The following is a 144,179-nucleotide window of genomic DNA, read 5'->3' as shown; positions in this document are numbered from 1 at the left end:
ATAATGGCCGCGTTTTGTACCGGAGAGACGGAATACGGAATAAAATTCCGAAGACATTGAAAATGCAATTTTGCTTTCTTCTCTCTTATTGTTTTTGTCCCGGTAAGAAAAGCGAGGAGAATTTTTTTCTTCTTCTTTTTCGGTAAGGCGGTGCCGTAATGAAGAGTGTTTTTTTTCTTTCTTTCTTTCCTTTCTTACGTGTTCTATCGGAGTAATGGCCAAAGAAGGAAGATCCGTCCGATACCGTAAGCTCTTCATCTATTTAATCCCGATATATAGAAGAGAAATATGTAAACATTGGGAGATGGAAGCTGGGTTAATCCATTATTTCTCTCGTAAGGGCGGAACACTAAGTTTGCTTCGGGCGACTCTACTTATTTGTATTGAAAATGAATTCTTGTTTACTTTACTAGAAGTAAAAGTTGGTTGTTTGACTTAAAAGATGTACCGTCGTCTATATTGAAAATACATACACCAGAAATTTAAAAATACGAAATGGAAATTTGTAAATTTAACAAATCTTACCGGACGAATAGTCTGATATATAAAAGCGAAATTACGTAATTAATTACAATGGAAGGAACAGAAATATTATATTACGTTTCGATCTTATCTCCGGAGTAGAGTGTTAAAGAAATAAATAAATAAAAAACTGCTTATATAGTTGTCAAAGACAGTAAAAATCGACACGGTTAGAAAGAAGAAAAAGTCGGAAGCACAAAACTTTATTTTTTGTTCGGACCCTATTATTGGGAGATGATTGATGTCGTTCTGCGGTCGAAGTAGAACGGAGACAGAAACCGTATTGATATTTCTGTTGACTTTTGTGTCTATTCCACTCTACTTACATTCCTTTTGTTTTTCTCTTCGTACGATTCCATTAATACTTATAAAACGTTCGAGTTATTCCGACCGTTTACGGTGTCCGGAATTTAAAACGTGGGTGGTAAAATCCAAAATGGCACCTCCGCTTTCCCGGTGGAGTCGCTTTAAGTCAAATATTCGCTTAATTATAAGCGCGAACGAAGTTAGGTGGAGCCGGACGAATCCGGAAAAGGCGCTTTGTTATTATCTTTAAGGATCATTAGCTATAATTGCCACCGGATAGATAAAAATTAGATAATTGAAGATCATTACAGTGGACATTGTCGACTCAATCGACACTCGGCAACTTTCTTCATAGTCGAGTTGCAGCAGAGTCGCACGCGTGATTGCTTCGACATTTTATACTCATTGATCTTAGATGGCAAAGCAATTTCTAAAGATTGGAATTTTTTCTCTTCCACTTTCCAGAAAATATTTCCTTCTCCTCGATATATTCTTTTTCTTTCCTTTTTATACACGGTTTACAATTTCTTCGACTGGCAAAATTTTAAGTTATTAAATAAAGAAAGGGAGAATAAATTTACGCGGACAGAAATTCGTAATGAATATAAATTTGACAAAAGAACGGCTCGACTCGTCTTTAGCTCCCTCCGCTAAAAAACAAAAGTATAATTTCGAATATATTAATGCCGTTTGTGACATTATCCGTTATAAATCTCAATTATAAACATTTCCAAATTTAATAAATGAACGATTCCGGTAGAAAACACGCTCGGTTTTTCTCTACCGACCGAAACAATGGAGTATATCGCCTGGTGTGACGTATACGGTATCGCGAATAAATATCATTTGACCGAATTGAAAAAAAATCCCGTGTTTTCGCACAATTTTTAATTAATAAATTCTCGAAATACTTGGAATATTTTATTACTTTTCAATCATTTTAATACGAGTAAAAAAATTAAAAAAACACTTATTTACCAGAACAATACACTCTAGTGTTTTTAACGAATTTTAAGGGGGTGGGAAAACACAAAAACGAGAAAATATTGCCGAGAAGACGGCGATATAATTGACAAATTTGGCAAAAATAATTTTAAATTTTAATTTTTTGAAAATAATTCTAGGGCCGAGCTATTAATTGTCGTGTTTTATTAACGATTCGGAACACGAAACGAATAGCGTGATATCTAATTCTTTAAACTTCTTTGTAATTGTTTTAATTGTTTTCATGAATTGTTCGGTGATTAATTATCCAAAAACTTAAGTAAAATCGGACTTAAAACGTCTTACTTTTCCAACCGAATTTTTAAAAATGGAAATTCTCGGATCAAAGTTTGAGCGAAAGAAGTAAAAAAAAAACAAAAAAAAAAACATATTTGGCACATGTATTAATGTACGAAATATTTGTTTAACAGAAAAACATATTTCTATTTACGTACGAAGACGGGATACGTTTCTAGTTTATATTAAATAAAGTAGAAACATATTTCGTCTTCACACGAAGCTTCCAGCTTTATAAAATCCATACATTCATGACGTAGATCCATAACACGCCGGTGTAGAAAACAATAGATGAGTTATTTATAAATGTACCTTCCGAGACCAATTCCCTACTTGTTTACTATCCGTAACAACTATCGACTAAAAATCCAGCCACGAGTTGCTTAACTTTTCCGGCAATATTGGTGGCGCCATCTGTTACGATATTTTATTAAAAAACTTTCTACATTTTTAACTATTATAAAATGGGGGAGAACTTAATTTTCGGGGTAGGGATGAGTTCTATAAAAAATTTTAAATGCTAATAACGGTTAAAATCGTCATTAAATCCGACCTTACCGGAGTTACACGCGACCTCCGTTATCTCCCCACCCCTTCGACCTTTAACCGCCAAAATTTAATAGAGTCAATCCCTCTAATACTCAAACCTCCCGGCAAAATTTCAGACATTTTCGACAAAAATCATGGGAGTTATTTGGCTCGAAAGAGGAAGAACAAAATCGTGCCCCCCCACACTCATACACACACTAACATCCGTATGGATGTAACGCGGCTTGTAAATTTTTCGTTCGGATTTTCCAAATTTTATTCTTTTCGGTGCCAAAAGTATTTATAATATTAAAATTTTAAAAATGCAATTCGATTGTCCGAATTAAAACAATTTTGTATTAATTTACTGCGAGAACATCCGACGTCGAAGCATTTTGTGAGGATTGAATTATTCATTTCACGACCGGGCAAAACTCGCCTTATATTTTTTCATTAGGAACGACTGGCGAAAACGTTTTGGTTATTTTTAAGGAAACATTATCGAACGGCATTCGGATTCTCTCACCCCTTCGAATAATGCGATTACACGTAATAAATAACTATGGTACACTAGAACATTTAATACTTTAAATAAAATATAGAATTAGCGATAATTAATGACTTATTGTCCAGGATTATTGGCCGTCAAAGACACTCAAAATTTGATTTGACTGTCAAGAATTTCTATTCCGTCGAAAATACTTTACCAAATAAAAGTTTAACGAGAAATTATAACGTCGGACACTCACTCGAAACTCATTAATAACGTTGGAATTATTTTTCGAAAGGCCCGTTACATTTATAAAATATCCAAAAAGGTACGTTCGCGTTGTGTAGTGTATACAATAATCAATTATTCGGGAGTGAGAAAAGAGAAATTTTATATTTGTTCGCTTTATGTTCCGAATGACATCTCATCCTTATCGAATTCCGTATTGGAAAGTTCACTTTCTTTTCCGTGAAAAATATAATTAGTCTATCAAAATAAACGGTGTATCATTTTCCAACGATATAATATACTAGGCTTGTTTACCAGCTGCCACGCTTTGATAACGTGACGTCGATGCATTGCGAAAAGTAACACCGCTGGCGCCATCCGGTGAGAAATTTTAAGATTATTTTTATTTTCAGAATTATTTATTTTTCTTCTCCAAAACTTTAACGCCGCCGGCATCATAAAAACGGTAAAATTATAAAGGCGAGCGATTTAAATTCAAATTTTTTCTTAAATTAGCGGGCCAAGAAAGAAAGAAAGCTCGTCCCGGACTCTTAATTAAACCGTAACGGAATATTACTAAAAAATTAATATAACAAAAGTTTTATTTGTAGACGTGAAAGACACTCGTGCCGTACGATGCAGGGAATCATCCAACTCTAAAGGGATGTTCAAACAGTGCGGGACAAAGAATTAGTTAGGGCAATTAGTAAATTCTTACCGTGCCGAAATTCGCAAAGATTCCCATAAGGCATCGTTCCCGCCTGGTAAAGCAGTTCGGCAAAAAATGTACGTTCTGACAATGAGTCATAACGGTCACCGTAGCTGTTAAGAATGGCGTTCGATAGTCGAGGCCAATGTCATACTCGGAACTCGGCCGAAATACGTGTGCCTGTGCAAAAGGAAACGATCTCTGAGATTCCAGCAACAACGCCGAAAATGCCGAAGTGGTACTAACTTGTTATAATGGAAATATCTTCCGCATGTTCGACCATACCAGATTTAGTTGCTTTTGATCTGCTAAATATTTCTGTGTACGGCGTTGAATAGGGTTACTTTGATTACCATTACTCGGTATTTTAATAAAATTGATAAAAATCAACACGAAATATTTTACTGGAAACACGACAGGTACAGTATACTGACAGGTAAAATAATGACATTTTTACGCGTAACTGATAAAATCTAATACTTAATACGAGCAATTATTCATTGTGACATAGTCACAATGCCAGGCTGCAATTTCTGGCCACCTGAAATTAGTAGTGAAATTCTTCTCTATTATTATGTTATTTGGAAAATTTTGTTCTACGCGATTAATCTCAGTGCTATGCCGGACCGAAGTCAAAGTGTAACTACAGTAAATGATTACTGTGACTAAGCGCTGTTTGTGTATGTAACTGGATTCAAAATTTATCCACGTAACAATCCTGTTTTACAATCGAGCCGTTTGTCACATTGCCGCTAAAATTGTACTACCGCTTTTTTCAATACTGTACTTGTGTTCTTTGAGACGTATCGCGAAATTTCTTTGTGTAACACTCACGTAATCTTTTCTCACTCTCAAAGCCAAATATCAGGTTACGTTTCAAAATTAGGAGAGAGTTTTCCAAAAACTGAAAAAAATTAAACCCGGTATTGAAAAATAATGAAGAGAACGTTGTTTATAATAAGAGGTACACAGTAGAGTCTCTACAGTCCGTTAAATCCAGTAATCCGACAATCTGCTGTTATCCGTTGGTCCGACATATGTCGGATTACAGAGACTATACTGTATTTGCGTAAATAGACGACCGTTGGTGGGATATGCGTTTGCCAAATTACGAACAAACGATCACCCATCAGCCGTGAACGGATACATTCGAACGTACGAAGAACGTATGGAATTCGAACAAAATCCCGCGTGGAATTCGACGAAAGTTACGTGAGCGTGGTTATGAGTACAATGCATCGCCGATATGTAAAATGCTAAGACGTAAAAACGTTTTAGCATTTTACGCGGTGTATGGTATATCTAATAGCCAGTCGATATTTTATGATGGAACGGATTTTAATCTCTTTTGTCATAAACACTACAGACACTCACCGAAAGGGACGACTACTACTGTTATCCGCCCCAGCCAAAGAGACGGGAACGTCAATGTAATAGCCATTCCAAGTGTTAAGATACGAAATTTGGCACTGTAGTTTGTATACATATAAGGGACACTGATGGTATCAAATTTTGGTGGTGAAATGTCCAGACGATGGAGAGATAGAAGTGTGTCACGTATCATATCTCGAGAGGGGTCGGACTTGATGAAAATTTTACTTGTTAGCATTTGCAGTTTTTTTTTTTTCTTATAAAACTCTTCTACCCTCAAAATTAACTTTTTGTCATTTTATAATTAAAAATATAGAAAATTTTTATAACACAATCTCGTAATAGATGGCGCCACATACAATATTATTTATTTATTACGATTAATAATATAAAAGTTATTTTAAAATAAAACTTCATTATATATATATAATAAATTTGAAATAATTGACAGAAAAAATTGACTAAAAGCTAAAAATTAAGGCTAACGATAGAGAGCGACGGAGAACAGGATGATGATAAACTCCAAGAACCTGTCACGAAGACAAAACACTAGAGAGAGAAATAGGTGATAAGCGATATATGAGTATAATAAAAAGAGATGCTCCTCGATTTACGATAGCCGATGCGAGTGAAGCGAAAGCGCGGGAAAACGGTTAGAATTTGAACTCAAGCTGCTCTACTGATGCGTTAATTATCTTTTTTGAAACTTTTTTATATATACCATCTTATATTTTCTCGTGTTTTACAGTATACCCGATGTATGTAATACCGTATGTCTGCAAATCGCCACACTGTGTCTTGTCTCCCGCTACTGGTGAGAACAGGAAGGCTATTACTCTCAATGAGAAACATCTAAGCATAACAATTATGGCGATCGCTCGTCAGTTTGGGCTACTGCAGTCAAAGGCAACCCAAACTCAAAGATTCCCGGTAAATTGACTTGTAGTTTGGACGTAGTATTGGGGGGGAATACTGTAAATTGATTTCAGGCCATTCGTACAGCAATGAGTTGTGCAGTTGTCTACAAACAGGAGAATTTGTCACTTTTTCAACAATAAATTTAATTTCCAGTTCTTCAGCTCACTCTGTGTACAGCTCAGAAGTCGTCTAGACCTTTTATTGGATCTGTAGTCCACTGGAGGCGTTTTAATCCCTTTGAAACAATGCGGCATTTTTGATTTTCCAATAACGACCAGCTTTATCTTCTCACTTCCGTCCACATTACACAGTGGCAGATTATCGCATAGTACATCAGTACAATTCTCAATAAATTTTATTGTTGCTTCGCGACTCAGTTTAATATATAAAAAAATTAGATTTTATGACAGAATTTCGGGGTTTTCGCGTCTGTCTTTTTATAGACAGATCTGCATTTTGCACTTAATCCGTTCCAGGTGCACGTCCGTTAAGTGAAACGTCCGTTATACGAAACGCATTTTCCCATAGAAATACACGTTAAAACACCTAATTCGTTCCGCAGCATAAAATAACCGTACTGTATCATAAAAAATGAACATGGGGTGCGTTCTTTTATTCCTCCGCGTAACTCTGCGCAAGCGACATCCGTTTAAAAATTCCCGCGGAACGCGTTCCTAAATTCCGGTGGGAGTGCGCGCCGTCGAACGGCAATAACGGCCGCTCGTAGCAGTAGTTTACGGTGGAAAGCAACACGGCGTCCTCCGTGGCTCAGATAGTTCCGTTTCCGGGTCCATTATGTGGTTTTATGAATGAGAATTTAGAAATTGTGAAAGCGCGAGTTAGCGCACGCGGTGATGTAAGTGTCTTTACGAATTTTTTTCGAATGATAGCTGGCATTCTAATTTTTTCGTGGCTGTTTTGAATGCTCTTTCAACAAATAATCCATTTTACGGTTAAATTTTACTATTGGGGCCCTTCTTTTGACTTTAAAAGCTCATATTTTAGAATTATAGATTCGCATCACGATACTATCGATAGCGCGGGCGCCGCCATCTTTCTTTCTTTCACCGTCGTTCCTAAATGCCTACAAACAGTAGCGCACTCCCGTAGTAGCGGAGACGCAGAGCGACCGCTATTAAAGAACGCACCCATGGAGCAGTCACCAATTAAGCCGAAAGTCCGTTGTTCGCAGCCAGTCCGTTGCTCGAGTCACGTAAAGGCCAAACAGAAAGGCCGTTGTTCGCAGCGTCCATTATTCGAGGCGTACGTTATACGAGGTACCACTGTACACTATAGTAAATATATTTTTTCATACTTTTCGGTTATCCGTTTTTTCAGTTATCCGACCAACCCCAGTCCCCAATTGAAGTCGGATAACCGATGCTCTATTGTAGATTTGAGTAGGATTCGACTTAAATGGAGCAACGTAGAATTTTCTGGAACTATTATTTCTATATTGTTGCTGGCTGCAATTTTTTTTCAAATTGCAGCCCAATAACAATATAGAAACGTCGATTCGTTGCTAAAGATAAAGATTACGTGCTGCCAATTCGTAACAGTCCACCTTTCTCCGTCATGGCACTACGTCAAACGAAGCCGACGTTGTTAGGGTGCCGATGGTGCGAGAAAAGAGAAGGTTCTGTAGCGATGCTTCCATCTGTCTCTAGATAGTAGACAAGTCGCCGTCGCAGCTATTCGTAATTGTCTCACTATCAAAAGATCGTCTCTCCTCGTCCTTTTTATGTCTGGAGTGTTCAGACTCTACCCGCATATATGTGGGCTCTCACCTATTCACTGTCCTAACGTGTCTTCGCAATCAGATCAAATGCCCCAGATGGCAAACAATTCGGCGAAATGTATTCCTCACGAGAAGCCATGGCGAGCAAGTGCCACAGGGCGACAGTAAATCGTCCTAATCCCACTGCAACTGACTCGAAACGTTTTAAAACTTCAGACATATTTAGTAGTTATTGTGTTAATATAAAGTAATAAATTATCAAATGGCTAACGGCATTTACCTGTAACGCGACTGAAGAAATTTCTCCAACGGTCTCGATTTAATCTTCGAGTCATAAGAAAGCCGAATTTACATTCCTTTAATTCCTCAAGGAACATCAGCATTGCATTTAGTGTTAGTACCCATCCCGTATGAAATTCTATATTGGGAAGTTTTTAATTCTGATCTGTATTGTTTTCTAATGAAATCTCCATTGGGGAATTTCGTTAATAAATGATTTCCGTAATGTGATACGTGGAGAAGAATCTTGCAATGCACAATGAAAGGGTTTTTCCACGCATTGGTTTTATTGTTTCTTCATTTACAGAATCAAATGAATTGTTATTATTCGATATTTGGTCACAAATTATTTTATATCGGTAATAATTTCCAACAAGTAATTTCCTGGCACTCCACTTCCAGAAATGAAAAACCCTAATGGAAACTTTTTATTACCTTTTAGGCAGAGAATCATTAATACGAGTGCTTGATTTGCAATAAATTGAGTTCGTCCGAGGTACCAAAATCTTCGAACCCTGTCGAATTATAAGATAACAATGGCTTCATAGATTTTAATAATTAAAACAAAACATCTATCAGACACGGCTTTTTTCGTTAGTTTTTCTAATGCCTCAATAATTTTATTATTTATGCCTTCTTTCATAAATATTCTAGAAATAAAATTTTTTAAGGTGAGGGATTTAGGTAAATTTTTAATTAACCTAATCCCTAATTAATTTTTTTACGGATTAATTTTTCAAGAGTGTTAAATGCAGATTTACTTTCGCACAAAGTATTATAAACAACCACCTTCTTCCATTGTGTATCGTCTCTGTATTGTGTATCGCCGTACTTTCCCGTCTTTGTTATATATAATAGATGGAAAGTACTGTACTGCGATGGATCGAAAAATGATACTCAAGATTTTTACATTTTTGGACTCGGAGGACCGCGAAACGTCGAGAAATGCAAAAAAAAAAAAATTCGAGGATTTTTTATGTGTATGGATACTTATGTGTGTGTGTTGGGCACGATTTTGTTCACCTTCTTTGAAGCTTAATAACTCCTGTGCTTTTTGTCGAAAATTTCCGAAATTTTGCAGGGAGGTTTATATATTAGGGGGGTCGATCCTATTAAATTTTGGTAACTAAAGGTCGAAGGGATGGGGAGATATGAGGGGTCGTTTTTCGTATCCCGAGTAGAAGAGGATTTAATGACGATTTTATAGGTTATTAGCATTTACAATTTTTTTCTTTTTTTATAAAACTTATCCCTACTCTCAAAACATTAGCCTTTCACACGTTAATGGCAATGAACTGTTTTTAATGTTGACTTCGTGTGTTTCTTCAGTTATTTGTAAGAAATCGCTTTTACCATGTAATTGTGTCGAGATATGAGTGGCAACATAAGAATTTTTCGAACTGTTTTACAGTAAATTACAATCTATTTCAGATGTATTATTGTTGATAAATACGTTTTTTTACACGATTCGGGCTTAGAAAACATTGGATACTCCAGCATTAAATAAAAATATATATCAGATAATGTTTCGTTTTATTTGTTTTCAACAGGTTTCACAGAGTGAATACGTCAGACGTCAGTGTCACACGAATATCTTTACCGAATTCATTGAATTAGCCTACATCCTTGCCTATGGAAAGTTAAGTCAAAAGATTACAGCGATAGAGACAAAAATAATCAATTATATGCCGTTCTGGTCAACAAATTACAGGAAGTGGATCGTGGAATACGAAGGAAACGGTCGAGAAATTCCGAACGTTCTGGAGTTTGTGCAGAGGACATTCACAAGTTTTCTCTGTGGTATTTTACCTTCTTTCGTTCCTAAATGACGAAGAAAACCCAGAGAAACAATCAGCGATATAGAGAATGCTTCAGAAATCAGTGGCGCGTTATAGCTTCGTGGGGTCCGGGCAAATTTAAATTAGGAAGCCTCGTGTGCTGACTTCAAACATTTTTCTTCGGGGGAGTTTTCGGAAAATTCCCTGGTATCCTTATTCGTTTTTAATGCCTCCTCTGGCCGGTTTTAATGGCTGTTTGAAGAACTCGAAATCGAGATCCCATTATCCCGAACAACACGTTCGGGATAATGGGATCTCGATTTCGAGTTTGACCGTTTCGAGTTCGACCGATTTTCGACCGTTGCGCGACGTGTCGTTGAAAACACTTCAACGACACGTCGCGCAACAGTCGAAAATCACAGCCAGCGAAATTATTTTGTCATTTCAAATTAATGTAGTGTAGTAATGTACTGTACTGGTACAGTAATACAACTCTAACGAGTAAGATGTTGAAACACAACAACTACAGTTTAATCGGCATAAACACTTTAGTATTTGCCACGATAGTATTTGCCAGCCATTATAATGGCTGACAAATAATATTCGATAATTGACACCTTCGTTAGCCGGTTCTGTCGATCTAACGGGCACGTTTCTAACGTCTCGTGGAATTTCAGTGCTTTTTTTGGCACTTTTCTTCTTGGGGCGCTTATCGGGAATCGTAAGAAATGAAAAGGCTCTTTTAAAGTTCCTGGAATTAAATGCTTTAAAATATTTAGCATCTTTAAATCCCATCTCTATGAAATTTATCCCGAATTTTCTTTTTCTTTGATTTTGCTGTTTCTTTATCAGGTTGTCTACTTTCTATACGCAATATGCAAATTACATTGCAAAGCCTTTATTTAGGCACGGATGCCGAATATACCAAATGCCAAACTTTCTTCGTTTACGGCCATTATGACACACTTAACTAAGTGGTCATTTCTTCGGATGATGCTCCGCAAATGCCCGGCTGTATCGGCCAATCGGCTGCAAAGTTTTCCATCTTTCATCGTTAAATTCAGCTCGAAAAAAGAAATGATTGTATTTGCTTTTTATACGGAACAAAGTCGTTTATTTCAACTCTTTATTAACTCTTGAATTTCTTTTTTGAAATGATTTTTATTGGACGACATTTAAATAAAGTTCTAAAGAATTTACTTCGGTAGAATTATCAAAGTTTTCAATAGTTTTAAGCTTTTTCCTTTTATTTTCTGATATGTTAACACCCACGTTATTACCACTCATTCTACGAACGATAGACGTTAGACGACCGTACACAGACTTCGTAGTTCTTAAAAAGTGGTATTCGGACGAGATACGTAGAGCGTGGTACGTAGTCGTGGTACATAGTACTAGCACACAGTGTCTTGTGTACTTTGTGACTAGTACGTGGTACGTAGTTGTGATACAGACCTCACGGTATATGTTCTCAATACTAACTGCTAAATAGTGGTTGCGGTACGATGTACACGGTGTTCGGTCGTAACTTCTGACATACAACTCTTAAGAATTAGCACCCATTCCTGGAATTAAACGCTTTAAAATATTTTGCAAGGATAATTGGCTACACCAAATATCCTCGCTTCTTGTGCCTCTGGGATAGTAGAGACAAAACACACCACTGGGTTAGAAAAGAGTGGCCTAAGAGAGAAAACATGGACGTTGGAGAAAAAAATGTCATTAACGACCCCTTAGTTGAACGAAAGAAAATCATCTTTCCTCCACTGCATATCAAGCTAGGCCTAATGAAGTTGTTTGTAAAGGCTCTTGATAAGAACGGATCACGCCTTGCATGTATAGGGAAAAAATGCCTCAGTTGAATACGGAAAAAATTAAAGCAGGAATATTTGACGGCCCACAAATAAGACAACTCATTAACGATCCCGCCGAGCGAAAAGCCTGGACTTCGTTTATTGCAGTTGTCAGAAATTTTCTAGGCAAACGCAAAGCTGAAAACTATGCTGAACTGGTAAACGAGATGTTTAACAGTTTCAAATCCCTTGAATCCCCTGAAAATTTAGGAGACACCAGTAAAGAACAAGGCGAAAGGTTTCACCAGGATATTAAAACTATGGAGGACCGCTACCAAGGAAGATGGGGTACGCGTATGATGGCAGATTACTACTGGACTGCTCCAAAATACATTCACGAAAGTCACGGAAAAAAAGCTTTCCGAATGTGTAACTATTTAGTTTTATCCATGACTTTTTCCTCTATCTTTGTATAGGATATTTGCATAATATAATAATAAAGATTCCGTGTTTAGCTTTTTTATTCGATTCATGGATTTAACTTAAGATATAGCATTTTAGCAAAATATACATTTCAATACGTAAAAAATTAGAGAAAAAAGAAGCCGCAATTTATAACCGAAACGATCGCGGTTGAAAATATGCGCAAAATAAAATACGCAAATATTTATTACTTTTAAGAGCGATAAATTAAAATAAAGTTAATTTTAAAATATTGGAAATATTTCTTATATTAATTCTTAAAAGAATTACAATATTAACTAGACCGACTTGTTTTTATTTCGAATCGACAACGGCAGATGGCAGCACGAATAATTTAATTATTTCTGGTAACAAGGAAAGAATAAAAATTCAAATAAACAGGAAAATTGCGAAACGCGTCGGCGAAATATTTCGGGATAATAATTTGCGAAATTCCAAGAAAAAAAAAATCAACGGAATAAATAAAGAAACGAAAGGCGGAACAACGTGTCGCCATCTATCGATCGATGATCGGACTATCGTTCCAAAAAGTCAATTTTATTTAATATTATATCGGCGGTGGGCTTTTACCCTTAATTGACAAAAACTTTTATCCTCCATAATCAATTTAAATAATTTAAAAAAGGCAATTAAGGCGACACGTTAGAGCGAGTAATCGATGGGAGAGGAACTTTTCCGGCGATTCACACTTTGGCCCGTCTCAAATCCGGGACCGAAATGTATAAAATTCGATTTAAATTTACGCGGTAACAAATTTCTCGTTTTCTCCGTCGAGATCGATAGCTAAACTCAATTAATTCCGTTACGTAACGGTTTCCGTCTTCGAATTCCTTCCGTAATTTCTGTTTAAAACAAATAAATCCGCAGGAAAAAACACTCTTTTAATATTTTATATGTAGTTACGAGCCAAACGAAAAGAAAACACAATAATAATTAATATTTGCCGAACTCATCGATGCTTCTTCTCCCGGTATTTATTCCTTTCCCGTTTTAATTATCGATAAATAAATACATGTATATATATATATTTTTTTAATTCGCATAATTCCCGTTTCCGTCGACAGATGTCGGCAGTAAAAAAATATATCTAATTAATAAAAACGTAAAGCCAATTCACCTCTGACGTAATAAATAAAAGCGATAACCGGATTGGTCGGATTTGTTTTTTTAAAATCTTCGGAGAGATTTTGGCCTGCGAAAGTAGTGTTTAAAATTAATAAAGGAACAAAGGTAGGGTCGGTGTTTGCGGATGCCCGAAGGTAGGCGCACGCTCGGTTTGCCTTTACGCGCGGGAGGCTACCGATCCGCGTATTCGGGGACGAGGGAGGAGGAGGCCATGGAACGTCGCCGATTGTCGCGGGCAACGATTAAAAACGGACGAAGACGGGAGAAGCGAGAAGTTATTTATCGACGGACGAGAGTTTTAGTCAAAATCGTCCAACACTCGAGATGCCAGCTTCTATCAAAATCTCATTTTGCCGCAGTCTCAGCGCTCTTATTGATCCGTTCTTTTTGTTGATACAATCTCCCGTCTTCCGCTCATCTATCGAATAACGCGGCTATAAGATACAGATTGGTCGTCCTCCTCTTATCTGTTGATCGCCGTATAATACTATTAATAACGCTTTAAACCGGCCACCCCTAAACCCTCGACCCCTTTTTTTTTATCCCTTTCTTTTTACCTCCTCTCGTCGGCCCACCGCGCCGGGTAATTAAGTCGGGAGGCGGCGGCGGCCAATCTCCCTCCTTCGTAAATCCTCTAGTAAAATCCCCGAAAATTCTTCCGTTAATTACTCCGCCGCCGACGATTCGGGCCCGTTTTATTTCTCCCTTCCCCTTCCCGTTCTTCCCCCGGCAAAATTGCGTATTCGGATTCGAGTTTAGAAGTTTTTCGCGCAGACCGGAAGGTGGGGAAACGGAAACGGTGGGTGCGCATGCTCGGTCGGTAGGTTCCGAGACGTTAATCCGAGGCGGGGTAACTCCACCCTGGAAATCGCTTAACCTACAAAAGTCGGGAAAGTAAAAAAGTTGGAAAGTGGCCTTCGGTCGATATCTTTTAGCAATTTATTACGTCCGTTAACTAATTTTTGCCCCCCTCCGCTAATCGATGCCCGACGAAACCTATCGACGGTACCTCGCTACCCGTCGTGCTCGGCGTAAAGGAAATCGATGACGTATTTCCGGTTTGTTAACAACCTTTAAGAGTGGAAGAATTCGAGAATTTCGAAACGTCGCGTCGGTCCGAGTGTCGTCGGTCGTCGCTCGAGTCGAGCGCGAAGAAAAAAAACAAACAAAAAAAGGAACCCGCAGGTATTTGACCTTTGCCAACCGGTACCCCGACCGACGGTGTCTGTTGGGGCCGCTCGGTGGGACCCGAGTCTGCCTCGCTCGGGACGACTTTAAATGGGCCGATGTCGACGGTTCGGGTACCTTTTCGTCCGGTTACTTTCCCCATCGATCCGACATACGATTCTTCCGCGCGGGTATTTCGCTACGTTCAACAAGTTTTAACGCTATCGGATTACCCCGCGGACTCACCCCCGCCGACGGTGGAATCTTCCCCTGTGTGTATCGCGTCTGGTGGCGAGCGATCCGCCTTCTACGTCACACTAGGAAGAATTCGAATTGCGAAAGAAGTTGGGGAATTTCGTTTTTAAAGTCTGGCGCTCCGGACGTGCATTTTAGTATTGTTTTTGTTTTTAAATTTCGTTCGCGCTTGGCGCGCGGGGGGGTCGAGCTGGGAGGAACGAACCGGCACCGATGCCGCGCGGCTGCGGACGGTGACGAAATAAGGTCGCGCGCCCCGGGACGGCGAAAAAAAGAAAAAAAAAAACAATAGGCCCGGTTGTTGGCTCGATCGTCTTCCGTCCTCGGAAAATACGGGAGGAAGGCGCCCCCTTAATTAATTATCCGAAAGGGCGACGTAACGAAAAGTCACTTTCTTTACTTTCTTCGGGGGAGGTCGGGCCGTGGCCGGTTTCCGGTCGGAAATTTTTCCGGTTTGAACCGGAAAAGCGGGGAGCGAGACGTTTAATGGAAGATTTAGTGGAGAAAGTGGAAAAACGTGGCTGTGGGTAACGTCTCTATTGATCTAATTCGCCGCTTATACAAAATTTAGGTCAGTGTGTTAACGTTTTTTCCAAATTTTTTTTTTCTATCCGCAAATACGTTGCAGCCGAAACCCGGGTTGTTTTTAAAACAACGGAGGAGAGGAAAGAGCGCCTTTCTTACGAAATAATCGTTCCTTCGGAGGAGACGACGGGTGTTTTTTACCGCTATTGTTTTTACCAATTGGGAAGGGGACGGGTAGTTTTTCCACCGGTGGCGTGGGGGAGGGAATTCTAGAGTTAAAAAGTGCACGTGTTAGGAGTGGAAAGTGGAAAATTTCGGAAGCGTCGGTCGGTGGTGACGGCGTAGGAAGGAGGAAGGTTACGGTTAAGAGAGTCGTTACCCTAGGTGGATGCGTCGATGCACGATGACAATATGGCCGGCGTCGTCACGTGACACGTTGCGAGAAGGCACGAAATCGGTCCTGGGCGTCCGATATTTAATTATTAATCGTCTCGACGTAATCCTCCATCGACCGAAAACTAATCGCTCGTCCGAAAATATCGTCCGGTTTGATTTATGAACGTTATTTATCGCCGGGCTTTTTTTCCTCCCCCCGTCGAGGAGTTCCTTTCTTCTTCTTCTTCCGGCCGACGGTTGCACCTTTCGGTCGGAAATTAATTAACGTTGGCGGAAAATTAATACCAAGACGTCATTAATTACGATTTTCCTCGGGACCGAAAATCCCGCCGGGAATTTTTTCCCGATTTTCGAACCGTTTCAATTTTTCGGTGACGTCACTGGTGAGTCACGGCGTATTATACGCCAGAGTTAATAGACGAATGGCGACAAAAAAGGCGGGCTAAAAATAAAAGTATAAATTAAGACTCCGGTTAGAAACGAGACTCGTTATAACGAGGTTTCCGGGCATTTTTCGGTGGATTTCGGGAATTGTGCCGAAGTCGAGAAAAGTCCCAGCCGACGTTATTTGCAGGATTAAGCGAATTAATCGATGCTTAGAATATTTTTTAAGCGGGGGAAGCGGCGTCGAGATGTATAAGAGAGAGAGAGAGGCGAGGGAAGAAGTCTGCGAGTGGAGCGAAGCCAGAAAAAGGGACGAGGTAAAAAATTATAAGGGGAAGAAAATAGAGGAAGCGGCACTTTCCCACAGCCCCTCCGTATATCGGAGCACAGCGCTTTTGCGTCGGCGCGAACCGCGCGGGAGGTAGGACGCCACCATTCGTTTGGGGAGGGGTGTCGGGGAGGAAGGTCGACCGTCCGTCGAGGTAAAAGTTAGTTTCCTCTCGGGCCCTTCCCCCGGCCAAATTCGGGTTATTATCCAGCGGAGCCCAACGACGTTGTTTATGGAAGGGGGAGCGCGTTTTCCCTTCCGGCCCGGTCGTCGGGTTTAGGCCTCCCGCCAAGTACGGTGCTACCGCAACGTCTGGTGCCAGTTTGAACGTCTCGCCTTCTCCTTCCCGCCGAAAGAAGTTGGCCTTTCTCCGCTCGAATTCCGCCACCCCCGTGCAAAAAAATAAAAAAAAATAAAAATAAAAATAAAAAATAAAGTGGAACGCGTGGCGCGAGCGACGACGCGACGCCCGGCCCTTGCGGAGGTACGAACCGGAGGGGAGAGGGGTTGCCTTAAATCGTAACCGATCGGTAAACTATCCGCCGTCGGCATTTTGATTATCGATCAACTAATGGCTCGGGGACGAGGAAGGGCACCGTGACGTCACGGGCAACCGCGTGACTTTCGCCGGAATGTCGGGAAGCCGGCGGGTGACCGCGCGGCCGACTTTTGTCGAAAAAGTTTCGAAAGCTTCCCAGAAGCGGGAGGTAATCGTTTTACGACTGTAGCCGTCGGCCCCTTTCCAAATGGTACAATTAACGCGCGCCCACCTCTCGCACTTAAAAATAGGAGAGGAAAAAATTTCCACCTCGGAAACGGCCGACAAACACCTCCCCCTGCATCCCTTGGGTTTTGGCCCCGGGACGGAATTTGTGGAAAAAATTTCCGTTTTCCAAGTTAACTCCGTTATATTTGGCCGTTTGGCGCAAATATGGGATTCGGCGGCAGCCAAATTTGGGGGTTTTCGAACAGACGTTGGGCGTGGGGAGGAAGCAAACGCGTCGCGGCGGCATTCTTCGGTGGCCAGGGCGCTCTCGACCCCGTGGCTTCCACGAAAAGAGCGAGAAGCACGTGATCCCGGACCGATAAACCCATTGGGCCGTTCTCCAATTTTACAAAAACCTATTCTCGCCTCGGCGTTTTCTCCTCTTCCAGTTTCCTCTTCCTGTTGCGTAGAACGACCTTTTTACTCGCCGGGAGAGTCCATTCCGGACGGAGGCGAGGCGACGGGTCCAACGCGTATATAAGGCGACGGAGCGCCGTGCCGTCGTCGACGCGGCCCGACGCACCGGTGGAAATTGGGGGCGCCGGGGGGCCGTCCCGGGGCCCGCCCCGGGGGCCGGAAAGGGTGCGAGACGGACGGCCGTCGAAGGCGCTCGGGCGGTCGGCGGCGCGGCCGAGTAGGCGATCCCATCCCCTCTGGCCTCTCGACCCACCTACGATCGGAGTGTCGGCGGTCCCGTCGCTTTCCGGTTCCGCGCTCCTCACCGCCTCATTGATCGTCTGCTGGCGCTCCGGTCTGCGCGCGTTCGCGCAGTTACTAGGCGTGTCACAGAGCGAGTCGGACACCGTCGTTCGGTGCGGATATCTCGGTCTTTTGTGGTGTCCGCCGGACCATGTCGTCGCCCGAAAAACACCCCTCGTAGTGCCGGTGTCGCGCCACGTCCGGCGCTCCGCGGTGTCGCCGAATTCTTCGGGAGGGAGCCGCCGGCAACCGGGCCCATTGTCTGTCGCAACCGGTCTGCCCCAGAAGAATCGGACTCGAAGTGTGCGAGTGTGATATTCGGGTGTCTCCGGTCGTTCGCCCGCCACGTCTTTCCGCCCGGACAGGCCAGGCACGCCACCATTATGATCAGGTACGTAAGAATCGGCGCGGCGCGTACGTCGTCGAAAATGAACGGTGCGGACGGAAGGTAACATCTCCGGAAATATTCTCGGGACCGAAAGGGTTGCCACTCTGGCAGTCGTCTCGTCTATTGTTTACCGTCGGTTCGAAATTCCCGGATCGGCATTCCGGACGCGTTGCTTCTTCCGTCTAACGGCGGCCGCAATCGAACCCGGACCCACCACGCCCGACAAATTTGGCGGATTAGAGGGAGAAGCGCGCGTCGGCGACCGGGAATACCGTTAGCCATTATCTGAAGAGAGAACGGAGATAATCTATCGATTGGTCGTACCTAAGGGGGGAGCCAGCGCGATAAAAGTCCAAGAAAGATTTTCCCGTAGTTACGTCGTCGTCGGGTCGGGTCGATCCGGGCCGGGCGCGCCCGCCGTTTTTCCGAGCGGGCCCGCCGGGTCCGAAAGTCCCGACCCCAATCGGCGCGGCGCTCGGGTCCGGGCGCGCCGGGGAGCGGGACTCGGGGAGGTGCCCGGGGACGTCGGTGGTGGTGAGGTGATCGATATTCTCGTGCGGTGGCAAATCGTCGCCTTCCTTAATTCCGCCCAGGACGAAAACAAGGCAAAAATTCCGTCGTCTTCCAGGCGCGATCCCCGGCATTTCGTAGCGACGCGATGGCGCGGAGCGTCGGTCGCTAGCGATTGATTGCCAAAGGGAATTACCGACCGCCGTTTAAACGAATTAAAAGAGAACGTCTCGTCGGTCGACTCTCCTCCAAATTCCGGAAAACCCGACCGCGCTAATGGCTTAATCGACGATTGTTTTCCGGGCCCGGTTAAGGGGAAGGCGTTCCGTAAAGCCGGCCGTTTCTTCTTCCCTGGGCGCCATTATCTTGCTTCCCCCTTCCAAGCCACACGCGCGCCCGTAATTACGCGTTTAACCCGCGCGTCGCTGGGTTTAACGCCATCTCCGTCCGAAGGAAATCGTTTTATTCCTCGTTATCGATCCGAATACGATAAAGGAAGTTCTCGGCGCATTCGATCCTCTTCCCTCCCACTTCAATTCCAAATTAACGCCTTCCACCCATTAAGGATTTCCTATCGACGCGATTAACGGACCACCGACCGGTGGGGGGAAGACAGCCACCTCCGGATAACGCCGTTCCCTCCCGTCGTTTGCCGAACGGTTAATCGAATCCAAGCCGGTAAAAACCGAATTTCCCGCTTTGGTAAACTAACGGGGTGAGAAGAACACCTCCGGCCTTACGTAGACACACATACGGGCATTTGGCCCGGTAAATCGGGCAACGCCGCTTATATTTGTAAGTGTCGCGTGGCCGGGACTCGACTTCGGGGGGCGAAGAAGATTCTTCTGTTTTGTCTGCCGTAATTACAAAGGCGTTTTGTCCGGCCAGCGAGAGTAAGGAGTAGGTCGGGGAGATACGAAGCCGGTTTGTCCCGGCAGATTAATTAGACCAAGTAACGTCGTTCTCGATTTCTCTCCCTCATTAATATTCCCGACCCGAGGGGGGACCTACTTTCCCGCCCCACGCCTATTCCATCGACAATTCCTATTTTCCTATTAACCACCGAGATTGCGCCATTTCTTCTTCGTCTAATCGGGGACGTTTTCTTCCACCAGATCCTAAAACTTTCGGGGGTTTTAACGTCGTCTTCTGGTGGATAAGCGTCGAGTTGCCTTCCTTCCAGGTTTTCTGTAATCGGCCTCTTACGAAACCGGTAAATTACCTCCTACTCGGAAATTTAGCGCAGTTTGTTTAGGAACTTTTCCTATTTTTCCTTTGGCCTTTCACCTACCGAAGTTTCTCCTTCTTTCCTTCGAAAAAAAAATCGCTGGGGTGGGCTACGGAGCAGAAAAAGCTTTTCCTCCATCGCTCTGTTAATTATAATTGCCTGGTCTTTAATTAATTCGATTTTATTGGCTGCGCTTTAAAAATACATCCCGCTTTTCGACAAACACGTAAGAGATTAATAACCGCCATCGTTTCCTCATCGAAAAACTCTACGTGACATTTTCCTAGACCGGGACGATGGTCGGGTTTTTTTTTCCCCGAAATTCTCGTATGTTTTAACACTAGATACCCGGGCGGGGAGAAGAAGAAAAGTGCGCGTGGTTCTCCCCCCGTCGGGTCGAAAACCGATGATTTCGACTCCCGTCTCCGGTTCAAAGTTCACGAGCGCTTCCGACGTCTGTTCGATAAAGATTTTTGACCACGGCCGAGTGTTTCGGGGTCGGGCCCGGGTCTCCGCGGCCGCCGGAACTTTCGTCCTCTGCACGCGCCGCCGCCACCGGGAATTAATCGGAGGAAAGTGTTCGTTTCGAAACTTAACCCCCCCCGGTGGGGTGGGTCGAGTCGGCGGAGGAAATACTCGACGGCGAGGTGGCGAGTCGGCGTGACGTAGGTAGGACCCGGCCATTCCCTTTCCCCCGACGTTTCTCCCTTTTAATTGTCTCCCGAATATCCGGCGGCGATTATTCCCGCCGGCGCGGAAAAAGACGGGGATTTCGGACGATCGATCCCCGGCCGCCGTCGTCGCCCGCGGACGATTAAGGGGTTCCGAAACCGAAAAATTCGACGGGTGGCGCGAAATACGTCGGCTGCCGGTAGGAAGAAAAATAGCCGCGGTGTACGCCATTGTTAGGGAAGGTTATTAACTGGATAATTAAAAGAAAATCCCATTGTTTCCTATAAATAGCCTCTATTTACCCGACTTTAATATTATTAGTGCCGCCTTTAACATAATAGCTGCGGTCCCGGACCAAAAAAAAGAAAAGAAAGAAAAAAATGGCCGCCAGCGCGTGGGTGTCGTTACGCGCAAAATTTCTCGGCGTCATCTCCCGCTTCCGCGGCCGCCGCGCCGGATCGCCCCTTCCCGGCCGTCTCGATATTTGATTAAAGGCGCATCGATCAAAGACTCCGGCGGAAGGTAGGGCCTAAACGCCCTCCGCCGGCTTTATTATAATAACAAATGTCGGTCCGGGGTCCCGACTTTCTCCCCGGGAGGGGGAGACAACGGTCCTTCTTCGCGCCCGCGGCCGGAGGCGGCCAGGTATTTCTCGACTCGGCGGTCGACGACCCGGAGGATGCGGGATTCGGCGCTAGGATACGCGCCGCGGCTTCTTCGGACGGACGGACGGACGGACGTTTCGAATGTCGCGGCCGCGCGATTGAACGTTGAACTCGTCTGGCGACGACGCTCTCTCGCCCCGCTCCCGACTATCGATTTTGCCGGCCGGGAAAATAAATACGTAGTTACCGCGGGAAGGGATTTTTAAGTGGCGCGGCCTTACGCGTCGATGTCCGAGTTGACCACCCCCGGGGGCAGAGGGGAGGGAAAGGCCGGTTCCCCCTTAGAAATCCCGTAAATCTCGACTGTATTAATTAAGACGGTGGACGTCGGAGAATATCGCCCGCGTGGAAAATGCCGGTTCGATCGATGGCCTCGGAATTTACAGCGAATTATTAAAGCATCGTCCGGGGGAGGGCGGAAGTCTCCTACTCGGTTTACGCCCGACGAATAAAAACACCCGGGCTCTTTATAAAACACGGTGGACGTCCGAGCTTCCCGACCGGTGTGCCGCGATCCACGGGGGGGCGACTCACGCTATCCCCTGGCAACGTCACGGTCTGGCCGAGGAAAGAAGGTCGGGAAGGGTCTAGAATTCCCTATCTCCGGGCCGAAACCGGTGGGTCGGTCTAATATAAATGCCGGGAGGATTCGAACGTTTCCAAATTATAAGAATTTAAGTGGATCGACGGTAAATAACCAATCATAAGGCGCTCTCCTCTTTTAAAATACTTAACCTCGCGCGCCTATATCCCCTCTGCCATAAATATGAAGAAATGACTTAAAAATAACATCATTAACCGTATTTTTATGCTAATAAGTCCGGTACTGGCGGTTCTAGGTGTAGACGAAAAGGTGTAGAATTCCGAATAACCTTTGACGGTAATTAAATATTATTGTTTGGAAAACGAGCGCGCGGAGTACGAGTCGTCCTTTCCGTAAAATATCGGCCGGCGATTAGTCGCAGTTTATTCTCGGCTTTAGAATTTATAACGAAATTGAAAAAGGAAGTAGAGATAAACAAGATAAATACGGTGTTAAGAGACGACGTGAATAAGAATTCGTCAATATTTGTGATGGGCGAGGAGTCGTTTGTCGTAACCGAATTTCCTCGGAATATTCTAAAAATATCGACCTTTTAAAAGATATTCTTCCGACCGGGATTCGACCCAGCTTTATTTAAAATTACAAACGTAATTATGTAAGACAATGGACGTAACAAAGAGTGTTTTTCACCTCGCTTCCTATACAACTTAATCCCGCTAATAAGTCTTTTACGGCTGTCGTTATTTTATACCCACGTCGATAAATAAACAAATGTTTGGAGGACGAGAGGAATAAAACCGCGGTTTCTTTTACCGAATTGGGAGCATTTTAAGTCGCGGGTTCGACCGTAAATTCGAAATAACCCCGTAATTGACGAATTTGTGAGAAAACCATTAACTCTGACCTAATTTTCCAAAGGTAATTTTTCTCGGGCGAAAATAAGAAAGAAAGACGTGGGGAAGGATATTTGGGAGCGGAGGATTTATCGTCCGAAGAGTACATTTATACGAATCTCGAGGGTGGCGTGAAAAAATTGGCAATCCCCGCGGAATATACGACATAATAGGAGGCGACGGTGTCCGATTTGCCCCGGGGATTCGCTCGTCTAAACACGGAGTGGCGGAGATAAGAAAATTCCGGTTTACTGGCGTTACCTATAGGTATTGTAAACAAGTAATTGCCGTATTAATAATAAAAATCTCCCGCGGCCCTAGCGTAATTACCCTCGGAACTGGCCCGCGCCGAAATTGGTGCGTACGTTTGTTTCTGTAAAAAATTAAAATAAAAGAAACACACGGGAAGTTGGTAACTTCCTGTTAGCGTTAAAGAAAGGAGTTTACCGGAAAAAATTAATCTAGTGGGACGGTGGAATTTCTTTAAGTCGCGATTAAAGTAATTCGGGATCGATGTTATTTACGGTAGAAAGTATCGGAAGGGAGTAAAATATTAATCTTGCCGTTTACACCCCGGGAAAGGAATTAATTTTACAGCAATTTTCTTTTGTCCGAGGCTAAACGAAGGAAGACAAGCCCCGGGAAGAGCCGCCGTTTTAGTGGAAATAGACGAAAAAGGCGAAGGCGCGGCTGCGAATTGGATTTGTAGACAATAGATATATATAAAGGCGATTTTGTTTGCCGAGAATATATTTAGAAGGGATATTCGCAATTTGAGCCTGGAAGCGTGGTAAATTTATTAGAGGAGACGAGGTGGAGCGTCTTCGCGCCCGATGCCGTCCGTATAGGTTTGGCGGGGATCAATATTTAAGCGCCATCTCGATTTCCGTTTTGGCATTTAAAAATAAACGTTTCTCAACCCTCCGATATATATTTTTACTCGCCATCGACTCTTAACCGGAATAAGGACGAGGCAGCGGAATCGACGGGTATAAAAATATCCCGCGGCTAGAACGGAACCTAATAACGTTTCGACCCTCTTCCCCCTGCGCGTGCGATTCTTTGTTTTCGAAAATTTATCTCGGAAACTCGTTGCCTTTTAAAGGTCGGACTCGTTCACTCCTATCGCACACCCTCCGCTTCCTCCGATTTATGAAAATAGGTCGAGCTGTTCCAAGGTCGTTTCTGCTTAACGGTCGACTTCTGGCCGAGGGGGTTGCATCCACGCCTCGTCCCATTCTACCACCGGGCGCCATTTTTACCGGCGCCCCACCGGGCGGAGTAAAAGGGGCCCGGTTGAACGTCGGATAAAAGTGGAAAAACGTTGGGGCCCCCGGCGGCATTCCGCGCCCGGCATCGATTATAAAAGGACGAGATTCCTGCCGGCTCTCCCCGCTCGGAGACGACGGAACCGGTTCCCGGTACTTTACTTTTGTCGGTAAATAGATACCCCCGCACTCCAAGGCCCGGTGGGGGGAAGTTCGGGTTGCGCGCGGAACGACCTCCTCTCTGCCCCCTCTCCCCCGCTGGAAAATTAAACTCGACGCCTTCCGTCGGACCCACCGACCGGCGTAAACAAACTACGCGTAATTACGCGGGTGCCAAAACGTAGCCGGTGGCGCGTATGTACAGTACGTAGTACTTCTCTTCTCGTCGCGCGTTAGTATGTGATGAGTCAGCTCCAGGATACTTATCGAGTCGTTGGCTACGCTTTTGGATTTTGGCAACAAAGTAAGTTACGATTTTTAGAATAAATCTAAACGACGAAAGACCTTCGCCCCTCTCCCCCCGCGATAAAGTCGTCGGGGTGGGACCGACACCCGTAACGGTCGACGTATAAATATTTATCGGATTAATTGAATGTTTTTTTTTTCCTTAAAAACTCGCGGCGCGTGATCCTTTATCTCGTTTCCTCCACGTTTTTTCCTTTCTCGGAAGATGGGTGCGATCCGGATCGATACCGTCTCTGGCGCGCGCACACGCGCACATGCACACTACACACACGTATATATAGAAGGGATCGCGCCATCTTAGGTCACTACTTTTATTAATCCTAATCTGTTGCTCGTCTTTAATAACCGGGCACGACGGGATATTTTCATTTTACCACTTTTATTCGTCTCCGGTCGGCATTACTTCGTCCTTTCGCTATGAATTTTAAATCGATATTCCTTCCGGTTGGACGTAAATAATTATAACGACGTCTAACAAATTATCATAATTTATTTTCTTCTTTTTTTTAGCTTCCGATTAACTTTTTTTAGCTCACCTTTATTACTTTATATCGGGGTAAATATATATATACTATAAGGCGCTGTAACGGTAAACGACCGACGTTATCGTCGATGGCGGGGCGAAAGGAGAAGAATGACGCTATTGTTCCGGGGGAATCGAATCGAATACATTTCTTTTTATTTCCTACAAAGTAGCGTTTAATTCGCCGGGACACGTTCTATTAAAACTCCTTTAATCCAATTCCCAATTATTATTGTTATTCGAATTACTCTTTTAAAAGTTGCCGACGACTTAAACGTTTTCGTTAAATAACGCTCCCGGTTTCGTCGAAAGTGCGTAATTTTAAATCCTCCAATCTTTACCTTGCCGAGGGGAGGAAGCTCGTCTTGGTCCGTCCGTCACGCTCTTAATCGTTTTTTCTTCGTTATAACGAATCGTCCGTCGACTTTTCCCCGTCGTAATCTCGACCCAGTTCCAATAATTGACGAAGACTTTTTTTTCGACCGTATTCGTTGAGTTATTACACCGAATGACTCTACCGTTGCGTAGTTTTCTAATTGTTTAGCCCGGTAACGTGCGTAAATTCCTCATTGTGTGCCGGAGACAAATAATTATCCGAGGGGGTGAGAAAAATATAAAAAAAAACAGATACTTTGGTGTGATATTTTCGTAACGGAAGTCCGCTTTAGAGTTGCACTCGCAGTTATTATTTATCCGTAAAAATGACGTAATTCGAACGTTCGTTTTAGACGGTGTGGCAATTCGAAATCCTTCGTCGTTCGATTAAAAATAAAAAAGTATTCTTGGGAAGTGACGGTCGACATTTTTTCGTCGAACCGGCTTCGAGTTTTCTCGTTTTCGAATCGATCGAGTATTTCCTTTTTTCTAATTATTTTCTTTTAAAATTTCCAGTCTTTGTTCTCGGTCAGAAAATTTCTTTCCACGCCGACAATATATATAATATAATGGAGTAGTGTGGCGTAGTTCGCGCGCGTAAGTAGATAAGTAAACTCGGATAAAAAAGAGATTAGTCGGACGGATGCTCGGATATATTCGATTTCCCGGCTTTCCGTGGTGTAATAAAGAATAATTTAGCAGAATCGAACGGAAGAAATCGTCCGTCGTCGGAAACTTTTGTAGAATCGGGAGGCGAAATTGATCTTGGCTTTATTTTAATTCTCGCGACGGAAACTAGACTAAAGCGCGACGACAACCGCTAGTCTGCAGTGCAGCAGGGTCCTTGTTCTTTCGTATCCGGCCTAGCCGTTCCCACAATTCCTCGCGTCGTCCCTTTACCCGTACAACATCTCCAGTTGTGCAACTTGTATAGCCTCACACACCTTTGGAACTAACTAGTTTTATCTACATGCTGGTGTCGCATTGCGTCAATTTTACTGGAAGAGAATCGCCTAACACCGTACCGTAAACCAATTTATTCTTTCTCAGTACCTACCGACGGACGTATTATTCAAAAAAAGCCGTTTTTTGATTCTTACTTTTCCTCACCCTAACCTCGAAACTTCCGTACAAACGGAGGGAAATTATCCGCTGGCAGTTCGTAAAGCGGTTTATAATCTGCGCACTCGTCTCTTCGACCCTTTCGGGCGCTATTTACGTAGTAACCGAAGTATCGTTGCCGTCTGACGTTTCGAATGTAAACAATGTTATCGTCTGTAAAATGCCAGTGGTTTAAATATACGTTATATATATATAAAGTTAACGATCCGTTAAAATACATCGAACGTATTTATATTAGTTTTTAAAATATTGAATGGGATCTTAATTTATTAAGAATTTCCATATTTTCGTGCCTCCGACGACGTCACGATTTATGTGCGCGATAAGCTCGCACACCCTTAGCGCGAGACGTGACGACACGTTTCGTTGGGAAGTTAAGGTCGTCGGGAAATCGGGATTGTTTTCCGTTTCGTCAGGGTCGTTTCGGGATTCGTGAATCATCGTCTCACTCGGCTAATCTTTTTTGGTCTCGTTGACGTTACGAGCGGAAGAACACGTTACGCGCGCGGAATTCTAATTTAAAAGTTAGAACGAGTGTTGGCTGACGTGCGAATTTTTTTATCGTTTCAGAGAAAACTGAAGGGGTACTCCGTAAGATGTACTATCCAAGTTCCTTTCCTAGTGTCCGGACGTTTGATCCGCGCCATAACAACATGGGTGGTCCCGTCGACGTGCCCTTATTGACTCCTGGTCGAGAACGAGAAATTCCGCTGGATCTGTCGTTGAAGACGGTCCGGCAGACACCGGAATCGACGGCCGAATTCTTGATGGAGCACAGAAAGCTGCTGGGTTTCGTGACGTCGCAGTCTTTCAACAACCTGGGACGTCAGATGGCTCCCAACAACGTCGGGGCCGAACCGTTCTTCGACCGGCCTCTTTCCGCGTTCCGTACAGAGCTCCGGATCATTCGGTGGGGGTTCTGCCCCCCATGACGTCTCAATATTGCGTGGACAACAGGACCGTGGCGTCGAACGCGGCCAATTCTCTGGGCTCTCATCACCCCATGATGTCCAACTTATTGCAGCACGAACACCAGCGAGTGACCAAACCCATGAGGAATCAATCGCAACCCGTGCCGTACGTGGATCCCATGACCACTCTACCCATCCATCCCGCGCAGAACTTTAACGGCGACATCAAACGCCCCGTCTACAACCAGCAAGGACTGACGAATAATGTGCTACCGTCTTACACTCTCTTCCCCGACATGTCGGGTATGGACCCGTCGAAGGACAAGATGCACCATCATCACTCCGCGGGACGCGTAAACGGCGTGAACGGATACGATCACGCTCACTACACCGACCACTTGCAACGTTTTTGCGATCAACAACCCCAACAGGTGGCGAGACCGGTACAACAGCAGGTTCCGCAACACGTGGCCACCGCCACGCACTACGGCTACTGTATGCAAAATACTCCCTGTATGCCTACCAAAGACAATAGATCCAAGACGACCGTCAACAATTATCGGTACCCCGCGGTAGATCCTCGTTCTTCCGAATACTGTCTTCCTCAGAACAATTACTGCGTGCCGCCGACCTGCGCGGAGAACAAGAACGTCACCCAGTTGGGACCCACGAACTGGACGTCCGGTCTGTCGGCCGTTCCACCCACCAAAGTAGTCGCACCCGCTTCGTCACCCGTCCTGAAAAGAAAGGAAGGCGCGGGGGGTAACCAGAAGGAGAGCCCCCGCACCGCGCGCGATTTCCCGGGACTTCCAATCTCCGACAAGAATCGGCAGGTATCGTCGAACAGTCAAGAGATCCGAGCGAGATACGGGGGTCTGGACGAGATCAACATCGAGGCCAGGAACGACGACGACGACGTCATAGTGATCGAGGAAGACAGTTCCAACAACAGCGTGTTCACCGCCGCCTGGAAGCAGGTGATGGCGGAGTTGGACGACAGACAAAAGTACCCCTTGGACCACGACGACTCGTGGAGAACGATCAAACGGACGGCGGTGGAGACGGAGCCCACGGCTCCGCCCTGTTTGGAAGCGGTCCGACCCGACGAATCCAGAATGCCCGTGGACGTGTACAATAGCGTTTCTAGTCCGCTGGGCCCTCCCCAACTGATCGCCGCCGTCTCCTCGGCCCCCGCATCCGAACCCACGCGAATCTCCATACCTCCCCCCAAACCTCTCATCGAGGAACTGACGCTAGACGGCGCGCCTCAGACGTCGCAGCACTCGGAACCCCTGTTTCCCCGCAACGACGGGTTCGATTCTTCCTTCCCTCTTCCTCCCACTTTCAGCGACCTGGACGATCTGTCGGCGGTTTTTCGTCTGAAATCCCCGGCGCCGCCGTCCACGACGTCGGCGGAGGACCCCAAATCCAGGGAAGAGTGTTTCCCGACGGAGGTCCCGACACCCGTCAACCCGGACAAACACGAGGAACGTCGGGAGTCCAACGTGTTGAAGAAACTGCTGACGTCGACACCCGCCTGTGATACGAACGCGGCCGCCAATTTTCGGGTGTCGACTCCCGCTTCGACGGAGGCCGGCGGAGAGGGGGACAAGTTGGAGGCGCTTTCGGACTGCAGTCGAGATTCGTCCAAACCCGGAAGAAAGAGGTCGATGTTGGAGTGTTTGGCCGATTCCGAAGGTTACGTGGCCGAAAAGAAGCGATCGAAAGCCACCGACTTATTCGCCGATCCCTCGCAATTAGGACGCGAAGAAAGAGCTTTGCAGGTAAATGACTCGTTTCTAAACTCCCTCCCCGCCGATTGATTAAGATATTCAAAAGTCGATTTGCAACGCGTGGCTACTTCGCCTCCCCCCGGCCAAATTACCATTTTTTCAGCCGGGTTACGTACGGTACGTTTTAAGAATAATCGTTTCCGGGAATAAAGTGGCATTCTTAAATTGTAAATGTCCAATTAATTGTTTGAAAAAACAAAAGAAATTGGGGATTGATAATGGAAAGTCGGATCGATGACTTCGTTACCGACTTCTCCGGTCGATAGATTTAATCAGGGGGATCGATCGATCCAATCGATTCTCTCCCGATCTAACTTTAGAGGGGATGGCGGTAGCCACCGTCGAGGAAGAATTTCTCTAGGAAATTATTAAAAGTGATATTTGTTTTGTATAATAATAGCGTGCGATGTTGAGATTTGAAAAATTGGAGAAAGAGCAAAACATCCATCATTCTCCATCCCGTCCGAAATGCAACAAAACCATAAAATCGAAAGAGGTAAGAACTTTTCCATTCGATAGACGGCGTATTATTATCGACGTGCAGCGCGTAATTCGTCTTTTTGTCTCGCAGGTTATGGCTCTGGAAGCCGACGAAACGGCATTTCCCAGTAAGTTCTTTTCGTTATTACCGCTTAATTATTATTAGATAATAATACGAGTGTCGGTGCTCGCTCTAAACTACAAAAAGTACGTTTCGCCGGACGAAACACTCTTAATGCATTTCTCTCCTTCCGCCCGTATCAATTCTCCCGGAGACAACTCTATTTACTTTCGTTAATCTTATCGCTTTTTATTTCTACGCCCCGGTGTAAATAAGTAAAGTAATTATTTCACCCCTCGGATATTATTTGTAAGCCACCGCCGTACGTGACGTATTTTCTTGCTTCTTGCCCTCGTTTCTCAAGTGTGATTTACCGTAGGGGATGCTGCGGGTAGGAGAACTTACAACAAGAGTGCCTTCGTAGATTTTAAGCCAGAAGTTCTGTCTTCTCGTACGAGAAACCAATCGGCGGGTAAGTCTGTAATTTACGATAGACGAGAATATAAAATATTGATTTTTAATTGGATTGAGAGAGAAAGGTGGGGATGTCTTTTTAGCTCACAAATATGCCAATCACACGAAAAAATACAACAAGAATGCCGCCTACGAGGAGGAATTACGTCGGGAAGCCAAGCGCTTGGCGGGATTTCGAGCCAAGAGGAAGCTGAGGAAACGTCTGTTGGCTCGACTCTACAAAGAGAAGACGTCGCTGCACAAAGAACAACAGCAACAACAAACGGACGAAGAAGAGAAGGAAAGAAAGCCCAAGCAGGAACGACCCGTTTTGTCTCAGCTGAACCTTCAATGGAGACCTTACAAGTGTCGTCGGCGCCATTTTCGTTCGGGACTCGATATGATCAATCGAGGAAAGAAGAAAATAAAACCTTCGGGAGAACAACAGAGACGTCGTTTGCAGCTCTTGAAGAATCGCCGCAATCGCCTGTTGTTGCTGGACAAGGAGAGGAAGGTCGGTCGGTCGTTGGTCCTTGTCGAAACTTTGGGCAAAACGATCGGTCGATCCGAGTAATGGACTTTATTTTTCAGACGGCGTCGGAAACGGGTGGAGTACCTCCCGATCTCAAGCGACTGATGGTCAACAAAGCTTTGGGAGAAACGGTGCTTCACAGAGCCGCCAGATTGGGCTATTCGGTACGTGTCTGTGGCGGGTGAGGGACGAGTACGAGCCAGCGGTAACTAACGTTTCGGCCTTTGTTTTCAGGAGGTGGTGCTCTACTGTCTGGAAACTAATTACTGCGAAGTCAACGCTCGCGATAACGCGGGGTACACTCCGCTGCACGAGTGCTGCAGCAGAGGACACGTCAACATCTCTCGTTCCCTGTTGCAGTTCGGTGCCGACGTAAATGCCAGCGCCGCGGGGGGAATAAGGCCCATTCACGACGCGGTGGAAAACGATCACATAGAAGTGGTGCGCTTGTTGCTCTCTTTCGGAGCGGATCCCACCATCGCCACGTATTCCGGAATGACTCCGCTCAAGTTGACTCATTCCAACATCATGAAGGAATTCCTCAGAGGTAAACTCCGTTTAAATACTCCTTTCCAACTTTTATGCTCCCGGCTACACTGACGGCCGCACTTTTCCCAGGTTATATAGCCGACAACAGTGGAGAATACGACAAACATCCCGTCCTTCCTTGGATATTTTACGGTTCCGTATCGTCTCTCGGTAAATATACCGCCGCTAAAAACTCCTGTCGTTTCTCCCCCACGGTTTTTTACAGCCTGGTTCCCCTTTAGATCCACCCGAAAACGGATACTGCATATTCGAAAGCGTGCCATCCGACAACGAAGCGGACGAGAACGAAGACGACTTTCTGTTCGAGATCAGCGACAAACCCCATCTACCCACCTTTCGCATCCACTTATCCGGAACCGCGGGCAAAGTGTGAGTACTTCCTCCCCTTTACCGACCTCCTCCACTCCTGGCCGTTTTCTCACGCGCTTCTTACCTGTCTTTTTTTTCAGGCCACACAATTACCTACGTCTGTCGGACGTGCTCAAACAGACGGGACTGACGATAGAGGAATTTCGGAGGGTTCACAGTCACATAGAGATCGTCAGCGTGACCAAAACCGAATTCGAAACGAGTAGCTTGAGCAGTCAGCTGTTAACGGGTTCGAGCAAACCGCCGGTGGAGGAACCGGGATCGACGGTATCCGTCGTCAAATTGGACAACAATATTCGTGAAGTATTGGGCATCGAGACCGTCACGCTCCGATAGACACCGCCACGTGCCACTTCGAAGCGATAACTGTGATGTGATTACGGGTACGAGGGAGATCGGACGTTCTCATCTTCCGTGCGGCGGCCAAAAAACAAAAAAAAAAAAAAAAATAAATCGTGCGAGGAAGACTTCTCGGCATGGCCTCCTCTCGCACTGTACATATGTAGATAACGGCAGTGTAGTTCCTATGTATTCGTGACGTGTCGTGTTTGTGCTCCGAACGAGAGAAACTCTGTATCCGTGTTTTGCTTAATATTAAAATCTCCCAACGTCACGTGTCTTCTGTGTTTGCAGCCGTCTCGAGTGACGTCTAGCGCCGGATAATTGTGACGTGGTAAGGGTAGAGTTGATGCCCGAGTCGAACTGGCCGATTGCCAACCCGGGGGTGTAAACCCCGATAGACATTGCTTTTTCGTTCTCTATTTTTATTAAAAGATAAAATGAGAATGTCGACTATCGGAAATCCAAATTTGTCGGAAGTTAAGACAATTTTCGCCACGGTCGACGAACTCGCCTCGAGTTCGAATCTCGATCGATAACCCCTCCAGACCTCACTATTCTTCCATCTAATCGCTCCTAGTATCGGAACGAATTCCTTTTGACTAAAAATAAAATGGCGACACTCCGAAACTTAGTCACTTTCGTCACCGAATTTCGAAAATTTCCGTTCGACAGCCCCGTCCGAGGGTGACGAAGCCGCGGTTATTTCCGAATCTGTCACGTGATCGTTGTTGACTGGATGGTTTCCATGGAAACGACGTGCGGACCGACGAACGTCCTCCGGAACGCGTCCGTTTCGGATGCCGATCGGTCTTTCGTCTACGGGCGTCTCCAGATAAACGTAATTATACCAGCCACGCGCGCGATCGGGGTCGACTCCCGTGACGTCACGGCGTTCCGGTCGAGTTTTCGGCGTGGAAAAAGAAACGGACTTTTCGTCCGTGCCGACGCAGGTAATGTTTATTGTTTAAGATGTCCGATATTGATTGAAGAGATAGGCCGTGACGTCATCTGTTGCTATAGTAACAACGTCCGCAAAGTGTCGTTTTGCAATCCAGACATTTTTAGACCCGCTTCGTTACCGTAAGTAGCCCCGCGTGCAAAATAACCACACGGCGCCCCCGTTCGTACTTTTCACAAACTATTATTTCCTATCGGTACGTTTCCGGTGTGGTCAATTTTCGGGATATTTTGCACCGAGGAGTGCGACGTGGCTTTCGGACTCCTCGCGGTGGGTAATTTCGTAAAATGTTATTGATTTTAAGGATTTGCGAGCCCATCTTGGCGCCGGCCTTACCTACGCACTTAATGGTATCTTCGAGCTACCATCGATCTGGTTTTCCGACAGCTGCGGTAATCGCGGATTTTTTTCCGAACTTCCGACCGTCCTTTCTCACCCTTTCCTACGTTTAATCGTCTTTCCACTCGCTTACGACTCGGTCTACGCTCTGACCTACTTGAACCGACTCTCGTCGGCCGCAGGTACACGGCCGTGACGTCACCAAATCGTTTTCTCTTCCTAAACAACTCCTAATGACGTAATGGCCATCCGTTCTTAAATCCGACTACTTTTTCCTCCCCCGAACATTTCCCTTTCTTTTTTTTAAAAAAAATTAACGATTCAATCTAATTTCGTTTCTAAACAATTTTTTAAAAGTTTGCGTTTAATTGTTCGAAACGTAATTAGAGTCGGTAATTGTAATTATTTACGTGCTGCCATCTGGTACCGGATATTTAAATCAATGTTTCGGAAGAGAGCTCTTTATTGCATTTTAAGCAATTGTTCTACTTAATTTACAAGTAATTAGGTTTGTGTTATTTTTTTATTTTTTATTTTTTTTAAATTTCTCTTTAGATATTTAACCGGTGAATCGTTCGGCCAAACGAGAATTTAAAGGTGTCGGATTATTCCGAGAGGGGGCGACCGTCTCGAGCGTAGTCGAGTTGCCATACGAATGGATGTTTCGCCGTCCGTATTTATTAATTTCTAGCGAAACATCCGGACGATAAATCGACGTCTTTCCGAAATATAATTAAACGGTAAAATGACCATTTTTACGATAAATGAGAGAATCGCGTCGGCGACTCTCGAAAATCTTCGATCGTCTCTGTCACGTGACCCCGGCCACGTGACCCAGCGATCGAAGGATGGAAAGGAAGGGGACGATAATGCCGTTGCTAAGCGACCGACCGGTCCCTCGGAATATCTCCCGATCATCCACCGGAGCGGCTGGTCACGTGATCTAACGTCTTAACTTTGATCTATGTTCAATAAATATACTAATTATGGAGAATCGATTTTCGGGAGAAAGTTATCTGGCCTCCCTATTATTACAACTTTCTTTAATTTAAAGGCAAAACTTTTTTAATGAGATAGGAAACTACGTAATCAAAGCACCAGCGTACGCCATCTGGCGGCGTATTTTTGTATAAAGACGTTATCCCCGCCATTGTAAACGTCTTCCTTTCTTTTTTCGCCTCTTAAAATTCGGAAAATATTCCTAGTCGGAAATACCTCCATTTTTATTAATCGTTACGATAATTTTACGGTGAGAGAACCACCGAGGTAGTTATCAACAGATCGGAAGCATTGTCCTCTTCCGCACGCACTCCACGTAAAACACGAGGAACGGAAAAATCAAAACGAAGAAAGGTTAATGAAAGGCGAAAGACTGTCTTCAATTAATTACAATTTTTATACGTTAAGTCGTCAAAAATTTGGGATTTTTTGCCGAGGAAACGAATCTCCCGTTTCCCCCGATGCGATTTAATAATCGGACTTTTTTAAGGGGAATAGAAAGAGAGAAGGAAGAAAGTGTGCGGTGCGGTATCTTTTTGTCTCTGATAGCCAAATACGGACGAGAAATCGTCTCCAATTACCGTAGCCTGAACGGTTTCGTTATCCGTTAATTAATAAAATGTGTCGCCGAAATCTTCCTTCGACAACACTCTTGCGCCGGGCCAGACTTTCCGTCCATTCCCGAAATCGAAACCCTGAAACTGCCAAGAATGGAGCTGTTCTGGCGAAATTTTATTTATTTATTTATTTATTTTTACTTGTTGATGAAATACGATTAGAGTAAAATCTTAACGGAAGTGAATCTTGCGCGTAATAACCTCAACGTTATTACCAATTTGTCTATCGACTTCGGTCATTCGTCCGTTCTTTTTATTTAGAATATATAGTGGCGCCATCTCTCGCTTAAAATTAAAGATAATTTTTTGCAAATGGCCAATTTTTCGGATAGTAGAGATTGATGGAATGTCTTCTCTTCTCCGTTAATTTTGCTCTTCTTTAATAATAATAATAATAATAATAGAGAATTTTCCGATTAGAAAAACGATGGTTCAAGTATTTTGAATATTTCGGTCTAATTATTTAATTGCAGAAGAAATGACGGAAAGAGAGTGGGGGTAGGAAGAAATTATCGGTCTCTTCGGCATTCGGAACGCGCCGCCGAATTACGATTTCCGGACGAGTCCGGGCCGACCAGTAAATTATTCCTACGCCGCCATCTATCGGCGTCCCAGACATTTTCGGTTTTGTTTCCGGTCTGGGGCGTAACGCGCCCGGACGTACGATTCTCTCTCTCGTAAACTTTAACCTAAATTTCGGGCAGTAAATAAATTTCGGTAAAAGAGAAAGAAAGAAAAAATAAGCCGGTTCGACCTAAACAATATTAAATAACAATAAAAGGCGGCGGGCGATTATTTTAACAATAGTATCCTTTATCCGTGGAGCGTTACGGCCGGGTATCGAATTGTGCGTGCCCAACATAATATACAAATGTACACATTGTACGTGCGAGCGGCATTACCAGCCTGCAAAGTGTTAATTGGTCGATCCGAGATCGAGTCGTAATAAATACCAGAAGCGTTTCTATCGATCGATTACTGGGAAGTCCGTGGCCACCTTAGTTATTGTATATGGAGGCGGGGGGTGTAACGTCCGTGGCATTTTCCTTCCAGGATCCAATAACAAAGAGCGAAAAAGTCGCTGGATAGCCGAGTATTTACGTTTATTACCAGAGAATTTATGTTGGGAAATTTGCCACCGTTTCGGATCCGTGGTATTTTGCTTGAGAAGAATTAATGGATGCCATGAAAATCTTATTTAGAATATATTAAAGACGATTGGCCCGTCTGAACCATCTTTCTGCCGGGAGAATCCAGCCAAAATGATTACGAAATCTCCACGGACCTTGCCAAAATTCCGGACCGACCAGGTTCGTCGCCCAGCAATTGTTTTCTTTGAAAAATTATCTTCTTTCGGGATCTACCTTAATTTTTTTATCTTATTATAGAAAGTTAAATTTGTCTATGAATTTAATTTTGTTACTTCTTTTATAAAAATGTTTGGGCGGGCAATCGTTAGTTGTTGATTTTAGTGCGGAATTTACTATTATTATTATTTTAAATAAAAAAAAAGTAAAACGGCCAAGCCATGTTTGGGACAAGACCATGTCTCGGAGAGCGCCAGCAACGCGTGCGCAAATTTTGCTCTCGTGCCTGTTTGTAGAAACAGTTTAAGCATTTCGTATTTTCTTTTGACGTAGTCCTTGGTCCCCCGACTACCTACAAGTCTGGTTTATTTTATGTTCGCCTGATTTGGGTAGTAAATACTCTGTGCCAAATTGCGACTTTTGACATTTACTCCTTTATACCTCTAATGTATGCAGCCGTTGATAGCAGCGCGATTTTAGAGACGAGACATAGTCTCATCAATAAACTTATAAAAGAACTGGCAAACCTGGCAAAAAGTCAAAACGACGAAATGCTAAATACATACCTTATTATATACCAGAAACTGGGCATAAACAAAACGGAATTGAAATGTCTATTGACTTGCCCCCTTTTTTCACCAGAGAGCGCGAAATCGAAGCGAATTAGCTGCGGCGCCGTTTTTTGAATTTTTTCGACTTGTTTTTGTGGTGTGTTTGAGCAGTAATTTTTGAACGATTGAAACGTTTCTTCTATGAAATCGTCCAGTTCGGGCATGTAATTGTATTTTAGTAACTGAAACAACTTCAACGCGGAAATGTTACCTCTGTGACACAAGATCAAAGCAATTTAACAATATCCAGGAAATGATTTTGAGGAATATAAATACTGAAAACTTGAGATTCGAAATACATGGGCGGATTTGCATGTTTGAATGACTTTTGCACTTGGCTTATAAATTACCACTTAAGAAACGATAAACTTGTGACTGTAATAAACAAGTTATATTAGAAAAACATCATTACAAAACCGGGCTGCAATTTATAATCATATTTTTAATTTATGCTCTCCACTTCAGATTAGTAGTGACTTGCCCCCGTACACTATACTTTTCCTTTAACAATAGAGTCGTGCCGGTTGCCATCTATTAATTGCTTTCGAGTGAAAATTTTTGAATTGAAATAACGTAACTTACCGACCCGGAAGTTCATACATAATTAATCGAAGGTCACCAGCCCCTAAGGTTTTTATTATCTGTTCTCGTCTTTCATCCATTTAACTTCGTTCTCGACATTAATGCTTCGTAAGAGCGCGGTGTGACATAATAGTACGAGCGGTGTCAGGCGGGACAGCCCGTGTCCGTTCCGTTTTCCAGTGGGTTAGATCGGTGTTTCTTAATCTTTCCAAAATTATTGTCCCTTTCATAAGTATCGCATATATAATATCGCCCTCTTTAAAATTTATCAAATATTGCTTTGTTATTTCTCAAAAATAACATATAACTCTAAAATTGACGTTTAAAGATAAATAATTATTATTAACTCTATCCTCGATGTCGACGAGGTTAAACTAATTTGTTTATATTCGAATCGAAACTAGTTTAAAAAATCCAGCAAAGAGTTGCTTAACTTTCCCGGCGGAATATGGTGGCGCCATCTGTTATGATATTTTATTTTAAAATTTTTAATATTTTTAACTATTATAAAATGACCAAAAGCTTAATTTTGAGAGTAGGGACGGGTTTTATAAAAAATTGTAAATATTAACAACGAGTAAAAGTCGGCCTTACCGGAGACACACACGACCCTCTTTATCTCCACACCCCATCGACCTTTAAACCATCAAAATTTAATAGCATCGATTCCCCTAATACGCAAACTTTCCTGCTAAATTTCAGAAATTTTCGACTAAAAGCTCGTGAGTTATTAAGTTCAAAGAGGGCGAAAAAAATCGTCCTCCATACTTTTCCTGTATTATATATAACAGCCGGGAAAGTAATAATCTTAAATCACCTTTGTGAATTATTTGCGGACGATTCCTTTGTTCGGACGATAACCGAACAATGGCGCAAAATCCTTTTTCTACGAGATAAGAAGTTGGAAATGCCATAATAGCGAGTTTGCGCACGACGTACTGTACAGTACTTTACGTTATAAAAAGACCCGTTATAACTTTATGCGTAACGTACCAGTATAAGCATAAAAAGTTTCACGTTAGAACTTTATTTTTTTAAATTGTGGAACCAATCGTATTTGACCGTTTATTAGGTCGATGCATCGTTGTATCGTTACGCACGCCCTTGTATTACGTCGTGTTTGTCGGCCATATTGGTTTTGCTTCGTACGTGTATTTGCAATCTCGGCGTTTTAAACTCATTTCTATTTCTTGCCCATGCTGTTTCAATAGTATTTTGTGTACTCTATACGGCTCTTGAGGGCGTTTATTGCGTTTTAGGGGGTTACAAGCCGCAATTTACGTTTTGGAGGGCGAATCGGCAACGAATGAATATTTTTTATTTTTGCAATCAGACTGGGCATTATATAGCAACTAAAAGCCGCATTGTATAACAGTAATTACGCATATCTAATCATAACCAAGTTCCCAATCAATATAACGCCGTGACGTGCCAGTGATAACTGGCACGACCGACTCGGCTAGTCGAGCAAATACGTCATCGCCACGTCGTACGCAATACGAACACGATTAAACGTACAGTACGTAATTACTATTATTGTACACGAGTCTTGGGGGTGACGCATTTCTTCGGTGGTTTTTATTTCGTCAAATATACGAATACGAATTCGCCGAATGGGAATTCCCATTCGTAACGAAATTAAGAATAGAGGCAACCATCGATCTAGACAGGAAAACTTTCAGTCGTACTGTATTGCTAGTTACGTTTAGTATCGTCCAAAGCCGGTAATCGTTAATTTTACGTAACGTAGAAAAAGTTGTTTCCCCTTTCCGGAGTAACGTCGTCGTTACGGTATCCGAAGTTTATATACGTCGCCTCTTTCCGTATTTAAATTCCAAGTGGAAATATTTGTAAACATTTTCCGGCAATGGTGAAGAGATCGATAAATTCTCTACAAGATTTTGTATTTTCCGAAGTAATTCTCGGAATTGCTTACCGATTTTTATCTTTAACGGACCTTGTATCCATTCTTTGGAATCGGCCTCCGTCACAACGAATTACCGAAAACGGTGATCAAAGTGCCCAATACGTAAACCGAAACGTGTCGGTCGGAATTTATGGATAAATATCGTTTTGGTCCTACGTTACTATTTCGGTTGTAATTCCGGACGTGGCAAAGGCACCATTTTCGGTAGCCGAGACGACGAAATTCGTTTAAACCGCCAATAGATCCACATTTCGGTAATTGTTCTGGTATAATTAAGGGCTCCCGTGGACTTATTGGAAGTGAGGGTCGGGCTACATTTCGCAACCGGGATGGCCTTTATTATTTGTAAATGCGGAAAAATGCCTATCCCAGTTACGTGGTACCTTTGGTACGCTTACCTTTCCCGTGTTCCGGAGCGGTCGATATTTTCTTACACGTAAATAATCAATTAGGAACAACTTATTTAAAATTCTTCTCTTGGTTTTTCTCTCTAATTGCGCTTATACGCTCTGAACGATTATCGGAAAAGTTTGTCTACCCGGCGGTTGAAGATTCCATATTCCGGAAATGACGTCCGTATTTTCCGATGTCTTTTCTCGTCCTTAATTTGTCCGGAATAATGGCAAATATATAGGGAGGAATTAAATAAAAATAAATTTATTGGCGTTAAAGCGGAACGTTTTATCAAATGGCGCCAACTGCCAGCGCGAAATTACCACGATGTTGTGGGAAAAGCGCTATTAATTCCGGGTTAGTGTGATTTTTAAGCTTTTGAAGAGTGACGAGAACGAATAACGTTCGTTTTAATATACAAAAATACCTTCTCCTCCGGATTTATTAATTCCCATCTAACGTTTTCCCACTAACCGTCATCAACCGCGGGAAAAAAAACGTAACATAGGGAGAGATGACTACGAAATTACTCCCTTACCGACCGGCAAATGTCCTAAAATTTTTTGGGCCATTTGTCAGCAAGTTTGTCAACGATTTGGCCGCAATTATAAAAAATCATAAAATTAACTTTTTAGTTTATTAATGTTTCCATTGTATAAATAAATCGACTTTTTCTGAATGGTCGCACGGATTTCAAAATTATCGGCGGGTGGTAGATAAATATTTTTATTCCCGGTGTTTCTTAGTATCGATACAGAACTTCAGATGGCGCCACCGAGAATTATTAATTAAGTTTTATCCTTCTCATAGTAGAATTGTGACGTTTACGAATACGGTCGTCTGACGATATTAACCGCCGCGAAACAATAAACGAGCGTAAAATAATTAAAGGTGAGTCGAAAAAAAAGTCTTTAACCCGCCAAATATTTTTAAAATACAATTAAATATTTTCTAAAACTTTACAGTTAAATTAGTCAAATGTAATTAGAAATTAATTATATAAACGTTGGGATAAAGCATCGATTGCCACTACAAAGAACTATTAAGGAACTATCGAAGTTACGTGCGGGCATTTTTGACTCCGTACGATTCCTCCTTAATTTACCGCTAACTTTTCCCGGCACCTTGGAATATTTTGGGTTAAAACCCGCGAAGTTTAATATAATATAAGTTAAAACTATCCGAGAAGTTAGTCTCCGCCGATTAAAATTGGTTATCGGTTTACAAAAATCAATCTAGAAAAGTGAAATCTTACCGGAATCAATTGGGATTTTTCCATTATTTAAAGGGGAAGGTGTACGAAATTTCGTTATAAAAAATTTCAGTTACGGTGGAAAGAAATCGTTACATTTATTTCCGCCGACGATTTGGCGGTGTCTTTAAGTAAATTATTTAATTCGCGCATTACTCGTCGATCTAAAAAAAGGGGCAAAGATTTCTCTGGTCTCCGCTTTGACGGAATCAATTCTCTTCCAAAACTTTTAGGTTAGGTTAGAGAATAAATAGGGTCTAGAACGATATTCCACGAAATCGTTGCCACTGTTTGGATCAGAAAATTGATAAAAATTTCTAGTAAAGAAATTACTGTTATCTAAAGTGGCGATATCTAACCCATCGATCCGAGAAAAACATTACAAAAATCGGAAGAAAGTTTTCCAGGAAAGTACGACATTTTTTTAAAAAATCGGAAAATAAAACTAATTTTTACAATTTTGATTCGAATTTCTATTAAAAACTTAGGTTAGTGTAACCCTCGGTGCCAAGATGGCGGCTCGTCTCCGATTCCAGCTAGGAAACAGTGGGGACGCACGTTCTAACCTATTCTAATAAATTACCATAATTATTAGAATAGGTTAGGTTAGAACGTGCGTCCAACCGTTTCCTTGCTGGAATTAGAGACGAGCCGCCATCTTGGCACCGAGGGTTACATTAACCAAAACGTATATCGTGGATGTGCTTTGGGAAATACTGTAAAGGTAAACGGTATTCCCCACCTTTACCATTCGCTAGAAAGCCACCGACAATTACATTTTCCTTTCCGGCTCTATATATTATACTTTTTTGTTTCGCCTATCGATAAAATCCATACCCTTAATTTTTTTAACTAAATCGATGGAGAAAATCATTAACCTTCTCCGAATAGAACTTAAAAATGTAGCCATTTAATTGCGATCTTTATATTAGTGATGTTACCAACGTTTAAATTATAAATGTCTTATTAATAAATTTAGTAAATTATGCATCTATTGGACAATTAAAATATGATATATTATACGTATTTTTCTTTCGTTGCATTATTTATCGCAGTATAGAGGAAGACAATTTCTGTCTGCCGTATAAACTACCACTCTAGGAAAGGTTGATAGATTATGCTACGCCTCCACATTTGTCGGGCAACCTTGACAATATCAAGCAATGTCACCCGATAGAACGTTCACCTTTCGTTCGTACGCGGCTTTGTAAATTAAAAATAAATAAGAAATTTGATTTGTTCGCCGGGATTTATTATTATTATTTTTTACGCTTATTAAATGCTTTCTAAATTATGCAATTGTTTGTACAATAAGATTACATTCTCGATCGTAAAGTCGTTAATGAATAATTAGTATTTAGCCAAATAATTATTTTCAACACACATATTCGAAGTGGATTGTATCTAGAATTAATTTGACCTTTATAATAAACACTAATATTCGTAGGACGGTGTTTAATGCCGGTTTTATACGTCGATAATTCTTTTATGTAAAAGACACTATAGAAACAATACTTAGATTCTTTTGTCTTCGGATACGAAATGGTTTAATCGACTCGACAACTCCTCTTTTGCGTATGAAAAAACCTTGTTGTTCAATTTAATATATAATTGAAAAAATAAAAGATATTCGGAATCGATTAGGGTAAAAATAATATTGAAAATGTTAAGTAAGATTAAAAACAGGAAAACTTTCTGTTCCGTCTTTTAGTTATGGAACTGTGTGATTTGTAATATTAAATATTTAGGAACCTTCACGCGATCATCCATCACGCGTGGAGTCCATCCGACGAAATGATTTTACATAACGACAGAAAAATTTCTAGAAATAAATAACGGGTATGCCGTGTTTGCTGTTGTGCCAAACTTTTGTCTGCATAATTTCTCCTGTAAAAACAATAATAAATGTGTTACATATTTTTCCGGATAATTTCATCTAGTATCGGCAATAGGTCGTTAAAATGTAATTTTATAATCAATAGAATGTTTGTTTACCTGTGTATATGTGTATGTCTTATATATATAACTTATATAAAGACGTACACACAGTTTCTTTCAGTTATCCGTATCCAGAGTTTTCTTTCAGCTTTCTGTCGAGAGATAATTAAATCTGATTACTTATATGTTCTTATTGTTGATGTTGCACTCTCTATATATACTGCACACACACTCAAATACAGTGTTGCCATTTTCTAATGCTTCGTTTAGTAAGTCAATTTTCCTTTTGCGATATTATCCTAGAAACGTCGAGAAATGCAAAAGAATTCGGAGGGAATTTCTGTATGTATGGATGTTAGTGTCTTTGCGCGTGGTGGCACGATTTTATTCACCTTTGAATCTTAATAACTCGTATACTTTGTGGCGTGCTTTGTATATTAGGAGGTCGATGCTATTAAATTTCGGTGGTTAGAGGTCGAAGGGTGGGAAAATAAAGGAGGTCGTGTATCGCAGCGTTGTTGAGCAGTCGATGAACTATCTTGCAACGTAACGAAAGTAGGATGTATTCTATGGCACAATGCGGGAAGTACTAAGAAAATTGGTACATCGATATCCGTACGAGATCAGCCACGGCCGCTGACAGAAAAACAAAAGCCTTTCCATTGGCCTTTGCCAGATACGTCGTGGTCACGCGAGATCTTGTGGAGGGACGAGGCACATTTTTTACTTCGAGTAGAAGAGAACACACTTAACTGTCGTGTTTTGGCTACGGAAAGCCCATATTTTTTCCAGAAGATTCTACTGCATTTGCGTAAAGTTAATCTTGTGCTAATTCACAACCACGTCCTTCGAAGAAGAACGAGCATTCTTTTCTAATTCCAATGGGCTAGTGACATACTCTGTGGCGTCCAGAGATATCGAGACTTGTCGTAGCCTAACCGCAACAGGGGCGATCATCAGTCCACCACTTTAATGCAAGACGGAGCAGTTTCTGACAAGCAGTTTAAGGGTGCGTTTTCTACCATCCGGCCACGTCAATGTCCGAATATTAATCCGTCTGACGTTTTTATTGTCAGGACACTTACAAAGTGTGAAGAGTCGAGGATATGCTACAAATATAGCAGTTTTAAAAGACAGTATCACGTAGCATCGAGAATGGCGGAGGATGAATTGCAGTCGTTGAACGCACTGTTCATCGCCTTCACTTTTCACAAGTTCAAAACGGGGAGCGCATTGAGTAATATTTCCTGCATGGCTAAGATCTCCGTACAGCACGATTATCTTGTACGCTGTGGTAGTGAGTTTTGTACTAATAATTTTGCAGAAATGTCTTCTACACGTCCCGAAATGCCACCATGCCAATGAACTGCTAAATAGCTCATTAAGTAGCATTGAATAGGAGTACTCACGAAGTGGCACGCAAGAACAGTTAAGCCGACACGCAACACATCATACGGGTTTATTCGCTTTTAATTATAAACGTTTACACCAATAATAACAATTATATTCGTACTGATTAGTTTTTGTAACTATTAATGAGACATTTTAAAAATAATTAATTTAGCCGATTAGGATAAAGTTTAGCCAGTTTTATTAAATTATAAATTCGTTTTTAAATCTTGGTTTAAACAAAGTTTTGCGTGACAATAGTTACGTATTTTGTCACGCACTTCCTATACCTGTTACACCGGAATACCGTTCATTTGTATACATTTTCGACCGTGTAAAAATCAATTATTTTTAATATTATGATTAATTATTCTTCAAAAATATTAATAAGAAAGCTTCTAATTTTGAAAATTAGAAACAAAAAATAGTTGTTTCAAAATACATTCCATTAAATATTACATTATTGTTTTTAGAATTTAGCTTCCTGTTTTCAATCGTCAGATTGCTGAAGCCCGTTGTGTGCGATTTCAAGCTCTTTCGCAATAAGAAAACAGCGAGAAAAATAGTAAAAAAATGTTCTGCCAGAGCCTTAAAAACTGAAGTACTAATAAAGTACAAATGCAAAGAAATTCGGAGTAATTTCTGTATGTACGGGAGGTGCAAAAAGCACGGGAGTTATTAAGCTTCAACGGGGGTGAACTAAATCGTGCCCCCCGTTGAAGCTTAATAACTCCCGTGCTTTTTGTCGAAAATTTCTGAAATTTTGCAGGGAAGTTTGTGTATTAGGGAGATCGATCCTATTAAATTTTTGGTAAATAAAGGTCAAGAGGATGGGGAGATAATGGCGATCGTATGTATCTCCAGTAGGGTCGGACTTAATGACGAGTTACTCGTTATTAGCATTAGCAATATTTTTTTAAAAATAAAACCCAACCCTAACCTGAAAATTAACTTTTTTGCCAGGTGTCTAACATTGCGGTGATATTGCTTTTTAAATTTCTATAGCTTTATATTAATATAAATAATTGAAATAATAATTTTCTAACGACAGAACGGACAGAAATAACATTTTGAGTAATACTGGACCGAGGTAATTACTGCGACATGTCATAAATTGAAAGCTTTAAAACCCTATTAAAGATGAAAAAGATCAATATGGAATATGGACAAACATTGTGTTCACAATTCTCCTCCCCATTGTTTTTCTATCCAGAAAGAAAAGTAAATTAAAATGTCCTGGATGAATTTTTCTTTCTTGAAAGAAGATTATCGTGGGATTGTTTTTAGCAGAATAATCGATAAACCTTTCTTAGACGTAATTAAAGAAAGAGGATAAAGTATTTATCTTTTATACATTTTCAGCAAAGCGTGTATTACGTTTGATTATAAAAACTCACTTGGCATTACGGCATTTAGTGATAAAAAGTAACCCAAAAAAAATGGTTAATTGCAAATAATTCTAATTATGCAAACGTTAATGAGAAAATCTCGGAATTTATTAATTAAATTTAAATATTTGACTAATGCGGATTAAATATACTACGAGAGGTAATTAAGAATAATATTTGCCGAAGAGAAGAGCAAATGCGAAATCATCATCAAGTAACACCATTAAAGTATTACTATCTAACCGCTCTATGTATAAAAAAAATATAATATATAGACCTATAGTTACTAAAACATCGTAACAGATGGAGCCACCACAAAATTTTAAATGTTGCCTGGAAAGTTAAGCAACTCGTTGTTAAGCGACTGACTTATTCATTACTGTCACTCGAATATGTTCCGTTTAACCCATTGCCTTTTCTTGTAGATCTTCGTTTATTCAAATCAATCTACTCTTGTGTTTTAAATTGTTCTTCGCTCAATTTTCTGTTCTACACAATACATCGATTTTTCGACGTCATAAACAGTTTTTTTATGTACTAAATTCCATTTTCTTACAGAAACAACGTTCTCCGACCGGGATCTATTACATTAAATTTTATACAAAGGAAAGAAATAACAAAAGATATTTTACTTAACATTGCTAAACCAGATGTAATCTGAACAGGTAAAACTCGGTTTCAAAGCTATAATTTTCATTTAAAAATACCCCCATTTTTCGTTATTTTAATCACTATTTTTGAATTGAAGTTCCTATTCATTTACTAAGCTCAGTAAATTTTCCGGTTTCGTATTATACGGGATTAACTTTTCTTTCTATATCGACTGGATAATGTATAGGTCTTTGCCAGTTTTATAATTAAGAAAATCACAGTAAAATATCAATCTAGTCATTCTACATTGTGTTTTACATCGACGATCAAACGTGTTAACGAACACCTGCTGATAAATCACATAAACCGATTGTTTTTTTCATTAAACATTTCTTCATTTTGTCTCTTCCTTTAAATATGAACTTGAATTAGGAAAAAAAAAACCTATGTTGTAATTAACTGAAGATTCTTCTCCAATGCCAATAATAATAATAATAATAATAAATTTTGAGAATTTATTAAAAGAAGTTTGTCAAGTAAGAAGTTAAAATGATGAATTGAATAAATTTCTACATTATTTTTTATTACAAAAAGTTATTTTAGCGTTATTTAGTATCGTTTTTTAAAGCCATTGATGGCCTTTCTCTTTTGTTTTTTATACGAAACTTTTTAAGAAATATTTGTTTTTTTTATTAAGAAAATAACGAAGAAATAGAACGTTTATATTAATAGCCTATATGTCCTCTTCTTCTTTCGGTGACACATTAAATGAACAAAATGATCATATATCTGAATTGCGATTTATATAAATATAAATGGGATGTCTGCATCTATCACACATAATTGCACTGTGACACAGAAAAACAATTACGTTTATTCCGTTGTATCCGATGTTTTCCTTCCGCTTCGATTTGTACACGAGGGAATTTGGAAACTATCGAGTCAAGTATAACATGCAAAATATGAATTTTAATGCTCATAATTATAAACTACTAAACGTAGTCGGTCGTGGTTTTGCGCTTGACCACGTGGAGTTTTTCAGGTTTTCTCCACGTTAGTAACACGTAAATAGGGGCCAGTTTACCTTAAAAGACCTCCCGGGAGACATTTCCCCCCCTGGATGGGGATGTGGAATACGCCGTTTTTCCACCAGGCTAACCTAAGATTAGTCCTATTGAATGTAAATCATAAAATAATTGAAAATAAGCGTTTACAGTTCGAATATTGTATTAAAACGTCCGAAAATAGAAAAATATTTTAACAGTTGAAGATACGAAAATAAAAATTTAGTAACGAGTTGCGTAACTTTCCCGGCTAAACTTTAAAATTGTGTGTGGTGCCATCTGTTACGAGATTTTATTAAAAAATAACTTTTATATTAATTATTATAAGATGGCAAAAAAAACCCGTTAATTTTGAGGTAGAGACGAGTTTTGTTTAAAAAGTTGCTAATGCTAATAACGAGTAAAATCGTCATTAAGTCCAAATCTACTCGAGATACGACACACGATCCCCTTTCTCTCACCGCCCTTCGAACTTTAACCGCCGAAACCACCATCAACTCCCTAATACACGAACCTCCCTTCAAAATTTCAGAAATATTCGACAAAAAGCACGGGAGTTATTAAGCTCTCAAAGGGGACGAGCAAAATCCGTGCTGTCCACACACACTCGCATTAACACCCGTACATACAGGAGGGAAACCCCAATTATTTTTGTATTTCTCAACATTCCGAGGTCTCCGAATCCAAAGATATAAAAATCTTGAAGGAATCATTTTTTGACCGATGGCCATACATTCCCTCTGTTACATATAACAGAGACTTTTACTATTAAAACTGTATACGGAAATGTAGAGGCCTATAATGACAAATAAAAGATAAGAGGAAGAATTGATAATTTCGTGGAAAATGTTAAAATGTTATTGGATTGTCTGGAATATTCCTAATCGGAGTGCCATCTTTGAAAAATGTAGCAGTAAGCAGGAATATTTCATCACTCCTACGTGTTTTGTTCTCGATTCTCGTGTTTTTTTTTATTTCATTTAGATATTGTCAACACGGCGAATAATTTAAAAGTAAATGGACGGATATTGCTTATAAGGGAATTCTTTCAAAAAGGAGAACCCTGATCGGTTAGATAGAAATAATTCGTTTCAGAAAATTCTTCGCGTTACCGTAGAAACAATCGTTGAAAATATCGACGAAGTATGAAACAAAATTCAACTAATTGTGTTTTCATTCGTAAACATTTATACGTGACATAAATACAACTTCATAATGGACTTTAATACAACCAATAATGACCATACAATACAAGTGACAATACGACCAATCATTGATTGGTTGTACGGAAATCCACGACGACCAATCATTGATACATGACAACATTTATTCGTGACAACGATTAGTTGTCACGTGTAAAAAAATCCAGCAACGAGTTGCTTAACTTTTCCGACAATATTTAAAATTTTGGTGGCGCCATCTGTTACGATTAAAACATTTTTTTGTATTAGTATTTATTATATTATAAAAATTTTTTACTTTTTACCATTTTATAATAAATACTAATACAAAAAAATGTTTTAATCGTAACAGATGGCGCCACCAAAATTTTAAATATTGTCGGAAAAGTTAAGCAACTCGTTGCTGGATTTTTTTTTAATACACGACTACGAACTCTCTCTATTAGAAATAAGATAAGTGGAACACGCTATATCGGAAAATCATTGACCTCTATGTAGAAACAATTGATTAATACTGTTATTCTAATAAAGAATTTAAGAATTTTTTCTTTTCTTTTTCAAATTTCGAATATTCTTTCTGAATACTTTGCCTATTTTTCTTCTCCATCAAACGGATAAGAGCGTGACACGGTGATCGGAAAATGCATTATATCAGCGTTATTACTCCGTGCACTATGCATTGTAGACAGCTTGTTTGCTCAATTATTGATTAGAGACATTATCTTAAGTGACAATACATATATATATATTAGAAAATAATTTATTTACATTAAAATCATGTTACATTCAAATTAAAGAGTTAATTGTATCTAAATGAAGATCCATTAGTAACGATAGTATTGTTTCGTTTTAATTATAATTATTTAGACATTTTCTAGTATAAAACTGCCAGTCGTTTCAATATTTTATAATAATTAATATTAATTATCGAATTATATTGCGTGACCACGCGTAATTTTTCTAGAATGTGGTTCTTTTAATGTTGCACATTTATATTAGAAATATTTACTAAGACGTCCTTGACACGTCCTTGGATATTTCTATGCACGTCATTCAATTCTCAGAAGGCGACAATTAACTACAAACCATAGAGAAAATATCAAATTGGGAAACGTGTCGATGATTATTAATTACATATTTTTCAATAATACACGAAAGAAAGTAGTTGCACGTCTGTGTGTTTGTGTGTTGCGTGTATGAGCGTACGTATTCCTCATTAAGTGAATTACACGACAGCAGAAAGTGTCAGAGGTTTGTTAGAATGGGGATGAGAAATGCGCATTTTATATGTAAACCTAGTACCAAGAATTTCCTAAACGGATTTGTCGAATAATGGATGATTTATAAAAGGTGAAGTGTGATTAATAATGTCGCGTAAATTTTTAAATAATTAATTCTTTAGCAAAATATTCTTTTTTTTCCCTCCCCCCTCTCTTCTTTACATTTATTACTGTATAATTAAAGTGTAAAATAGTTAATACCGCAATCTCCGAAGAGAATTTTTTTATATTGTGTATACAGTAAACGATTATTTAACATCCTTGACAATCTCTCTGTTGCTATAGCGACAAGGTGTGCGAGAAATTTCCAGGAGATAGAGAGAGAATTTATTGCGTGGAGAAGATAGAAAGATCCCGCATTTATTTACGTCATTTATACATTCGTCACTAGATTTTAATTGTCGAATAATTGAAATTACATTATTACCATTATTAATTAGTTGATTTATATATTAAACAATACGACGAACAGTAGATAAGTATTTGGCATTTTTAATTGGAGATGAGGCGATAACTTTCCTTTCTCGTATTTTAAAAATCTCTCTCCATTTAATATTTATAATTTTAAAATTTACTTGATAAAATGGAAAATGTATGTGTATTTTATTTTGATTCGAATTACTTCATTTTAAAATACATTCGAGTAAAATAAATTATAAACTATTTCGAGTAATGTAGATTAACTCTGAAAGATGCATTTTTTATCAGACATTTAGAAATTATTGACATTTTTTCCTCACATTACCAGTATTTAACATCAAATATTTACGTAGAGAAATTTATTTGTAATTAATAAAAACTTTCTATAATATTTTTTGCATTAAATATATTCTGAAAATGCATTATTTTTCATCGTTATTTTTCTTTTTGCATTTAAAAAAATGTCGAAATAATTCACTAAGGGTGCACATTAACTCCAGAAATTATTCTCTATTTAAATTCCTCCGAGTAAGGCACTATTTTCGGAAGTAGTTTCCATAGAAACATCACTAAAATAGATTAAAAGGTCTAATTGCGTAGACATCCTCATTAAAATAACCAGAGTTTATACCTTCGACCGAGTGATCTTTTCACACGGTAAATTTAATTTATTAAAAAAATAAGACGTAATAATTTACTAATTACGCGTTAAAAAATAAAAATAATAATAATAATAAAATTAACAGGAATATTTTATCGTTAAATAATTTACAACGAAGGATATTCTGCAGAAAGTAATGTTTAATTAGTCTCTTACTTTCGATGATTAATTAATACGGCAGCGTAGTGTTTCTTTTGCTTTATCTATTTGTTTTGTTTTATTTTATTCCAGACGGAGACCGAGTCCAATTCGGTTACGTTTGTAAGTTGTTCGGTCAAGTGCGGCAACGTATCGAATGTTAGGTAATTCGAAGAAGTTTCTGCAGAAAAATTATTTATCTTCAGGTGTGTTGGAATCGGGTACGTTGAAAAACACCGAGTCCTTGGCCGTCAAGGACAAGTACAATAAGCTCTCCTATTACAAATACATATTGTACCAATAACTGTACTATGGAATATATTTATCGAACTTTTCTGCCATTGGATCTATCCACGTGTTTGTTTCCATTCTTCTAATTTCTCCAGGAAGACAAGTATCAAATTTAAGTGGGGAATCCGTCTGTAACCTCAATTCATTTAATCTGCAAGGCATTTCTCCTATTCTAATCTCGACGTTCGAGCACATTTATTAATTAGAAACTTTTTTCTTTACCCAAGGATATTCCGGTCATCGAATAATTAAACGTTTATTTTCATTTATTAAAATTCTATTTAATTAATTAAATAGAGAGAAAAAAATTGATACGATTAATACTTAGCAGTAAACGAGCATTTTTTAGCAGCTATTAAATTGGCAATTTTCTTTCTTTTTTTAAAAAAATTTAAATAATGCTAATCGCCTTTGGCGCAAACTGCCTCATTTATATTTCCACATTTTAAATGGCTTAAGTCGTATTTATATAAATATCAATTTGACCTAATTTGTAAATAAACGAGAATTCACACGCATTCGAGTTAATACAAGCATTAATATGCAAAGTCTGACGCCATTTTCGGACGGAGACCGAGCGAAAACAATTCGGAACCGACATTAAGTCGTACGCACTAAACGATTTACTTAACATTAGTGTTATATTTGCATTATAAATACCATTTGTGACTGGAGATAGGCGTTAAAATATAATAATTATATTTTAGTAACGACCCAACAGTGAAAACAACTTTAATTATCAAATAAATATTTACATTGCCAAGCTAGCATTTAATACATTCCAATGTTTTTTTCTTTTATAACGACATTAAAATACAAATGTACAAAATACGTTTCTGAAAGACTTTTTTTAAATAATTTCTTTAGAGAGTCGTTGTGAGACGAACTAAATGAAATCTTTCGAATGCGAGGCATTTCTACGGAAGACTGCAGCGAATACAAAGTGAAACCTTTAAGACACGGCGCAACTGTTTCGCTTGAGTAAAACTTTGTCTTTAACACTAGGTGACGTCGGATAATGAGGTAAAGAAGACCTCCTCTTTTTCACGGCCGGACTCAAATCGTAAGAGATTTTCGCTTGAACCAACAACTGTTTGAATATCTCCATGATGTTGTGATCCTCCTTTGCCGAGCATTCGACGAAACCGTTTTCCCAATCTATGCTTATGATAATTTCGGCGATTTCCTTCTTAACTACCCGTAATTCGTCGCCGACGTCGCACTTGTTACCCACGATTACCATGGGCACCGCCGATGCTCTGGTCTCCAAAACCAGTTCTCTCAGTCGTCTGACTTCTTCGAACGATTCGTTGCTATCGACCGAATACACCAGAACGAAGCCGTCGCCCGTGCTTATGGCCAGTCTTCTCATAGCCGGAAATTCGTAAGATCCACTGGTATCCAAAATGTCTAAGGTCAGGCAACATCCCCCGATCTCGTATTCTTCTCTGTGAAGCTCTTCCACCGTTGCTTTGTGGTCCAGAGGAAATCTATCGTACAGAAATTGTTGCACGATGGCAGTTTTTCCCACTTTTGCAGCTCCCATCACTACGATTCGATAATGGTCTTTCGTTTTCTCTCCATCGCTCATGGCTCCCAACGTCGGGACCGAAGAATCGTTTGTACTCGGCATCGAAAAAAGATTCTCGAGATGTTTAGTTCTGAAAAATCAAATTATCGTCAATATTCCAGTAATTAAATTTTGTTTACGGAACAATTTAAGAGCAAAATCAATTTTTTTGGTGGGACGCAAATCTTCACTCCTAGTCTTATTAATAAATGGAAAACTTTAAAATACATCTCGGTAGTAAAAATTGATAAAAAGCTTTCAAATATTGATCCGAATCCAAGAAGGAAAAACGATTAAATAAAATGACAATATAACATATCGCATTGGCGCGTGTATTTAATGTTTTTCACAACTGTATTTACAGACACGTTAATGGATTCCTCAGTTCCATCCTCAAATCCCCGTTAATGTATTTGCATGTAAAAAAATTAATATACTGCAAATATATCTGGATACTCCGAATTTTTTTATAACATAAACTTATATTTTTGACCATTTAAAACCTTTTTTGCATATTTATTTCTGCACGGTTTAAATTAATATTTCGAAATAAGTTAAATCGACACCATTCCCTCATACGTCAGACGTTTCTTAAGGATTTAAAATTTATGCAAAGAAAAGAAATGTGACGTAATACGAAAACGATTTTACCAACTTTTAAAATGTCAAACATTTTTGCAGAAAAAGGAAAAATCGTAAGAGAATTACCGCTCGATACCTTGACCTTCAATCGGTTACCAGGTCTCAAAGTAAACAACTTCATTGATCGTATTCTGTTTAAACAGCCATCATTATAAAATATGCAACAAACGGCAATTACTAAATCCTCCGTATTAACTTATAGTGCATTACGTAACATCCTACACAAAACCGAACGTAAAGAAGCATCTTCCTCTTTAGACCATGGGGAATTTCGAAAAAGGCTAACTTAGCCGAAAAAACAAAGCTAAAAAATAAATACGTATTAATTAATAATAAAAGGCGAAACTATTCTTACCATTAAACAATCTATTCCCGTCGACGGCCGACTTATTATCATTAAGTCATTCTGGCGACTGCACTTTTATAGCCCAACGGCGCCGACAGCGCCATCCCACCGAGCGTAACAGTGACATAGTATTCGGGCATTCTGATTGGTGGCGGATGCAAAACTTGTCTCGTTTCTGCAGAAACCGGAGAGAACCGCTGCACGAGCTCAGTTCCGGGGATGCAGAAGCCAACCGGATGTACACAGCAAAACTCCCCTCCGATTGGCTACTGGAGAAACTTAAAAAAATAATAATAATTCCTTTACGAAACTGTTAGGAATATAATAATTTTAATTACATTATCCTTCTCGTCTTTCTTCTTAATTAGACGAATGATTTGGCCAAAGCACGTTTTCGACACTAATAAAATTTAATTAAAATATTCATATATTTTTATAAATATGTAATAATATATATACACACACACACACACGTCTTTAATTATATGGAAGATAAATAAATTTAATTCTTAATTCAATTTAATAAATATTAATTCTAAAAAGCATTCGTATTAAAATTTAAAAGGAATAAATTAAAATTATGAATTATTTATTTAAAACACAATTTAAAACCACCTTCGACTAGTAAAAATAAAAATGGCGAATAATAAAGATCTTGTATATTTATAATTTTATACAGTTTAAAAATATATAATTTAAACAGTAGGAAACTAAATATTAGGGGCAGAAGGCCCCGATTAATTTTATAAAGTGGAAATTATTTCAATTGAAAAGTTATTATAGAGGATCGGCACGAATTGCTAACAGGAAAAGTATGATGTACAGGGGCAAGCCATTACTAATTTCAGGTGGAGAGCATATATTTTAAAGAAATTGCAGCCGTGTCGCAATAAATAATTGCTCGTTATCTTTATTATTTTAAACAGAAGACGTGTGACGACACTAATTATTACAATAGTAAAACCGAAAGATTAGAAAAGTATTTTTCTTTTCATTGTTAAAAATAAAATATTGCAGTTATTTCGCTCGACAAATAAATATTTCGAAGTATTATTATTATTCTGTATTTCTTGTACAATGGAAACACGGCGCGTATTTAAAGGTCGTTAGCTAAAATACGTAAAAGCCCACCCTATTCTTCGATCTATCGTACTTTTAAGTGTAGAAAGAAAACGTTGGCTTTTTGTTCGACGTTAAAAACGAAATTTTGTGTTTAAGCTGGAGAATAAATGGCAAAAGTTATAGAATTTAATAACGGGAACTAGAAATTTCGGATTAAGACGCAGTAATCTCCGTTAGAATTTCGCCGGTACTCGGAGTATTGTGTAAGCAGTGTTTGAGTTCGAGTTCGGAGCGGTGACGGTTAAAGTGCGCTCGGATCGACAATCGATCCGGATATAGGTGTCTCCACCGGAAAGTTTATACCGAAATTAAGCTCCGTTCCGAGCGGGGGAAGAAAATACGATACAAAAGAAAAAGGGGTGAACGGCCTCGCAAATCTTTCATAGATGGGATCACGGTTAGCATAACAAGATTCCGACAAATCTTATTATTATAATATTTTTTTTTTTAATACCCTTTCACAAAATATATCGCCATTTTTTTTCCTCGTGTTACACATCGATAATAGGAAGTTGATTTATTTATTTGCGCCCGATATTAATTCGATCTTACTGGGAGACATTTTATGTTGGCTGCAGAATGGGTACGCGCCGTTTCATTATAGAAAAGTTAAAGTACCTCGTACAGAAATTACTGTTACTATAGTAACAAAACTGGAGCAAGTTAAAGGGTGACGTACTGTACAATGCGCTAATCCCGTAAACATATTTACGTGGACCTAACAATTTAGTTGTTTCCGGATTTCGTTAGTCGATTTATTAAACGTATTTAACTAATTAAAGAAAATTAAAGATTTTTTTTAATGTGATAGGAACTTTTTATCTTTCTAAGAATAAGGAATTACGAGAAGCTTTTTAGTGCCGTCGAGCCATTAGAAAGGGTATTAACAAAATACAAGAACTATCTGTTGGAGCTTATTTTATCTTTTTAATTATTTTTAAAAATTAAAATATAAATAAAATTCCTCTTTGAACTTCCCGGATTCGTATTAAAATTTTCGGAATTTATTTATTTATTTTTTTCCTTTTATAAAAATGATAATCGACGGAGAGAAGCGGGTTGAATTAATAATGAATTTAATGCGATTAAATATTAACTTATTAATTTATATTTTAAGTAAAATTTACTTAAGAATGAAATAATCAGTTAATACGAAGCGACGTCGGAGAGAAAGGGACATTTAATGATCTTTTCCTTTGACGTCACTTTACAATAGGGAAAAGTTCCGGTGTTCAAGGACGAGATTTTTTCCGTTTCTATTCGATTGTTTTTACAGATTAACTAAACGCATTAACGATTTAAAAACCATAAAACGAATTACTAGAAAATCCAGCAAACAAGTTGCTTAACTTTCGCGGCAACGTTTACAATTTCGGTGGCGCCATCTGTTACCATATTTTATTTTTTTAAAAAAAACTTTTTATATTTTTAATTACAGTAGAGCGTCGATAAGTGGAACGTCGGTAAGTGGAATGGCCGGAAAATGGAACGATTTTCAGTCGGACTGTGTCGTGCCGAATCGAATGTTTTTGATACTAAATTTACTTCTAAAGTATAATTTTCATGTTTTTTTATATTCTTTAATATATTTATTTTGTTTGTACAAAATGCAGAAATAATTTTTAACGATACGATAGCCTCGATGATTATTATAAAAATTTTCGTTAGGCTTAAAATCGACGAAAATTCAACACGAAGCGACACGCAACGGAGAAAAATTCAACAGGAAGCGACACGCAACGGAGAAAAATTTTAACGTCGGACAGGTTAATGTATTTTTTCGTACAAAGTCGGAAACTGGAACAAATCATTAACTGGAAGGACCCCAGTCCCCAATTGGTTCCACTTATCGACACACTACTGTATTATAAAATGGCAAAAAGTCAATGCTTTTCTCTATCGAAGGAATTTTATCGCCGAATAAAAATGTTCGGAATACATCTTAAAATGAATATTTTAAATAAAAATACGCTTACGAAGCGGAATTCGTTATGTTTTTATTAATTGCTACCAGATGGCGCCGACAGCGCGAAAGGGTAAAGAATATAATCGGAACAAATTCGGGTTATTTACCGGGCGAAACTACGTCACAAAAAAAAATAAAATAAATAAATAAAGTTAACGTAAGTCGTTAATGTCGTTTAGAGAATTAATTCGAAAAATTCCCATTATTTTAAATTATATTTAGCGGAAGAATATGGCGGTAGAAGCAGGAAATTTTGATGGGCGTAGAGAATAGAATTTAAACGAGTTAAATGATTGGTGTGACGAATACCAAATATGTTTACTCCGAAGAAATCTTTACTTAAAGCAAACGTTTTATTTTTCATCGGTGGCGCGACCAGAATTGAAAAGTAGAAGAGAAAAATAAGAATAATAATTTAAATAAATATTTCTCTATGAATAATTTTCTTCTAAAATATAAAAGTAAGAAGGTCGTAACAATGGGACATAAAAGAAATCTCCAGCTACCGAATTAAACGATAAATAAAAAAGAAAGGAAAATGCGCCAATAAAATTTTTAAAATTTTATAAAATATTCTCCCATTCGTTAAATTATTTATGGATACATTTTATAAATAAATCAAAATTCCCGTATTTAGCTCCACTCTTTATTATTTTTCTTTTATTTTAAAGTAGAAATAATGGCTAATGCTTGGATGATATTCGAAAACTGTTATAAAATATTTTGATTGGATTAATGTAATAAAATATTGGAGAGGTCAGTTTCTTAGAAAACCTTCATTACTTTCAATTGTTTACTTGTATATTTTGACATTTGTTCCCTTTGTACAAAGAAACTTCAATGCCTTCCGGGAATTTAATACTTTTATTTAATCCTATATCTTAAATATCCCACAGACTTCCCCCGCTACTATACGTATTATTGTCTTTTATTTATTTATTTTTTTCCTTTCCCGTGTGTGTGTGTGGGCCTATATTACTAAAGACACTGGCTTCTTTTAAATTTACTTTTCCGTGTACAATACGATATATAATGTTTTAATGCTTCTTAAAATAATATCGAATTTTTTAATATTTATTTAACTTATGGAAACAGGCAAAACGGCGCTAAATTTTCACCTAGCGGCCTAATTTCGAAGGTTGGTTAAGGTTGTCTTTCTCTTCAAATTGGAATCAAAATGGAGATTGCCTAATTAGAGAAAACAAGGGTATTTACCTCATTGTTACGATTAAATTCAAATAAGGAGAAATTCTGTCGCGGGCGAGAAAAAATTGAGTTTGCACTAAACGTCATTAAAAGTGACAATAAATTAAATACCTCGGCGGGATTACCATTACGAAAATAATCACGATTAAAAGGATCGATAGCGTTTATAGGAGGTAATAGCGCCGTCGTTATTGCTTATTTTCTTTTTTATGCCTCGTAAAGAACGATAATAACGACCCTATCGAAAGAGATCGGCGCGAAAGTAAAACGGCATTCGTCCGCAGACGGATAATTTTAATAGAGATTAAATTATAATCACATTAAGTTCAACCTATCAATTTATTTTTATATATTTATATTGAAGGGAGAAAACGAGAATATCAATTAGATGAAATCCAATTACATAATTCGTACGAAATCCGATCGTTACCGTCTTAATTCCGGGAAATTTAGAACGTTCGTAAGTTGCGTATCTCGCTATTTCATTCTTACTTTCCCGGCTCTGTTATATATAACAGAGGGAAAGTATGGCCATCTGTCGAAAAATGACCCCTAAGACTTTTACATTTTTGGAATCGGAACACCTCGAAACGTCAAAAAATTCGGGATTTATTTCTTTATATGCGGATGTTAATGCGTGCGAAGGGACACTATTTTGTTCTCCCTCTTTGAAGCTTAATAACTCCTGTGCTTTTTGTCGAAAATTTCTGAAATTTTGCAGGGAGATTTGTTTATTAGTGGGATCGATGCTGTTAAATTTTGGTGGTTAGAGATAGACGGGATGGAGAGATATAGGGGATCGCGTGTCGTATCTAGGGGTGAGACTTAATGACGATTTTTACTCGTTATTTACATTTAGAATTTTTTACACCACCCATCCCTACCCTCAAAATTATGCATTTTGCCATTTTATATTAATTAAAAATATAAAAAGTTTTAAAAATAAAATATCGTAACAGATGGCGCCACCAAAATTTTAAATGTTGCCGGGAAAGTTAAGCAACTGGTTGCGAATTTTTTTTTTTTTTTTTATAATTTTATTTGACGTGAAAATGGCAAGTGGATATTTCGCCATCCGTTGAAAATTTGGAATAAATGAATAAATACGCTTTAATTTTTGAAAAAAAGAAAGAAAATTCGACCGTATTCGACGTTTTTAAGTTAACTTAAAATTTCGAATTTCGGAAGTTACGACTATTTTCGTAGAAATGTCGACTTTGATTCGCTCTTACTTTCGAATGACGTATCGGTCGTTCGATCTGAGTTACGGTCGTCATTCCAGAAGTCGTCTCCATCTTCTTCGAAAGAATGGAAAAGAAAGATTATTCGTCTGTCGTTCGGTTTATCCCTCTTTCTTCTTTCTTCACGCCCGAATTCTTTTATATCGTTTTGGTCAATAGTATCTTTTCAGATAAACTTGACCCGGTAACCGGCGGAATCGTAACAATTAAATCACGTTAAAGACGATTTTTTCACGCGAAAAATTACCGAAAACAAAATGCCGGCTAAATTTTCCGTGAAAATCATTATAAAAATCATTGGTCGGAGAAAAACTGGGTCATAAATATGTAGGATCGACTGCTTTTTTATATAAATAAATAAATAGACTGTCATTAAATCCTTTTCCCTCTAAAGCTAAGATCAATTCGATGATATTATAAATATATATATATATATATAATTAGGAAGGAGGAACGGTTAAAAATTTTTCCGTATATTATTAGGAATGAAGTAAGTTCATTAGCCTTCTGGTTAGTCGCTAAACGTGTTTACAGTCAATTAGCGAAGTTAGCGGTCCGAACCGAAACATTGGCTACTCTTTTTCCACTATTTAACTGTGGCATAAATCCTTCCGATTGATTCAAAATAATTGATAAAATAATTCCCAAGAGTCATCCGAAATACAGTAGCCCTAGCAACGTCACCGAAGAATAACCAATAATTCGGCACGCGCTTCATATTCGTGTTATCTAAGGCTCTATTCTAGAATGCTTTTTTCAAAGGCAAAAACGAGTTTTCTAGAGTTTATAGAGAAACAAACATTTGATGAAAGACGAGAATTTAGGACAACGGCCCGATATTTAATTATCTGGTTTTATTTTTATGAAAGGAAGCGGTTGTCTTGGTAGTGTCTAGAGAGAGAGAATGAAAGACGAAATGTTTCTTTTCTATATATTTATTTATTTTCTTTAATGGAAAAATGGATAAAGAAACTTTTGTATGGCGTTATTACGAGAGAGAAAGAGCTTTAAATCACCAGATAATTTTGTAATAAGTGTGTCTAGTGTTTTACTCCGTTTGCGCTTTTCTTTGTCTTTCCTTTCCTTATTCTTTTATACAAACGTCTAACGATAAACAAATAGATATAATTTCTTCGGATAATCGGCTTAAACTTGCAATGGACTTCTTCCTTTAATTACGAACTTTAACGGGGATAATCAATATAAGGATATAATCGTTAATGACGTGTCCGTTATTCTAAACAATTCTAACACAGAATTGAGTATATAGACAGATTTATCTACGTTACCTATGGCATAACGTGGTGTGGCATTTGTATAACATACGACACATTATAATGTATAATTAATTAAGGTATTTTATACAAGTGTGTAATTTTTAAATAGTATATACTGTACTGTATTTACCAAGTATCTAATAAGTGTAGACGACTGTACGTTTGTATAGTTATATATCCTTCTCGGGATTGATGTAGGCCTATATGACATTGAAAACTTTTATAGAATGTAAAATATTCATACATTAAATCGGTCTATAGCGTGTTCGTAATTAAAGTTCACATTTAAAAACACGTAATTCGAGAATCAATTGTCGGAACGACGTCATATTTTACGCGGAAACGTCTGTGCCGACGGAATTTTATTTGAAACAAAAAAATATTAGTTACAAAAATATCCGCTAGGTGGGAAAATGGCGCTGCAACGCCGTAGTGGCTAATTCGAAATGTCTCAAACCTTACGATATACTGCGTGGTTACGCAACGGAAAGCTCGATTTGCGTAAACGATTACATTTTTACGTTGCCGACAATGGGGACCAGCGTACCGAGTGTACTGTAGCGTAACCCACAGTGTAAAGCGTAGGTTTATATCATAGGTTTTGAGACATTTTGAGTTATCCACTACGGACATTTATGTGAGTAACATTCTTTTTTTAAATAAAACTCCATTACCACAGAGGTCTCGGCGTGAAATACGACGCCATTTTAACGATTATCCTTAGGGCTCGTTCACAGGTACAGCTTTTAGTCGCGCTATACGTATAACATCCGTCACTGTCGTAGCCACATCGATAGTCTCCAGAATGTAGCCCGTTGCGTCTTTTCTTTTGTCGCAGTGACAAAGCGACTAAACATCGCTGGTGCGAACTGCCCTTAGTTCTCGAGTTATATCCTTTTGGAATGTGAACTTTAATTACAAAACCTCTATGTAATTGTATATTATTTGTATACAGTTATATAAATACAATTCATTTAACTTATATTTTAAAGGCATTCCCACGACAAATTTACACAACAGTTGTATAAATTGATAGTTTATTTAAGAGAACAGAAATGAATAATCGTCAGAAGAATGATAAATTTTATAATTAGAATTCTTTAAACACCGAATCAAACAATTAAACACGATTAAAGTGTTATTAATATTTAATAAAATCAACTTGTTCTCTGACTTCGAGCGCCAACTGTTTATTAATTCTCACACATCAACTTTAATAATACGGCTTACGTAAAATCGATTTTGCTTCATCACTTTCCATGGATATTTTAAAAAATAAATAAATAAAATAAAAATAAAGAATCATTCTCTTCATTCCTCTCAATTGGCAATTTGATGAGCTTTGTATCTATGAAAACAGGTTAATGCATTCTTTAGCGATTTCGGTCAAACTTCGATACTCATTACACACCGATCTTAAAATTTTCCCAATTTAATAGACACCGTATGTGTGTCAGTAGGTCACAACGTCAAAAATTCCCAAACTAATTCAAAAATTAAAAGCCAATGGTAATTAAAACACTTTGTTCCAGAATATTTGGAATTTTCGTAGAAATATCGGTTAATGTTACCCTAGGTATACAAAATGGCGGCTTGTCTCTGATTCCAGCGAGGGATGCACGTTCTAATCTAACCTAACCTATTCTAATAAATTACCATAATTATTAGCAACCAAATTATTAGAATAGGTTAGGTTAGGTTAGGCTAGAACGTGTGTCCCACTGTTACCTTGCTGGAATCAGAGACGAGCCGCCATTTTGTATACCTAGGGTAACATTAACCGAAATATCGATAATTTTATGAGGGGAGACGTTAATATTATTTTAATTTTATACGTTGTACGGTTGAAAATAACTTATTTGAAGCTGTAAAGATGGCGAAGAAAAGAAATCATTTAAACCGCGGGGAAATACATATAAACTTCGAATTTATATTAAAAGGTTGTTGAACCGTTTGATGTAAAATATTCTTTTTCTAAGTTTTTAAACAAAGTACAAAGATATTGTGGAAAGTTTGTTGACTTTGTAATTAAAATTCGTCTTTTAAGTGTTTTCTTTCGTATTATTAACTCGGTAATTAATAAAACAAGCCTTTAAAATAATCGACTTTTAATTTTATTCGAAAAGCAAGCAAATAACTACTAAATACTTAAGCAATATCAGTTAAATATTCATTATTCTTTCGGGTGTTCAACAGGCGATGGCGCCATTCTCGGACAAAAGTGAAGAGTCTCATCGGAATAAAACTGTCAAAACAAATCCTTCCGTAAGGAAGAAACGTATTTTAAGAGGATAGACACCGAAACACTCAAAAATCCTGACATTTTACAATATAATCACCTTTCTTTTAATCGATTTTAAAAATCATCCGTAAAGAAAACGAATAAATATTGTGCAATTTTAATAATAATTCCGCTCGACGTAGTATACATAAACGTTAACGATTTGTTAAACAATTAAATAAAGAGATAAAACGATTTGTTAAAACTGCAATTGAGTGTAGGCCTATATAGTGTACAGTACTGTACATAATATATATACAGTATTACTTTATTAGTTTAATAAACGGAACGTTGACCCTAAAATAAATCTTCTACTACGAAACTCTTTTATCTCTCATTTTACCAATAAAAGCGACAAAGGCTTATTTTAATCTTCTTATAATTAGATTCCGATTTATCTAACGTGAAATTTTAAATATATTTTTAAATGATAAAAGTACAATTATTTATAAATATTTTAATTTAAAAAAGCCATTTCAATTTAAGCCAAAAAAGATTTGCTTTACGGGACGATATTTTCGATTAAAAAAGGGGCTTTTAGTGCTGCCATCTCTCGACGTTTATCAGAAATGAAATTTCGCCCAGTTTCGTAAAAAATCGTAAACTTAAAAAAATAATAATAATTAATATACATTACAGTAAATGTAAAATTATTTTTTAGATTTAAATTTACAAAATGCTCATATTTATTTTCAAATAATCAAATTTTAATGTAAGGAAATGTTTACGAATTAAAAATTAATTACTTAACGGTGATTTAATTATCGTTTCTACTTATTTAATGAAAATAATTTAATTTAATTTAAATCGAACATTTATAGGTATTTATTAACGTTGAAAATGGCCATTGCCATTTAATTAACGTTGCCAGGCGTATTTATTATTACCGAATTTTTTTTAAATATGGGGTAGTAATTTTTAAGACGCGGCGCCATCTGTTGACGAAAGAAATAAGTAAAGTTTCAAAATTCATCTAGTATTTATTCGTTAAATTCGTACGAAGCAGAAATACAAGCCTTTCTGGCCATTTTTATGTCTAAAATAAACAAATAAATACGTTTACGGAAAAGAAAAGCCGAATCATTGGTTAAATAATTTATAAATGTCGCCATATTGGAAATGTAGGGAAGATAAAGAAATATAAACACTGGTCAATTACAAAATTAATAGACGATTGGTAAACAGTATTATTAACTTATAAACTCAAACAAATTACAGTTAATTTAAAATATATCATTTCGGAAATGGATATTCGTTTCCGATATATAATTATTGTAATTTAATATATTGGTGTTTCAATATTTCTCGCGACGTTTTAAACGTATTTACTTTCCTTTCGGTCAAAGTTTACCAAACTTTTGATAAAGTTTAGCGAAAAAATTTTTTAGCGTTATTTGTGACCAACTCCGTTTGGAAATTATCCAAAATGGCGGATATCTCGAGGAGACTTTGCTAGCTAAAATTGGCCTTCTGAATTGAAAAACTTTACATAATTTCCGTAAACGTCAAATGTTTTAAAAATTATTTTATTCGCTTCTATTTCCACGAATGATATATAAATATGAAAAGATGGCCTACGTTTACCGCACTTAAACAGTTATTATTAAAGAGGTTGCGGCCGACGTTTTTAACGCGAAAACGTGTACGTCGGACGTTCGGCGCCGCCTTCCCGTAAGCCTAGAAGTTTGACAATGGCGTTTGGAATGTCAGTGAAATCATGCTCGACGTTCCAAACGCCATTGTCAAACTTCTAGGCTTACGGGAAGGCGGCGCCAAACGTCCGACGTACGCGTTTTCGCGTTTAAAACGTCGGCTACGATCTCTCTATTGTAAAATGATATTGCTACGAGAATTTGGCCATCGATTTTTGTTTACGAATAATGAATACCCGAGAGGAAGGTACGAAATAAACATTCCGGCAAGAACTTGTAAAACAATGTAAAACAAATTCTATGTATACAAACCTTAAGTTCTTAAAATTTTACAATTGTTACATTAAATAATTTAAACTAAAATAGTACGAAAGGAAATTTCGTACAGAAAAATCAATTATTTTCCGTGTTGGCAGACAATAATTTTGTGAGTAATTGCAGATAGCAATCAATTTTAGCAGTAAATTCGAAATTTCGTTTCTTTAATTATCGTTACAACTCGTAAAAATTCATATCTCTAATTTTAATTCTTTTTATTTATTTACATATACAATAGGAAGTGTCATTAAGACAATTTATTTTCTTCCCCAAATTAACAAATAATAATAAAAATGATCCTTAAAAGCAATAACAAAGGAAAATACACATATAACAAGCAATTACGCAGAAAATAAGCAATAAGATAAAACAAAATTATAAATTAAACTTTTCTATTGTACTCTAAGTTGAATATTAAAACTTGAGGGATGAATGTTACCGGGTGATTAGTTACTCGTCAATTACCGTTTCAAATACAACGAAACCTCAGACAACGCATACGGATCGACTCGTTGAACACCACAAAGTGAACGGATAAACCCGTGGTTCCTCTTCCATTAAAAGTAATTTTTCTTCCGGAACGGTAATAGAGATAGCCTACATTTAACAATAAGAATTTGTGTGTGACAGTAGCGCGTATGGGGCCCAAGCAAATTTGAATGAGGAGCGCCCACGTATAGTGTCGAATTCAGACGTTTTTCTTCGAGGGAATGTTTTTAGGGAAATAATTTCTTATAAAAGATTGGTTTGGGCCCCTGTAGCGGGTCTCAAATTAATCTTGTCAATAGGATAACGTGCATCTGCTGTGGGACATTTATGCGAAAATGCATGAATGTCCCACAGCATTCAAACGCCCGTCAGCTCCTTTCTCGAGGTTAACGAAACACCGACAGACAGCCGACGGTCGAACGACAGAGGAAATGCATAGGTTCGCAATTTGAAAATTGCAGCTGGATAAAAATATAATAAGCGCAACGATTTATCGCATCTAATACAAATTTCTAAAGAGGGGAATGAAAGTTTCCGCAGTTTTCTCAATAAGTCCTTTCACATTGTAACCTTTTCTACTCTCATTAATTCATCCAGAAGGTAATTTGGAGCAATAACCTTAATGCCAAATCATGTTAATTTTGTAAACATAAACATATTTAGAAGTAAAACTGTAAAGCAATTTATAATTTTGGAAAGTAAACAAACAAATTGAAATATAAAACTTACTCGGCAATTTTTCATTTTATTCTCTAGTCTAGAATCGCTTCAATCGATTGACACTCGTCGCCTGGATATTCCAGTAAGAACTGGCATTTACATTAAGTATATTATTAGAAATTCCCAATTCAATATCGAGAATTATTGTTATACCTTTTAAATGTAACCCAATTAAACGCCGTAAGACATTAAAATACGTTTTTAAATCAGTTTTTATAGCCGATAAATACTTCTAATTGCGGGAAGAAGAAATATATTTAAAAGTTTTCCATACAATTGATCGATTCAAAGTCTTCCTCCGAATATTTCGAGATTGGCCATTGGATACTTTTATGTTTTCTGTCTTTTCTCTAGAACTAAAGAAAGAAATTAGTCCTCATATCGAAAAGAAAAGTTAAATAGGACAAAAGAAACTATAAAATTTTGTTTATTTAATTTTTGTGTGTAGTTTAAAAGTAAGCCGAGTCATTTATCACAATACTTTCATCGTTGTCAACAAAGTTTTTCCCCTTCTCCACTAATTCTTTTCTCTTTTTCTCCTTCCAGACACGGCATTTACTTATACTTTTTAAATTACATTTATCATCCGGCAAAATATAAATTCCGACAAGTGTTTAAGATTGACATTTATAGACTAAGGACAATTAGTTGGAAATCTTTTCAAATTCTTTAAACAAAAAGATTCCAATTAAAAATAAATAAATGAAATTTTACTTTAAAAATAAAACAAGATCGCAGTTACAACGATTTTAGAGGAAAGTAAAATCGATTTTTAAATTGACTTTATTTTAAAATTCTTCAGACTTTTATATTGAATATAATAAAAAACTAAATATATTTTCTAGTCAAATACAAACAATTATATTACTGGAATTCTGCTCTTATTTATCCCATTCATCCGCCATCTTCCCGTCTCATCTCCGTCATTCGCGTGTTTGGTGTACGTTTCACCCCTCCATTATTCACTTATCGCACTTTTAATTAAACGTTTTGGTCCGAAATACTTTACGAGATTTCTCTATTATGTCACCCGTAATGCTCTATTGCACGTACTGTACACCGCGACTCGCGACTGTTTCGACAATCTTTGTATTGTATTTAATATATTGCATATATTTATAACGCTGCACTGGTTTTTTTAAATTCTATATTAATCTCGAATTAATGTTTATAATTTAATCGTGAATACTTAACCAGCGATGTTTTTTGTAACGGTTTTTATTACTCGAATCCGAATAATTTTCGTAAGATTTCCTGCAGTACTAATAAAACTGTTACGCAGTATTGCATACTCTAGCTTATGTTAATATTAGCCTGTAAATTTAACTATATTATCCGCTAAATTAAAATGTGCCAGGGCACTAACCGGCAGCCCGAGTTCGAATCGCCACTGTCTGAGGGGGCGCCCCCGTCTATGGAGTTTAGTACGGGCAACGCGACTTTGTGGCGCGATATCTGCGAAACGACTTAACGTTTCATTGCACGCGCCACCATCCGTGTTTTCTTTTGTCTAGCACAAACCTTTAACTACATAAACGTACGGAAATATTCATTAAATTCTAACCGCTTCTCTTTCTTAATTTCACTTCGTTCGCGTGTACAGTACACACCGCCATTCATTAAACGTCGATACGACATTTTTATTCTTTTAATATAATTATTATATTTTATAGTAATCGTGTCGTCGTATTATATATAACGACGTATTAAATCGCCACCATCGCTATCATTTCACTAATTCTAATTCTACGATTGAATTCGCATCGAACGGTTATTCTTGTTGGCGAATTATATTAAGCTGATTTATACGAGTTCAGTTAAAATTAATTTTCCATTTGTATTTATATCTTAAAATCTGTTTACGTACGCTCGCGTGAAGCCGTCTCAATATAGTTATATTGATACATTCGTCGTCTCGCTCCCTCGTTCCTCTCTCTTCGTCACTGTCACAATCAAAATCTGGTCGATTGTACTTCCCGGTTCTGTTATATATAACAGAGGAAAGTATGGCCAGCGGTCAAAAAAAGTGGGGGTTTCTTCTGTGTATATGGGGTTCATCCTGTTTAAAGCTTAATAACTACACTTTTTGTCGTAAAGATGCGTTATGTATGAATGAGTCATTCACCTATTCGTTTATTAAGTTATACGAGTATAATGGAATCGACACGTTAATTAGATACGATAAGTTAATTTAAAATGCTTGTATGTTAATATTTTGTTAAGGTATTACGCGTGAAATACGAGACTTTTCTGTAGACTAATTTCCGCCGGAGATATAGCAAATAACTTATCGGTAAGCTTATATAATTTACGAAATGTTCGTACCTACGTCTTATTTTATAGCCGAAAATATATCCGCCATCGTTAATTGTGTACCCCGGCGGTAGAGGGCGAAGTATGTCAATACAGCCTCCATCTTGAAAATTTCGAAACAAAATAGCGGCCTGTTAAATGAACTGCGCCATTCGAAATTAATTGCCCGGGTTTTTAGTTTAGACGCGAATAATGAATTATTTTAACAAAAACAAAAGGTTTATAATAATGTACAGCCGTTCAGTTGAAAACCGTGTTATTTGCGTATCGCTTCTATTGTAATCTGGTGTATATTTTAGAAAGGAGGAAGAGAAAATAAAAATATATCCTTCTTGTGTTTTTTCTACTCGAAAAACCGTCCACTCGACAGAATTTTTTTGAAATTCTCGAGGTAAATTCCATTTTGAGCAATCGAATAAAACGGGACAAAATGATTTTATGGAGTAAAAGCTATCGTCCGTCCATTCCATTTTAAATAGCAAAGGTAAATATTATTAGAGCGAAGGAAAGAGGAATAAAACTCAAACGAGCTTCCTTTATTCATTCAAAGCCAAGCTTAATTATTATTCTCCTTTCATTTTAATATATTATACATATATATATATACAAATTTTACTATTATCTGAACAAATTGTTAACGGCGCGACAAACGATTCAATTGTCATCGCTCTTCTCTCGATTGTTACGTATTATTTTTATTTACCGAAGATTCCGTATCGGTTGATTCGTACTTTCGACTCTTATTTACCAATTTATAATGCTTTAAAAAGAGGTAAAAACCTTTATTACATCCAAACTTCCACAATATAATAAAAGGGCAGATTGGCAGAGTACTATAATAAAATCCTCAATGGCGATTTTATAGAGAGATTACGTGGATTAAATTGCCAAATTTGGAATTCATTTATACGTCGTTCTCTCCTCCATTATCGTCTTCCCCGATGTCGATAGTGAAATTTGATTTCTTTTTTATTTTTAAATCGAATTTATTATTGTCGACCCCCGCCGGTAAACCCCATTTTTAAAAGACATTTTAAGGCATTATTTAGCTGTATATCTTTCGAATTTAATTGATTCCGATAGATTGTAAAGTATTAAGGCGATAGATTAAATTACAAGAAAACGGAAATTTAAATTTTAATTGTTTCCCGAAAGTGTTTATTTAATTAATAAGTCGGTGGCAAACAACGTCCTCGGCTTTATTGGACATCGGAGAAGGAAACTTTTTAAAATTTAAATATTATTAATCATCCTCATCATCCGGGAAGATCCGGATGAATTGCCTAACTTAGACAGATGATCGATACGTATTAATGCACGTAAATGAAGTTAAATCCTTCCGACAGGATTAATTCCACTTTTAATGAAATTATCTTTCCTTCCAATTCTTTGTTACTTATAAAGAGGGTCAAAGGTCAACGTTACTTACGTCACTTTTTTTTAAATAAACGATTTTATTATTTAACCATACGGTAAAGAAATATTAATTATAATGGGTTTAAAACACTTCGACCCACATAATGGGTTTATTTACTTTACGACGTTAGCATTTTAACCTTTAAAAAATGTCAAAAATCTCGTGCATCACACCCACAACGTTCTCTACTCGAATGGTTAAATCGGACGAAGAATTAATAAATATTAAAGAATTTCTTTTTATTTTTATTGATGATTCGATGCTTTTAAAAGTTGGAAATTCTTTTCTCGACTCTTAATGGGCGACAGTGTTTTAGTTTTATCCGAAAAGAATTTTGATGCGGAAGAAGCACTCAGAACGTCATCTTCAGTTTAGAAAATTGTCTTTACTCGAGCAACGAGCGAGTGTCGAGTGTGAATGACAAATTTGTAGACGAATTTCATAAAGTTATCGAATAAAGGCAAAGATAAACATCGCCCGTTCGAGTGTTTCCAACTTTCCAGAAAATCCACCCTTCTCCTCCTTTCAAAGCTTCCCGACAGAAAAAACGAATGTAATCTTTTCCATGGCTGAAAATATCCAAATTTAAATATAAAATCGGCCTTGACCTAAAGATGCGAAAGGAAAAAAACACGAAATAAAATAATGTTTTAACGAGGATGAAATCCAAACTCTCCCTTTTGACATTTTCGCCGAATTGACTTTCAAACTTTGATATCCTTGACACTGTGGCCATATATCTTATTTATAGCACACATATATATTTTTTAAACAAAACACAATTAGAGACGACGATTTTATCTGGGAAAATGTCGTAACGTTGGACACGAAGGTCGACTAGAAAAGGGATAAAATTGTTTCATTTCCGGACTTACCCCGCTTCGCTTGGATTGTAACTAAGTACTAATCGGTGGGATTTCCTTTTTCTTAATTGAGAAAATAATTAAAAGTTGAACGGCGAATAAACTATTCTAACGGAATTCTCCCGATTTTATTTTCGAATTAGGATAATTAAGACCTTTCTGGTGTATAAAGACGTAAGTGGTGACGTCTGCCCACACCGTCGCGGTCTCTTCCGTTTACGGAGACTACGACTCGTGTTTAAACCAATGATTTTCGTCTATTGTTTCTAATACGAAATGTTATTCGCGACGGGGGTGACGGAGATAAAATAATCGCGTGTTTATCGATAACCAGCCGATTAGGAGGGAGAAGCGATCGGTCGTTCGTATTTAGTGCCGGAGGAATTCCAACCACGCCGGGAGAATAAATAATAATCAATGAATGGCGACGATTTTGCACCTGGTGACATCGACGTCGATCGGAAACGCCGAACTATAAATAGTAGAGGGGATCGTCAAAGATGGCATTCGCTCTACTCCGTTGCCATGGTAATTACCGATAGAATGAATCGAATAAAATGAATGATTGTTTACTTCTCTCACACTACGTTAATAATGGACTAAGTGTCTGACATTAGATACGTAAAACCGTAAAATTTCTTACGATTTATCGCGGAGACACGTCGAATTACTCCGAGTTTTTTACTATTCGATTCCGGGAAAATCGGAATGGATTCGATGGTATTTCCGTTGCCGAAATCGAGAAAAGAGCGTTTCGCGCGGTGTGGCCGAACCCGTTAACTCGAAATTTGGATGTGGGAGTGAAAATCCGGTGATGTACTTGCGGATGTTGCTGTCCACGTGACTTGCGCCAGCGGCATCGCTTCCTATTAGAACGTCAGCGCCTTGTGATGAAGCAGGATGTTGCAGAAGACGTAGGTTACAACACACAAAAGAAGCATTTCTAACAGGTAAATGCTGACGTTTTTTGTACGTCACGTATTACTTTAATCGTTGATTATCTTACGACTCTCTTTATACGCTGACAACGGTTTAATTATCGGATATCTTTTTATTATACCGAAGATATATTCGTCGTTGGTCAGTGATATTTTATCGCTACGGTTCTTGTAATTGACGGAGAAGGGTACGAATTTTATAAATTATTATTATTAAAATAAGAGAACGGGCGATTTGTTTAAGGGGTTATTAATACAATATGTTAAGAGTAAATTATTTAAATATGGTGGAATTCTTTTCGAGTGTTTGTTGTTTATTTTATAAAATTTCGAGTCCTTATTCCGGTTTTAATTTAACTCGATTAAGCTACAGTATATTAACTGTCTATTGTTTAGTTACAGGGGATAAAAAAATGGAGGTATCCAATAACCAACGCTTGGTATTCGTGAATAAACAGAAGAAGGTGTTCGTCCCTCGTGATTCTCCGCCCGCCACTCCTCGGAGGCCTTGCCTGACCCGCGTGGGCACTTCTGCGGATACGGACGGAATCACACCTAAAGCCCACTACCGTTTGGTAATTTTGGGGGCGGAAAAGGTGGGGAAGACGGCCATCATTCATCAGTTCCTGTACGATCGCTTCGTGACGGATTACAGCGCTACCGTGGAAGAATTGCATCGCGGGGAATACGAGATCGGAGACTACAAACTGACCTTGGACATTTTGGACACCAGCGGATCGTACGAGTTTCCGGCCATGAGACGTCTGGCCATAGGCACCGGCGACGCTTTCGTTTTGGTGTATTCTATAGATAATCAGGAATCGTTCGAAGAAATACGTAACATCAGACAGGAACTGAACGAGCAGAGACCCACGGGAGCCCCTATGGTAGTCGTGGGCAACAAGTGCGACCTGGAACACCAGCGAGTGGTGCAGAAGGAGTTGGCGGAGACTATGGCATGCATAGATTGGGAAAACGGATTCGTCGAATGTTCCGCCAAAACCGGGCACAACGTCTTGACCATCTTTAACGAACTTCTGGTGCAGGCCAACGTCAAGTATCGTCTGAGTCCCGTGGTGCAGAGGCGAAGAATGTCACTACCCGTCAATCCCCGACTACCGGGTGTGAAGAGCAAGACGGGAAAAAGGAACAGTTGCGCCGTTTCCTAAAAGTTTTTCTTCTCTCACGCTTTCTACGCCTCAATTTCCGATGTCGTTTCCTCTTTTTCGTTCCATTTCCTCTTCTTTCACTAGAAAATTGTATTTATGATATGTTCGTAGCAATAATAATTGTATCTGATCCAACGTTTTGGCTTTATTCCGAAGAAACACTCGAAAAACCCTCCGTACAAAGCGACGTTTCCATCGTTTTTACCAAACGGAAAAACAAACTGCGAGTCAAGTCTTTCCATAATTTTAAAATTACTTCGTGGCCATTTTACCACGAATTTATCTTAAACGAATGGAAACCGAAAAATCACTTTTCAAAATTGGGGAGGGAGGCAATTTCCAAACACGAATCGTTTGTCGACGTTTGCCACTTGAAAATAAATATCGACAGAAGCGATCGTCCTTGATATTTAAACACATCATTCACTCCGAAGAAATAAAAAAAGGATTTCTACTTCATCACATTTCCATTCTCCTATTTGGCCCGTACGCTTCTTCTACGTAAACTCGATTAAAAAAAAGTAATCCCCGTGATTGTACCGAAAACATTTTTAGAAGGCGCAATTCCCCGTTTGTGTCGGTAATTATTCGAGCGAGGAATAATTAGAACCCATCGAAATTAACGTAAACCAATTAAATTAATTTTTAAAATGCATTTAAACAAATATTAATCCAAAACGGAAGAGAAGTAATGATGCGTTAAGAGAGGCAATCTTCAATTAGTCTCTTGTCTTTGGCAGATGTCCACTCCTCGGCGCGACACGCGAATCGTCTAAATACCCCGACGATGTTTACCGCAAAAAAAGTGTTTGCTCGGTTAATGGCTTTTTCTACTGTCTTCGTAACCATTCTAATTGACTTTAGAGCGAATTTCTCGGGGATAAACAACCGGAGCAATCGATACAATCTACAAAAGCACGTGACTAAAACAATACAAACTACCAATTTTAGAAGTAGTATCCACGTTATCAACCGCTCCGTCGAGTGCATCGTCTAGATTATTTTTTCCAGACGTAATTCCACAAGATAGACGAGAAATTATATCTAATCAATCCTGCAACGTCGATTTATATATAACACTAGAGTAATTAAACCCGAGAAGTTTACGGAAAACCCGCCCGTAAAACAATTACGCGATAATTCTTACGCTTCCGGATAAACAAAAAGAACAATTTAATAAATTCGTACGCTTCCAAAATGGGTTTAATATTCGGAAGTACGCAACTGTGTGCCATTCATCTTCCCCTTTATCCAACGGCGCGCGCGTAAAGACACACGTCATCGGCAACGGAATAATATACGGATCGTTTCCGTAATGTAAAACAGATAAGGAAATAAGTTAAATGTCGAATTAAACCATTCCATTTTCTATTTTCGGAATTCGGTTAGGAGTTAAACGGAAATCTGGCAATTTAATCACAGTAATAGGCCAGACAGGAAGACGTTTCCATTTTTTAACGGACGGAAAATAAATCACGGTAAGTAAAAGGTAAACGTACGGATAGATACGGGGAGGGGAAGACGGGGTCGAAGGTCGCCAACCCGCAGATTTCTTTCTCTCCGGCACGTTTAATTAATTCGTTTTTCACTTTTTTTTTTCCATTTATTTAGTTAACCGCACGTTCTAATCTGGCACGTTACATTATTTATGGAGTGAGCGCGTGAGACCGGGAGCGCCCGTATATCGGGGCACGTGCCCTTTTCTTAATCCCCGAGGGGGCTTCAAACGACAGAAAATTCGTGACTTCTAACCTATTCTGCAAATATAAAAGAAACTAATAAACGATATTTGTCCTTCGACCCGTGCCAAGTTGGCCCAGAATGTAACCGCCACCCGGTGGGGGCGCCGATCCGACGTCGAATTGTAGAGTTTGCGGCTCTTTGCATAATATACGATGCCCTTTTTTTATAGCTTGCGTCCCCCTTTTTCGTGCCACTGCGTGAGACGGACGACTCTTCCAAACGTTATAAACACGCATCTACGTTAAAGTTACGTTTCTCTCCTTTAGTTTGGCCACGGCTGCCGGTCCACTTTTACAATAGTTACGTCACTAAACATTTCGTTGTACAGTACATCGGCAATGACCGACGTACGTATTGTTTTCCGATGACGTAGGCTACGTTTGTTACGTGATAGAGACGGAACACTGGCACCACGTACGGTACATTCTTTAAAATATTGCGCGAATGGAGACGGGGCAATTGTCTAACAATAGTTTTCTTTGCATAAACACTTGGATTTTGTCGAGATACGGAAATAGTCAAACGAAACGAATGTAGTTACCCACACACCAGAAGTAATCTGAGACGTTACGTAACAAAGGTTACGTATTCCGAGTGACGACAGATTCTAACAATAACGTCGAGAGAAAAGCCGCAATGCCGACATCGGCTAGAAAAAGTAAACACGAGTGAAAAACACAATATAGAAATGCCATTTTATAAGTGTATAATTAGTAATATTAAGTGGATAAATACTATTTTCTAGCATTAAGTAGGTGGCGTGAGACACAATTAAGAGATTTTTACGCAACTTTCGAAATTTCCTGGCCCGCCGCTAGTCGACGACGGAGCGTAAACGAAAAATTCGAAAATTACAAATTGACCAAACCAACTTACAACGAGATCAGTGGGGCTACGGGCGAAAAATTAAGGCCATTTCTAATGTTAAATCCGACATTTTCTAATTTATAAGAATTCCCATTTAATTATAATACGAAGATTTTAATTAAGCGACCGCAGCAATTGTCCTAGATTACGGGATAAACTAATCGATGCGGGGGAGGCCGAGGCCCGTTTCTAAAACGACCCAGTTTAATCGAAGGCCCGAAATCGGGGAAATAACCCCAAATCTAGTAGGAATAATTCCCATCGATCGCGGATTCGATAAAGGAAATATAACGCTACGGGCGTTTTATTTTTCGCATCGATTGGGAAAAAAGATTCGCAACATGGCAGCTTCTTTGACAAATAAATGGCCACTTAAATACGCAAAATTCCCGGAATATTCGTCGATACTTTCCGCTCGAATTTCTTAGAATGGCGCATTCCGCCGCTCCTCGATCCGGCGGGGTGGGTATAAAATACGTAATTGTTAGTAAAACCGGCGCGTGCGCGGCGTTAAATCCGGGTAGGAACACCAAATTTTTGCGCGTAACCAGGGTGGGTCGGAGTATCGAACGGTCTTCGATCGTTAAACTCGCCACCCACGCGCGTTTGGCTACCGTAAAGGTCAGAATACTCTTCTGTTAGATTCGACTGGGACGTTAACAACGACCACAATCAACGTTTATCGCTATTTAATTGCGAAAAATTATCGAGGATCCGGTAAGAATTTTAGTAAATAAACTCGAGGCAAAAATGCCACCATTTTTTTAGTATTTCGGACTCGAAGTGGGGTGGTTAATCTCGGCAACTTCGGTACTTTAATAACGTCGCAACGGTTATTACGTCCGGTTTAATTAAAATTTTGGCCGAGTGGAAATGCTAGAAACCAGTCGTCCCGGCCATATTTAGAATTAATTAACGATTAAAAGTAGTTTCCTTCATTTTTACACAAAATATTAAGTTCTTTCGGCCGTTGATGAATTCATGAATCTAATTAATCGAAATTTCTACCTCAACCTCTTTAGTAAAGAATTCCGGCGTAAAATACTTTCCCGGATTAATTTTTACGTTTCCGAGTAATTAATATTCTATAGTACTGTATTATAGGCTCGCGCCTCCGAAGAATATAGAATAAAAAGCGTTTTCTACTCGTCTGAGTTTATAGAAAATTTTAATTCTCTATAATTTCTAAACGTCGATTACGGCGCGATTACGTCACACTATAAGCATTAATTCAAATTGCCTAGTTGGATAAGAGGCCGGCTAAAATATTGGATTATCTCTTATTGAATTAGAAAGCGGAAAATGGCGGAAGGGGAATTAACGCCGTTTTTAATCCGAAAATAAAAGATAATTTGCAATTAAGTTTCCCCCCTTTTCTTAAATTTATTAATAAAAAATATCCGAATTAAATTTCCGGATATTCTTTATTTAATATATATTTAAATTTTCTTTCGTTATTGAATAAATTCCGGAGTAATTGAAATCGTAATTTTTCCATTACGTTTTTCGTTATCCGAATTTTTGAAAATCGGGAAGAATTAAAGTGTCCGGAAGCTGTAAGCATTACCGACGTTTAGTTTCCATACGGGATAATGTGGCGCCGTAAGTACCCCCGGTGCCTATAACTCGAATTACGCCACAGTATACAGCTTATAATAAAATTATGGTTAATGTTATCTATGGTTCCAAAATGGCGGCTCGTCTCCGATTCCAGTAAATAGAAGAAAGGAAACAGTGGGGACGTACTGTACGTTCTAACCTAACCTATTCTAATAGTTTTGTTGGTAATAATAGTGGTAATTTATTAGAATAGGTTAGGTTAGGTTAGTACGTGCGTCTCCACTGTTTCCCTTCTTCTATTTACTGAAATCGGAAGCGAGCCGCCATTTTGGAACCATAGGTAACATTAACCAAAATTATAATTTTTCTAACATACTAAAAAAAGCCTGAGTCTACTCATCTACGAAGCTATAATTACGCGATTTTTCATAATTAAATGCAAACCTTAACGAAGAACGTGTAAATATTATTGTGTAGATATATATAGTTTAAGTACAGAAAAAAAAAAACTGCGACTTAAAAATTCATTTTCAAACATTTTATTCAACTGGTAATGTCTTAAATAATTAAAGTTAAAAGCGAATAGCGGCACAGTTTATATAATAACTTTATATACACACTGCCAAATTCTCGGTAACTCGTCGCTAAAATTTCGTCACGGTGCAACACATAAAGTATTATTATTATTATTCCCTGGCATTTAACAGTTCTTCCAGGTTTTTTCCTGACAAAAATTCGTGCACGATCGATAATATTTATATAAAAAAATGAACCGGTTTTGTATTCCAATAAGTTTGGATTTAAAAAAATCTATTACTTAAAGGCAACAGCCAAATTATTGGAATACGTCGGTGACGGTCGGATCCGAACGAATCAAAACAAATAATTTAAACGTGAGACCACACATTTTCGGATTAAAAAAAGGTCTATCTAAAATTTGCCATAATCGTTTTCGTTTCGAATTCGAAAGACGGTGTTCTCGTCTACGGTAAAAATATGGAACTAGGAACGGTCGGTTAATAAATACGATTATTCGTGGCAAGGTCCGACATGTTTTACGATATATCGCACGAAAAGGTGTCCTCGGAGAGTACGGTGACGTCGACCGGTCACGGAATCACAGCAAACTTTTGTACGGGTTGGAGGGCAATTATCACAATAATTATCACTTATAATCTTCGGAATTTTTCCACTCGTACGAACAAGGTGAGATCACGAATTATTTTTATGTTTAACTTCGAGTAATTGAGGATAGTTTTCCATGATATTTAACAAAATTCCGTCGATGTAAGCGCGTAATTTTGCGTTCACTTCCTGCTGTTCACGAAGAGCGGTCATTACCTAAAATATTCAAATTATTCAAATTACATCGTAGTCGTAAGTATTCGAGTTTCAAATTAAGAAATTTCCATAATTTAAAATATAATCATTTTAACGAGAATTGGCGGATACGGCCTATTAATTATCTTAAATTAGAATTTTTCTTCGTTTTTACGCCAAACGTATAACGTATTAAAGAAATACGCTTTCCGATATTAATTCCGGAATATTTATTAACGTAAAATTAGGTCATTTCCAGCAACGAATTTATTAAATTAATGTAAATCGGCTGGTTAAAGAAAAACTTACTTCGTCTTTGGAGAGATTTTCTAATTCTTCGGCCAAAGACGTGGCGGCTTCTTGTCGAAGTAAACTTTGACCCTGTTTTATACCGGAACTTAGAATTTGTGCCTGTAATTCTTCGTTGGCTTCCCGAAGAGCAGCGTTTTCCTGAAAGAATAAATGTATAAACTATAGGCTAATGTAACCCTTGGTGCCAAGATGGCGGCTCGTCTCTAATTTCGGCAAGGAAACAGTGGGATGCACGTTCTAACCTAACCTATTCTAATAAATTACCATTATTATTAGCAACCAAATTATTAGAACAGGTTAGGTTAGGTTAGAACGCGCATCCCACTGTTTCCTTGTTGGAATCGGAGACGAGCCGCCATCTTGGCATCCAAGGGTTACATTAACCAAACTGTATTTATTTACCTAGCAAATACAGTAAATAATTCTACAGTTTATCAGAGATAAGTAATATTTCATTTCTCAAATATCTTCTAAAAACGGACAAGTTCTATGCACTTTCAATACTTAAATCATTTAGACGTGGAATTTAATATATGATACAGTGGACACTCTTATGTGAATATTTTTACGCTCACTCGTTAATAAAAGTATACTTAACACCTTTTAAACCTTTACCACCTACTTTATATATAAGAAAATACTTTTTTTTAACGGATAGTTTAAATTAAGACTTCATTCCTCTAAGTAATGGACAAAATTAAGAACTTCCGCGCAATTTATTATGAGCCAGCGGCATGGCGCGTAACAAATACGTCTCTTGCTCTTTCATTACTTCGCAGATTCGTAATCCTCTTCATCTTCAATTATTGGCTAATTCTTTATCACCACATCATTTAAATTTGCATTTCTTTGTCTTTCTTATAAATGATGAAATCTTTTCGAGATTGCTACGAATTACTGCCACAATATTACGATTGCTATTCTCTCACTAGCAAGCAGGGTGCCCACGCGGGTGGTGCACCGTCGAAGGTACAGTACGTCGTCGAGGGGCGATACCCTTGTCCCGCTGTCTTTTATTGACTTGTCAGCCCCAACTATTTACATAATGAAACACTCGACGGTAGAATGTGACATTAAATTCTGTACTGAAATATATGAACTATACAACAGATATCAATTCTTATTAGCAGTTAATACTAAAGAAGTAAAAATTGCATTATCGAGGCAAATTTTTGTAAGGATTAGCCCAAATGCCCCCCAAAAAAGGTAATACTTTTGGTTTAAGAATATAGACTATATTTTCAAAAGTGTCTGAACACCACACCGTGCCAACAGAAGCTGCAACACTTTTTAATACGAGGTCATACCTCCTGTTGCCGCTATTAGTAATCATCCTTCCGAGTAGATTTTCTATACTATGTATTGGTACAATGCCGCTAGAATTTTCTTCCATTCCTCCTGAAGCACAGTGAACTGTTCACAAACAATAGTTGACTGGGTAGATCTGACACGCAACCGTCCCAAAGATGCGTAATCGAATCGAGGAGTGGGCTTTGGACTGGCAAGCTAAGTTCCTTCACCCGCATATCCTCAAACCGCGGCGCTAAGGACCTTGCTTTGTGAGCAGATGTGTCGTCCTGTGGATATTTAAAAGGGTCTTTCGTGTATGGGGGAGCATTTTATGTATAATTAATGTAAGATAACAGAATTAACATGTTTACCGAAGAAATTCACTTGTTTACTAGGCTGTAATAAATTTGAATGAAAAACTATTTTCAAATCTTTGTCAGTCTTTGTTCCAAACTGTCATCACATTATGGGAAGAACAGGGTTGCCCAAAATGACTCTATAGGTATCAGTATTTAAAGATCCAGTATTTCAATAGTATCTACATTTATATCATGTTGGAGACCGAGTTATGCAAATATTCAAGGTGGGCGGGCCTGGGAGTGTCTGGACATTTTTGGCGATATAGCGTACAGTTCTTATGTATCATTTTACTTTCCTAGCTAATTGATTTCTATGTATGGTGCATTGATGCTATTAAATTTTGGTAGTTAAATGTCAAGTGGTATCTCCAGTGTGTGGTCAGCCTTAAAAATAGATAATGATTAAAACTTTATTAGCATTTATAATTTCTTTAAAAACACACTCCAAACTCCAAAAATAAGCCACTGCCTTTTTATAATAATTGATACTATGAGATTTTTAAAAATATTTTATTAAGCTATACATCACTCATAATTTATACTTAAAGTAAGAATATGGGGGAACCAGTGCAAACTTTTTTAAGTCCTTGCCAAATGCCATAAAATAGGTAATGTTGAGCAGTTTATTTTCTAGCTTTTCTGTATATAAAATACTGTCATTTTAATGTTGCATCATAATGTTATCTCAAAGACATTGTATAAGTTGAGTGTTGAAACAAGTTTTACATTAAAAGTCATTTTGTGGCATTTTAGTAGGGTACCACTTGGGGATGAAAGAAGTGTATTCCTTAACAATGGAAGTGTTAACAATGGAAGTATTAAGAGATAGCGATGTGCAAGATTTACAGGCGCAGATGTGGTTCTTTGCATTTTTGCAGGAAATCGAACATATTTTTAAACCCATCTAAAAATTATCTAATTAATCTGGAAACAGGGGAACCTAATTCTTGCATTCTGTGAAAATGGGTAAGATTGGTTATAATGTAATAATCTTAATCTTCGCTATAATTACTTTTTGCCCGAGCAACGCCGGGCTTATCTGCTAGTGTATGTATAATTAATTTTCGTATTCTATAAAATCGTTGTCATCACGAATCGTAACAATTAATTTATTTATTATAGTTTCATTCCTTGTAATTTTCTAATGAATGAATCGAATAATATGATTACATTTATTGCATTTGTAATATGTCTTAAATATTTGTTTGCTAGTTACATACAATAACTAAAAATATAATATGATTTAACAAAAGCTTTCATTTCTGCATTAACAAACTTGAAAGCATTGATCTTACAATGACAAAGAAAGAGCGTTAAACTTGTAAATTCGTTATATCTAATTAATGAATTAAATTTGACTTCTGTACTTTTAGAAATATTTCAATTTATATTATTTAAAACTTCTATGTAATTGCAGACAATAAATAATCTTCCATTATCGAACCAATTTAAAATTGTTTATTACTTGAGGAATTAAGTTTTATAAATTTAAAAGTACATTACCAATTTATTTATTATTACACTACATCATTTGATAACTTTTACAACAGTTTTTCTATAATCATCCGTTCAAAGCATTCAAACTTTTCGTAATAATTAGTATTCACAATTACTTCATTTTTCCTATCATTTTGTTAATATACACAATACAGATAAAAATAATATCTTGATTTTTATAAAAAGACAAGTAGCCTAGCCTTTTGTTTTTTCCTTCTGAAGATGTCACATTCATCTTTCATGTATCCTTAAGAGTACTGTGTCACATGTGTCCACTGTGTCATTTCATTTCATTGCAATATTCTATTTTTGCTTGGAAGCAAGCTTCAGTAATATGCTTAGTACATCAAATTCTTATGCATTTGAAATCAATAAGTTATCTAGTTTAACTTTCCTATAATTCACATTTTCTTTTTAGCTGAAGATTTCTATCTTCAGTTGAAAAGTTGAGTTTCCCTGTTTTTAGTACTTTTCAAAATCTATATTCTTAATAAAAATGTCCTTCCATTATAAATGTGTTTCACTTTTAATAATTTATGATCATCCAGTTAGGATCCTTATAAACTACTTATATTGACACAAATAATGAAACAAAATAAAACTAACAAAGCTCCATAACTATAAGGCAATCTATATTTTTCTATTTCCTAGCTTTAATGTAATACAAATCTAAAACCATGACTTCAAACACATTGGTAAGTTGATCACAGCAAATTAAAATATGCATTAGAGCAGTGGTTCTCAAACTTTTTTGATTTGCGGCGCCCTTGCTAAATGCGGGTTTTCTCGAGGCGCCCTATGTCAAATTCTAACGAGTACAATTTGTGAAATAACCAATATTTTTTTAAATTAAAGAGTTAGGGCATTAAGTAAAAAATAAATACAACACATGTTTAAGATAACAAAAAAACGTAATTGAACAAATTCAATTAATTAGAATTAGTGGGAGGAATGAGCATGCTGAACACTGCACATTTTCTCAAATCTTGGAATCAAACTAGACACAGCCACCCTCATTTCCCTCTCCACATTGATTTTCATGCAACGCTTAGTTTTTATCGCAGTGACAAACTCAGCTTCTCAAATGGAATTAATATGCTCTGAGCTTTACCACTCAGAAGGGATATTTATCTTTTACTGATATCCAAAATTCAGTTAATTTCGTGCTACTAAATTTCATTTTCAACGTACTATCAAGAAGACAACTCAATAAGATTCTCTTCTTCTGCAGCAGTAAATTCAGTTAGAGCACTGGTATTAAGTGGATCTTGAATCCATGCAAATTTATCATTATCATCATTTTGAAAATATTTTTCAAACTAGGTGATAAGCTGTGATAAATGTTCTTCAAAAATAGATTTCGTACCTCGAGAGAAATCGACTCCATTGGACGTCAAAAACAATGTTGCAACAAGGGAAAACATTCTTTTCCTCTGTCTTCATTTATTTTTCTTTTCCATAGTTTGAAATTTTTTTTATAAAAGCTGAAATTTTCTCAATCAACTTTAAAAGGTGCAGACAGATCTCTATGAAGTTAAGTTTAAGCAGAAAGTTATCCACTTTGCTAAAAAACATGTTTTTAGATATATCAGTGCAATACTTCATAGTATCAGGCAACTTTTATGATTGTGAATACTGACACAAAATCTCACTGTTAAAATATTGACTGTGTGGCAATTATGAATGATTTCATTAGTCCAAAAATCTTCTATACTTGTTAATGGAGTCATAAATGAATATATTTGGAAATATAAACATTGTAAAGCACTGTAAATGTAACAATAAAAAATTTTTTGCAAACAGAAATGAACACATTTTTGATTCATTAATTAACTTCCTGTGGCTGCTAGCTTGATGATACAGAAAGTACATTACATTTGCAAGATAACTTTTTGAGTTTTGATTTCTCAAAAAAATAGGTCTGCTTTAGATTTAATGTTGCATTAGAGTTGAGGAAACATAATAGTAACACAAACTAATTAACAAAAAAAACAGGGAAAGCTGTGCTAGTATCACAAATGCTTGGCAGCAGAATATAATTGAATTACAAGGTGGCAGCTACAGTCAGAAAGTTTTCAGACTGTAGCTGGCATTACTGTACCATTCAATGTAAATGTATGTGCTTGTCATGGTCATTACTTCCAAATCTTCCAATTCACTATGCTGAGTGGCAACATACTGCAAACATGTGTTCAGTTATGTGCCGTTTTGTAAAGTAGTACAAAAACTGCTCTGAAGTTGATACAATGTCTGATAGATTTGAGCAGAGTGCAGTAATCAAGTTTTTGTGAAGTTCACAAAATCTGCTACCAAGACCCTCAAAATGCTTAATCAGACTTTGACAAACAATTGTTACTTCAAGCACAGGTTTTTGAGTAGTATGCATGTTTCAAGGCTGGTTGAGTGTTGATTTAAGATGACAAGCATTCCAGGCACCAACCACAAGCAAAACTGAAGAAAATGTCTAAAAAATTCACCAACTAATCCATCAAGACTGTCACAGAACAATCTATCAGCTTTCTGAAATAGTTGAAAACAGTAATGGAGCTCGCTAGATGATTCTCACAAACAATCTGAACATGCATTGCATTGCTGCAAAGTTTGTGCCCCGGCTCCTGAGAATTGGACAAAACCAGTGGCATCTTGACTTGTACATTGAGCTTCATGAAACGGACAACAACAATTCAACTTTCCTATCAAAGATCATTGCCAATGAAACACGAGTTTATGGCTACGATTCTGAAACAAAACAACAGTCATCAAAATGGAAGAGCTCGCAGTCACCATGACCAAAAAAGGCACAGTGGGTCACAAGTGCAACAATATGCATGCTCGTGGTTCTTTTTTCAATATTACGGGTATCATTCACTTAGAATTTAATCCTGCCATGTGACAGTCAATTCTGAATTTTGCTATAATACTTTGAGACATTTAAAAAAAAAAAATGTAAGAACAGGCACAACTGCAATTTACAGTTGCATCACAACAACATGTCCTCTCACACATCTCTGAAAACAACACAGTTTTCGGTAGAAAACAGGATGGTGGTTGTTCCACACCCTTCATACTCATCTGATTTAAGACCTTGTGACATTGCTTTGTTCCCGAAAATGAAATTGAAGTTGAAAGGGTACTGCTTCAAGACCATCGATGAAATCGAAGCAGTCGCAGGTGGTATTGGATACCTTGTGGAAAGATTTCTGCAATGTATTTGAATCATGAAAAAAAGCACTGGGATTGCTGTATAAGCTCCCAAGGGGACTATTTTGAAGGGGGTAACATTTAAATTCTAATAATATTAGCCTATAAATTATTATAGGCCTAGTCTGGAAACTTTCTGATATCACCTTGTACATTTAATAAAATTGACAAAAACCAAGAACATAAGAAAGTTTGAAATTGCATTGTACTACCAATGTTCAATTAATATATGATAAAACAAATTTGAAGGACTAAAATATTTGAAAATTTTGTTATACTGGTTATATCCATATACGGTTAGGGTACATATAATAAATATTAAATAAATTTGAAAATTTCAACATTGTACTTGATCTAAAAGACAATTTTTTGAAATATTTATCAGAAGTTTCTATAGAAATGACTTCTATAAAGTAAGAAGTTTGGATTTTATTAGTTTATGGTTTAGTTAGTTGAAGTCCATTATGATATCAAATAGCTATTAATTTACAGTTGAACCCACCTATCTCAAAAACTTCTTTATCTCAAAATTTATTTTTTCCCATGTACTTTTCAGCATAAATTCAATATATTTTCCATGTTTATCTCAAATAATTTCTCTCAAAACCTCTATATTTCAAATTATAGACTGAAGTGTCAGTTACAAATTCAGAGCTCAGTGACTTACATTTTCATACCAGGAATTGTAGCTGAGAAATATCTCTTGCAATACAATACATACTTTAGTTGAAATTAATGCTACTTTTTCTGAGTGGTTATGAGTTTGACTTGCATCTTATTAGATGAAGAAACTTAGACATCAGAAACTATTGACAAACTATTTCCATTAAGGCATGTCAAAAATGCTTTATATATACTTAATATAAGTATATTCTCTACTTTTTATTGTATTAATAAAATACCATACCTCCTATTTCTGTTTACTCTGCAGGAACCTCTATATCTCCATTTTTTTCCCTTGTTTCTGTGAGATTTGAGATAGACAAGCCCAACTGTATTTCACATTACTTTCATAATTGTCATAGGCAATACCTTTTTGAAGAATAGTTATTCATTATTAACACCATCACAAAATGAAATAAATACACCCAGTATTGGACAAAGAAATGTAATAGAAAAAATTGTTGTTGTTCTGATTAGTAAATGGTGTCTGCTGTACAATCCATATAAATAAGACTTAAACAATAGCTTGATGTATTTTTGAATGTAAAAATCAAAATGCCAATTACTTATATTAATTATTTAGTTAAAATTAATACTAATTCATTTCTTACAAGAGATATTGAATATATAAAGATACTTATACGAGTAATAATATTTTGTCTAAATAAAAATAAGTATTTCGAACATTTAAGTATAACCTACTGTTTGTTTTATTTTATTAATCTATCAATATGCGAAATAAAAATACAGAAAATCTAATGAAGTTTGTGTAAACCTCTTCACAAGCAGGCCTGCTGTAAGCGGGTGTGCAAGGCTTGCACCGCACGCGGGCGGCAAATTGGTATTGCTGGCAAGCTCGGCGTAGGTAGTCGTAGTTAAACAGGGGCGGCATAATCGGTATTGCACACGGGCACTCAAACAGCTAGAGGCACTGCTGTTCACGAGCTCCTGCGCAATTGCAAGGACAACATAAAAAATCTATACATTTAAATAAAATTAAAAAAATTCATTTTTTCAACTATTTAATGCATACAAAATTTGTCAAAGATTCATATTAAATTTTTTGATCTAAAAATATAAGCAAATTTTCCAGGAAGAGGAAGATTCGATGGATTAATTTTAAAATTGCTTATAGGCGACGAATGCAGATGACATCATTTATTTTTACATGCATAGAATATTTTAGCTTCAAACATCTAGAGGAAATTAACAAATATTTTAGAACTAAATTTGTAAATAAATTGATTAATCATTAATTTAATTAACCTTAAGTGTTTTGAATTGTTCCATTAGCAACATTTCTCTCAATCTTTTGAAAAATGTTTTAATGTTAAACTGTATTACAATACTGTACAAAAAAAAGGGTCAGTCATCAAGAAATTGTATTCCTGAACATGAAACTGAATGAATGACAATTCCTTTTCAGCAGACTCTCTCTTCAATTTTAATGTATTACAATGTGTTTAATATTACATTAATTCTACAGAATCTAAAGTTACAAAAATAATTTAAAAATTTTAGACTTTGGATTATTCTAAAAGATTATTGTAATTTTGACTCTGAATAAGACATTTCAGAGTTTATTTTTAGAGTGTTGTTATTACAAATTTTAATATTTATTTTAAAATCATTTTATTTTTTAATCTGAATAGTCAAATGTTCAATCAATAAAACAATCATTAATTTGTTTCACATTAAAAATTTACATTTTCTATTTATAAATTCAGCTATGTTTTAATTATGCTTATATAGAAACATCACATTTTGTATAAAGTATTTACAGTAAAATGTTTATTATATATTATATATTGATGGCAACAGATGTGCATTTTTTCATATCATATTTAGAATGCAATTTAAAATATTCTCTATTCTACTTTGTCTGACAAAAGATTAGAATATATCAGATTTAAAATTAGCCAAACTCGGAAAAAAACCGGACTTAAGACGTTTACCGAAACATCCAACGATCGCCTAAATGATCGAGCTACAATTCTGCTAATTTTAAATAATTATTCCAAAGTAATTTGCGGAATTGTAGCTCGATCATTTAGGCAATTGTTGGATGTTTCGGTATACTTATCAGGCTTTACGATGGTTGTTGTACTTAAGATGTTTATCCTCCATATGTTTTTATAGACATCAAGTTGATAAATAAATAAATATTTTTTAATCAAAGTTTATTTCTTTACTATCATATAAGACATCTATTTTTAGCAATTTATACATTTTAAGATCTTACAAAGTTAATGATAATTCCACTAGTAAGAATAATAAGTATATTAATAATACTGATAATAATATATAATATTAGGTATTTTGCCCCTGACTGTCTTCCACAGTCAGAGGCAAAAAAACTCAGATGTTTCGTGACATTTTACGACACATTTATATCTACACTGCAATTTATGATAATTTTTGAATATTATATATATATATATAATTATATATAACAAACAAATAATATATATATATATAAATTAAACAATTACAAATATTTTTAAAACTCTAATAAATAATAATATAATAAATATAAGACAAAATGAAAATGCTACTTAACAGAAAACTTTTTTTTATTATCTGATTGAACAGAAAGTTCTCGCACTTTTTAAAACTTTCTAGAATAACTTTTTTCTGGAACATTCTAGAATGTTCCATAAAAATGTTCCATGGTAGTATATAAACAGGTCGGAGTATGTGCTATAAGAAAATACCAAATCCAGTCCTTTCACTCTACTTTACCATGACCAACCAACATCCACTAACCAAAGAGCAAGTTCACCTGCTCCTCATTTATGACTATCGTTCCAACAAAAAAGCAGCCAATTCTATCACTGACATCAATGTGTTAGGCCCGGACACTGTCACCAGAAGAACTGCATACGATTGATAAGAATGCTTCAAAAGTGGAGATTCCTAACCCAAGAAGATCATGCTCACTGTCTTCTGGGATTCTAAAGGAATCATAATGTTTGAGTTGCTGCCGCAAAATACAACCATCGACACAACTTTCTACTGCAAACAACTCTACGTCTGCAGCAGAAACTGGAGGAGACCCGCCCGGAACACCAGAACACCATCCTGCTGCACGGCCACATACGGCTAGGCAGACCTGCCAGAAGCTACCGGACCTGAACTGAGAGGTCTTGCCCCACCCGCCGTATAGCCCTGACATTGCACCTTCCGATTACCACCAGCTCACCATGCTCGACCGTCACCTGGCTGGCAAGGAGTTAAACAATGAAGCCGACTCGGCAGCCAGCCTGACCAACTTCTTCGAGTCGCAGCCTCCAGAGTTTTATCGAGAAGTCATCTGTTCCTTGCATAAGCGTTGGTAGGAAGTGGTCAACAACAACAATAATTACATTGATGATTGAAGTCAATTCTGTACATAAAATTTTCTTGGCTAAATAAAATGCATCCAAAAGTGCAAGAACTTTCTGTTCAATCAGATAATTTGTCTACATTAGTTTAAGTATTACTTAAAATAAGTCATACTGTACTTCATTTAAGTTGTACATTAAGTACAACTCATTTTAAGTAGTATTCAAATCAATGCAGAGCAAATTCATAAAAGAAACTAAGAAAATAGGTTTAAGTTAATCACAATAGTCTATGACAGTGTTTCTCAACTGGAGGCCATGTAGCCCCATTGAGGCCACATATGACTCCTTGAAATGTTCTGTGGCCCCAGTGGGGCCACAGAACATTTCAAGGAGCCATATGTCAAAAAACAACTTTTAGGAGTCAGAGCAAACCCTAAAGGGGCCACAGTCAGAATAAAATATTAAATTTATAAGAAAATGATTAAACTTCAATAAGTTATTTTTTATTTTATTTAAAGACATATTTTAATAAAGTAAATTTGATCATGAAATTTTGAACCTAAAATGTTTTATTTGTTATCAGACAATATACATACATTTGTTTCTTGTAAACAAAAACATATTGAATCTTGCACTGTACTTAAAGCATGCCATTTATCATCATTTTTTTCAAAAAATGTTTACTATTAAATTATAGGCCCATTGCATGTACCCTAAAACTTTAATTTAACACCAGCTCAGCTCACCTCTGAAACTGGCATAAAATTGAGTGAGGAGCTAAACTTAAGTATATAAAAAAAATAATTATATATGGTAATACCACACGTACCCGTTAGGAATTTGAAGATTGAAAGTTATGTGATTTAACATTAACAATGTTGTCTGTAATGCAAAATCTACTAAAATGAGCTCTGATATGAGGGGCAACAGAAAAATGGGCCAAAAGTGGCAAAGGTTAAGAAAGGTTGAGAAACACTGATCTATAACACATCAAGGATCAAACTTTGATGCCTCATAAGACCTAAAATATTCTGAGATTTCAATTTTTCTGGTAATGTACTCAATCTTCTCTTTTGAATGCACTACTTCATTTTTCTCTAAGAAATCTTTTTCTACTCAAATATTTTATGTCAGTGAGTGTGTCAGCATGTGAGGCCAATGTAGCTTTATTATATACAGTACAAGCAAAGACTATAGCAATAGTCTTAGTCTTTATTTTTATATATATGTATGTTTTACAGTACCAATGCTTAAAGCTCTTAACATATAATTTTACATAACAAAAATTTGAACAATATAATTCTTCAATAATAAACATTACTTCAAACAAACAAATACTCAATTTTCAGTACAAAGGCAAGATTCCCATAATAATAAAAAGAGTATGGTTATAACAGTCATTACAAACAACTTTCCTAGTCAGTGACACATTATCCTAAGGGCAAAACAGGGAATTGCCTGGAGCACCAAACTAATCTTTTATAAGCGCATTACTGTAACAAGAATATTGAAATTTAAATTTGGGCCATATCTGAGGATCCTAGATTGCCAGCGTGGCTCAGGTGCAGGGTGCACTGATGTAGCGCAGAGGTCACATTAAAAAACGAGAATACAGGGGATTCCCCCCAAAATTCTCCAAAGAACATTTTTCTTTGGAGAATTTTGTCTGGTGACAGTGTCCAAAGATAAAAATCATTTTTTAAAAAATTGATATTATTTAAAACTCCGTTATCGAATTAATTTATTTGCTTTCTTTAAAATAAATATTAAATTGTATGTAACTAATTCTTCAAAAATTATAAGGATAAAATAGAAGGGTGATATAAGGGTAGAATAAGACTTGAAAATGAAATGATAAATATAATAATCCAAGAATTGGAATCATTTTTCAAACTGAAGAATGCTGTTTTACTGATTAATTTCAGACTAGAATTTAATTAGGCTAAATTATATACCAAAATTACATGCGAGCATTGTTACTATCTCTTAATCCTAATTTTAAAAACAATTACATTAATTAATTAAGATTCGTATATAATGTATAAAAATGTAATTTTAAAAAATGATATTTTATTGTTTATTAATGGAATTATTAATTCCTTTCTAAAATTTAAAATAAATATTATTACGAATTGCATAATTAATATTTACCTAATTAAGTTTTGACATGAATTATATAATGTAATTATTAATGCAGATTCTGTCATGTCTGTTACACAAGTAATTTATTGTATTATTTTTTAGATGTAATACTGAAGAGGATTTACTAAGACAGTGGGATTTAAAATGCATCTATATTAGAGAGAGAATAATAAAAAATGTGTCAAATGTTAGCGTACTTGGGTTGCTGTGGTTCTAGACAATTTAAATGTGGAATAGAATACCTGTACCAAAGTTACTTGGTTTACGAATTAAGAAAGAAGTGACAGAATACATTTATAATCCAAATCCCAGTAAAATAATTAACATATAGATTTAGTTATTGAAAATTAAAACACTTCTAAATTATAATTAAAAAAATTTATGATTGAAAATTGATTTAGTATTAGTAAAGACTGACTCTCTTTGACTTTTATCTTAGGTTTATTGCATTTATTTTATTATCTCTAAAAAAATTGATAATTAAAATTACATAAGCTAAAAATGAATTTATGTAACTACAATTTGATACCATTTCCAGCAATACTTATTTTTATAAATGAATAAAATTACCTCTTTTAATCTTCTCAATTCCCTTTCTATTTCATAATAACGAGAAGGTAGTTCTAATAAGACCGGAGAATGAGAATTTTCAATTTCCTGCCTATATCTTCTTAATTCTTCTATTTCTTGATTTAACTCTTGCAAAAGCTAAATAAATAAACATGTCTGTTATATTTTTTTTTATAATTAAAATTAAAATTTGTCAATATTAAAACAGAAACTAATTGAAAAAGTGTAGTAAAATATTTCAATTATTCAAAATTAAAATACAGTATTTATTTCAAATTTGATTATATTTATATAACTTTGCTTACATTTAATATATATTCATTTAAAGAATTTATACATAAATATTTTTTGTAAGATTACTAAAAATGTTATGTTGAAAATTACTAACATAACCTAAATGTTTAGTTGTATGCTAGAAAAAAAGAAAAAATTCATGCGAAAATTTATTAATATTATGATAGAAAATCTAATAAACAAATTAAAATTTACTCTTGCAGTTGTATTCTTTTCGTGCAGGTGTTCTTCCCTTTCTCGATAAGCTAATTCTTTAAATTTCTTATGTTCTTCCTGTAAATTTGCTAATTCTGTTGTACTTTCTGTTAGTTGTTCTTGTAAATAAAATTTTTCCTAACAATTCAAATCATTAATTATTTTTTTATTTCATTAATAAATAATTTTGCAAAAGTTAAGTATTTATCAAACCTGTTTTAATTTTTCAGCATGTGCTTTGATTTGTTTAGCTTCTTCTTTTAGTTTCAAATAATCTTCCTGAAGATTGTATAACCTGAAAAATTTTAGAATATTGTCCTAGGTAAATTATTTATTAATAAGCTTTTTATCTTAAGTGCAGTTTAAATAATATTCCTTACCTAGCTGCATATTGATCTACTTCTTGACTCTTTTCTCTCTCATGTCTAGCCTGCAATAATAGTAATTTCAATAAGTACCAAGTAATGCATATGAAAAATCTTAATTAAATACAAAATTATTAATTAAATTAAATAAGTATCATTGCACATAATTATTAATTAAAATCAAAACAAGTTTTAATTATCAAATTTTGGAAGAAATTCAACTTCGATTATTATTAACTAACTGATGAGCAAAATTGAATTGCTACCAAAAGTCACTAATTAATACTTATCACTATCTTATTGAATTGATTACATTGTTTAATGCAGTGGTTCCCAAAGTGGTTCCTACGGTCTCCCAGGGGTTCTTGGTACCAATTTGGGGTCTATGGCTAATTAAAATTAATTTGGAGGTGCGTGGACAACGTCAGGGAAACGTGAAAAGTTTAATATAAAGTAAAATAATTGTGACCCATTTTCATTATTAGGATAGTCAAAAATAAATAGCAATAAATAAATTGGTAGCCATTTTTACATTCTGAGTAAAATGTAAGTATACAGGTACATAAAATACAAAATACGAGTAATGACAAGCGTCGCACGGCGAGAGTCGAGCCGACCGCGGCCGCCTATCTATGCAGGTTTGAACACGAACGGAATCTCGCTGCTATGTGCGATAACTTGTCTAAAATACGACACTAGGCCAGTTGTGCGTCTAATCAACAATTTAATTCTGTTTTGTGCATGATGTGAAGTGCATACAACAAATTTTCAAAGTTTTGAACAGAAATTTGTATAATTTTTTTTTTATTCTTACGAAGGTAGAGTATGTAAGTATTTTTGAACACATTTGATATCTTCTTGTATATTAAATTCATAAGTAAAATTATACGGTGGTCATCAGCCATATTGTTATATGTATTTTAGTTATATTTTATATTTTCTTTATATTCTGTTCTTCCCTTTTTGTCATGACTTCCTTCTAGAGACTTTTTTATTAACTCTTATTGCCTTAAGGAGGGATTATCTCTTCTCAAAACTCTTGGTAGAACAAAAGGATAGGGGGATTATCATTTCTCTGAATTTGAAGCAAACAAAAGAAAGGAGGAAGCCTGAGGCAAAACTGCCAACGGAAGAGCCATTCTTGGTCGAGATCTCGGCGCGGACGGAAGGACGGGGCAGTGCTCCGGACTTGAAAAAGGGAAAAGGGGACTGTGGAGTCAAAGAAAGCCGTAGAGGTCGACGAAATAGAATAGATTACAACCACAATACTTTTGTTAAAGTTAATTTATTTAATAGTTTTAATATATAATATTTACCAATATTTTATTATATTATTTATTTATTATTACTGAAAATTTTACCCTTATAGCATAAATAATCAATTGATTCCGAGTGTTACTTTGTAGTATTATTGCATTTTCAAATTAAAATAAATTATTTCTTTGCAAAAAACAAAAAACAGAAGTTTTTATGAATAAATAGTGGTTTTTTGCAAAGAAATAATTTGTTTTATTTTCTTGTATCTTAAATTTGTGCCCTTTTTTACAGATAATATGAGTGAGCCGAAGAAAAAATGCAGACAATATAGTGTTGAATATTTAAAATATGGCTTTATTCCATTACCAACAAATAGTACTTTACATTTACCTATGTGCCTTCTATGCAATAAGACTGTAAAACGAATCAATGAAACCCTATAAGCTTAAGGAACATTTGACAAAAGTCTGTAGCGAGAAAAAAGATAAAGATTTGACATTTTTTAAAACAAAAGAAAAATATTTGAGCGACAACATCTGAGCGAGATGACGATGGACTGAGAGCTTCTTATAACATTTCTTTACTGACTGCAAAGTCCAGAAAGCCGCACACCATTAGTGAAGAACTCATTCTACCAGCTGTAAGTGAGATAATATGCACCGTGCTGCATAAACCAGCTTCCGATATTATAAGAAGAATTCCACTGAGTAATAATACGGTGCAAAGAAGGATTGACGAAATGGCTCAGTCCGTAGAAAATTCTTTATGTGAGTACTTAAAAACATCTGAATTCTCAATACAGCCTGACGAGGCAACTTTGCCAGGAAACAAAGCATTACTTTTAGCTTATGTAAGATTTGTCAAAGATGAGAATATTTCCCAAAAATTGTTATTTGCCAAATGTTTGGAAATCGATACAAGAGGTGGAACAATATTTAATGAATTAAAAACATTTTTCGATACAAAAGATATACCCTTGAGTAATATCCTCTCTGTTGCTACTGACAGTGCTCTGGCAATGGTAGGACGACACCGAGGCTTTCTGGCATACTTGAAACAAGCTAAACCAAATATATTATCTGTACATTGTGTCATTCACCGACACCATTTAGTCGCCAAAAACCTTATTGAACGCTTGCATGGCTCACTAGATTATGTCATTCGGGCAGTTAATAAAATCAAAAGGAATGCCTTAAATGAGAGATTATTTCCTCATCTTTGTTTAGAAAATTTTGACAATTATAATTGTTTACTACTTAACATGGAAGTTCGTTGGTCATCTAAAGGTGCATGTTTGGATCAATTTTATGCACTCTTTGATTCAGTGTTGGAATTCCTAAACAGCAAAGACAATGATTTGCGGCTCAATTTAATTAATTCAAAAAATGACATAGCATATATGACTGACTTATTTGCCAAATTTAATGAAACCAATTTGAAGTTACAAGGTGATCAATTAAATTTAATCAAAACTAAAAGTATAATATCTGCATTTGTTGCAAAACTTTTTTTATACAAACAAAACTTGGGGAGAGGAGAATGCTCTCAGTTTCCAAATCTTTCAAAATTGCAAAAACGAGATGATTTGTTTATTGTCAACACTTAAACAGCTCTTCATTCTGACCTCAGCCAAAGATGAAAAGATATTCTTCACTTGGGCACCCCCGATTTGATGCTGAACCCTTTTGCAAGTAGACCCACAAACTCAGATGAAGCCATACTAATACAGAAGAAACTTATTGAATTATCCACAAATGAAGAGCTGAAACCAATGTTTGAACAAGGATACCACAAATTCTGGTTACAAAAAAAGATACCAATTTTATATCCTGCATTATGGGCCACCGTACAGAAGCTGTTGATTGCTTTTCCATCTTCCTATTTAGTAGAACGTGGATTTAGTGCAGTTACAAACCTCATCACGAAAAAAGAAATTGACTGCAAATTAGTACTCGTGGAGACTTACGAATGTTACTCATAAACATCGAGCCGAACACAAATAATCTTATATCATCCCATCAGATTCCCTCATCTCATTAAAAAATAATGTGCTTTTGTATTTTAAAACAAAATTTATAATTTGAATAAATACTACTTTAAATATAAAAATGTTTTATTTATATTTTATTTTTACGTCACCATTCACCATCCAAAACATCAAAGTTAAATTTGAAATTTTGCTATAATACAGTTGTATAGAGTTATTTCACTTGGGGTTCATGGTCAGGTTTTTGCTATGAGAAGGGGTCTGTGGGCATGTATATTTGTAAATTATTTCTTTGCAAAAAACCACTATTTATTCATAAAAACTTCTGTTTTTTGTTTTTTGCAAAGAAATAATTTATTTTAATTTGAAAATGCAATAATACTACAAAGTAACACTCGGAATCAATTGATTATTTATGCTATAAGGGTAAAATTTTCAGTAATAATAAATAAATAATATAATAAAATATTGGTAAATATTATATATTAAAACTATTAAATAAATTAACTTTAACAAAAGTATTGTGGTTGTAATCTATTCTATTTCGTCGACCTCTACGGCTTTCTTTGACTCCACAGTCCCCTTTTCCCTTTTTCAAGTCCGGAGCACTGCCCCGTCCTTCCGTCCGCGCCGAGATCTCGACCAAGAATGGCTCTTCCGTTGGCAGTTTTGCCTCAGGCTTCCTCCTTTCTTTTGTTTGCTTCAAATTCAGAGAAATGATAATCCCCCTATCCTTTTGTTCTACCAAGAGTTTTGAGAAGAGATAATCCCTCCTTAAGGCAATAAGAGTTAATAAAAAAGTCTCTAGAAGGAAGTCATGACAAAAAGGGAAGAACAGAATATAAAGAAAATATAAAATATAACTAAAATACATATAACAATATGGCTGATGACCACCGTATAATTTTACTTATGAATTTAATATACAAGAAGATATCAAATGTGTTCAAAAATACTTACATACTCTACCTTCGTAAGAATAAAAAAAAAATTATACAAATTTCTGTTCAAAACTTTGAAAATTTGTTGTATGCACTTCACATCATGCACAAAACAGAATTAAATTGTTGATTAGACGCACAACTGGCCTAGTGTCGTATTTTAGACAAGTTATCGCACATAGCAGCGAGATTCCGTTCGTGTTCAAACCTGCATAGATAGGCGGCCGCGGTCGGCTCGACTCTCGCCGTGCGACGCTCGTCATTACTCGTATTTTGTATTTTATGTATAGTACAGTACCTGTATACTTACATTTTACTCAGAATGTAAAAATGGCTACCAATTTATTTATTGCTATTTATTTTTGACTATCCTAATAATGAAAATGGGTCACAATTATTTTACTTTATATTAAACTTTTCGCGTTTCCCCGACGTCGTCCATGCACCGCCAAATTAATTTTAATTAGCCGCAGACCCCAAAGTGGTACCAAGGACCCCTGGGAGACCGTAGGAACCACTCTGGGAACCACTGATCTAGATCATTATAATATTTTTCTTATTCTTGACTAAAATATGCACTGGAAATATATTATAATAATAAAAATATATATGTATATAAAACATTCAGTATATTTAATATAAGAATAATTTTTTTAAAAATTGATATTATTTAAAACTCCGTTATCGAATTAATTTATTTGCTTTCTTTGCAATAAATATTAAATTGTATGTAACTAATTCTTCAAAAATTTATTATGAAATATATTTCAAATTACCATCACAATTAAGAAAACAGAAAAATATAAGAAATTAAGATACCATTGCTTCTTTTAATTGCTTCTGTTCTTCTTTTAATCTTTCTTCCGATCTTATTTCCAATTCTCTGATTTGTTCTTCTAGCGAACGTATCCTGTTTCATAAAAAATTTTAAATAAACATAAAATTTATATATATTTTTTAAATATAATGTCGAAAACATGTTAGAAGCTTACGTTACAGCCGACAACATACATTACAACAATTAATATTTTAAGGAAATTATTAAACTAATAACAGAACATTATAATATGATTGTAAAAATTTAAATTCATAAAATTCAAATTTATTAAAACATATTTATAATTTATATTATATTAAATTGTATTACTATTTTCATAAAAATTAGAGCAAATCCACGATTCACCATTATCCTTAATTTACTAACAAGGCTCTTCTATGAAAATGAAGTTTATCTATATTTGCATCAGTGCACAATACACAAGTAACGTATTAAATATTATAATGCTGCTATAAGTATTATTAAAATATGGTATACTTATTCAAAAAAAATAAATAAATATATCTAGATAGGGTTTATATTGTAAAATTTTATAAATAAACTAGTAGTTTAAAAATCAAGTAATTATATAACCAGACATTTCTTATGATTGCAATTTGTTTACAGTTAAACTAAAATTTTCTTTTAATTTGCATAAACTGATCCTAAAGTAAACATTTACTTTGGCTTTAGCTTCAATGTTTTTAAGTTCCAAAAATATCTCTCTCTTTAATTTCGATTATTTCGTTAGGTAAAAAGCAGAAATTCTCTCTCGTGGGCTTTTAACGTCACATTTTTATAAACCAATCTATAATATAAAATGGATATTAATTAAAATATTTTTAGTTTGATATAAAGGAAATGTAAGATAATCCGATTACCGAAAAAACTATCATGCCAACAGCTAAACGAATAAATCTAGCTTTCCCGTGTAACACGGGGATAATAATTCTTAAAATATTTGTGCGGAACAATTCTAGTAGCAGGTAAATTCTGTCTTCCGAAAAAACTATTCCAAGTGTAAATTTTAAAAGACGGGCACCTCACCCTATAAAACTAATCGTAACTCGAAACTTATTACGTTTCCAATGACGACAGATTGGAAAACAGAACAGTCATCTGTTTGTGTAAACGAAAGTTTATTAACTTTTCGTTTACGCAAACCGGTGACTTTTCCGCGAAATATTCTGGTAAAACAAGAAAGGGAAAAATCACACGTTGGTAGACGTACCAGACAAAGAAGCTGCTAGATCCAACGGGAGCGAGATCAGACCGAGCGAAACAAATTCGACACCATTCATTGTCAAAAGAATCAACGGCGATGCCTTTCGTTATATACGCGTGACGGGAAGTACCTGTGTACTGTACTAGTAAAAAAATACAATACGACCGACAACGCACGCAATCGTCATTGGATGTCGGACTTTCCATAGGAAGTACTTATTGTTACAACTTCCTCCTAGAAGCGGTCGGAAAGACGAACGAAAACGTCTCAATATTCTTCAAACAATTAATTCAAACAGCTGGTAGATATAACGTGATCCAGAAATCGCATTGCCGATAATCACTACTATTTTTTTAAGAACTGCAACTAATATCATTACACTAGTTACAAAAATTAAAACAAATCAACGGGCAACATTCTTTCGAACGAAAACAAACTTATTTAACCGAAGAATAATCGCAATAACAACTATTTCGCATCATATTACTAAAATGGAGAGAAGCGTTTTCTCAAAACGGTGTCAAAAAGTCGGTAACAAGTAAACTTTACTTGTTTAGAGTAACTAAACTTATTTAGAGGTACTCCAACCGAAAATTATTTTAAAAAATCATATCTGCATTTAATTTACCCGTATTTTGCGAGTACGCATTCGTGTCGACGAACTTAGTGCATTCGTTCCTTCATTTCTACACTCCATCATTTTCGATGCCATTCGTAATTTTCGGAAATACTTTTCGAAAGTTTCTACTAATTTTCATACCAATGCAACCATTCGCATATCTTACCTCCCATTAGGCAAGCATTTCGTTGGTGCTCCCACATTTCTCGAAATCAATGAGCCGAAGCGCTTTACCACAGAAATTTTAAACCCTAAGGATTTCTACGCGTAATTAGTTGTAAAAATAAATAATTGATACTCGAAATTTCCTAATTTCTGTATTAGTATGCAAGAAAGTAATTTACCATTCAATTTAATACGTATCAATCATCGTATTTGTAGAGATTATAATAATTTCGAAATAACAATCTGGTACAATAGTATAGTTATATTTAAAAAATAAATTAACAACATATACAGGTATACCGCGAGTTACGTCGTTCTCGATTATACGTCGTTTGTCAAAAAAGTACGACCGCAAAGGTTTTGAAAGTAGCCCGCGAAGCTAAAGTTGAACAATTTGCTTTCATTTAAATTAATGTTTAAAAATCTTAATTCGGTAATTTATTCTTACAATAATAGACTGTCTGCGCAACGTACCCGTACTGTTTGTATTTGTCCCGATGAACAATGCAAACGAATGTTAACTTTTAAATCAATTGTAGTCGCAACGCGTGCGCATATAAATGGCAATCGCCAAATTTTGAAAAACTTGCTGCGCTTCTGTTAACAATGGATAACAAATATAAGTATTTTATTTATACAGCGATGGATTGAACCGAACCATCTGTAATTGTTGGTTGCAGTAGTGAGCACAAAAACACCCCCAAAACGTGCATTAAAACTGTACCGATTCTCCGAAGCATTCAAATAGAATGGCCATCAAAACTGTATTTATGCATTCGTACACGCATTTTCTATTAAGGATATTCAATTTTATTCCCTTCCAGTATATTATTTATTTCTGCTAAATTTTAGTTTTTATATTAGATTCAAAACTAAAGAGAGTTTTTAAATAAACTTTGAAACTAAAATTTTAAAAGATATGCGTAAGAAAAACTACTTAATTGTAAGATATGATACTAAAAAAGCTAATACATTATGATTAACTGAAAATCTAGTCCAATGAATATTCACTTTGATAGAATCTTTTGAAATATAAAATGTGTTTTTACATTTGCTGTTCATAATGACTTTTAATACAGATTTTAAATAGCTGCAAATTACTTAATAAAAATGATGAAATTAAAAAAAAAATTACTTATCATCACTTAAAAAAACCAATTTTCTCCATAATAAGTTAAGCTAAGAATAAAATTATGTAATTAAATTAAATATAAGGTTTAATTTATACACATAATTAATTTATTTGGTATCATACAAATATTAAAAAAAAGGAATCTTACATAATACATATGTAACCTACTTACAGGAAAGTTAAATAAAATAATTATCATCAATCTTATTTTTATTCTGCAGGTAATGATCTCAAATATGTTAAAAGTGTTACATAAAAATTATTTAACAGTTGTTTTTGACACACATTTTATGTTAAACGGCTAATGTTTTAATGCTTTAAACTTTAATATGAAATTTGTAACTTTTTCTTTAAGTTTATTCTAATATAATTTCCAATTTCACTTCATCATCCAATTCGAAGCATTGTCCTAACAAGAATTTTTTCATGGAACTTAACAGCTCCAGACTGAGGGTGAATACCGAAGTGTTACCAAGAAATAGTCTGAAATTTGCAGTGTCTCTGTTGAGAATTTGTCATAAAGGGAACATAAGTTATAGTGAAAACTATGTAACATTTCAAATTGGATGTAACTTAAGTAAAAATAAAGATACCACACCAATAATATCCGGCAAGTAAGATAATTTACTAAATAGAAACAAAAAACAAACATTTTCGGCAATTTTAAATTGTCGTCCGGTTGAAGAGCAGTCAAACATACATAAAATTTGAACTTTTAAACTTAAGATTTAATTATAGGTTTATTTCAAAGATAAACCTTTGTGCTTTAGAGAATGTCTTGGCATCTCTAATTTATTGTGATATTCAGAATAGTAGCTTTATAAATTTTGAGTTTCTTTGCAGATGGCATTTTTTAGATTATTATATTTATCATATATTAAATATGCTTATGGCTCTCGTATAAATTTCTGATAGAACTATATAGTTCTACAAAACACAATTTAAATCTAAAGCTATTGAAAACAAGTTATTTGTATCTTAATTTTTTATATGAAACATGTAATACACCTCCAAATTTTATATAATATCAATATTTTTCAGCAATATTACAATACATATGCATTATTTCAAATAAATCCTCTTTTTCCTTATGAGAAACAAATGATTAAGCATTTCAGTATTCAACTAACTGCAAATTCTTCAATATAAATCATTTTAATGATTTTTACGCTTAACTTAATTATTTAAAAAAATAACTAATTTATAGTAAACCTGTTTAAGAAGACCACCTCCAAAATTTATGAAAACTGGTCATATCAAGAGATGATCTTGTTAAAGGAGGTGACATATAATGGAATACAGAGTACTGTATGTACTATTTCATTACTACAGACTATTGTTTAGACAAAACGACAAACCTATTTAAAAACATCCAGTAACGAGTCGCGTAATTTTCTCGACTCTTGTAAGATTTTATTTAAAAAAAATAATAACTTTTATATTATTAAGCACAATAAATAAAACTGTGTGATAACATCTATTATAAGATTTTATTATGAAAAAGTTTTTATATATTATTAATTATAGTATGGCAATAAGTTTACTTTGTATGGTAGAGATGAGTTTTATAAAGAATTGTAAATACCAATAATGAGTAAAATATTTATTAAGTCTGGCATCACTCAAGATATGACATGTGAACCCCTTCTATCTCTCCACCCCACAGCCTTTAATCACCAAAATTTAATAGCATCAATGTGCCTTATACACACACTATCCTGCCAAATTTTGTTTCTTAATCATAATACCATCTCGAGATATTAAACAAAATAGACTCCAAAACACAAGAATCCACGATAAAAATGCATTAAAAAAATGGTGACATTGAAGTTTGGAAAAAAGAGATTGAGACAAACCTTTAGACCTAACATTGCAATATACCCAACATTGTATATTGTATAGGCTCATTGTTTTGATTTCATCATGCTGGATAGGATGATAAAACTGCTCACCTCAGAAGGTATTTTACACAAATGATATGAGTATAGATGGTCAATGGTCAGGTAAAAAGATGGCCAACTTAAGCAGGATTAAAAACAATAAGTCCTATGGAATAAAAATTGTTCTAAAAACTGCAGTCATATAAAGCAGTGTTTTGCAACCTTTTTCTACTCGAGGCACACCTATGACTCGACACGGCACACCAAAATGTTATTCCCGTCAAAAATGTATATGATACAATTGATAGAATTTCGTAATGCCATAAACCTATTATTATTATTATTATGTTGGGTTTTGTGAGTTATACTCTGTTAACACCGATGGCTGTGTACTATGCCAGACCAGAGTAACTTCAAAACAAGACAAAAATTAAATAAGTGTGTCAGTGTGTGTCTGTATTCAGAAATTTCCTAACAATATGACATGTATTCAATATAGTGGCCTTCTGTAGTGTGATGTATGTGTTTCTATTAAATTTTAATGTTTCCAGGCTTTTGTGTAGCGTGTGTGGTATGACACCTGCAGAGGAGAGAACGACAGGTACAATAAGCACCCTAGCCATCCTCCTTATGCCTTACCAGATGCCTTATTTCCGGGGCAAGTTCTGTGTACTTGCTGACTTTTTCAGTGCATGTGTTTTGTACATTGCGAGTGTTTGGAATGGATATGTCTATAATATATGTGATTTTATTCTGTTTGTCAATGAATGTGATGTCTGGTCTGTTGTGGTAAATTGTTTTATCTGTGATTATGGCTCTGTCGTAGTACATTTTGTGCATGTTGTTTTCCAATACTGTCTGTGGAATGTATTTGTAGTATGGTTCGTGGATGTCTACTAATTTGTGTTTTTTTGCAAGCTCTTGATGTATTATATTTGCTACTTGATTATGTCTGTGTCAATAATCTGTTTGTGCCAAGAGCTTGCAACCAGAAGTGATGTGTTGTATAGTTTCTGGCATGATGTGACATTTTCTACATGTCATTCGTGAGTACTGTATCTTTGAGTATGTGTTTTCTGTAGATTTTAGTATTTATGACCTGATCCTGTATGGCAATCGTGAATCCTTCTGTCTTCCCAAAGCTAACCAACTATTTGATGCAGTTTTGTCAACAAAATCCTGGGCCAGATCATAAGGATGCCTGCCATGGAGTGCCTTTCGAGCCCACGATTGCTTAATGGTGTCTATGCTTTTTATATGTTGTGTTGTGTCCATATGATGTGAGTGTAAATTTAATTGTGTATTATTTGAGTCTGCTAGAGTACCTGCTTTATGTAACTGTGATGTTTCTTGTTTTTTGTAGAAAAATTCTCGCAGTGTCTGTATTTGTTTGTAGTGGAGGTTAACTACCGTATTTACTCGCATATAATACAAAGTTTTTATTCATTTATCACAGGTTCAAATTCCTAGGTCATCCCATGTGTGCAAGCAAACGACTCTTTGCATTTTTGCAAATAATTTTTGTGAACCGTTATTTACATTTTTTACTGGATGCTTACCCTCTTGTATTTAAAAACATAAGTATTTTATCTGGGTCGTTTGAATTGTTCTTGTATATTGTCGGGAATAAAGATGAATAGCAATAGGAAAAGCAAAGCTTTTGAATTGAATTCCAGATTGAAATTTCAAAATTACACGGAAGCCCAATATAAGTTTAAACCATTCCCACGTGAAAACAGATGATTATTCGGAAATCAGAATTTGGAGAAACTCATAAGCGTAATTGATGGACAGTGGATTTGACTGTTAAGAATTGGCAAAAAAGGTTCCCAGTTGTCCCTCTTTACATGAATGAATTATGTTGTCGATTTTAAAAGATTTTTTCCCTTAAAGTTTAAAATGCCAGTAATTTTTGCGGGACAATGCATGCATTTATGTACATTTGATATTTTACTTGTGATTAACCAAAATAAAATTAGAGTTGTATTAATAAATCTAATTTTCTTTATTTTGATCTTTAGTTACACCTCGTCCTATATGCGAGATCAGCTTATATGCGAGTAAACACGGTATGTAGATCAGACCATGTCTACCATCCTTACATGGAAGGGTTAATCTTTCTGTGGCGTATTTAGGATGATGATGTTTATGCTTAGTAAGTGTTGTTCTTGTTTTCATTTGGAGTTTCTCAAGATCTATGTAAGTCCAACGTATAACTCCAAAAGAATAAGTGCGTACTGGGACGACATATGTGTTTCTTGCTTTAACATCATCTTATTTCATCAGTGCTGTGGCAGAGAATGAAATACAAGCATAAGAAACACAGTAGCTGTGATAAAAATATATAAATAAAACTTGAAATTAATAGAACATGTAAAAGTTCACGTCACATCGTTCACCTTGTGATGGCACACCGGTTGTGGAACACTGATCTAAAGGAGTGGTTGGCTTAAAGGGATAGTTATCTGGAGGTTTTACTGTACATTTTTATCATCTATTTACAAAAATGTTTGATAATATACATTGAAAAATAAATGCTATTCGAATAAAGATGTCTGTTTACTATAGGGATAAAATGTTTTCCAATCCTTCTTGACTCTTGAGACTTGAGTCTAGAAGGCTTGAAAAACATTTTATATCTACAGTAAACAGACATTGTTATTGGAATAGCATTTATTTTTCTATGTATGATACATGGGTCAGAACAAGCTGATGATACAATTATATATTTGACAACGATAGCAATATAAAAATAAAGCAATATAGGAAAAGAAGACAAATTTAATAATTCATTTTTATAAACTATAATAGACGAACAATTAAAATACTTGCTTTGTGGTAAGAATCGCATTCTCCTGTTTGACTTTAGAGTAACGATCTTCGTTATTAGTTTGACTATGTGACAGAGCAGTTACTTGTTGTTCTAAAAACTGGACCTAATTATAATAAAATATAAAGTTTGAGACATTTTAATATTCTAAACTTTTTAAAAGATACATTTATAATCTTTTAAAATTTTTGAATATTTAAATACTTTAAGGTATTAACATTTACTAAACAACTTATTTTTACTTTTTGACTGAGATCTTGAACATCATCTTCTAAGGATAATTGGTCTGTATACATATCATCTGAATCATAACTAATGGAACTCCTCCTACTATTGGAGGTTTGGGTATGGCCATTGAAAGCACCACTATGAAACAATTGACTATAATGAACAATTTCAAATAGTCTTTAATGACTTCACTTAATTTCATTTTTAAAATATACTTTAAAATATATTTACCTTGTTAAAGCATTAGCAGATATCCTCTTCCCAGAACTTTAAAAGTTTATAAATTGGATTCAATTAATCAAGATTATTTGATTATAAGAAAAGTAAATTATTTACAATCTATTTACATATATCTCATAATAAAAAATTTAAATATAAACTGCTTTTTATCTATAATCATATTTCAAAAATATAATTTAGTATAATTCAATAATTTAATTTTATAAATCTCATAAAGTCTTCAAAAAGCAACCAATTTATCAAGATTTTAAATCAAAATCTGATTGGAAACAGCCATATTTAAACTAACTCTTTTCTTGATCAGAAATATTAGCTTTTTTTTTTTTAACTACAACAATGCTTTTGTAGTTGTTTGTGTATAAAATATCCAATATTAATTCTGTAACTATATTCAAGTGCTAAGAAGCTCTTCATTAGCACTTGAATTAACATTTTCAAAACATTTCTAGTTTTATTCTCAGATCATTCAAATTTCAAATTGAAAAATGCTACTTTGAAATTCAAATTTTGAATTGAACAACAATTTAAAAAATTTAAATTATTCACAGGGACTTCATTTCTTGTTATCTAACATCACTTTATGCATTAACAGCATAAGTGAACAAAACTAAAAAAAAAATATATTTCGTTTCATCTCTACTTTTTTAGCCTCTATCAAAGAGATACGACTCATCTTGCAAAGTTGGAAAATTGTTTTCCAGATTTGTTCCTACAAGAGATTTGTTTTAAGAGCATCCTATAAACTTTTTTATGAATTCAATCAAATATGTGTGTGTTATTTTTAAAAATTGTGGTCTTAAGCAAAATGATTCATTAATTGCTGGTACTCTCTCTCTCCCTCTCTCCTTTATATTCTCTCCACTGAAATTTTAATAAAATAGTATCTCTTTCTTCGTTTTCAAGTCGAAGATCAAAAGATCTGAGGACAAAAATAAAATGTTTTAATAAAAATAACATTATTTTAGGTATTAATGAAGTTTTTTTAATGAATGTACAGAGTATATTTTGCATGTTTTATATGTCATGATAAAATAATGGAGGATTAATGTATAAAAATACAATTAGTAATATATCGTAAATTTCAAATTAATTTTCAACTTCCTAAATAGTTATAAAATAATTGGATTTTAATGTTTGAAGGTAAAGTAATAAAAATCCAGTACAAAAGGAAATTTTCCTGTCACTTCAAGGCAAATGAGTTTTTTGATTTCAAGCAATTATATTGCAACACTCCATTTGCCATGGACAATCGACATGTATATAAATATATATGCATGACAAATGCTAATATCTTAATCCTTTCAATTTTTAAACTATCAGATAAAATCCAAGATTCACTGAAAGTCCATATTATTACAGAAAAACCATGATCAGATACAAAATAAAATGCGCATCATATAGTTTTTAGCACTTTAGAGAAATTTTAGTTTTAAATTATTGATTTAATAAAGAGTATACTAAACTAAATACTAATATTTTATTTGAAATGTCTTATTTTATTGATGACATACTTTTATAAGAATTTTCTATACAAAGGCAAAGTATAAAATTATTGACACACTATACTAGTTTTGAGAACTTTTATGTATTCAGAAGATTTCTGATAGTCTATTATCATCAAAATTAAGACTTAATTATCAGATATTCTGCACTATTATATAATAAAATTAAATTCCTTTTCTCTGCAGGATCGAAGACAGGAGTACACACTATCTCTGAGTGCCTCATCACTGAGAGGGAAAGGATGGAGTTGGAGCTAAGCACAAGCAGGAATGGCAGTAACTGGCCCTGTAACTGCTGTGATTTGATTAAAAATGAAGACTCCTTCAAACTATTTCAACAACTTGCGAAGAACTATCATTTGGTCATACCCATCATCTAGGCTCTCTGCTGCATGTATCCAGGGGCGGATCTAGGTTTTTCGGGGCCTAGGGCTTATTGAAGTTCAATGAGGCCCCATTTTTTGTTAATACCAAATAATACTATAAATTATCATTATTATTATTATATTATTAATATTAACTATTTTTTACTATATGATAAGTGCTCATTGTTAATGTAAGAGCATTTAAAATTTATGATAATGATTCAATTTTTGTGGGCCCTTGACATTTGGGGCCCAGGGCTTAAGCCCTATTACTCCTTATGTACATCCGCCACTGCATGTATCCCACTTGTACATTACTATAACTCACTTCTGGCATACTGAGCGAGGTGCCAGGCCTTTGTCGTACTTTGCCTCTCACGGGCATCTCTCCAGGCAATTTGTGTATTATGTTAACTTTCGTTTATCATTATTGTTAGACGACCTGTTTCTTGTCAATATCTGGTATACTGTCTTTAGTGTTCCGCCTCCATGTTGTATTATGAGGAGTTATCATTTGGCAACATCCCTCACCTTGTCTCTTCCATCATGTATGCTACCCATGCACTGTTGGATCCACTTTCAGGCATTCTGAGCAAGGTGCTTAGTTATTGTTATGTTTTGTCTCTCACTGGCAACTTGCCAGGCAGCATGTATTATATGTTTTATTTATATTTTTATTAATGTTAGGCGACCTACATCATGTCGGCATTTGGTTCTCTGTGGTGCACGTCGAGCAAGTTATATCATCTTCTGTTCCCAGCATCTCATCAGACCTTCAGTCTGTTTTGTATATTTGCAATTTTACTTCAAGTATTTTTTTTCTTTAACTATTGCATTGTATATTACTGTATGTAACCAATATGTTCGTATATCCACAATCTCACTACATGTAATTTTCTTTCATCATTGTATTCTATAATATTATATGTAACCAATTTTTAGAACTCTGTATTCCAGACCTGATTATGCCCAGCAGTACCAGGTCATGTACAATGTACGTTTAAATAAAATCTGAATCTGTATAAATCACTAGCTACCTGATAATTCAGCATTTCTAGTAATTTTTTATCATAATTCTGTTGATATAAAAAATTGTTAATTCAACAAATGGAAACATTAGTACAGAATGCTAATAACTATTTTTCTGTTTCTACTAAAATGATATAAACTACTAAAGAAAAGTTTTGACTCATGGGCACATGAGTCAGGGAGAAAGGATGCAACTGCCCTCCCAAATTCAGGCAAAGCAAGAACAAAACAGAATTGGATCAGAAAGAAAGAGAGATTAACAAATTATCAGTGATTGCATATTAAAAATTGAACTTGTGGTTTTATTTGTGAAAAATTTCAGGCAAATCACTCACTTCTACTCCCTTAATCCAAGTGTTCCAAAGTGTCTATATTTTCACTTATCTGATTGATGAGTGAAAACATCAGTTAAAACATTGATAAATGATTGGGTTTGTCAATATGTTTATCACTTAAATGTTTACTAAGTTACAAGTACTTTGTCGTCAGAAGCATAAAATTCACATAAAATGGAAGTAAAATAATCAAAAGCTAGCTATCAGTAAAATTTGAAATTCATAAGTTCTAATTACAAATAAATTTTTAAAATTAATTTGCAATAAATAACTACAAACCTCATTGGCTTTTCTGTTATAATTACTTTTAAAATTAATGTTATAATACACAATTACTTTGAATCTATCTTTAAGTACTAAATGCAAAAAGAGTTTTAAGAAGATCGTTAAAGAATTTTGCAAAAAATAAACTTAACAATAACTTACTTTGTTTTGTGGATACTGCTATGATGCCACGAATTACGACGGAGATGAGAATGATGAGGTAGACGAACTCTCCTACTCCCTGTACTTCCTGCACTGCTTGTGCTTCTAAAGCTATCTGAACTATATAAATTCATAAAGACAATTTGAATATAATCAATATGATTTCATTTTAATTTCTTCTAATTTAATATTAATAATCAAAGGACACTCTTTTATTAAAAAATTTAAATAATAAACTGATATAAATAACTGCTAAATTTTAATAACCTTAAAATACATACTCAATGTTCACAATTCACTTTACTGATAATTTTTCTCGGATAGAACACAAGTTATTGCAGTTTTGAAATACATAAAAACTTCATGGACATTCTGCATATTTAGGCATTATATATTACCGTATATCTCGGCAGGTAAGACGAGGTATAAATTTTTGTTGAAGTTTTACAGTTTTAGCTTATATCTGTCCTATAAGACGACCCCCAAACTATTGACGGCCTATGAATTTACTTTAGATCGGCGATCGTCATCTGAATAATAATACTGTATAGTGTATACAAAATTATGTCCTATTTGTAACTTATCAAATGAACAAATTTATTTTCTTGTATCTGGCAGCACTGCCTTGCAATTGTTGCAAGTATTCGTACTGATTCGGCATTCGGGTAATGACCTTGACTATTCACAAAAATGTCATATGGGCTATTTTATTTTGTGGATATACCATACTCTCTACTGCTAAATAATTAAGGTTTGTCCATCCTTTTTATAATGGTTTTAATTTATATAAATTTCAATCTAATTTTTTGTATCTGTCCTATAAGACAATCCCGGATTTTGGGGGCCTTTTTTAATGATTCAATTATCTCTTATCTGCCCAGATATATGGTACATACTGTATTCCATACATATAACAGCATGTTCTTAAAGATGAGGCAAAAATCAACACTATATTCCACAAAGTGACTATTTCTTAAAAAAATATTTTTATCTGAGAACATATCCAAAAAATCCTCAATGCCACTGCTATTCTTCCAAATGACTAACAAGTCATCTATATATCTAGTAGGGTTTGTTGGTTTTTAAAACCCGGTTTTGAAAAACCGGTTTTTTGAAGAAATTTGTATAATTTGAAAACCGGATTTTCCCAAGTAAAAAAAAGCAGTTTTTGAGCCAACACTTAAAACAAAAATTAATTAATTATTTGATTAAAAACATCAACATTTTGACACAAAATCGTCTCCGACATAAAACGAGAATATTGATAAATACTAAATTTCACGAAACTAACTACAAAACAAAAAATCCCCCTACTTCCAAGTCAGCTCAATTCAAAATCTGAATGATACGATTGGGATCTTATCAGAGCTGTAGAGCATGTCCATAGGAGCAAAAAATGGCCAAGGAACCATACCTCTACAAGCGACCCTTTGCGAGTACAGCCCCCAAAATCGGATCGCTCGAGATCGATTACATAAATATCTCCAAAAACTTGAAAAAGTGATTTTGTGACCCTAAGACACTAAAAAAGGAGTTTTTAGTATTAGAGGGTACAAACAGAAGAACAAAAAATTTAGATTTATTATTTAATGCTTTAAAGACGATTAAACCCAGCTCAGTAGCAAGTGTGAGAGTTTTTTCTATCTCTGGCGATTTTCTGTGGAAAATAAGGACACAGTTGAGCAATAGATCTATAGATGTTCTTTGCTTTCTAAAATCATGTTTTCTTACGAAAAATAAGAAATAAAATAATATTTTGTAGGAATTCATTGTTATTCGTTTTCCTTTATGGTTTTCTATGGAGTAAATTTTATAGTTTAATGTGATATTCTAGCATTTCTTTTTTGTTTTGTTTTGTGTATATGTTAGTCGATTTTATTTCGTTATATTTTTAAAATGTTATAAATATTAAATAAATGAAAAAGTTTTAAAATAAGTTGTAAATGTCCCTTATTTCCATTTTTTGGGCAAAAATTCAAAAACCGGTTAAAACCGGTTTCGTAGAAAAGTTGGTTTTTGTATAAACCCTAATATCTAGCAATAAACCTTACTTTCTGTTCAACCTTCTCCAAAACTTCTATCCTCTTTACTATCAACTCCACTATAGACTCTGGTATCAATGATCTGATACACTTCACTCTGTTCATAATAAGTAGGAACTAGGAATAATTCCATAGATCAAATCTGTTATGCTTTTAAAATCCAACTCCTTAAATTCTATCCTTAGTAAAAAGAGGACTTTGCTGCATTATGTCTCATAGTTGGATTATACTATTTGAGATTTTGCAAAATGATAAAACATAATGAATTGGACAGAGCAGGTATTTATATGATTCCAATGACCGAGAAAGAAAAGAGAACAATACACTAAAAACCTTTTCTATATCCCAGTACGAATAGCTTTAGATAAAAACTAACGTTTTCGACTTGGTCTTCATCAGGCTATTGACCAGTATAAAATTCAGTATGGAATTCGAACAATGCGTTTAAAATTATTTTAAATTCCAAATTATTTAAAAATTGGAAACTAATTTTCACCATACATGCTACTGAAGTGATAAAAATATTGTCACACCCCCACAAACAATAATACAATGTATTTGCTGGTGTAGAAATGTTAGCAACATGCTAGTGTTGTTTATGCTTTTTCTCATAGCACCACCTTAATGCATACGAAATATTGGCGGCATCTTTCGCATTAATACAGTTGCTGGCCAGGCCGGCAACTGTATTAATGTATTAATGAATTTATGTATTTTGAATTTATTTACATTACGAAAAAAAGTTTGACACTAGATATTATAATTTATTTTACCTCAAAACATTTGCATCTGTATCATTTGATAAATAACTCTTCTAGATGTTTTTGTTTTATTTGATTTTTTTTACACTTTGCTTTAAAAATATTTGATTTTCTCAAAATAAAGCATTGACATCATTCAATTTCTTGTAAAATAACATTAAACAATATTTTTTATAAGTTGTTTAGAAAACTAATTTCAATTTAATAAAACTTGCACATTTCCATATCATTTGGCATTACCCAAATATCTCATTTTGGATTTTTGTTATATATTTAAATATATTTACAATTACCTCTATATTTAAAGTATTAAATTATTTAAATAAGTAACCAACCTTAAATGAGATTTTGAAATGTGACCATTACAATGATTTTCGTCAAATTCTATATCTTCGGCTTCTCCGTAACACTCGTAACGTTCTTCTCCTTCACTTGTGCTTGGACTGTAACTGAAGTAAATGAAATGTATAAATATGATTTACATTACTATATTTTTAACTATAGTTAAATAAAATTTATTGAATGTATATTGTAATTTACAAATGGTAATAAGTATGACATATATTAATATTTAATAATAAAAAAAATAATCTATGCTACTTAAAATAATTATTTATTTTCATGCACTGACTCTAATTGACAAATTAATTTTATAACAACTCAAGCAAAACTATTTTATTACTTGTAATACATAATAAAAATTTTATTGAATTGCAAATACACATAAGCACAAATATAATGCTAACACATATACAGTAGCTATTGATTTAAGGGGGAAAAAACAAAAGTAAATGTCCAGAAAACTTTCAATAAAAAGTATTAGAAATTTCTTTTTGCTATAATCAGGGATTCAATTTCTTTAGATGGCTACCATTTAAATAATATATATATAGTATTAGGTTGTGCGACATGAAGTTGCTGATTTCATCCACTTGAAACTTGAATGTGGGAATGTGGATAGAGTAAAGTTGTGTTATTTCAAATTTATAGTAGTATTGTGTTCTTTGACTGACTGATTTTTATTACTGTTTGTTTTTTCACAGATATAAGCATAAAATTTCTTTAAAAAAATTATAAATACATTTTATATGAATTTAAGCTGGAAACAGTATAGCTGCGGCAGGTAGAAAAATTAATTTGACTTTTGATGAAGACTCTTTTAAAGTACTATTTTGATAGTGGCCCAAAAGATTTCTTTTGTTAATTCCAAAAAATTTCATTCTAGATTTCTGAATCTAAAAATGAACCTTAATGTTGTGTGACTCAAATCCATTTTACCTGAAGATCAACTAAGAGCCATGGCAGAAGCTAACCCACAAGCATGAATTCATGGTATTGCAGCAGATTTAGGAGTTTCTGCTATAAGTTTCCTGATACCTAGCTGCATTATGACGAGTGAAAAAAACTGGACAAATGGCTAACGTACCAATTAACTGATAATAAAAAAACAAATGCTTGGAAATGTGTTTATCACTTAAGACACAAAATGGCAGAGGTCTGCGTTTTAATACTATCGTCACTTTTCATACAATATCCATTTTTCACCACAATCAAAAGAAATCTGGACAATAGTTGGATGTTGGTAAACTCCCAAACATGTTCTGAAACCATTGCTGTAATGAAAAGTGATTCCAATGACTGTACAGTAGAGTTTACAAAAAACAAAACTCAATATTTTTTTTAAAAATTGAAATTAAACAGAAGCTTCATCATATCAAAAATAGATCCTACAGCAGCTCACATTGGTTAACAGATATGGATCTATACTTTTGCATGATAATGCTTGACCATACATGTCACAAATAATCATAGCAAACTTAAGTAAATTAGGCTATCAAATTTGCTATATCTATCATGTTCATCAGATCTTTCTTCAAAATCTGTGAAAAATCAATATTATAGTTTAATTAAAAAAGACAGATTCAGTCATCTTCAATTTTAAGCTTAGTTATATTCTATTTTCCTTATTACAAAATGAAAGCATTCTGTTCACTCACTTATTTTTACTAGTTTTAAATATTCTGTAATGTATTAATTATAGTGATGAACCGAATATTCGGCATTATTTGGGATTCGGGTATATTCGGTCAAAGTAAGTATTTGGTACTTGGCCAAATACTTCCTCAAAGCCAAACTATTTGGCCAAATAATCTCATTTTGAAGCGGAGGATGTTCCAATTTGAAATGAAAATGTTTGTGTGTTAGTTTAGATGCCTGAAATAAAGCATTGGAAATACATAAATAATCTCATTTTTAACCTCTCCCCAAATGAGTATTATTAAATAATACTCATTTGGGGAGAGAAAAAGAGAGAGAAAAAGGAAGGAGGAAAAAAAATAAAACACAAAATATAATGAAAATAATATTTAAAATATCATTATTTATTCCTTTCCTAAACAAATACAACTTTAATAAATGATCTTGAGCAAATATTATTTATTAATAATCACAATAAATTCAATAAATAAATTGTAATGAAATATTAGAGCTTCTGTATTCGTGTAAACCGCAGTTTAATGAATGCAGAAGCATTCATAAGAAGTAAGTGACAATATACTAACTGAAGAGGGAAGTCAAGTTCTAAAATGTATTTTAGTTAATATTTGTAATAATTATAATTTTTAAATTATAGTTTTTATGATAACCAAAGTTTAATAAATGTTTTAAATATTTGGTTGTGGTATGATAAGCCTAATATATTGTTTACAATTGTTTTGTTTGTGTAAAAACAAATATGTTAAATAATACTGTATGTTCACTAAATACACTACTTTGTGGAGCTGCCTGGACCTCAATGGCAAGATTTGGTTTAAATTTTTAAAAATTATTATGTAATGATAAGTTTTTACTTCTCATTTTTTTAAATTTTTTAAAAATAAAACCATATATAATCTTTATTATTGAGAAGATGCTGTCATCCATCTTATTCTAAGACTTAGAGACTATCTTCTGTTTCAGGTAGCTCCAAATAAATCAGCTGATATTCAGCCAAATATTCATTATTCAGTCAAAAAAGCCCTATGTAACCTGTCCCTAGTTAATTACTAATCCATAATACAAAATTATGTATTTCTTATCTTGACATAAATTCATCTAACTTAATAATTCACAGTATAAGATCATGACATGAAGGTAATGTCATGATCTTAAGAGAAAAATAAATAAGAAAAAAATATTCGAAATGCTAATTTCAAGTCTTTTCTTCTTGTCTTTTTTCCTGTCTATTCTTGAAATTAGCATTTCAAGAACAGACTCATTCATTTATTCATCTACAGTTTTAATTTATTACAATTAATATTTTATTAATACAGAATAAATCAATATTGTTAAACTAAAATTTTGAGTTCTGTTTCTAGCCTGCTAGCAACTGTTGACTAGGATACCTCATTTCTGCTAATAATAAACTCCTCTAAAAATAGTTTATGCACTATGACATATACTAAATTTGAAAATTCATTGACTAGAACATCTTTAAATTCTTTTATCTTCGTCAATGCTTTTCTTAAAAACAGGAATACTAATTCAAGTAAATTTATGCTTTTTTAATATTATTAGCTGTGTAGGTCCAGCATTGCTTAAGCTTTTGAGGGACTGGGGATTTGTAAGGTTGGATTGGGAGAGGATGATAAAAATAATGGTCTTAGTAACTAAAATGTAAATTTATTGACCTGAGTATTTACAATAATGAAACTGCAAAACACAGAATTGCTCAGGCTTAAGAGAGGGTGGAATTTAGAGGTAGTTGGAGGTGGAGACCTCCACAATATTTTTTATAGGGTGTCAAAAAATATTCTTCCCAAGTTTGGTAGAGATACATTGAACGACATATACCTAATCTACATATATACATATTTTAACTTTATATGTATACAGTATATAGATTTGGTAGTATATTCCTTAGTGTGTACATTAGTGATCCTCTCTTATCTACAACTGGATGGACTAAACAAGCAGATTTAAGTCTTATTTTTCTTTATATATATATTTATATATATCCAGACAGCTCAGACATCATTTGTGTTTGTATTTCTACTTTGTTTTGTAACTGATTTGGAATCATTCTAAATAATTATCTATAAGAATAATTAATTGTTATTATTTAAATTTTATTATAAAAATTGTATATTTATCTAAACATATCATTTTTTAACATTAATATAGCCTCGTTAAGCTTAACATATCACACATTCTTATGTAAAACATTTTTATTGATCATTTATAATAAATATATCTTGTTATACAATAATGAGACATTCTATTTAGTAAAAATAGATGCATAAAAATCTCAAAAACCAAAAAAATTAATTAAATACCCTTTAAAATTTTATTTATAATATATACAATACGTTGCATTCCAGAAAAATCTAAAGAAACATTCCTAATCTTTCTCAACAAATTATGCATAATACAGAGTGAATCTTAAATAATAACCTATTGCATTATTTAATGTCCAAAAATATTTGTTTTCTTACTTTTACAAAAAGATTTAGTAAATAATCTGTAGTTCAAACTGATCAGATTCTCATTCTCTTAAGTTGTTTTGTTGACTTACAGTGGCAAGGTTGAGGCCAAGATTTTAAATGCAAAAACGTGAGTGTCAGACGTTCGGCGCTGCTTTCCCATAAGCCTAGAAGCTTGACAATGGCGTTTGGAATGTCAAGCATGATTCCACCGACTTTCCAGATGCCATTGTCAAACTTCTAGGCTTACAAGAAAGTGGCGCTTAACATCCGACGTACAGGTTTTCACGTTTTAAGCTTCGGCCTCAACATCGCTTGTAACTGACATCACTTTACATTAATGCATTGATAGGACAAAATCACAAAATCATTCTTAATGGTAAAAATCAAGTGCTGTCCCCAAATAATTGGAAAGATTTTTTTAATCTTTTCTCCAAATTGAAGTTAAAGAATATCCTCTCCAATATTTGAGGATAGCATTTTAACCATAAGAAATTTATGTTGGCATAAAATAATTTATATTTTACAACTCATTTTATTGCATGTGGAAATTACCTTTATATTTATTAAAATTATCTGTAATTACCTCTCTGCTTTTTCTTCAGGTGCAGGAGATCCTTGACTATTATCACTGAAAGTAACTACAGCACTATCACAATCTCCTAAAGAACTCAGAGCAATAGGTTTATATTCATCTTGAGACATTTCATGATTATCGCCAAAAACTTGTTCAAGAAATATATGAGAATTCTGAAATTACAAAAGCAAAAACTGATTAAAACTATATCAATTTTAGATAAATAATATATACAAATGTTAAATTAAAACTTATTTATAAATTAGTCACTCCATTATTTTATTGAACTGTTAATTCATTTCGGATAACAGAAAGACTTTGTAATTATTTATCCAGTTTATCTGGTTTCTTAATTTCTTGTTTAATATTTATTTTATACTATTTTTTAAAATCATTAGCTAAACCACAAATTGTAAAAAATCTGAATTTTTAACCTTTTGATTATAATTCGTTTTATTCCTTTTTCAAAACAACAATTAATTATTCTTTCAATCCATAAATCAATTGCAAAATAGAAGCACAAAAATAAATTAATATCTACGTATGGTAATGCAGTATATGTGTATGTATATACAGTAGACCCCCCTAAACACGGGTTCATATAAAACGGATTCGTATAACACGGCGGAAAAATTGCAAGCGTGTTCGTATAACACGGTAAAAGAACGAGACAGACTGTCATGGCCGACTCACGTCTCGACAGGATTGGTCGAATCTGGATCAATAGTGGACATTGCACAAACCGCTGAGTTTAAATGAGCAGCAGACCTACTAAAAAACATTTATTATTCAATGGCCATAAAAATTATACTTATATTAATAATGTCTCCAAAGTTTGGCAAATTTTTCGCAGAAAGAATAACTTATCGAAAAATGCGTCCGCCGTTCGACGAACTGCTCCGCGACAAAAACAAGCTTAAGCAATGGCGTCTTCGAATGGTACGCACTCAGTAAGTATTCCTGCAATTTTTTGTTTATAGCATAGTTTATATGGATTATTCCCAAAAAATTATACGTGTTTTGGAAACGTTTGAGTCAAATTAGTCTAGAATCGATTAATTTTATGGAAGAAAACCTTGCAAACGGCCGTACCCCCTAAACTGCACGAGTGCCGGGCTGTGAACGGCTCGTGTATTTGTAAAATCTGTGACTCACACAACACGGAACATATCTATCGTGTTATAGGGGTCTACTGTATACTATAAATATAACATGTAAAATTTTAATTCATTTTTATCTTCAGATTTTGTAAAATGAAATTAAATAACATTAAAAAATGTAAATCAACAAATTGTTTCATTCAATAAGATTTTTCATTTTGTAAAATTACACTATAAAAATGTATTATGTCAATAAAATCTTGGCTTAAACCCAAATTAAACCATATTAAAAGTTGGAAAAGTATACAAACAAGATATATTGCTAGTAATCTTGGAATCATTGTTTACATTTCAAAATTTGTTTTACAAATTTGTATGAAATACTTTTGTCTTAAGACTTAACATATCAATCAGAATCCGTATTAAGAATTTTAGAGAGAGTTAATACAGAAAGTTTTTTATTTCAAGTGAATTTATTAAAAATAAATTTTAAAAAAGATATATTATATAATTAAATACGTTACATAAAGAAACGTAACAAGTTATAGTATATCGTAATATACACAGTAAACCCCAATTCGGTATCAAAGAAATTTGGTCAATTTTAGTCAGATTCTTTAAAATTAAAAAGAACAAAGACTAGTAATTTGTATCTTATGATAGGTAAGAATCCACAAAAAATATGGCAAAATGCATTTTTACTATCAAAACAAAATGACTAAATTATAATCTAACAAATACTTTGGATAGGTAAGCCTTTAAATTAGTAAATCCCAGTCATTTGACAAATGAATTATAGTTAATTTTACTGCAATATATAAGATATTCATACTATTTTTGTTTTTTTAAGATATATATAAAAAATTCTCTTCATAATATTTACCCTTTATCTCCCATATCTATTATAAAAACCATTTTTAAAACTAAATGCACACATTATCAATTTTCACTATAAAATAGCTATTGCTATCTTTATTGTTGCTATAGTATTTTAAACAATTCATAGAATGATTAGCCAATTGAATTAAATGTTAGAGAAGAAACAATTCTACTTTATAATTAATTATACATATATAACAATGTTCAATTAGTGTTTACTTTCAAAAGATTATTGCTGACATATTAGAAGTAGCCACAAATAATGTCAAGAGGCTTGCTTAAGTTGTTATCAATAAAAACGGTGAATAAACTTTTAAGAAATTCTATCAGTCATACAACACTTTATATGTCAGAGGAACAATAATCATATGCAAGTATAATAAATGATCCATGAATTTATTCAGAAATTACTATCGTCCTTCAACAATTTTGTGGTGTGAATAAATACAGTTAAACAAGACACTGTTTCATTTTTTTGATATAAAGTTGGCATTAAAGAGTATCTCTACATAAACTCAAGGTTAAAGATTATATTTCTATGTTAAATATATCTTTTAACATATATCATATTGCTTATGCAGAAATTTTGCTAGCACAACAGCTATCAGAAAACATTAAAAATAAAAAAATGTTAAATTTCCCTTTGTACATATTCAAGTGAAATTAATACAAAGTGTTTAATTAAACTTCTCGGTGTGCACCGAGGATCGGCACTCTCGCAATTACCATTCGTACCGTGCACGGACACCATCACGGCCGACTCGCAGGCGGCACACTCTCGGACACTACCGTACGCCGACAACGTGATGCTTGCACATCGAGACAGTACAGCTCTTCGGGAGAAGTTGCAAGCATGGAGAAACCGACTTAACGAATATGGACTAAGCCTAAATTTAAAGAAAACGGAATATCTGGAGTGTGGCCCACAAACCGACAAAACGATCCAAGTGGCAAACCAGACAATAAACAAAGTGACTCGGTTCAAATATTTGGGCTCCGTGTTATCCGCAGACAGCGAAACAATGCCCGATGTCGTGGCACGAATAAATGCTACCCGGCTCAAATGACGACAAACCGCAGGCATCCCGCACGATAGAAAAATGCCCAAACGCATAAAGGCAAAAGTTTATAAAACAGTGGTCCGCCCAGCAGCTCTTTACGGAGCCGAATGCCAGCCCACGGCAAGGAGACACGAACACTCTCTACACGTAACGAAGATGTTACGGTGGATGCCGGGCGTAATCCGATTTGACCAAGTAACAAATGACAACATTTGACAACAATCGGGAATAAAAGGAATCAACAAGAAAATGCAACGGGCCCACTTAAGACGGTATGGATACGTCCCACGCGGCGAAGACACGTCGGTCGCAAAAACGGCCACGCAACCAAACCCCGGAGGGTGCAGCTCACGCGGAAGGCCCAAGAAACGACGGACAGATACCGTCGGGGAGGACACGCACGTCACCAACTTCGACCCGGAAGACGCCAAAGACCTTGCCGAGCAGAGACGACAGTTGCAACGAAGCAAACCTCTACTACGGGAAAAGGCGAAGAAAGAGAGAGTTTAATTAAATAATTAACAGAAAGGAAAAACACTCATAATTTTATTTACAAATGTTATATTTTTAATTTCAATTAATTTAAAATTTCTGGATATTTTTATAATTTACTTTTTATGAATAAAAACAGATGTAGACAGTAATCAAAAAATGATTTTTATGCATTAGCTAGAGCCTAAGTAAGAATTCAAACAATTAGGAAACAGTAATAAATTAGTCTAGCCTAAGTTAAATACATTACATGTGAATGTTAAAATCACAAAATACCAAAGAAAAATATAAACACGAAAAAACAAAATGATAATCTGGTGCATTTTATTTTGAAAATGTATCAAATGTACGTCATTTAACAGTTTTTAAATAAAATACACTCATTTATTTCTTTAGCCATTACTATTTTTAAATAAACTTGTGCAACCACTATTATATAAAATGGCAATACAAAAATTTGTTTCCAAGAATTTCTTTCAAATATATATATATATATTATGGAAAATCAATTGAAGAATTCAGGTTTATTTATTATTGTTTAATATGGAATTTGAATATTATACTGCATTGGTAAATTCTTATGATTTCTTATATTACAAGATTTTCATTGAACTCTATTTCTGTAATTTTAAAATTTCAAAATTTATCATTAATTTAGTAAAATGAAAAGTATAAAAATTTACAATGTATATTATTGATTAATCTTATAAGAATTATTTTCAAAACAAACAATTTGACTGCTTCGTATACATATTTGATACCGTTTTTCTTTCCTTATATTTGTAATCTAAAATTATGGAATAATGTTAATGATCAGGATGTTACATATACATGACAAAAAATGTTGTTATTGTTTTAAAATCACCATTCAGGAAGTATAAATAGCAAATACTTTTTTTATAAACATAAAAACAGTTAATGTATGTTATCAAAGATCATACAAAAAAAACATAAATGCAATTTTTTTATAACTTTAGCCATAATGGCAATTGGTACACATAACTAATATCGTCAGAGACTTATACACTAGAATTTCGGAATAAAATGTACGGAGAATTTAAATTTAGAATGTAGAAAAATAAAAGTTTTACTCTGTCGGAGGAACTCATTTTTATATTTATAAGAAAGACTTTAGAATAACAGATGACTTAAAATGGAAACTGTTCTATTTCAAAAATGAACACTCCTCAGATGACACATAAGATAGAACACAAACTAACCTATTTGATAATTCCTTAATCTTCCTTACTACAAAAATACTTTTACCTAACACATATATAGAAGTATTAAATAAATATAGATAATTTAATAAATAAATTCAGAAAATATTTAAACAGATGTTTGCGATAATTTTTAAATATTACCGGTTCCTTAAGCAATATTAATCAATTATGTGAAATTAATTTATAAATTTAACAAACTTTTCGAGATTAATCAACAACTGTCAAGACTGCAAACGAACGATGATATAATCTTGGCTTAAGAAAATAAGCTTAGTTATTAATATACAGTTGAAATTTAATATTTTTAAAATTCCACGCGGTCTGTGTCATTTAAACACAAACTACACGCGATTTATTGTTAATGAAATCGATTCCTTTCTTCCGATTGGCTTATCGGCTTCCTTCGATGGATAAATACGTCGATTACAAATAGTCGAAACTGCGGATCACGGGACACAACAATGCGCAAATCCTGGAGTGTTTACTTTCCACACCGTATTTCTTTACGCGTATTATATCGAATATACGTAACCATTCCGGTTTATTGGCGAAGAAGAAGAGAAAATACTGGCATTCGTCGATGTAAACTTCTCGGATAAAATAGAGGATTAACAAATAATGACTCACCTGTCGCAAAACGTAATCCTGAGTCGATCTGTCCGCACCTGAAAGAAAAGAAACAGGAACTGCTTACATCGACCACGTCATAATTTCCGATGGATGGCGCTGGTTGCATAGAAGAGAAAATAAGGCTAGTATGACCTTACCCACCTGCGCTTTGTACTAAACCCTACACCTACTCTTTCACGGCAGGTTTAACCGGAGAAGAAATTCCTTTTTGTCCTAATCGACGTGTCTATACAAATTTCTACATATCCTATTAACACTCCAGTCGTTTCGCCATATTTTTTGTGCACTAACTCGTCGTTACCGTTTTTAATTTCGCGCCTTTATTATAATATTATAATGTTCTTAAACCTATTTTCTATCATTTCGGTTCAAAAAATTTTGAAAATTACCATAGATCACAACATTACAGGTTAATTACCTCTTAGTGACCCTTTTCAAACTTCCCTTTAGTAGAATATAATAAGAATTTGTCACGAATTATCTAATTCTAGAATAAATTAGAAGTAATTAAGTGATTCTAAATCGTCTAATTAACAATTAAAAAAGAATTTCGTAATGTAATGACAGCGCGCGATACGCGAAACACTTACTTTTCGGATGAATCGGTTAATAGATATATTCATAAATCTATATTTAATACTTATGTTATTGTATTTATAGATAACGATGCATTACCTACTTTTTTTCAAATAAGTCGCGGCCCGATGAACAAACGAATTATTTTTGGTGCTGACTCACGTATTAATGAATTATTAATATTCGATAATTACAATCGGTATTTATAAATTCCTAATCGCTTTTATTAGTCAATAATTTATTTTAAAATGTATTCGTAAGAACTGATATTAGTGAAGTCCTCGAACAGTCCTTTGTGTCAATTAGTGTCTCGGAGGGAAAAAGGGAATTTACCCTAGAAGGTTGATTGGAGATAGATTACTTTTTAACTGAATAATGATTTTGTTTTGCCCCTAGCATGTAAAAGGGTCGCGAAAGGTGAGAAAATAAAAAATACAAACACTAAACTAGTCCGTCGAGAGCAATAAAATTTCCTAAAAAATGAATGGCCTTTATTCAACAGGCAATTATGGATTCTCGGATCAACGATTTTGATTTTGTATACGTTTAATATCGATGGATTCGATGATTTCAAACACTTATCTCGAACTTATTGCTTAAAGTAATACGTTATCGATTCACAGATCAATGTATAAAACAAATCATTAACTCTATGAAAGCATTACGGTATGGTATTACCATTTACTATATATATACCGGTATATATTAATAGGAAATGACTGCGAAAACTTCAATGCCGAACTGATAATTTTAATAATTATTTTTAAAGCAAACATTGCAAAATATACAATCATCATACATCGATATATGATTTATAACAAGGCCATCCAGAAGAGAGGAGCTGCGGATTTTTCGGCGGGTCTGGAGTCGGTGACGCGGTATAGATTCGTGGGGCCCCAGGAAAATTTGAATTAGTAGGGCTCCGTGTGCAATGTTGACTTCAAACATGTTTTTGGGGAATTTTGGGGAAATTCCCCGGTATCCTCATTCGTTTTTACGTCGCCTCTGCGCTGTGCCGATGCACCCTGCGCTGAGCCATACCAGCAATCTAGAATCCCTAGATATGTCCCAATTTTAAATTTCGATATTTTCAGTACAGTAATAAGTTTATATAAGATCGGTTTGTGGCCCCCTGTTGGTGGAGGCCCCAGGCAATTGTCCTGTTTGCCCATAGAATAACGCGCCACTGTCCGGAAAAAGACTCCATATCCCATGAACCCCTATATAAAATTAATGTTATTTTTACTAACAGAAAATAAAATCTGCGAGACTGCTTTTTATTAATAAACATTCTACGTATTTCATTTGTTCTAAAAAAAGAACAGAATAGCAAAAGATGCCCGCTCTACACCCACGCCCCACGCGAGTTCTAGACGGTCCTATTTATAACTGAAGACGGATTAAGCTACACACAGACATCATTAACGTTTCATTTAACGATAACGATTAGTAATTAAACCTTTCATTTGTATTCATTTGCCAAAGGATGTAAATCCGCGAGTGGCCTAAAATATTCCCACTTTTGCGGGATAAACTGGTGTCTATATTAGTCTTTATTACTATTATTATTTATTATTTCGATATGTAAAAGATAGAATTAGTCCATGTAAATGTTGAAATAGAATAAGTGATTGTCGTTGGTACTGTGTTGTCTATTGTTCTAACGACTTAAAAGCCTTACTAATAAGGAATGTCGTGACCCCGAATTACAAACCCGCTTGTTTGGCAATAGCTTTTCTTTCGACGTTGTTACCGGTACCCACACATAATGGGTGTTGATAACAACGGTTAAAAACTTCAAGAAAGTGATTTTCTAGGTCACAAATAAATATTCACCTACACTGATATTTGCTTGAATAAATAAATGTGAACGACATAACGAGATCGTTCACCTTTTAAAACATAAAGTATTTTTTATTATTATTCCAAATAAATGAATAAATCTCTACATTATAATATATTAAAAATGTCACCTGGATCTACGTAATAGAAAAAATCACTTATCCCATAAATTATTCGTTTGATAATACTGTATTTAAAAATAGAATTATCGTATTTTACAACGATAAACCCTTCAGAAAAGCAATTATAAAATTTTAAATAAAAATAATTAAACACAAGGATTTAAGGATACATTTTCGAGTAGTCTATATCATTTTTTTGGTGATTTTCTTTTTGTTCTTATATTACTATATACGAAGTAATGGGCACTAAGTATTGGCTCTATTCGCACTCTATGGCACTAAGTGCCCATTACTTCATATATCATTTTTATTATCGAGTAGCTCTTGCAAAATTTTCAAGTGCTATCAGAATGCTAACAGTAATTTTCGGCCTGAGCAGTCAAAGAGAACGTTACCTGTTCCTTATTGTGTATGAACTTCCTGGTATTGAAGAGAACAGGTCTGTCCGACTACTAACTGGAACCGATAACTTACAGACATCTTTCCCAAAATTAGTCATATTTATCCTTTTTTTTCTTTGTTTTTAATTAAATTGTTTCGTTTATTCAGCCGTAGAATTGTCAAATTTTATATAAAACTTACAACCCCTACATTAATATGCAATCAATAAAAAAGTATACCATCGATTAATATGTAAGGTGACACTCGGTTATGATTCACGATCCGGTTTAAACTAGACCAGAATTTTGTTTTTAATAAGATAAAATCATTTATTTGTCTATAAAATTGCGGTTGAATTTTGAAATATTAAATTAAATAGAATTTTAAAATTTAGTATATTTTTTACCCGTTATAATCCTACGAATAATACTACGAATGTAACGGGAATTTTTATAGGTTTAGGTAGATTAACTTTGGCTTTCCTCCAAATGATTATAGATGAAGTACATTCGGGCGATTTGGATGAATACACTTCTTAAACTATAGGCATTTATAAATTAAACATTGTCCTTGACATTCAAATCTAGGAATCTATTAGTTACAAAGGACGATAATTAATAGACGGCTTACCTGCGAATTGAGTGACAGTAGCTACACCTCTACAGAAATCGTTAAAAGTGATGACTCCTTGACCCTTTGGATCTAAACATTCTAACAGCTGTACCATTTCCTGTCGAGAGTAAATAAATATTTTCATTAAAACTGGAATTAAATTAATGGAAATTAAAGTAGAAACAAACAAAAAAAAATGGTGCTCTCGGAGTATTGGATTGCTGCCAAACAGCGTGGCTTTTGTTAAATCATTTATTGATGAAAGTAATCACGGATGGAATTAACTTACATGATATGGTAGAAGAGCATCACCTTGACCTTCTAAATTCAGAATTTCCTACTAATCAATTTTTCCTCTATTTTAAAGCCGATTAACAAAGTAGATTCATTATCTTCGCCAAGCCCATCACAACGATTTTGTAATAGGGCCCAACGTCGCGCTATTAATTAAATTTATATTCTGTGTAATTGCTTATTGACGTAAAGTCTCTCGTAATTTTTTACAGACACAATTAATTATCGAGATTTCGTGAGGAAATAGTTCTTAAACACTGCTGTATTTCGTAAGTAGGCTACATTATATTTGGATCTAACAGATGAACACGGTAACAATACGCGGATAACCCGAATTACGAATAATTTATGAAATATTTCCATTTTCTATGCAAAGTCACACGCCTCGTGTAAGAAAATCATCCAATAGAAAAAAGTAATTAATGAAATAAGCATCCAGACGTTACTTTCAATTAGTAGATCGACTTTATCCAAGCCTTATAAAACCCATTTTTAATGGCGAAAATAAAGAAATAACCTTATAAATTCATAAAATCGTCGTCGACGAGGAAAGAGAGAGAGAGAGTTTAATACAATAGAGCATCGATTATCCGACCTCCGATTAACCGACCGCATTCTAGTCGGCAAATTCAAATGTCTGCTAGTGATGTGGCGCTACAATATTTGGTTATGTCTTGGCTACTTTAATATTATTTTTCTTAAATTTTTGCATGTTTTAGCTGGCAGCACTGGCTCGATCATGAAAGGGGGGCTAGTATTTAAACCAGGCCTAATACACTATACTAATAATGTATTTTTTCATACTTTTCGGTTATCCGAATTTTCAGTTATCCGACCAGCCCCAGTCCCCAATTAAGTCGGATAATCGATGCTCTACTGCATTTGGGTTAATGTTACCTATGGTTCCAAGATGGCGGCTCGTCTCTGATTCCAGCAAATAGAAGAAAGGAAACAGTGGAGACGCACGTTCTAACTTAACCTAACCTATTCTAATAAATTACCATAATTATTACCAACAAAATTGTTAGAATAGGTTAGGTTAGAACGTGCATTCCCGATGTTTCGTTGCTGGAATCAGACGAGCCGCCATCTTGGAACCATAGGTAACATTAACCAATATTTGTTTATAAAGAAGAGACAATTCGCAGTAATATATTATAGAAATGACATTTTAATAGAAAAATTCAGTCGAATTTTAAAATATTTTCCGATATTTTGGATAGACACGCCATTTATAAATTACGGTGTCTTTTATTTATTTTATTAATGAATTCTAGAAAATTTCTAAACCGAAAATCCTAGAGTAATATCGAATATATTTAAATAATTTTAATAAAAGGGGAAAAAAATCGAATGATATTGTCAATTTTTTTCTAATTTTTAGTCGAAGTTTCCCTTTTTATTGGTAACAGATTATTGTTTTTAATCGGAATATTAAAATAATTTCTGAAAATAAGTCATAAAAGCTTACAGAAAGGTTAGCTAACATATGTTATAATTTCGAAATTAATTAATAGCGATAGTTTTATCTGTAACAAAACCAACAGATTAAGTTTTATAATCGAGTTAATAAACCGTAACGACTTTTAGGTCCCAATTTACATTGTTATGTAAATATATGGAAGGCTGAGCGCAACACTGGTCTAACCCTGTTATTTGTTTTTTACTTCTTACTTGAGGTATTGTTCTGTAAAAGAGCTCTACGCTAGTTTTTCATATTTTGCCGTTACATACAAATACGTCGAAACCTGTATAAACGGACACCTCCACTTAACAAACATTATTACAATCCCCAAAACCTTCAAATAGGACATTCATTATATTTACCTCTAAATAACGGACAAAGTTCTCTATCCCTATGGTGTCCGTTATACTACATATATAGTATCCTTTCATTCTATTTAGAGACAATACAAGAAAGTACGGCATTGTTAATTCGATTTCGACATAGAGGATTGGGCTCAGCCTTTCGTATATTTGTATAACGAGTGACTAACATTATTACTCACATACTGTACCTAAAATGGGAATCTTAATAAATAAATCCTACATCCGTTCAAAGAAAAAAATTTAAATTCCATATCTGGTTTGAACCCGAGTGGGATCACTGGCGGAATGAGGAAATACTACTCCTCCTCTCCGTTAGTGGAATTCAATGTTACACTAAGAATAATTAAACCGGCTTTGTTTTTTAAAGGAATCAAAAAAAAATATAGTTTACCAATAATGGATATTATGGTCAATAATTTAGAATTGGATGCATTAAATAGGCATTAAAACATTAACTCACTTGTCAGAGCTTACGAACGTGAGGAAGAAACAAACATTACAAGTTAATTGTGATTTTCTTTAGAAGAAACAAAATGAAAAATAAAATGACAGTTAAAAAGCTGACGTATTTAATGAGATAATTTCGTCACAATTCGTTTCAGATTTTTTTTTTATTAATTACTAAACGCCTAGAATTTTAATTTCTTTGAAATAAAAACGCACTGTTGGATCATTGTTCCTACTTATATAAAATCGTATTGTTTATTACAACTTACATAAAAGTTCTATAAAATACCCGCATTATCAGAAATAACGTAAATATTTTTTACGAACTACAAATTATAAATTTACAATTAAGAGATGATATAAACCACCGATTTACACACAAATGTATGGCGTAGTACAACTTTCATTGTCTTTCGGCTTTTTTATTTACATACTTTTAGGATAAATAAAACAGAACTAACTTAAAATATCGATGTAGGTAAAAATGGATCAATGACCTCTTCTATTAATGGGTAAATAATAACTTATCGGCTTACGTTGTACCGAGAATTTGTTTGTTATTATCCACAGTTAATAATCCATTTTCTGAAACTATTTTATTTATCTCTTTTTTTTATAAGTAAATGACTAACAAATTGCCAAAAAAGCGTAACAATTTACTTAAATGTACTAACGTTTCATATATTTCAAGTTAAATATTTTAATATTATACATTGTAAATTGTGTATTATTTGTTAAAATGGTACCTTAGGTGCCAAGATGGCGGCTCGTCTCTGATTCCAGCAAGGAAACAGTGAGACGCACGTTCTAACCTAACCTATTCTAATAATTTGGTTGTTAATAATTATAATAATTTATTAGAATAGGTTAGGTTAAAACGTGCGTCCCACTGTTTCCTTGCTGGAATCAGAGACGAGCCACCATCTTGGCACCTAAGGTAACATTAACCAAAATTTAATTTAATTAATACACATTGTAATAACCTATGGAATTATGCAAAATTGTATGTAAATTAAAAAGGAAAAAATTATATTAACCGATCAAACCTTCAATATAATTGATACAAGAAATACGATTATTATAGTGTAATTAATTCTCTTCAGAATTTTTGGATTAATAAGTTTATCCAAGAACGATTGCGTTACAAATACGATAATATTACTGTGTATAATTTATTTCTTCTCTTATGCACCTTCAAATTTGTCTTACATCACGAGGCCCAGGCAAATTTGAATTAGGGGGGCCCAGGTACAGTGTTGATTTCAGACAGTTTTCTTCGAGGGAAGTTTTAGAAATATTTTCTTATACGGTAATAGATTGGTCTGGGCCCCTTGTCGGTGTGGGTCCCAGACAATTGCCTTTTCCGTCCGCCTGTCTGTCTTTCCTTAATCTCGAAAACGGAGTTACGTAGATGAAAGACTAGGCCAGATGTAAAAGCCTTCGGGAACAGAAGGCCTCGATTAACTATACACAAACTTCCGACGAAAACCGGAAGTCGCGTTATTTCAATTCAAAAATAGATAAATGACCGGTACGAGTCTATTGCTAACAGGAAAAGTATGATGTACCAGGGCAAACCACTATTAATTTGGGGTGGAGAGCATATATTTTAAATGAAATAAATTAAAAATTGCAGCCGGCATTGTGACCGTGTCACAATACATAATTGCTCGTTTCCCATAGGCTTTTTTTTCTGTTTTATAATGAAGATAATCGGTAATAAAATTTATTTCTTCCGACCAATATTTAATTAATATATGTTCTCGCAGCTTATTAATTCGTGTTAATAATAAACAATGTATCTACGGTCTAGTCTTTTTTTAACGTAACCGATGCTAAGGAAATATTTCCGTTACTGACACGACACGAATTAACATTATTTTTTAAAAACATCGGCCTGTAGTATTTCATTTTTGTTAACTTGCCAGTTCAGTAGATCGTATTTGCTGCGCTATTTAAACAATCGATCGTGTAGCTGTTTATACAAAAGGTAGTCTTTGTATAATTAATAGAAAAACTCCCTTCGTTACTTTATCAAAGAAACTCTGTAAAATTCCTTTACTACAAATTGTAATCATAATATAATTCGTCCGAAAAATAATATTGATTTTTACAATGCGAAGTCATCAATTAGTTTCGAAGGAATTTGGATAATTCCACGTATATCTGACGTCACACTGAGTTGATGTTGGATGTTGTCGTAATATATTTAGATTCTTCTCGCGCTCGATTTAAATATTCCGATTTAAACACAATACGTCATAGTAAAGATTCAAATGATTTACAATAGAATATTAGATCAATTAACTGAATACGCAAGGACACACTGGAAAGTTCTCTATTTAATTATTACGATTGTTATTTATATAAACTGTTGATATTAGTTATAAACAAGCTTATTGTACTACGATTTAAAATAAACATAGAAACAATAGAAATGAATTGTTATGCCAAGATAACGTACGGTACATCGAATAATTGGCAGAGATTATTCACTTTACCGTTTGCGTTTTACGTATAGTAATTATTTGGGTTATCCTCGAAGAAGTTACTAAAGGATTAATAAATCCTTCAGTAACTTATGACGCAAACAGTACAGACAATGCAGAAATGATTCGTTTGAATTTCACATATCTCCCATACGTAATATACCGCATTTTAATTGTATTAAATATTTATGGAATTAAAATTGGTATATTGCTTACGGTGTTATACTTCGAACAATATTAATTAAATTAGTATTTTAGAAAAATTTTACAAATACAATTAATAAATCTGCGATAGTTTTTAATTAAAGAACTTTTATGTGAAAAAATCGAGTGAAATATGTATACAACGTACGCATACTTAGCCAATTACTCGTTATTTTAAATAAATTATTACCTCCTAAAATCTTAGCCACGGGCAATATTCGGTAGTAATATTCGGAGCGACTAAAATTTTCAAAGCGTAACGACCCGCATTAATGCATTTTAACGTTTGTAATACCGAACGGTTGTTACTTTCTGTTCTTTCTTGACAAGGCGTGTTTATAATTAACTTATTATCTATAACAGTACTAAGAATTCAGTATATATTTGTTAATTGGACAACAATGTAAAAAATTGTAGACCGATAAATTCTCACTGTCTGTCTTTCCTTAATCTCGAGAACGGAGTTATATAGATGAAATCTGGGACCAAATATGGAAAGATTTGGGGCAGGGGGCCCGATTAACTATATACGTGACTGCCATAAATCACGTTATTTCAATTTAGAAATTTTCCGGCGAAAGGTGTTAGATAGAAGACCGGCACGACTCTATTGCTAACAGGAAAAGTATTATGTACAGGCGTAAATTTGAGGTGGAGAGCATATATTAAAAAATTAATATTCATAATTCCAAAGAAGTAGAGTATAGAGCCAGGATAGACATATATTGGCCTTAATATATCGAGACTTTCGTAATAATTCATGTAATAATTTTGTCTATAATAAGATATATACACCTATAAACTTATTATTATTTTTTTTGTACCTTCTTCTTGCTTCATCATTCTTGATCTCGGTAAATGTAAATTAAAGTTTTGATGTAATAAAATTAGATAAAGTACGAAAGATGTACAATCAGATTTTATCTAATCTATGTAATTAGAGGTTAACATATAGACTTTACTCGATTAGCAAAAAGACGTACATAAATTTATTTATTAACATTAAAAAAAACCGGACAATAAGTTTCACGACCTCTGTAACATGACACTTTCGAGTAACGTTACAGAGATCACGTAACAAGTAAAATATGTTGGGCTTGGCTTAAGTTCGTAATCCATAAAACTATAAGAATGTATCTTATAAATAAATGATGTTTAAAAAAATTGTAAAATCCGGATTAAAATTACAATAACGAGAAGAATTCCTCAGTTAAGTTTACTCGGTAAAATAGTATTTTGCATCGGTAATTTATTCGCAAAACAATTTCCAGAGAAAATTGTTCGATAGACAATTAGGAACGATCAATTTTTCGGTGTCCAACTTTCCCTCCATAAAAAACTTTTCCACGATCAATTGGGAACGAATTATTCATCAGACACCACTTTTCCACGCTCTCCGTCTCCAACTGTCCCAAATACAATACCGTAATTTATTGCTCTTTGTTTTATTTTTATAAATTTCAAGCACCCGAAGGCCTTACATTTCGAAAAATTCAATTTGTAAAATATAATAAAATATTTATTAATATATATATATATATAACAATTTTCTATATTAGTAACTGAAACAATTTAAGATGGTTTCAATTACTAATATTCTCCATCCATCTTTTCGCATTACATTTAACAGGCGCCATTTTGAAAGATCTCTATATCTTTTAGTGATACACTATTGCTATTGTAACTGTAAAAAATGAGCTTTCTTTACTGGTTGCAAAGTACATTTCTGTCTTATTTCCATTTACATTTATTGCGTGTAAGGTTTTCTTTTTGTTGGCAGCGTAGTCTGGCTGACAGTTCATCAAATATTTACTACACGACGAAAATTTCTACATTTTTCATCCGGAGTAAACAAATTGCAAAAGAAAAGGTTAATGTTACCTTAGGTATACAAAATGGCGGCTCGTCTCTGACTCCAGCATACAGAAGCGAGGAAACAGTGGGGACGAACGTTTTCTAAACCTAACCCATTCTAATAATTTAGATGTTAATAATTATGATAATTTATTAGAATAGGTTAGGTTCTGTATGCTGGAGTCAGAGACGAGCCGCCATTTTGTATACCTTGAGTAACATTAACCACACGTTTAAGTTTAGTTAAGGACACAAAGGCATATTAAGTAATTACTTTCGGTTCCATTTTTCTGGTTCGGTTTCTGTGTGAATTTACTTGTAATAAACTCATAATTGTTTATTCTAGCAGTTATAAAACTTCTATAAAAACTAAATATTGTTTGATATTCATTCTTGATAACCGATACGCCACGAACATCGCATGTTATTTATCCTTTATGTAACACTATTACAATGGCGTATAGAACAAGGATGCGGAGTCCGTAAAATTTTAATGCAATTTATCATTGTTGTAGTTCTTTAAAGAGCTATTATAATACAATTATAAACGGCATGTTTGTGTTATTCATAAAGTATATAAAAATAAATTAACTATTACAATTCAACAATTGCTTAAACGCTTATTTTTTTCATTTTGCATATTATTTTTGATAAAAGATCACTTTTTACATCGATTTTAACAATGTAGATTGGTTATTGTGATATAATTGCATCATTAAGAATAATAATGATTATTGTAGATAAAAATCGCAGCGATTAAAAAGATGTAATCAGACAATATTTAAGCGAGAGTACTTTTAAATTTTATTTATTGTATTCGGATTAGAATAATTTTGAAATATCCATCGAACTTCGCGCAATTTCGACTATTCACTCGTATTGTTTTTTTTTTTCTACTACACACTTAAGCGGGTCATTCTATTAGAATCAAATCTAAAATGTCTTATTACTGCGTCACTGTATTTGATCGATGGCAGAACAAAGAACAATGATTTTAACATTATCGTTGTCAAAGGAAGGGTCCGTGAAGGCCGGACATTTCAAAATAACCAAATAATTTTTCAAATAGCGAACGTGTTTCGAATGTTCAATTCTCCCGCTCGACACGTAACATCACTCTTGCCATTAAAAAAAAAGATGGTCGGACCTCTTAAAAGATGAACCTATCGTAAATATAACTATAACACGGGCTTTAAGTTTCAATTAAAAAACACGTGTAATTAAATACCGAACATAAATCTTATGCAGTAATTATCAAAATATCTAAGTGTTCTTAACGTAAACACAAGGAAATCAACGAGAATTTACGGTATAAACGTGGACAAACCTTCAAATACTTCACGCGTGAAATCAAAAGATTAAATTATTTAAATAATAATGTGTTTTATCTTTCCTTACTGCAATAAAATTTATATTTAGTTATCGTATTCAGTTATCATGTAACGAAATCGTTTCGGATATCGAGTTCAACGACCTTATTGTTTTCGTGTTGCTTCTGAAAACCTTAATAAATTTTGCATATTATCAGCAAATGCTCGGAAGAAGAAGAAAAAAAAGACAATTATGTTGTATAATGGCATTAAAATTTCACAACCTTTTAACAGAATACTTCATTGTTATATTATTTTATGAAGACATAAAATGTTCAAGAATGCTTCGAGAATACAAAGAATGGTGCAATGTAATTGCTACTTATCCAATCTAAAGGTATTTTGATTTCATCGAGTTTATATTATTATTTATTTAAAAAAAAAAATGTCAAAGGTCAAACTAAATATTATCGTAATAATTGGAAACAAAATATTTAATATAACGCAACTAATAATGGAATTTCTTTGTTTAATCAACTGGTAGAATAATGAAATTATTTTAAAAAGAAATCTTTTGTTTTTAATGAACAATATCCAGTCTCATTACTCGTTAAGGTTCGATGCCCAACAGGAAATGTTATTAAACTTCATTCACGTTACACATATATAACCATTATTCCGTAAATTTCGTCCATTCGGACGTTTCTGCCACGGAAAATGTTTCCAGAATTTAATAAGTTTCGCAGAAAAAATTAGTCTGCGCCATGAAAAATTCATTTGTTTTCCGGCTAATCTTAAGGAAATATCAGAGAAATCGGAAATACGTCGTGCGAATCAAATTACTGGTTGTAAGATTAATCAAAATTCACAATGTTAGCCATTTTATAAAATCGCATTGTCTATTCATAGGCGATTTGCATTATAATTTCATATCTGAATAACCGAAATTGAAGTCATTTCAGACTTTTTTTAGAATCTAAACATCGATATGAAGACGAAAATTCTTGATATACGCTGAAATTCCTATTTACAATACTCAAAAATTATTCAGATTTGATCTGTGTCCGAAACGTCCAATTGCGGATTTCACAATGAAATCCGCAATTTCACGTGCCCCACACACTAACGTCTATACCGGTGGCGTAGCGAAGGGGGTGCAAGGGGGTGTATCGTGCACCGGGCGCCACTCGCAGAGGGGCGCCCAAATGATCTCCAAGACAAACTATATGTGTTTCTGGAGGGGGGAGAGGGGCGCCAGTTATGTTCGCTACGCCACTGGTCCATACATATTAAAAAAAAACCCCTAATTTTTTGAATTTCTCCACGTTTCAAGAAGTTCCGAGTCCAAAAGTGTAAAAATCTGTGAGGTCATTTTTGACCGATCGCCATTCTTTCTTTCTGTTATGTATAACAGCGGGAAAGTAAAAAGCCACACGAAATCAACTTTTTTTTACTTAAAAATACGTTACATAAAGTTGAAAATGCATCGCTTAATCTTATAAGTCACGATATTTCGTCGAGAAAAATAAATAATAACAGCATTTATACTATTACACTCTATAATAATCCTGCTAAATACGGGAAAAAAATCGATTCTTTATCACTAAAAATATATTCTACGCTAACTTGCTATGTGCTGCAAAATAAAATTTCGATTTTTTTTTTTTAAATTACTCTCTTGTACGAAATATAAAATCTTTCTTATATACAAAAACAAAATAGAAATAGTTTATACGTAATGCAGGCTACAGTAAATGTTTCCTTATTTAATTTTATTTTTGTCCGAGTTTTAAAGGAAAGAAAAATCACTTTTTCTTTTCTTTTTTCTAATTCAAGACATAATTATTTTAATTACTTATTATATTTTTCTACATTTTTCATAATATTGCATTATTTTGTAATTATTCTCGTCTTCTTTACCTATTCCTGATAATATTGTAGAAATTCTAATAATATTAAACTTAATTTGAATGTATTATTCTCTTACCAATGTCGATACTTTTATAAATTTATTCGGTTAATGTAACCCTTGGTGCCAATATGGCGGCTCGTCTCTGATTCCAGCAGGGAAATAGTGGGACGCATGTTCTAACCTAACCTATTCTAATAATTTGGTTGCTAATAATTATGGTACTTTATTGGAATAGGTTAGATTAGAACGTGCGTCCCATTGTTTCCTTGCTGGAATCAGAGACGAGCCGCCATCTTGGCACCAAGGGTTACATTAACCATTTATTCTACTGTATTCCCGGATATTTTTATATTTATCGAGAATTACGAGCGTAGTCGAGAAACGTTGGTACCATTGAGAAAATTCTACGGAATCAGAGACGAGCCGCCATCTTGGCACCAAGGGTTACATTAACCATTTATTCTACTGTATTCCCGGATATTTTTATATTTATCGAGAATTACGAGCGTAGTCGAGAAACGTTGGTACCATTGAGAAAATTCTACGGAATCAGAGACGAGCCGCCATCTTGGCACCAAGGGTTACATTAACCATTTATTCTACTGTATTCCCGGATATTTTTATATTTATCGAGAATTACGAGCGTAGTCGAGAAACGTTGGTACCATTGAGAAAATTCTACGGAATCAGAGACGAGCCGCCATCTTGGCACCAAGGGTTACATTAACCATTTATTCTACTGTATTCCCGGATATTGTTATATTTATCGAGAATTACTAGCATAGTCGAGAAACGTTGGTACCATTGAGAAAATTCTACATACGTCCATATTGATTTATATTGTAAGAATAGGTTGAAATACTGAGAACTGTTGTCTCGCTGTAGGTATAAACCATTAAGTCATCGCTACACTAAATGTATAAATTCTAGTCAAGTAATTTACGTCATTTGTACTGTACTTGTCTACGTCACTGGAGTGTTTCTCGGTAGGGGCGTTAACACTTTTATTTTAATTTCGAGTTATTCAGATTTAGAAATCGTTTACGACAGAAAATATAATTATTAATACATAACTTATTCTGTGCTAAGTTAATATTACGCTACGCTTACCAATAAAAGTAACGTGATCGTGACAAATTAAATATTAAAATAAGAGATGTGTACGATCCGAGAGCTACACTAGGAGCTTCTCTTAATTCACAAAGCGGAGAAACTAACAATAAAAAAGCAATAATGAGAAATAGTGTGAGTCTAAGAGTACTCTACGACATTAAATCGTCGATAACTCTCGAGAGACCGGCGCATAAAACTCTTAAATACGGGAATATTTACAGTTGTAATCTTTACACAAATATAAGAATAAAAAATATAAATAATTATAAAACTTTATCTAAAAATAAATATAACCGTTACGTAATACATTTGTGGATCGAGATATCGCAACCCATTTAATGACTCGATATATTTAGATAAGTTACAACTAACAGATAGAAAGTATAAATATTATAACTACATATACAGGATACTTATTTGAAAATCTAATTGTTGTATGCTCCGTGGTGTTACTCCTCTGTTTGTTACGTCCATCACAAGGTTAAAGACGTAAAGCAGAACCCTACGAAAGTCCTATTTTCGCTTTAAAGTTGTTTGTTTCCTCGAGGCAACTCCTCATTCTAGCAGACAATCGTCCATTACTCGAATGTACAGTACAGAACATTCTTGTTTCTCACGCTGTAGTAGTTAAAAAAATGACCCATAGCCAGGTATAATCAAAGGAAATATATATATTTCCTTTGATATATATATATATCTAATTATTTTCATTTATTCATCCTAATTTGTACACCTTAAAAGTATTCTTAATGTCTTTGTTAACGTTATTTGGGTATGATGTGTTCGAGGAAGTGACAGGTATTATTTTACGTTAAACATGTGAATAATGCCATCGAAATTTTCCTTTATTTTTTAAAAAATAAATACTCATCGTTGATAATACACGACTTTATTTAAACAACACAGCGTTTATTATACCAAAGTACACGATATTATTGAAAAAAATATTTCATTGTTGTAAACAATAAATAATGTTAAGAGTGGCAGTTACACGTCATTCTTTTGTTACCGCATACTATAACTTAAAAAAGCAATACACAATTTATTGTCATATTTTTCTGTTCTTATTCTTTCAATCATCGATTCGAAACAATTGAAATAGGTTGATTCGGAAGAGCGCAGAGGAAATGTTTAAACAAAATGAATTACCATTTTCTTTAGAATTACGAAAATAAGGGGCAAAAAAAGTGAGGAATTTTTACATCTACTCTACGAATAAACGAGTTCCGGTAGAATAAAAACGAAATTTTTATATCGTAATAATATTTTAAATGACTACACGCGTTTCTTTTTAAACAGTATACGATTAATCATACTCATAAAGAATGTATACAGACCAAAAGCGAGAGAAATGTAAGAAACGAAAAAGAAGTATTTATTCACACCAATTAGAGATGAAGAAAACGGAGAGAAGGTCAAAATAATCACGAACGTGGGCGTGGATGGGACTAATGCGTGCCCGATATTCAAATTTTCCGGTTATTTGAGCCAGGTATTTACCCGAGAATCGTCAACTGATAACAGCATTAAAATGTTCGTAGGCCAACCGAAACGATGCGGAATTGTTTATATTTCGAGAAATTTCAACAACTATTCAATTTTCCAATCCGAAATATTCCGTTTTTACGACTGGCGAAAAGAGAATCTCGACTTTAATGCCCATATTCGAGTCACCCTTTTCAATGCTCCGGATAACAGAGTAAAAGGAAACTCGTTGGTATATTTATTTTTTATTGTCGAAATTTCCTAAACTTAAAATATAATAAATAATACGCTTATATTTAAAAGAACGTCTTTTAAATTCCGTAACCAATTTCCAAAGAAGAAAACAGAAGGTATAACTGTAATAAATCGGTGCAATAAACTTAACAGTGTACGAAGTAGCCCGAAGTTCAATAGCCTTACGACCTTTCCGAGTAAAAGGCAATTTACATAACGTCAATCAATCATCTTTTACTATCTCAATTCACTTTGTGCCATGTTGGAAACTGCGTAGACTAATTCTTTAACCGTATAATAAGTAATAAAAGCATAAATCACAACCTAAGATAATCGATACCCGTTGCAAATGGGAGTGACTTAAGAAGCTCCACGTATGAATATTAAATTTTAGGTGTGTTTTTTCCTTTAATTTAATATTTAATAAACTTATTAAAATATATATATATCGAGTTATGAGAATCGTAAATTTCCTGTCAGTTTAACCTTGGACAATTTTAAACGTAATAAATTCGTTATCTCGGACGAAAGCGGCGACAGAAATAAAATTTAATTATTTAATATATTACTTTAAATTAAATAATATATTTTAACCGCATTTATAAACTATTCTATTCGATATTCTGGTGTGGAAGCGTAAATAAAACGTCCGAAAATATGTATTCGTTTTCGGAATAATAAAGGAAAGTAATGGAAATATCGACAGGGTTCTTTCCTTTTTCTGCGCTGTAAGAACAATCGATAACCTATATTTCCCGCCAAGATACAGAACTTATTTCCCAACCGACGGATATTTATTCCATTATCAATGGCAGATACATAATAGGAGTTTCGCAGGAAGTGCTCTAGGCAGAATTAATCGTGGGAAAAGGAAGTGGAATAAAAAAGCACCTGGTCGACAGAAAGAAATTTCCAACTTAGCGACAAACTGCAAAACGTCTACTCGCCGACAGAACATCTGTTCAAATTTACTTACCCTGTTTAACTAAGTCTACGGTAAATATTCCCTACCTGTACAATTGTATCGGTTTGCGCTTTTATATTCCGTCTTTCCGATTTTTAAAGTATTCCCCCGCTTGTATTTTTCATCAAATTTAATAAATAGATAGTCGTTTACGGCTACTTCGATTCGTACCAACGGCAAAAGTAAGAGGAGGAGCGAAAATTTTTTAGTGATTTGTAGCCATGTTTGTGGTCTACATAAAGAAACGGTTCTTATCCTCTTGTCCTAGGAGATTGGCCCATTTTAACGAAAACCGTGTTGAAGGGTGAAAGCGACCGGATTATACGAATATTTTAAATTAAAAACAGTATTTAGTGATATAATTTTGGTGTAATACACACAAGCGCCGTATGCGTACGTAAATGATTTATTAATAATAACTGTGCTAAAAATATAGACTATTGACAGTCCCTTTATTTTAGCTATATAATTTATGTAGCCTACTTCTCACGTAACACCAGTTACGATAATCGTAATCGATATCGTCGCCTATACGAGCTATATACTACGTCGACCTCCTACATTCGATACAGAACGATATATTCTCTTGCCTTTATTTAAAAAAAGACCCTGCAATCTCTCTAATAATTCGTTTCCCGACCGGAAGTGTCTCGTAACAAATCGTGTGAAAGTGTACTCCACTTAACCCATTTCGGGAAAAGTGACGCGTATGGACATCGGGAAACGAAAGTATATCGACGTTTTCGCTCAATTGCGTCGAGTGTGACGTCAAAATCGATTTTTATACTTTATCAACGTAGTACTTCGGTCACCTGACCGTGAATAGATTTGCGGGAAACACGGACGATCGGAACAGAGAAAACGGACACGGAAACCTGTTTGCGCGACCAACCAACCCACCCGTAGCTCCAATTATCTAGTAACCTGGAGAGTATAAAAGGATGTTACTGACATTCTGCTTGACCGATTACAATATAATACATTCCATATTTATCCTTGGCTATTCGCTACTTGGAATTTTATCGTAAAATATAAAAAAATATTCTAAAAAGTAATGACCTTCTTCTGTTTACATAACAATCTTTTTTGATAGTATCTTGCAAGAAAGTATCTAAAACCTCACTTAGATTGTATAATGTATAAGTTCTAGCTTAATATAAATATATATATATATATATATTTGATGGTTTTTAAATTAAAAAATTGCCATCTAATCTTTCCTTAAACTGGAATTTAGTTCAGTTTTTTTTACCTTTGGGAAAGCCGTAAAACTTGTGTTTATCGCATTAAATTGCTCACTGGCGTTACGTATGGCTTTTAATTCGAAATTTGTAAAATAAATAACTTAAATATTATTCTAAATAGCGCGTAAAATTGAAATATATTAAAATATTCGAGAAAGATATTTTAAAAGTGTTGAATGCTAACTCGAAAATAGGAAGAAACGGGTCAAGGGTATTCCAGTTTAAGTTCTCATCAGAACGAATCTTTATTTGTCTTTTGGCTATTAAAATGGCGATTTATCTTTCTTGGGAAATAATTACAATCGCCTAAAAGTTTATCCATGCAAGTCGGGTTAAATATTCATTCGAAGACCGATTCAACCCCATTGAAAATTAAAAATTTCCATAGTTATTTACCATATTTATAAGAAAAATTCCAAGACGTAATCAAAACAAAAGCTTATAGTTTCATTCTAAGAATATTATAATTACGTATAAACAATGGGAAAAACTGGAATGTTAAAGCGCGTTTGCGAAATATTACCCTATTAAATATTAAATAAATTCAATTGTTGTGCGCAGTTTTATGAAACACGCGCTTCTAGTATGACCTCACACTTAGAGTTATGACATTTTTTAAATTCTAAATTTAATGTTCTCATCCATACTTGTGACATTTAAAGTATTCAATAAATAGAATGTTTACACGGGACGAAAGGCAAAAAAGAAAGATATTGTCGGGTGCAAAAAGAACTAAAACAATATGACTATTAACTTGTTATTAATTGTGTTACTAGAATTACTTTACGGATTAAACTTTATTTTAATGATGTGTATTAAGAAGTTGCGCTATTATTACGACTTCCAAAAAAAAAGTAGAACAAAAGCCCATCCGAAAGATGGTTTGTAAGATACGCTACGTGTTGCATTTATATTCCATTGTTTCGAGTGTCCCTAACATTACAAAACTTATAACAATTAACGAAACGACAATACTTCCCGTCTTAATAAGTAATTCGAAGTAAGAAAAGTCGGCATACGAGGAATGTGGTCGGTGTGGCGACTAATAAAATGACTCAGCGCACGTGTTTCGCTGGGTGTCAAAAGTTGCCATCGATATGATATCGCGTGACGTTTTACGTTCGATATTCGAACCTATTGTAAATTTTTCAAGACGAAAATAAGATAGATTTTACCTCTTCTCTGCCGCCGAAATATTTTTTTCCTAATTCCTTCAATTGGTCAATTGATAAATAACCGCATTTCATTTCGTCGCATAAATCGAACACTTCTCTGAGTTGTTTCATCGCGCCTTGTTCGGAGGCCATTAGATCTCATCCTGATCCTTCGCTGTCCACTACGTACATGATAACAACCCGGGACGGAATGAGTGTCGAGCCCACGTTACCGCTTACGTCTCTGACATCACACGACAGACACCGCTCCGACTCCGTCGTTATGACAACTAACTGTTACCTGCCGTTCGACCGGATGCGCCAGGTGGCGCTGGTTTCTCCCCCCTGCGCGGAAGAATATCCCTTTAAAATGTAGTACTACGTTAACTATATTAAAACTAATTTCTTAAGTATAAAATGACACTTAAAAATCCCTCTCTCGTATTTAAAATTTCGTATCCCAAACGAGCGGTGTCGATTACGAACTTTGTTATTTGTCAAAGTTTTATATATATATATATTTTTTCGTAAGTAGCATAATCTTCGACGTCATTTCCGTTTTAATGAACGCTAGCTTTAAATAGAGTATTACGTAAACAGTGCCACGAATTATTTTGTTTGGAAGACGAAGTGTTAATGACATTTCTTTCTTATCTCGGTCACACACGTGATAACTTCGAGTAGAATGCCGCATTTCTTATTGATATTTTCTTTTGTTTTCACAGTCGATGTGGCAGTTTCTACGCTAAAAGCGTTGTTAATTTTAATAAATAAAAAGTTAGTGGAAAATACAAGACTTTCCACACGAAAGACGTGTATCGATCGGGTTGTTTATATCGTAATCAATAAAAAGCGTAGGATATCGATTAAGAAACAAGACAAAAATCCTTCGAGTTCAACGAATTGAAGAAAAGTATTCGTAGAAATATATTTAAAATCGTTCCCCACGTAAGGGTAACGAATAAAGTTAAATCGTGAAATGATAATGGATCTTCTGTAAACTCTGTACAAATATAAGGGGCGGTGCATTGATTACATTTAGGCTATAGTTTTTGCGCCACATTTTACCCCCTTCCTTCCTGTTGTTCACAATTATTACTTTTGTCAAACCCACTCCTCTATTTACAGTCCTCGTGA

General features: G+C 35.3%; 4 protein-coding genes and 1 long non-coding RNA gene across 9 annotated transcripts; 3 read left to right on the top strand and 2 right to left on the bottom strand.

The window, feature by feature from the left end:
- Window positions 1–24,504: 24,504 nt before the first annotated feature.
- Window positions 24,505–32,483, top strand: LOC136989216 (uncharacterized). The gene is given in 12 exon segments (XM_067287308.1): window positions 24,505–24,700; window positions 27,293–27,580; window positions 27,583–29,417; window positions 29,827–29,922; window positions 29,998–30,034; window positions 30,347–30,439; window positions 30,525–30,934; window positions 31,012–31,116; window positions 31,187–31,499; window positions 31,571–31,651; window positions 31,723–31,870; window positions 31,951–32,483. Coding segments are annotated over 12 exon segments (3,723 nt in total). The 5' UTR covers window positions 24,505–24,639; the 3' UTR covers window positions 32,207–32,483.
- An 856-nt stretch (window positions 32,484–33,339) lies between these two features.
- Window positions 33,340–42,384, top strand: LOC136989215 (uncharacterized). Its single transcript, XR_010882881.1, has 3 exons — window positions 33,340–33,440; window positions 34,065–34,249; window positions 42,253–42,384. It is a non-coding gene; the product is annotated as an uncharacterized lncRNA (long non-coding RNA).
- Window positions 42,385–52,234: 9,850 nt separating this feature from the next.
- On the bottom strand, window positions 52,235–54,239 carry LOC136989255 (GTP-binding protein Rhes-like). The gene is made up of 2 exons (XM_067287381.1): window positions 54,106–54,239; window positions 52,235–53,199 (listed from the first exon to the last, which is right to left on the bottom strand). Exon 2 carries the CDS (start codon window positions 53,169–53,171, stop codon window positions 52,491–52,493), a length of 681 nt encoding a protein of 226 aa, XP_067143482.1. The 5' UTR covers window positions 53,172–53,199; window positions 54,106–54,239; the 3' UTR covers window positions 52,235–52,490.
- Window positions 54,240–71,780: 17,541 nt separating this feature from the next.
- On the top strand, window positions 71,781–73,203 carry LOC136989258 (ras-related protein Rap-1b-like protein). Of its 3 annotated transcripts, none has more exons than XM_067287387.1 (2): window positions 71,781–71,911; window positions 72,302–73,203. In XM_067287387.1, exon 2 carries the CDS (start codon window positions 72,313–72,315, stop codon window positions 73,066–73,068), a length of 756 nt encoding a protein of 251 aa, XP_067143488.1. In that variant the 5' UTR covers window positions 71,781–71,911; window positions 72,302–72,312; the 3' UTR covers window positions 73,069–73,203. The 3 variants fall into 3 exon arrangements, with proteins under 3 accessions (XP_067143488.1, XP_067143487.1, XP_067143486.1); XM_067287386.1 differs by having other exon boundaries at window positions 71,781–71,918; window positions 72,300–73,203; XM_067287385.1 differs by having other exon boundaries at window positions 71,782–71,911; window positions 72,296–73,203.
- Window positions 73,204–77,761: 4,558 nt separating this feature from the next.
- On the bottom strand, window positions 77,762–143,341 carry LOC136989262 (rab11 family-interacting protein 4-like). Of its 3 annotated transcripts, none has more exons than XM_067287392.1 (16): window positions 143,064–143,341; window positions 126,527–126,626; window positions 122,973–123,010; window positions 117,600–117,763; window positions 112,889–113,002; window positions 109,751–109,870; window positions 106,085–106,120; window positions 105,868–106,006; window positions 105,628–105,731; window positions 97,777–97,867; window positions 92,788–92,837; window positions 92,621–92,702; window positions 92,408–92,545; window positions 91,919–92,056; window positions 78,868–79,008; window positions 77,762–78,579 (listed from the first exon to the last, which is right to left on the bottom strand). In XM_067287392.1, the coding sequence occupies exons 1-16, from the start codon at window positions 143,193–143,195 to the stop codon at window positions 78,451–78,453; spliced, it is 1,716 nt and encodes a 571-aa protein (XP_067143493.1). In that variant the 5' UTR covers window positions 143,196–143,341; the 3' UTR covers window positions 77,762–78,450. The 3 variants fall into 3 exon arrangements, with proteins under 3 accessions (XP_067143493.1, XP_067143492.1, XP_067143494.1); XM_067287391.1 differs by having other exon boundaries at window positions 92,788–92,842; window positions 97,779–97,867; XM_067287393.1 differs by lacking the exons at window positions 122,973–123,010; window positions 143,064–143,341 and having other exon boundaries at window positions 92,788–92,842; window positions 97,779–97,867; window positions 126,527–126,611.
- Window positions 143,342–144,179: the final 838 nt, after the last annotated feature.

Source organism: Centruroides vittatus, unplaced genomic scaffold, assembly GCF_030686945.1.
Source record: "Centruroides vittatus isolate TY-2023 unplaced genomic scaffold, ASM3068694v2 scaffold_450, whole genome shotgun sequence".
In the NCBI taxonomy this organism is placed as follows: Eukaryota; Metazoa; Arthropoda; class Arachnida; order Scorpiones; family Buthidae; genus Centruroides; species Centruroides vittatus.
The sequence above is the reverse complement of the archived record's forward strand: the minus strand, read 5'-3'. Positions and strand labels throughout refer to the sequence as shown.

Excerpts from the sequence above, each read along its gene's own strand:
- LOC136989255 (XM_067287381.1), bottom strand. The coding sequence starts at position 53,171 with ATGCCGAGTACAAACGATTCTTCGGTCCCGACGTTGGGAGCCATGAGC.
- LOC136989262 (XM_067287391.1), bottom strand. The coding sequence starts at position 143,195 with ATGGCCTCCGAACAAGGCGCGATGAAACAACTCAGAGAAGTGTTCGAT. Across the intron at positions 106,121-109,750 it reads AGCAGTATCCACAAAACAAA|TTCTGGGAAGAGGATATCTG; the intron begins GTAAGTTATTGT and ends AAACTTTTAAAG. Across the intron at positions 92,546-92,620 it reads ATGCTGAAAAATTAAAACAG|GAAAAATTTTATTTACAAGA; the intron begins GTTTGATAAATA and ends TTGAATTGTTAG.
- LOC136989258 (XM_067287387.1), top strand. The coding sequence starts at position 72,313 with ATGGAGGTATCCAATAACCAACGCTTGGTATTCGTGAATAAACAGAAG.